At 36.7% G+C, this 131,300-nt stretch overlaps 2 protein-coding genes across 3 annotated transcripts; both read right to left on the minus strand.

Moving 5' to 3' along the window:
- Positions 1–20,661: 20,661 nt before the first annotated feature.
- LOC129746219 (polyamine-transporting ATPase 13A3) lies at positions 20,662–90,886 on the minus strand. The gene is made up of 3 exons (XM_055739780.1): positions 89,767–90,886; positions 88,653–89,633; positions 20,662–26,419 (listed from the first exon to the last, which is right to left on the minus strand). Exons 2-3 carry the CDS (start codon positions 89,210–89,212, stop codon positions 22,975–22,977), a joined length of 4,005 nt encoding a protein of 1,334 aa, XP_055595755.1. The 5' UTR covers positions 89,213–89,633; positions 89,767–90,886; the 3' UTR covers positions 20,662–22,974.
- LOC129746221 (uncharacterized) lies at positions 78,514–81,834 on the minus strand. Of its 2 annotated transcripts, XR_008737268.1 has the most exons (4): positions 79,669–81,834; positions 79,200–79,444; positions 78,967–79,137; positions 78,514–78,901 (listed from the first exon to the last, which is right to left on the minus strand). XR_008737268.1 is itself a non-coding variant. In XM_055739782.1 (3 exons), exons 1-3 carry the CDS (start codon positions 79,397–79,399, stop codon positions 78,796–78,798), a joined length of 477 nt encoding a protein of 158 aa, XP_055595757.1. In that variant the 5' UTR covers positions 79,400–79,608; the 3' UTR covers positions 78,514–78,795. The 2 variants fall into 2 exon arrangements, 1 of the variants encoding a protein (XP_055595757.1); XM_055739782.1 differs by lacking the exon at positions 79,669–81,834 and having other exon boundaries at positions 79,200–79,608.
- Positions 90,887–131,300: the final 40,414 nt, after the last annotated feature.

The following is a 131,300-nucleotide window of genomic DNA, read 5'->3' on the forward strand; positions in this document are numbered from 1 at the left end:
AAACGCTTCTAAAGGCCAGAAATCGCATTTTAAAGTTGTGATCCCAAATTAAGCTCAGAATGCCCGAAAAACGCTTCTGAAGGCCAGAAATCGCATTTTAAAGTTGTGATCCCAAATTAAGCTCAGAATGCCCGAAAAACGCTTCTAAAGGCCAGAAATCGCATTTTAAAGTTGTGATCCCAAATTAAGCTCAGAATCGCTAAAAAACGCTTCTAAAGGCCAGAAATCGCATTTTAAAGTTGTGATCCCAAATTAAGCTCAGAATGCCCGAAAAACGCTTCTAAAGGCCAGAAATCGCATTTTAAGGTTGTGATCCCAAATTAAGCTCAGAATCGCTAAAAAAACGCTTCTAAAGGCCAGAAATCGCATTTTAAAGTTGTGATCCCAAATTAAGCTCAGAATCGCTAAAAAACGCTTCTAAAGGCCAGTAAACGCATTTTAAAGTTGTGATCCCAAATTAAGCTCAGAATGCCCGAAAAACGCTTCTAAAGGCCAGAAATCGCATTTTAAAGTTGTGATCCCAAATTAAGCTCAGAATCGCTAAAAAACGCTTCTAAAGGCCAGTAATCGCATTTTAAAGTTGTGATCCCAAATTAAGCTCAGAATCGCTAAAAAACGCTTCTAAAGGCCAGAAATCGCATTTTAAAGTTGTGATCCCAAATTAAGCTCAGAATGCCCGAAAAACGCTTCTGAAGGCCAGAAATCGCATTTTAAAGTTGTGATCCCAAATTAAGCTCAGAATGCCCGAAAAACGCTTCTAAAGGCCAGAAATCGCATTTTAAAGTTGTGATCCCAAATTAAGCTCAGAATCGCTAAAAAAACGCTTCTAAAGGCCAGAAATCGCATTTTAAAGTTGTGATCCCAAATTAAGCTCAGAATGCCCGAAAAACGCTTCTAAAGGCCAGAAATCGCATCTTAAAGTTGTGATCCCAAATTAGGCTCAGAATGCCCGAAAAACGCTTCTAAAGGCCAGAAATCGCATTTTAAAGTTGTGATCCCAAATTAAGCTCAGAATGCCCGAAAAACGCTTCTGAAGGCCAGAAATCGCATTTTAAAGTTGTGATCCCAAATTAAGCTCAGAATGCCCGAAAAACGCTTCTAAAGGCCAGAAATCGCATTTTAAAGTTGTGATCCCAAATTAAGCTCAGAATGCCCGAAAAACGCTTCTGAAGGCCAGAAATCGCATTTTAAAGTTGTGATCCCAAATTAAGCTCAGAATCGCTAAAAAACGCTTCTAAAGGCCAGAAATCGCATTTTAAAGTTGTGATCCCAAATTAAGCTCAGAATGCCCGAAAAACGCTTCTGAAGGCCAAAAATCGCATTTTAAAGTTGTGATCCCAAATTAAGCTCAGAATCGCTAAAAACGCTTCTAAAGGCCAGAAATCGCATTTTAAAGTTGTGATTCCAAATTAAGCTCAGAATGCCCGAAAAACGCTTCTAGAGGCCAGAAATCGCATTTTAAAGTTGTGATCCCAAATTAAGCTCAGAATGCCCGAAAAACGCTTCTAAAGGCCAGAAATCGCATTTTAAAGTTGTGATCCCAAATTAAGCTCAGAATGCCCGAAAAACGCTTCTGAAGGCCAAAAATCGCATTTTAAAGTTTTGATCCCAAATTAAGCTCAGAATGCCCGAAAAACGCTTCTAAAGGCCAGAAATCGCATTTTAAAGTTGTGATCCCAAATTAAGCTCAGAATGCCCGAAAAACGCTTCTAAAGGCCAGAAATCGCATTTTAAAGTTGTGATCCCAAATTAAGCTCAGAATGCCCGAAAAACGCTTCTAAAGGCCAGAAATCGCATTTTAAAGTTGTGATCCCAAATTAAGCTCAGAATGCCCGAAAAACGCTTCTAAAGGCCAGAAATCGCATTTTAAAGTTGTGATCCCAAATTAAGCTCAGAATGCCCGAAAAACGCTTCTGAAGGCCAAAAATCGCATTTTAAAGTTTTGATCCCAAATTAAGCTCAGAATCGCTAAAAACGCTTCTAAAGGCCAGAAATCGCATTTTAAAGTTGTGATTCCAAATTAAGCTCAGAATGCCCGAAAAACGCTTCTAGAGGCCAGAAATCGCATTTTAAAGTTGTGATCCCAAATTAAGCTCAGAATGCCCGAAAAACGCTTCTAAAGGCCAGAAATCGCATTTTAAAGTTGTGATCCCAAATTAAGCTCAGAATGCCCGAAAAACGCTTCTAAAGGCCAGAAATCGCATTTTAAAGTTGTGATCCCAAATTAAGCTCAGAATGCCCGAAAAACGCTTCTGAAGGCCAAAAATCGCATTTTAAAGTTTTGATCCCAAATTAAGCTCAGAATCGCTAAAAACGCTTCTAAAGGCCAGAAATCGCATTTTAAAGTTGTGATCCCAAATTAAGCTCAGAATGCCCGAAAAACGCTTCTGAAGGCCAGAAATCGCATTTTAAAGTTGTGATCCCAAATTAAGCTCAGAATGCCCGAAAACCGCTTCTAAAGGCCAGAAATCGCATTTTAAAGTTGTGATCCCAAATTAAGCTCAGAATGCCCGAAAAACGCTTCTAAAGGCCAGAAATCGCATTTTAAAGTTGTGATCCCAAATTAAGCTCAGAATGCCCGAAAACCGCTTCTAAAGGCCAGAAATCGCATTTTAAAGTTGTGATCCCAAATTAAGCTCAGAATGCCCGAAAAACGCTTCTGAAGGCCAGAAATCGCATTTTAAAGTTGTGATCCCAAATTAAGCTCAGAATGCCCGAAAAACGCTTCTAAAGGCCAGAAATCGCATTTTAAAGTTGTGATCCCAAATTAAGCTCAGAATCGCTAAAAAACGCTTCTAAAGGCCAGAAATCGCATTTTAAAGTTGTGATCCCAAATTAAGCTCAGAATCGCTAAAAAACGCTTCTAAAGGCCAGAAATCGCATTTTAAAGTTGTGATCCCAAATTAAGCTCAGAATGCCCGAAAAACGCTTCTAAAGGCCAGAAATCGCATTTTAAAGTTGTGATCCCGAATTAAGCTCAGAATCGCTAAAAAAACGCTTCTAAAGGCCAGAAATCGCATTTTAAAGTTGTGATCCCAAATTAAGCTCAGAATCGCTAAAAAACGCTTCTAAAGGCCAGAAATCGCATTTTAAAGTTGTGATCCCAAATTAAGCTCAGAATGCCCGAAAACCGCTTCTAAAGGCCAGAAATCGCATTTTAAAGTTGTGATCCCAAATTAAGCTCAGAATGCCCGAAAAACGCTTCTGAAGGCCAGAAATCGCATTTTAAAGTTGTGATCCCAAATTAAGCTCAGAATGCCCGAAAAACGCTTCAAAAAGCCAGAAATCGCATTTTAAAGTTGTGATCCCAAATTAAGCTCAGAATCGCTAAAAAACGCTTCTAAAGGCCAGAAATCGCATTTTAAAGTTGTGATCCCAATTAAGCTCAGAATCGCTAAAAAACGCTTCTAAAGGCCAGAAATCGCATTTTAAAGTTGTGATCCCAAATTAAGCTCAGAATGCCCGAAAAACGCTTCTAAAGGCCAGAAATCGCATTTTAAAGTTGTGATCCCAAATTAAGCTCAGAATGCCCGAAAAACGCTTTTAAAGGCCAGAAATCGCATTTTAAAGTTGTGATCCCGAATTAAGCTCAGAATCGCTAAAAAAACGCTTCTAAAGGCCAGAAATCGCATTTTAAAGTTGTGATCCCAAATTAAGCTCAGAATCGCTAAAAAACGCTTCTAAAGGCCAGAAATCGCATTTTAAAGTTGTGATCCCAAATTAAGCTCAGAATGCCCGAAAAACGCTTCTAAAGGCCAGAAATCGCATTTTAAAGTTGTGATCCCAAATTAAGCTCAGAATGCCCGAAAAACGCTTCTGAAGGCCAGAAATCGCATTTTAAAGTTGTGATCCCAAATTAAGCTCAGAATGCCCGAAAAACGCTTCTGAAGGCCAGAAATCGCATTTTAAAGTTGTGATCCCAAATTAAGCTCAGAATGCCCGAAAACCGCTTCTAAAGGCCAGAAATCGCATTTTAAAGTTGTGATCCCAAATTAAGCTCAGAATGCCCGAAAAACGCTTCTAAAGGCCAGAAATCGCATTTTAAAGTTGTGATCCCAAATTAAGCTCAGAATGCCCGAAAAACGCTTCTAAAGGCCAGAAATCGCATTTTAAAGTTGTGATCCCAAATTAAGCTCAGAATGCCCGAAAAACGCTTTTAAAGGCCAGAAATCGCATTTTAAAGTTGTGATCCCGAATTAAGCTCAGAATCGCTAAAAAAACGCTTCTAAAGGCCAGAAATCGCATTTTAAAGTTGTGATCCCAAATTAAGCTCAGAATCGCTAAAAAACGCTTCTAAAGGCCAGAAATCGCATTTTAAAGTTGTGATCCCAAATTAAGCTCAGAATGCCCGAAAACCGCTTCTAAAGGCCAGAAATCGCATTTTAAAGTTGTGATCCCAAATTAAGCTCAGAATGCCCGAAAAACGCTTCTGAAGGCCAGAAATCGCATTTTAAAGTTGTGATCCCAAATTAAGCTCAGAATGCCCGAAAAACGCTTCTAAAAGCCAGAAATCGCATTTTAAAGTTGTGATCCCAAATTAAGCTCAGAATCGCTAAAAAACGCTTCTAAAGGCCAGAAATCGCATTTTAAAGTTGTGATCCCAAATTAAGCTCAGAATGCCCGAAAAACGCTTCTAAAGGCCAGAAATCGCATTTTAAAGTTGTGATCCCAAATTAAGCTCAGAATGCCCGAAAAACGCTTCTAAAGGCCAGAAATCGCATTTTAAAGTTGTGATCCCAAATTAAGCTCAGAATGCCCGAAAAACGCTTCTAAAGGCCAGAAATCGCATTTTAAAGTTTTGATCCCAAATTAGGCTCAGAATGCCCGAAAACCGCTTCTAAAGTCCAGAAATCGCATTTTAAAGTTGTGATCCCAAATTAAGCTCAGAATGCCCGAAAAACGCTTCTGGAGGCCAGAAATCGCATTTTAAAGTTGTGATCCCAAATTAAGCTCAGAATGCCCGAAAAACGCTTCTGAAGGCCAGAAATCGCATTTTAAAGTTGTGATCCCAAATTAAGCTCAGAATGCCCGAAAACCGCTTCTAAAGGCCAGAAATCGCATTTTAAAGTTGTGATCCCAAATTAAGCTCAGAATGCCCGAAAAACGCTTCTGAAGGCCAGAAATCGCATTTTAAAGTTGTGATCCCAAATTAAGCACAGAATGCCCGAAAAACGCTTCTGAAGGCCAGAAATCGCATTTTAAAGTTGTGATCCCAAATTAAGCTCAGAATGCCCGAAAAACGCTTCTAAAGGCCAGAAATCGCATTTTAAAGTTGTGATCCCAAATTAAGCTCAGAATGCCCGAAAACCGCTTCTAAAGGCCAGAAATCGCATTTTAAAGTTGTGATCCCAAATTAAGCTCAGAATGCCCGAAAAACGCTTCTGAAGGCCAGAAATCGCATTTTAAAGTTGTGATCCCAAATTAAGCTCAGAATGCCCGAAAAACGCTTCTAAAGGCCAGAAATCGCATTTTAAAGTTGTGATCCCAAATTAAGCTCAGAATCGCTAAAAAACGCTTCTAAAGGCCAGAAATTGCATTTTAAAGTTGTGATCCCAAATTAAGCTCAGAATGCCCGAAAAACGCTTCTAAAGGCCAGAAATCGCATTTTAAAGTTGTGATCCCAAATTAAGCTCAGAATGCCCGAAAAACGCTTTTAAAGGCCAGAAATCGCATTTTAAAGTTGTGATCCCGAATTAAGCTCAGAATCGCTAAAAAAACGCTTCTAAAGGCCAGAAATCGCATTTTAAAGTTGTGATCCCAAATTAAGCTCAGAATCGCTAAAAAACGCTTCTAAAGGCCAGAAATCGCATTTTAAAGTTGTGATCCCAAATTAAGCTCAGAATGCCCGAAAAACGCTTCTAAAGGCCAGAAATCGCATTTTAAAGTTGTGATCCCAAATTAAGCTCAGAATGCCCGAAAAACGCTTCTGAAGGCCAGAAATCGCATTTTAAAGTTGTGATCCCAAATTAAGCTCAGAATGCCCGAAAAACGCTTCTGAAGGCCAGAAATCGCATTTTAAAGTTGTGATCCCAAATTAAGCTCAGAATGCCCGAAAACCGCTTCTAAAGGCCAGAAATCGCATTTTAAAGTTGTGATCCCAAATTAAGCTCAGAATGCCCGAAAAACGCTTCTAAAGGCCAGAAATCGCATTTTAAAGTTGTGATCCCAAATTAAGCTCAGAATGCCCGAAAAACGCTTCTAAAGGCCAGAAATCGCATTTTAAAGTTGTGATCCCGAATTAAGCTCAGAATCGCTAAAAAAACGCTTCTAAAGGCCAGAAATCGCATTTTAAAGTTGTGATCCCAAATTAAGCTCAGAATCGCTAAAAAACGCTTCTAAAGGCCAGAAATCGCATTTTAAAGTTGTGATCCCAAATTAAGCTCAGAATGCCCGAAAACCGCTTCTAAAGGCCAGAAATCGCATTTTAAAGTTGTGATCCCAAATTAAGCTCAGAATGCCCGAAAAACGCTTCTGAAGGCCAGAAATCGCATTTTAAAGTTGTGATCCCAAATTAAGCTCAGAATGCCCGAAAAACGCTTCTAAAGGCCAGAAATCGCATTTTAAAGTTGTGATCCCAATTAAGCTCAGAATCGCTAAAAAACGCTTCTAAAGGCCAGAAATCGCATTTTAAAGTTGTGATCCCAAATTAAGCTCAGAATGCCCGAAAAACGCTTCTAAAGGCCAGAAATCGCATTTTAAAGTTGTGATCCCAAATTAAGCTCAGAATGCCCGAAAAACGCTTCTGAAGGCCAGAAATCGCATTTTAAAGTTGTGATCCCAAATTAAGCTCAGAATGCCCGAAAAACGCTTCTAAAGGCCAGAAATCGCATTTTAAAGTTGTGATCCCAAATTAAGCTCAGAATGCCCGAAAAACGCTTCTAAAGGCCAGAAATCGCATTTTAAAGTTGTGATCCCAAATTAAGCTCAGAATCGCTAAAAAACGCTTCTAAAGGCCAGAAATCGCATTTTAAAGTTGTGATCCCAAATTAAGCTCAGAATGCCCGAAAAACGCTTCTAAAGGCCAGAAATCGCATTTTAAAGTTGTGATCCCAAATTAAGCTCAGAATCGCTAAAAAACGCTTCTAAAGGCCAGAAATCGCATTTTAAAGTTGTGATCCCAAATTAAGCTCAGAATGCCCGAAAAACGCTTCTAAAGGCCAGAAATCGCATTTTAAAGTTTTGATCCCAAATTAAGCTCAGAATCGCTAAAAACGCTTCTAAAGGCTAGAAATCGCATTTTAAAGTTGTGATCCCAAATTAAGCTCAGAATGCCCGAAAACCGCTTCTAAAGGCCAGAAATCGCATTTTAAAGTTGTGATCCCAATTAAGCTCAGAATGCCCGAAAACCGCTTCTAAAGGCCAGAAATCGCATTTTAAAGTTGTGATCCCAAATTAAGCTCAGAATGCCCGAAAAACGCTTCTAAAGGCCAGAAATCGCATTTTAAAGTTGTGATCCCAAATTAAGCTCAGAATGCCCGAAAACCGCTTCTAAAGGCCAGAAATCGCATTTTAAAGTTGTGATCCCAAATTAAGCTCAGAATGCCCGAAAAACGCTTCTAAAGGCCAGAAATCGCATTTTAAAGTTGTGATCCCAAATTAAGCTCAGAATGCCCGAAAATCGCTTCTAAAGGCCAGAAATCGCATTTTAAAGTTGTGATCCCAAATTAAGCTCAGAATGCCCGAAAAACGCTTCTGAAGGCCAGAAATCGCATTTTAAAGTTGTGATCCCAAATTATGCTCAGAATGCCCGAAAAACGCTTCTAAAGGCCAGAAATCGCATTTTAAAGTTTTGATCCCAAATTAGGCTCAGAATGCCCGAAAACCGCTTCTAAAGTCCAGAAATCGCATTTTAAAGTTGTGATCCCAAATTAAGCTCAGAATGCCCGAAAAACGCTTCTGGAGGCCAGAAATCGCATTTTAAAGTTGTGATCCCAAATTAAGCTCAGAATGCCCGAAAAACGCTTCTGAAGGCCAGAAATCGCATTTTAAAGTTGTGATCCCAAATTAAGCTCAGAATGCCCGAAAAACGCTTCTAAAGGCCAGAAATCGCATTTTAAAGTTGTGATCCCAAATTAAGCTCAGAATCGCTAAAAAACGCTTCTAAAGGCCAGAAATCGCATTTTAAAGTTGTGATCCCAAATTAAGCTCAGAATGCCCGAAAAACGCTTCTAAAGGCCAGAAATCGCATTTTAAAGTTTTGATCCCAAATTAAGCTCAGAATCGCTAAAAACGCATCTAAAGGCTAGAAATCGCATTTTAAAGTTGTGATCCCAAATTATGCTCAGAATGCCCGAAAAACGCTTCTAAAGGCCAGAAATCGCATTTTAAAGTTTTGATCCCAAATTAGGCTCAGAATGCCCGAAAACCGCTTCTAAAGTCCAGAAATCGCATTTTAAAGTTGTGATCCCAAATTAAGCTCAGAATGCCCGAAAAACGCTTCTGGAGGCCAGAAATCGCATTTTAAAGTTGTGATCCCAAATTAAGCTCAGAATGCTCGAAAAACGCTTCTAAAGGCCAGAAATCGCATTTTAAAGTTTTGATCCCAAATTAGGCTCAGAATGCCCGAAAACCGCTTCTAAAGTCCAGAAATCGCATTTTAAAGTTGTGATCCCAAATTAAGCTCAGAATGCCCGAAAACCGCTTCTAAAGGCCAGAAATCGCATTTTAAAGTTGTGATCCCAAATTAAGCTCAGAATGCCCGAAAACCGCTTCTAAAGGCCAGAAATCGCATTTTAAAGTTGTGATCCCAAATTAAGCTCAGAATGCCCGAAAAACGCTTCTAAAGGCCAGAAATCGCATTTTAAAGTTGTGATCCCAAATTAAGCTCAGAATGCCCGAAAACCGCTTCTAAAGGCCAGAAATCGCATTTTAAAGTTGTGATCCCAAATTAAGCTCAGAATGCCCGAAAAACGCTTCTGAAGGCCAGAAATCGCATTTTAAAGTTGTGATCCCAAATTATGCTCAGAATGCCCGAAAAACGCTTCTAAAGGCCAGAAATCGCATTTTAAAGTTTTGATCCCAAATTAGGCTCAGAATGCCCGAAAACCGCTTCTAAAGGCCAGAAATCGCATTTTAAAGTTTTGATCCCAAATTAGGCTCAGAATGCCCGAAAACCGCTTCTAAAGTCCAGAAATCGCATTTTAAAGTTGTGATCCCAAATTAAGCTCAGAATGCCCGAAAACCGCTTCTAAAGGCCAGAAATCGCATTTTAAAGTTGTGATCCCAAATTAAGCTCAGAATGCCCGAAAACCGCTTCTAAAGGCCAGAAATCGCATTTTAAAGTTGTGATCCCAAATTAAGCTCAGAATGCCCGAAAAACGCTTCTAAAGGCCAGAAATCGCATTTTAAAGTTGTGATCCCAAATTAAGCTCAGAATGCCCGAAAACCGCTTCTAAAGGCCAGAAATCGCATTTTAAAGTTGTGATCCCAAATTAAGCTCAGAATGCCCGAAAAACGCTTCTGAAGGCCAGAAATCGCATTTTAAAGTTGTGATCCCAAATTAAGCACAGAATGCCCGAAAAACGCTTCTGAAGGCCAGAAATCGCATTTTAAAGTTGTGATCCCAAATTAAGCTCAGAATGCCCGAAAAACGCTTCTAAAGGCCAGAAATCGCATTTTAAAGTTGTGATCCCAAATTAAGCTCAGAATGCCCGAAAACCGCTTCTAAAGGCCAGAAATCGCATTTTAAAGTTGTGATCCCAAATTAAGCTCAGAATGCCCGAAAAACGCTTCTAAAGGCCAGAAATCGCATTTTAAAGTTGTGATCCCAAATTAAGCTCAGAATCGCTAAAAAACGCTTCTAAAGGCCAGAAATTGCATTTTAAAGTTGTGATCCCAAATTAAGCTCAGAATGCCCGAAAAACGCTTCTAAAGGCCAGAAATCGCATTTTAAAGTTGTGATCCCAAATTAAGCTCAGAATCGCTAAAAAACGCTTCTAAAGGCCAGAAATCGCATTTTAAAGTTGTGATCCCAAATTAAGCTCAGAATGCCCGAAAACCGCTTCTAAAGGCCAGAAATCGCATTTTAAAGTTGTGATCCCAAATTAAGCTCAGAATGCCCGAAAAACGCTTCTGAAGGCCAAAAATCGCATTTTAAAGTTTTGATCCCAAATTAAGCTCAGAATGCCCGAAAAACGCTTCTAAAGGCCAGAAATCGCATTTTAAAGTTGTGATCCCAAATTAAGCTCAGAATGCCCGAAAAACGCTTCTAAAGGCCAGAAATCGCATTTTAAAGTTGTGATCCCAAGTTAAGCTCAGAATCGCTAAAAAACGCTTCTAAAGGCCAGAAATTGCATTTTAAAGTTGTGATCCCAAATTAAGCTCAGAATCGCTAAAAAACGCTTCTAAAGGCCAGAAATCGCATTTTAAAGTTGTGATCCCAAATTAAGCTCAGAATGCCCGAAAAACGCTTCTGAAGGCCAAAAATCGCATTTTAAAGTTTTGATCCCAAATTAAGCTCAGAATCGCTAAAAACGCTTCTAAAGGCCAGAAATCGCATTTTAAAGTTGTGATTCCAAATTAAGCTCAGAATGCCCGAAAAACGCTTCTAAAGGCCAGAAATCGCATCTTAAAGTTGTGATCCCAAATTAGGCTCAGAATGCCCGAAAAACGCTTCTAAAGGCCAGAAATCGCATTTTAAAGTTGTGATCCCAAATTAAGCTCAGAATGCCCGAAAAACGCTTCTAAAGGCCAGAAATCGCATTTTAAAGTTTTGATCCCAAATTAAGCTCAGAATCGCTAAAAACGCATCTAAAGGCTAGAAATCGCATTTTAAAGTTGTGATCCCAAATTATGCTCAGAATGCCCGAAAAACGCTTCTAAAGGCCAGAAATCGCATTTTAAAGTTTTGATCCCAAATTAGGCTCAGAATGCCCGAAAACCGCTTCTAAAGTCCAGAAATCGCATTTTAAAGTTGTGATCCCAAATTAAGCTCAGAATGCCCGAAAAACGCTTCTGGAGGCCAGAAATCGCATTTTAAAGTTGTGATCCCAAATTAAGCTCAGAATGCTCGAAAAACGCTTCTAAAGGCCAGAAATCGCATTTTAAAGTTTTGATCGCAAATTAAGCTCAGAATCGCTAAAAACGCATCTAAAGGCTAGAAATCGCATTTTAAAGTTGTGATCCCAAATTATGCTCAGAATGCCCGAAAAACGCTTCTAAAGGCCAGAAATCGCATTTTAAAGTTTTGATCCCAAATTAGGCTCAGAATGCCCGAAAACCGCTTCTAAAGTCCAGAAATCGCATTTTAAAGTTGTGATCCCAAATTAAGCTCAGAATGCCCGAAAAACGCTTCTGGAGGCCAGAAATCGCATTTTAAAGTTGTGATCCCAAATTAAGCTCAGAATGCCCGAAAAACGCTTCTGAAGGCCAGAAATCGCATTTTAAAGTTGTGATCCCAAATTAAGCTCAGAATGCCCGAAAAACGCTTCTAAAGGCCAGAAATCGCATTTTAAAGTTGTGATCCCAAATTAAGCTCAGAATCGCTAAAAAACGCTTCTAAAGGCCAGAAATCGCATTTTAAAGTTGTGATCCCAAATTAAGCTCAGAATGCCCGAAAAACGCTTCTAAAGGCCAGAAATCGCATTTTAAAGTTTTGATCCCAAATTAAGCTCAGAATCGCTAAAAACGCATCTAAAGGCTAGAAATCGCATTTTAAAGTTGTGATCCCAAATTATGCTCAGAATGCCCGAAAAACGCTTCTAAAGGCCAGAAATCGCATTTTAAAGTTTTGATCCCAAATTAGGCTCAGAATGCCCGAAAACCGCTTCTAAAGTCCAGAAATCGCATTTTAAAGTTGTGATCCCAAATTAAGCTCAGAATGCCCGAAAAACGCTTCTGGAGGCCAGAAATCGCATTTTCAAGTTGTGATCCCAAATTAAGCTCAGAATGCTCGAAAAACGCTTCTAAAGGCCAGAAATCGCATTTTAAAGTTTTGATCCCAAATTAGGCTCAGAATGCCCGAAAACCGCTTCTAAAGTCCAGAAATCGCATTTTAAAGTTGTGATCCCAAATTAAGCTCAGAATGCCCGAAAACCGCTTCTAAAGGCCAGAAATCGCATTTTAAAGTTGTGATCCCAAATTAAGCTCAGAATGCCCGAAAACCGCTTCTAAAGGCCAGAAATCGCATTTTAAAGTTGTGATCCCAAATTAAGCTCAGAATGCCCGAAAAACGCTTCTAAAGGCCAGAAATCGCATTTTAAAGTTGTGATCCCAAATTAAGCTCAGAATGCCCGAAAACCGCTTCTAAAGGCCAGAAATCGCATTTTAAAGTTGTGATCCCAAATTAAGCTCAGAATGCCCGAAAAACGCTTCTGAAGGCCAGAAATCGCATTTTAAAGTTGTGATCCCAAATTATGCTCAGAATGCCCGAAAAACGCTTCTAAAGGCCAGAAATCGCATTTTAAAGTTTTGATCCCAAATTAGGCTCAGAATGCCCGAAAACCGCTTCTAAAGGCCAGAAATCGCATTTTAAAGTTTTGATCCCAAATTAGGCTCAGAATGCCCGAAAACCGCTTCTAAAGTCCAGAAATCGCATTTTAAAGTTGTGATCCCAAATTAAGCTCAGAATGCCCGAAAACCGCTTCTAAAGGCCAGAAATCGCATTTTAAAGTTGTGATCCCAAATTAAGCTCAGAATGCCCGAAAACCGCTTCTAAAGGCCAGAAATCGCATTTTAAAGTTGTGATCCCAAATTAAGCTCAGAATGCCCGAAAAACGCTTCTAAAGGCCAGAAATCGCATTTTAAAGTTGTGATCCCAAATTAAGCTCAGAATGCCCGAAAACCGCTTCTAAAGGCCAGAAATCGCATTTTAAAGTTGTGATCCCAAATTAAGCTCAGAATGCCCGAAAAACGCTTCTGAAGGCCAGAAATCGCATTTTAAAGTTGTGATCCCAAATTAAGCACAGAATGCCCGAAAAACGCTTCTGAAGGCCAGAAATCGCATTTTAAAGTTGTGATCCCAAATTAAGCTCAGAATGCCCGAAAAACGCTTCTAAAGGCCAGAAATCGCATTTTAAAGTTGTGATCCCAAATTAAGCTCAGAATGCCCGAAAACCGCTTCTAAAGGCCAGAAATCGCATTTTAAAGTTGTGATCCCAAATTAAGCTCAGAATGCCCGAAAAACGCTTCTAAAGGCCAGAAATCGCATTTTAAAGTTGTGATCCCAAATTAAGCTCAGAATCGCTAAAAAACGCTTCTAAAGGCCAGAAATTGCATTTTAAAGTTGTGATCCCAAATTAAGCTCAGAATGCCCGAAAAACGCTTCTAAAGGCCAGAAATCGCATTTTAAAGTTGTGATCCCAAATTAAGCTCAGAATCGCTAAAAAACGCTTCTAAAGGCCAGAAATCGCATTTTAAAGTTGTGATCCCAAATTAAGCTCAGAATGCCCGAAAACCGCTTCTAAAGGCCAGAAATCGCATTTTAAAGTTGTGATCCCAAATTAAGCTCAGAATGCCCGAAAAACGCTTCTGAAGGCCAAAAATCGCATTTTAAAGTTTTGATCCCAAATTAAGCTCAGAATGCCCGAAAAACGCTTCTAAAGGCCAGAAATCGCATTTTAAAGTTGTGATCCCAAATTAAGCTCAGAATGCCCGAAAAACGCTTCTAAAGGCCAGAAATCGCATTTTAAAGTTGTGATCCCAAGTTAAGCTCAGAATCGCTAAAAAACGCTTCTAAAGGCCAGAAATTGCATTTTAAAGTTGTGATCCCAAATTAAGCTCAGAATCGCTAAAAAACGCTTCTAAAGGCCAGAAATCGCATTTTAAAGTTGTGATCCCAAATTAAGCTCAGAATGCCCGAAAAACGCTTCTGAAGGCCAAAAATCGCATTTTAAAGTTTTGATCCCAAATTAAGCTCAGAATCGCTAAAAACGCTTCTAAAGGCCAGAAATCGCATTTTAAAGTTGTGATTCCAAATTAAGCTCAGAATGCCCGAAAAACGCTTCTAAAGGCCAGAAATCGCATCTTAAAGTTGTGATCCCAAATTAGGCTCAGAATGCCCGAAAAACGCTTCTAAAGGCCAGAAATCGCATTTTAAAGTTGTGATCCCAAATTAAGCTCAGAATCGCTAAAAAACGCTTCTAAAGGCCAGAAATCGCATTTTAAAGTTGTGATCCCAAATTAAGCTCAGAATGCCCGAAAAACGCTTCTGAAGGCCAAAAATCGCATTTTAAAGTTTTGATCCCAAATTAAGCTCAGAATCGCTAAAAACGCTTCTAAAGGCCAGAAATCGCATTTTAAAGTTGTGATTCCAAATTAAGCTCAGAATGCCCGAAAAACGCTTCTAAAGGCCAGAAATCGCATTTTAAAGTTGTGATCCCAAATTAAGCTCAGAATGCCCGAAAAACGCTTCTAAAGGCCAGAAATCGCATTTTAAAGTTGTGATCCCAAAATAAGCTCAGAATGCCCGAAAAACGCTTCTAAAGGTCAGAAATCGCATTTTAAAGTTGTGATCCCAAATTAAGCTCAGAATGCCCGAAAACCGCTTCTAAAGGCCAGAAATCGCATTTTAAAGTTGTGATCCCAAATTAAGCTCAGAATGCCCGAAAAACGCTTCTAAAGGCCAGAAATCGCATCTTAAAGTTGTGATCCCAAATTAGGCTCAGAATGCCCGAAAAACGCTTCTAAAGGCCAGAAATCGCATTTTAAAGTTGTGATCCCAAATTAAGCTCAGAATGCCCGAAAAACGCTTCTGAAGGCCAGAAATCGCATTTTAAAGTTGTGATCCCAAATTAAGCTCAGAATGCCCGAAAAACGCTTCTAAAGGCCAGAAATCGCATTTTAAAGTTGTGATCCCAAATTAAGCTCAGAATGCCCGAAAAACGCTTCTAAAGGCCAGAAATCGCATTTTAAAGTTGTGATCCCAAATTAAGCTCAGAATGCCCGAAAAACGCTTCTAAAGGCCAGAAATCGCATTTTAAAGTTGTGATCCCAAATTAAGCTCAGAATGCCCGAAAAACGCTTCTAAAGGCCAGAAATTGCATTTTAAAGTTGTGATCCCAAATTTAGCTCAGAATGCCCGAAAAACGCTTCTAAAGGCCAGAAATCGCATTTTAAAGTTGTGATCCCAAATTAAGCTCAGAATCGCTAAAAAACGCTTCTAAAGGCCAGAAATCGCATTTTAAAGTTGTGATCTCAAATTAAGCTCAGAATGCCCGAAAAACGCTTCTAAAGGCCAGAAATTGCATTTTAAAGTTGTGATCCCAAATTAAGCTCAGAATGCCCGAAAAACGTTTCTAAAGGCCAGAAATCGCATTTTAAAGTTGTGATTCCAAATTAAGCTCAGAATGCCCGAAAAACGTTTCTAAAGGCCAGAAATCGCATTTTAAAGTTGTGATTCCAAATTAAGCTCAGAATGCCCGAAAAACGCTTCTAAAGGCCAGAAATCGCATCTTAAAGTTGTGATCCCAAATTAGGCTCAGAATGCCCGAAAAACGCTTCTAAAGGCCAGAAATCGCATTTTAAAGTTGTGATCCCAAATTAAGCTCAGAATCGCTAAAAAACGCTTCTAAAGGCCAGAAATCGCATTTTAAAGTTGTGATCCCAAATTAAGCTCAGAATGCCCGAAAAACGCTTCTGAAGGCCAAAAATCGCATTTTAAAGTTTTGATCCCAAATTAAGCTCAGAATCGCTAAAAACGCTTCTAAAGGCCAGAAATCGCATTTTAAAGTTGTGATTCCAAATTAAGCTCAGAATGCCCGAAAAACGCTTCTAAAGGCCAGAAATCGCATTTTAAAGTTGTGATCCCAAATTAGGCTCAGAATGCCCGAAAAACGCTTCTAAAGGCCAGAAATCGCATTTTAAAGTTGTGATCCCAAAATAAGCTCAGAATGCCCGAAAAACGCTTCTAAAGGTCAGAAATCGCATTTTAAAGTTGTGATCCCAAATTAAGCTCAGAATGCCCGAAAACCGCTTCTAAAGGCCAGAAATCGCATTTTAAAGTTGTGATCCCAAATTAAGCTCAGAATGCCCGAAAAACGCTTCTAAAGGCCAGAAATCGCATCTTAAAGTTGTGATCCCAAATTAGGCTCAGAATGCCCGAAAAACGCTTCTAAAGGCCAGAAATCGCATTTTAAAGTTGTGATCCCAAATTAAGCTCAGAATGCCCGAAAAACGCTTCTGAAGGCCAGAAATCGCATTTTAAAGTTGTGATCCCAAATTAAGCTCAGAATGCCCGAAAAACGCTTCTAAAGGCCAGAAATCGCATTTTAAAGTTGTGATCCCAAATTAAGCTCAGAATGCCCGAAAAACGCTTCTAAAGGCCAGAAATCGCATTTTAAAGTTGTGATCCCAAATTAAGCTCAGAATCGCTAAAAAACGCTTCTAAAGGCCAGAAATCGCATTTTAAAGTTGTGATCCCAAATTAAGCTCAGAATGCCCGAAAAACGCTTCTGAAGGCCAAAAATCGCATTTTAAAGTTGTGATCCCAAATTAAGCTCAGAATCGCTAAAAACGCTTCTAAAGGCCAGAAATCGCATTTTAAAGTTGTGATTCCAAATTAAGCTCAGAATGCCCGAAAAACGCTTCTAGAGGCCAGAAATCGCATTTTAAAGTTGTGATCCCAAATTAAGCTCAGAATGCCCGAAAAACGCTTCTAAAGGCCAGAAATCGCATTTTAAAGTTGTGATCCCAAATTAAGCTCAGAATGCCCGAAAAACGCTTCTGAAGGCCAAAAATCGCATTTTAAAGTTTTGATCCCAAATTAAGCTCAGAATCGCTAAAAACGCTTCTAAAGGCCAGAAATCGCATTTTAAAGTTGTGATTCCAAATTAAGCTCAGAATGCCCGAAAAACGCTTCTAAAGGCCAGAAATCGCATTTTAAAGTTGTGATCCCAAATTAAGCTCAGAATGCCCGAAAAACGCTTCTAAAGGTCAGAAATCGCATTTTAAAGTTGTGATCCCAAATTAAGCTCAGAATGCCCGAAAACCGCTTCTAAAGGCCAGAAATCGCATTTTAAAGTTGTGATCCCAAATTAAGCTCAGAATGCCCGAAAAACGCTTCTAAAGGTCAGAAATCGCATTTTAAAGTTGTGATCCCAAATTAAGCTCAGAATGCCCGAAAACCGCTTCTAAAGGCCAGAAATCGCATTTTAAAGTTGTGATCCCAAATTAAGCTCAGAATGCCCGAAAAACGCTTCTAAAGGCCAGAAATCGCATCTTAAAGTTGTGATCCCAAATTAGGCTCAGAATGCCCGAAAAACGCTTCTAAAGGCCAGAAATCGCATTTTAAAGTTGTGATCCCAAATTAAGCTCAGAATGCCCGAAAAACGCTTCTGAAGGCCAGAAATCGCATTTTAAAGTTGTGATCCCAAATTAAGCTCAGAATGCCCGAAAAACGCTTCTAAAGGCCAGAAATCGCATTTTAAAGTTGTGATCCCAAATTAAGCTCAGAATGCCCGAAAAACGCTTCTAAAGGCCAGAAATCGCATTTTAAAGTTGTGATCCCAAATTAAGCTCAGAATCGCTAAAAAACGCTTCTAAAGGCCAGAAATCGCATTTTAAAGTTGTGATCCCAAATTAAGCTCAGAATGCCCGAAAAACGCTTCTGAAGGCCAAAAATCGCATTTTAAAGTTGTGATCCCAAATTAAGCTCAGAATCGCTAAAAACGCTTCTAAAGGCCAGAAATCGCATTTTAAAGTTGTGATTCCAAATTAAGCTCAGAATGCCCGAAAAACGCTTCTAGAGGCCAGAAATCGCATTTTAAAGTTGTGATCCCAAATTAAGCTCAGAATGCCCGAAAAACGCTTCTAAAGGCCAGAAATCGCATTTTAAAGTTGTGATCCCAAATTAAGCTCAGAATGCCCGAAAAACGCTTCTGAAGGCCAAAAATCGCATTTTAAAGTTTTGATCCCAAATTAAGCTCAGAATCGCTAAAAACGCTTCTAAAGGCCAGAAATCGCATTTTAAAGTTGTGATTCCAAATTAAGCTCAGAATGCCCGAAAAACGCTTCTAAAGGCCAGAAATCGCATTTTAAAGTTGTGATCCCAAATTAAGCTCAGAATGCCCGAAAAACGCTTCTAAAGGTCAGAAATCGCATTTTAAAGTTGTGATCCCAAATTAAGCTCAGAATGCCCGAAAACCGCTTCTAAAGGCCAGAAATCGCATTTTAAAGTTGTGATCCCAAATTAAGCTCAGAATGCCCGAAAAACGCTTCTGAAGGCCAGAAATCGCATTTTAAAGTTGTGATCCCAAATTAAGCTCAGAATGGCCGAAAAACGCTTCTAAAGGCCAGAAATCGCATTTTAAAGTTGTGATCCCAAATTAAGCTCAGAATGCCCGAAAAACGCTTCTAAAGGCCAGAAATCGCATTTTAAAGTTGTGATCTCAAATTAAGCTCAGAATCGCTAAAAAACGCTTCTAAAGGCCAGAAATTGCATTTTAAAGTTGTGATCCCAAATTTAGCTCAGAATGCCCGAAAAACGCTTCTAAAGGCCAGAAATCGCATTTTAAAGTTGTGATCCCAAATTAAGCTCAGAATCGCTAAAAAACGCTTCTAAAGGCCAGAAATCGCATTTTAAAGTTGTGATCCCAAATTAAGCTCAGAATCGCTAAAAAACGCTTCTAAAGGCCAGAAATTGCATTTTAAAGTTGTGATCCCAAATTAAGCTCAGAATGCCCGAAAAACGCTTCTGAAGGCCAGAAATCGCATTTTAAAGTTGTGATCCCAAATTAAGCTCAGAATGCCCGAAAAACGCTTCTAAAGGCCAGAAATCGCATTTTAAAGTTGTGATCCCAAATTAAGCTCAGAATCGCTAAAAACGCTTCTAAAGGCCAGAAATTGCATTTTAAAGTTGTGATCCCAAATTAAGCTCAGAATGCCCGAAAAACGCTTCTAAAGGCCAGAAATCGCATTTTAAAGTTGTGATCCCAAATTAAGCTCAGAATCGCTAAAAAACGCTTCTAAAGGCCAGAAATCGCATTTTAAAGTTGTGATCCCAAATTAAGCTCAGAATGCCCGAAAAACGCTTCTGAAGGCCAGAAATCGCATTTTAAAGTTGTGATCCCAAATTATGCTCAGAATGCCCGAAAAACGCTTCTAAAGGCCAGAAATCGCATTTTAAAGTTTTGATCCCAAATTAAGCTCAGAATCGCTAAAAAACGCTTCTAAAGGCCAGAAATTGCATTTTAAAGTTGTGATCCCAAATTAAGCTCAGAATGCCCGAAAAACGCTTCTAAAGGCCAGAAATCGCATTTTAAAGTTGTGATCCCAAATTAAGCTCAGAATCGCTAAAAAACGCTTCTAAAGGCCAGAAATTGCATTTTAAAGTTGTGATCCCAAATTAAGCTCAGAATGCCCGAAAAACGCTTCTAAAGGCCAGAAATCGCATTTTAAAGTTGTGATCCCAAATTAAGCTCAGAATCGCTAAAAAACGCTTCTAAAGGCCAGAAATCGCATTTTAAAGTTGTGATCCCAAATTATGCTCAGAATGCCCGAAAAACGCTTCTAAAGGCCAGAAATCGCATTTTAAAGTTGTGATCCCAAATTAAGCTCAGAATCGCTAAAAAACGCTTCTAAAGGCCAGAAATTGCATTTTAAAGTTGTGATCCCAAATTTAGCTCAGAATGCCCGAAAAACGCTTCTAAAGGCCAGAAATCGCATTTTAAAGTTGTGATCCCAAATTAAGCTTAGAATCGCTAAAAAACGCTTCTAAAGGCCAGAAATCGCATTTTAAAGTTGTGATCCCAAATTAAGCTCAGAATCGCTAAAAAACGCTTCTAAAGGCCAGAAATTGCATTTTAAAGTTGTGATCCCAAATTTAGCTCAGAATGCCCGAAAAACGCTTCTAAAGGCCAGAAATCGCATTTTAAAGTTGTGATCCCAAATTAAGCTTAGAATCGCTAAAAAACGCTTCTAAAGGCCAGAAATCGCATTTTAAAGTTGTGATCCCAAATTAAGCTCAGAATCGCTAAAAAACGCTTCTAAAGGCCAGAAATTGCATTTTAAAGTTGTGATCCCAAATTTAGCTCAGAATGCCCGAAAAACGCTTCTAAAGGCCAGAAATCGCATTTTAAAGTTGTGATCCCAAATTAAGCTTAGAATCGCTAAAAAACGCTTCTAAAGGCCAGAAATCGCATTTTAAAGTTGTGATCCCAAATTAAGCTCAGAATCGCTAAAAAACGCTTCTAAAGGCCAGAAATTGCATTTTAAAGTTGTGATCCCAAATTAAGCTCAGAATGCCCGAAAAACGTTTCTAAAGGCCAGAAATCGCATTTTAAAGTTGTGATTCCAAATTAAGCTCAGAATGCCCGAAAAACGTTTCTAAAGGCCAGAAATTGCATTTTAAAGTTGTGATCCCAAATTTAGCTCAGAATGCCCGAAAAACGCTTCTAAAGGCCAGAAATCGCATTTTAAAGTTGTGATCCCAAATTAAGCTCAGAATCGCTAAAAAACGCTTCTAAAGGCCAGAAATCGCATTTTAAAGTTGTGATCCCAAATTAAGCTCAGAATGCCCGAAAAACGCTTCTGAAGGCCAGAAATCGCATTTTAAAGTTGTGATCCCAAATTAAGCTCAAAATACCCAAAAAAACGCTTCTAAAGGCGAGAAATCGCATACAACATACTACATACTTACCGGACCGACGAAACGCTGAGAAGAATAATGATTTTTTTACGGTCAAACGGGTCAAATTTTCTCAAATTAATTATAAAAAAATCCAAATATTCGTGATATAATGATAACGTTTATTTCATTTAAAATATTTCCCGGTATGTACAGCTTTTTATTTTTCTTGTTTTTTTCCGTTGCATTGATTCGACTGCGAAACTTTCGATTGTTTTTTTTCTTACATTTGTTTTTCAAAGTTTCTCTCTATGCAAATATCAATTCTTGTGTTATGTTTTCTCTTCTCGTAACAAACGAGCTTCTTCCTACCAACATTTCGTTTCGAACAGCTAAATCCTTTCCTATTTTTTTTGCTTTGTTGCAAACATTCAGTGAACTTCAATAATTAAACACGACTAATAAACCGAATGGTTGCAACGCAAATAGTGGGGGTTTTTTTTTTTATTAATAACTGGAGTTAAACAGCTTTTTTTTAGAAAAGTGAAATTGCAATTGCTAACACGCTGGTCGAAAAGTTTGGAGACATTGAATAAGATTTAATCCTTTCTCGAAACATGTAAAAGTTTTGATTGAATAAGTTTTGGTTTCCTAGTTTTGCTTCCGCTTTAAATCATTTCTTGATTGCCAATTTAGATTAGACCTTAACACGATAGTAGGTAGTACTGGTTTTGACTAATTCCATGGAATTATACTAAATAATTAGGCTTGAAAAGCAATAGTAAGTTGATTTTGTGTGTTTTTTTTTTAAATTTATCATCATTACGCGCTCATTAAGTATAATAGGTTAAATCAAACCACCGTCCGATTATAATTTGAATGATTCCTGACCAACACCATACAAGTCTGTCGTTGCGAAAAATCTAATTTCTACCTTCATTTTTTTCCTTCTTCAATAGTATTGTTTTGTTTTCCACTATTTTAAATTAATGTATGTATATATGTTTCTGTTTTTGAGATTAAGAGGTTCTCAATACTTAACGGCTTCCAGGGGGTTTCTGTCTCGTGTTCCTAAAACTATATCTCCTCGGTTGATTCCGCTCTTTAAATAGTTGAACCTTTATGGTTGTTTCTCCTTCGCTACCCACAAAATGCTACAATTTCGTTAGCCTAGAACCTCGAATTGATATTTCGCTAGTTAAAACAACTACAGATTGAGGCTTTCCCTTATGGTTTTTTTTCTTTGAAAATATTGTAAAAATGCGATCGCTATACGAAAGATAATTTTTCTTCTCAAACTTACTCTTTATCAACAACAGAATGTAGTTTTTTCATTGATTTTCAAACTTTTATGGCCCTCAGTGTTGATTGCGAATTGCTCTGTTCATGTTGGTGTGTTGCGCAACTGCTCTACGCGATAATACAAGTGGATTTATGGTAATATTTTTCTTCCAGTGTAGAAGGGTGTCTAGTAAGAGTGCTTCTTGTGTGCTAATAAGCATATTGTAATGGTCCGATAACACGATTTCTTATTACGTCCTGCGTTTCTGTTCAAGACTTCTGTTCTTTTTGTGGTAATGAAAGGTCACAGAAAACGTCCATCGTGAAGTTTTGGGGTTTGCTTTTTGAAGATTTTGACCGTTTGTCTTTGGTATTTAATGTGTTTTTTTTTCAAGGAAGCTACTGGGAAAGGTTAGCTTATTCCAGTTTCATATAATTTTTTTTGACTGATTTCACGATGGCGCAACCGATTTTTGATACTGTGTGCAGAAGCGAAGAATAGAATTGTTCCAGATAGGGGGACTTCGGGGCTGATTCTTAGGAATGTCCAATATGTAAACAATCAACATTGAATAGTTTTCCCAATTGCAGTCATGCGTCAAAATTTAAGATTTTCTCACCAATTTAGATTATTGTCTTCCATTGATTTCGATTCTGCACAGCGCTTTCGAATTTCCTGTTTTCTGTTTCAATCGTACTCAGTTTAGCTATCACAATTCTGTACAACTTTTGTCGTTTTATTTTTAATTTTTTGCTTAAATATCTTCCGTTCTTTTGACCTTAAAATTGAACGAAATACAACTATGGCACTTACATATGCACACGCACACGCACACACCACAATCAACGAGCTAAAACACACACTACATGTAAAACGGAAAACAACTTAGACTCTAAGTGCAGTTTGAGCTCGTCCCAAAAAGAAATCGAAAGTATCAGAGTGGCAGTTAGCTCCGTGTATGCGAAACTTATAGCTTATAGCGTATCCGTTATGCTGTATCCCTTGTTGGTTTCCTATCTTTCTTCATCTTTTCCTCTGGTTCTCACGTTCGACTGTGAGAAAGTCGCTACCGAAATCGTTCAAGCCAAACGAGAGAACAGCTTCGGTCCGCAATGAATGGCGCTAGAAGAAGAACCACGCGGTAGAACGAAGATCCCTTCGCCAAAGTGGTGGCCCGCTGGAGGAGGAAGTGTCAGTAATCGTACTTCTCGCTGGACCAGCCGAGCACGGTTTTAAAGTCGTCCGGGTGCTGCACCTCCTGGCGGAAGTTGGCCTCGATCAGTAAGTACTTGCGCCGGGATTTGGCGATGTTGTGCCACCGGTAGCGTAGCTTCTTGAACGCTATCTCGTCGATGATGTACTTCTCGATGAACAGAGCGATGACGAAGTTGGCTAACCCGTAGCCCACCAGATAGGCGCGGAATACCATATCTTCCTGGGGAATGACTAGTTGGAAGAGACTCTGCAACCAGACCGGTGGGTACAGGGTCAGTAGCACCGAGAGCAGGGTGTTGAAGATGATACTGATCAGGAATCCGTAGTTAGAAATGATCGATTTGCGGTAGGGAGCTCCTTTGGAGAAAACTATGGCTAAGATGATGTATTGGTAACAGGAGACGGAAAATACGGCGTAGTTTTCGTAGCAGCCAAGATCGTTCAGCTCCAGTTCGTCGGTGTAGTTGAAGGGTACAAACCAGGGCTGAGCGTGGATGTGATACCAAGCGGCGACTTGGAACGAAAGGGCAACGATCAGATGCAAAGCCAGCGATAGAAGCGGGCTCAACGATATAAGCGAGTTTGAGGGCACTTGTTTGACCAGTGGTCCATCGTAGGAGGATGTTTTGCCGAAGAAGAACGCCGTCACGGAAATGATGAAAAGATCTATGTACAGGAACTCGATATCGGTCAAGTTGGAGTCGATCGAATAGAGGATTAGGACGGAGGCGAATTGAACCAGCGAGTAGGCCGCCATATATTTGAAAATGCCGAACGAAGTCACTAAAGCGGCTCGTCCTTCCTTGATAACCTTGGGTACGCATGCGATAGTCGGACTCTTGGATGTGAACGGAGACGCTACAGAACTCTCGGCCTCCGACAACGATATTCCAGTGTGAGCTGCCTTCAACGCGCCACAATCATTAGCACCATCGCCACACATTGCCACATAGTAACCCAAACTCTGAAGATCACTGATCAAATGCTGTTTCTGATCCGGAGACATCCTAGCGAATACTGTACCGAACGTCAAAATCTTCGGAACCAAATCCGGGAAGTGTTCCTTTATAATGGCCCAAGTCTTCCCGGTCAGCGCAAACCTAAACGACCCACCACTTCCGGTCGCAATAGACTTTTCGATTCCACCCTCGATCGTTATCCGATGCACTTCCTTCTCAAAGCTACTCAACTGCGTCGACAGCGTGCAGGTATCGATTGTCTCGCAGCTACTAATACTATTGGACTGGGTCATCATCGTGTAAGATCCGTTCTGCTTCTCGTCGCTCACCTTGTTATCGTTTATGATATCCGATTGGGTCAACTGCGGCTGCCCGGTAACGTCATAGCTCAAGAAGTAACCGCTCGGATTGAGTTTATCCGTGTGCGCCGTCAAGGTCACCAAACTTTGTCCCGGCATCACCATACCGCAGTCATGTGCGACACTTGCAGCCGTCAACAGATTGTCTCCGGTCACCATGATACACCTAATGTTTGCCTGGTTCAAACTCTCAATAACCTCCTCGGTGTCCGCTTTCAATCGATTTTCTAATATCACAAAACCCAGAAACTCCAGATCACATTCGATTTTTTCGCGGGACACTTTCTGAACCTTCGAATAGTTCATCTTCTTCTCCAACTTCTTGTAGGCAATGGCAATGATGCGATATCCTTGCTGAGCGTAGAACCCTAGCTTGGAGGAAAAATCTTCCGGAATAGTCTCCGGCCTGCAAAGGGAGCTGATCATCTCCGGGGATCCCTTCACGTACACGTTGAAATGATTGTCCGACAGTTTCCTGGTGATCACCGACATCCGTTGCAGGGCACTGGTAAAAGAAAATTCCCGCACTATTCCGATGTCGTTCGAATTATCATAAGCTACATCCAACTCCAGGTTCAGATTATTCTTGGAATCATTCCGCGGAGGCTTCACAATCGTTGGAAACAACAGATCATACTTGGTTTCATCCGATACGTTCGCTTCCTCCAGAATCCAACCGGTAGACTCGAAGATCTTCAAATCCAACGGATCGCCTCGCATTTCTCCATTCACAAAGGTGATCGAGTGACAGGTCAACATACCCCCGAGCAAGTGATCAGTAATAGGTAGCCGGCCAATCTGGGTCAGTGGAATCTGGAAATGGTTGGTAGGATCCTTCGGCAGAACACCCCACATATCCAAACCATCTTCGGTGAGCGTCCCAGTTTTGTCGAAGCACACGCAATCGATACTTCCGGATACGTTGATTGCACGAGGAGATACGCAATAGATGTTATTCTTCTGGAGTCGCTTCTGTGCGTACATCCTTCCCACAGTCATGGCTGCTGGCAAAGCCGGTGGCACCGCAATCGTGATCAAATCCAACGACTCAACGATGATCTTGATAGCCGTTACACCTCGCATTATTTTCGTTATCACCGTATACAAAAACCCGCAACCAGCCAAAAACGCTAGAACCATGATGAACTTGTAGGAATCCTTCTCGAATTTGTAATCCACCGGAGGAGGATAGAGAATCGATCGGATCAGTCCTCCCTTAGCTGTGATGTTTCCGGTATTGATGACCTTGACCAAGACCTTTTCGCTACCGATGTAACGCGTCTGGATAACCTTAGTTCCACAGAACAATGTATGTCTCGCATGCTCCTTTTTATCATAAAACAGATCCCTTTTCAACGGCAGAGGAGTTTTCGTAACCGGAACACTCTCCCCGGTGAGCATGGATTCGTCCAAAATGCAGTTACCGGAAATCAGCACAGCATCACACTGCATGGTACATCCGGTGGCCGGTATTTCGAGCACATCCCCCGGAACCAGCAGCCTCGTTTCGGTCTGTTCCGAATCGCAGCTTTCCCTCAGCACCGTCGCCGTATCGCTACTCTTCACCGTCGAATACAGCGCCTTCTGATTCTTCTGGGTCTGAATGATGGACATGGTAATACCAAATCCACTCATCAGCAGGATAACCGTGGCGTAGTAGTAGTAATCATAGGCAAACCACAAACAAACCGAAAATATCTGGAACACGTAGAATGGATTCAGAACCTCCAGAAACAGCAAGGTCATAACACCCCTCAGAGGTATCAAAATTTCATTGCTCCCATAAACCAATCGCCTTATATTCTGCTCGTAACCGGAAAGACCCTTATTCTGGTGAATGGCTACGCTCGGCACCTCTACATCCAAGCCCTTTAACTTGACGAACTTATTGGTTTCCTGGTTCCAGATGTAGCGCAACTTCTTGCAGCTGAAGTAGCGGATCGATGTCACATGCTCAAATTTTCCCCCAGTCCGGTGAAATGCCACCTGAAACGGGCTGCACTCCTTGAAGAACTGTACCCGATCGGTGATCCCAGTCTGTTCCAGCTCCTTGACGATGTTCTGCCCATTGGTGCTCAGGCCCTTGGTTTTGGATGTGATTTCCCTGAAAAAAAACAATGAATAAAGTGTTTAGTAATCTAGCAATTTGAAAAATAGATCAATAATCTACGTTTTGAAACAATACTAACTAAAGTCTGATTATCTCGGAAGTGCGTGAAAATGTTTCATCATTCTTGTAAATAAATGGATAAAAATCTGGCTTTAGGTTAAAGGGACTTGAACCAGAGTTTTTGTATTACTAATTTATTGTTTTTAACGTGAAAAATTCAAGTACACATTAAGATTACAAATTCCCCCCTCGGGATAGTGACTATCCGAATCACAGAGAAATTGCTTGATTTAAACGAAGTTCGAACAAAACCCCTCTCGAATCTCGGGGCGCTTCATTTCTTCTGAAATTCGCGATAAAATTCCTACGAACGCACAGACAGGTGATCGAACAATCGTCACGGGAGAACTTCAGCTGTCAACCGTTTTTTGTCTCGCTTTTTATAAATAGTTTTTCTGTTTCACCTTTGACGGAAGGTTACGTAAAGTTTCTGTTTGTGACGACAAAGGCCAAAGGAAACTTCAAGTAAATCAGCTGCGAAATGTGGCTCTTTCGGCCATTTAGGACACTTCCTCCAGACGAGCCATCCATCAGCCAAGGAAAAACAGTGATAAAAGTAAGCTGTAAATTGTGTTGTCTTTGAAAAAAGAAGTGATTAGCTTGATACCACTATCGAAAATTCTTATTTGTTCTGTTTCATAGATACGGCCAGGATTCAGCTGGAACATCGGTGATGCTGGTAGCCAGGCGGGAGGAACCTCTGCGCCAAGGGATTTACCGGCGAGGCTTGACTTTAAATCCAACAGGTCGAGAAATTGGCCATCGCAACATGCTTTGTTGCATATCAAGTTTCAGGTTTTTTTTTGTGAATAGTTTCTTAAAGCATAACATTCCATTGTTATTTTAGGCAAAATACCGGAAGAATATGAAAAAAATACAGCAGCGATTGGATATTATAAAAAAAATCAATAAAAGTGCTTTTAATTTTAAATTAGATTTTTTTACGAAATGTATCCTTATTTTACATGTAAATTTCGAAAGCAAACAGTCTTGAGGTTGCAGGATAATTTAGAAACCTTCCTGCAAACCACAGGAGAACATCGTTTCGACCCTATAGATGCTTTTGACAGTTGCTTTCCTGTAGTGATTTTCTGTCCTGAGATCGTCCTGTAATTTTTAGCTGTTGAAAATACAGAACGAAATCGTCCCGACTACAGGAGAAAAGATTAAGTGTGGCAGGTATGCAAAAAGTTTACAATGTTCAATTTATTGAAAAAATTGAGGTTTTTAAAAAATTTACTGTTTGTTTGACAAACTGGGAAAATCTTACTGAGATTGTAATCTGAGTCAAACACACAAATCCCACCGGATTCTATGAAGAATGTTAAGTTTTGAACTTGATTAACACAAAATATCTTTGACAAGAAATAACATTTTTAAGGATAAAAATAACGTCTTCTAACCCGTCCAGTTTATTTATTTAATGCACCAGCAACAGTTAAACAAAATTTAAAGAAATATTAGGTGAAAAATAGAATCCTTCACCGAAAAGTTCCTTTATACAATTGTGTGAAATTTTTATCATCGCAAAAAAAAACTTATAAAAACCAATTTAGTTTATATTTACAAGTCAGGTTAAAGAAAGTTTCATGTCCATCCCTTAAAGTTTTGTTATTAAAAATTTTCTTGAAAATTTGCCTCGAAAATCTTTACTCAGTGAATTTGGAACTTCACAAGTATACGCCTCTTGAGCAGTGATATCAATTGGCACTGAGTTAAAAAAATCAAAATACTTCTATGACAAAAAAAACAATAAACGTTTACAAAAAAAAGTTTCTAAACTATCAAAAAAAAAATCCGAATAGATAAAATTTTTGTGAAACAAGAATCCATCAATGCATAAAGTCTAAAAATCAAATGAAAATATTTGTGAAAGAACATGTAAAAAAAAGATCTATTCTATTTTCAATGTTTTCTTTAACATTGGTTTATAGGCTGATTTTTCTCCTAAAATTTTTTAATGTTGTTTATTTATTCCTCTACAATTGTTCGCTTGTTAATTGAGTCTTTAAATCTTATTTAAATCCTTTTTTAACAGAAGAAACCCACGATTTCATCACGATTTTTGACACACTGGAAAAAATTTACTGAGTTTGTAATCTCAGTCAACTATAAACATCCCCCTGGACTATTTGAAAAAGATTAAGTTTTGAAATTAATTAATATAAAAAATAACTTTGATGAGAAATATCTTCTATCTAACTGGAAAAAAAACGTCTTCTAACCCGTCCATTTTAGTAATTTGTTGCACCAGTAACCGTTAAACTAAATTACAAAAAAAAGGTCAAAATAGAACCCTTCAATGGAAAGTCTCTTAATACAATTACGTTAAATTTTGATCATCGCAAAATTCTTTAAAAATCTCGATTTAATTTATATTTACAAGTCAGGTAAAACGCACATGTTCATCCTTTGAAGTTAGTTATTGATTTTTTTCTTGTAGTTTGCCTTCGAAACCTTTACTCAGCCGATTTGGAACTTGGCAAGTACACGCCTCATGAGAAGCAATATTGATTGGCAATGAATTTTATATTTTCCTGCACAAAAATTATTTTTCATAAACCTTTATAAAAACCCAAAATACTCCTATGAACCAAAAACAATACAAACGTGGTGGTTTACGAAAAGGAGTTTCTGAACTTGAAGTTCTGAAATTTCTGAATAAATTCATTTTTGTAAAACAGGAAGATATCAAGGCAATATAAATTCTAATCGTAACGTAATTGAGTCTTTGAGTCTTATTTTAAACAGAATAATTACACGATTGCTGCACGGTATAACTGAAAATTTTATTTCTCCAGTTAATTATGTTGTATAGTATTCCATTTATCAACTAATTACGTTTTTATAAAATATGGTTATACAGTTATTTTCCCTTGTTTCTATTTCAAGTGTGCTAAATTCATTACAACTCGATGGTTTTCAAATTTTAAAATGATCCAACAACATATTGTAGTCAATAAATGCACGTTTTCCTGTATTTTGTAGAATTTTGGTCCCGAGTTAAGTAATTTCGAAATTTTGTAAAGATTTTTTGAGAACTGCCTAGTTCGATTTATTTACCATTCGTACCTATCATTTTAATAATTTGATTTTTTTGTGATTCTAAAATCCACTTTGTTACTTATAGTTTGACAATAGCTATAAGCTTAGCTTAGCTTGATTGACTATTCACATCCACCCTAAATCATTGAACTCGAAATGTAACCTGAAAAATGTTCAAGACAAAAATTTTTTCAATGAGCTTCGTAAACTTGGTTGGTGATTTTTGGTGACCGGAATCTTTTTTTAACAAACACATTTCGAGTTTCATGATTGCAGGCGTGGCTCAGTAAAACGAATTCACATTGCCAATGGTTGCAACTCCGTGCTTGACAAAATCAAAACCATCTTAAATTAATAACATCTCAAAAAGTAGATAGAACAAAATTTATAAAATTTTATTTAATATTTATTTTCTTTATTTTTATTTGTGATTTAAGGAATTCAGTCGGATTATTTTTGACTGTGGTTTTAACATTTTTAGAAATTTTTTAGCTCTTCTTTTTGCTAGTGGCTTTGACTCTTGAATTATGGTTGTATTTTGCGATTTCAGTTCCAGGTTCTAACCATTAAGATGTGCGTAGTTACGAGTGTGTTACCTTTTGTCATTTTTTGCCGTGTTTCGGGATTATTTTTAGTTATTTTTATATTCTAGTTGATTAAGTGATCATTTGGTTTTCACATGATTGTACCGTTCTTAGTTATTTTTCATTAATTAAAACGTTGATTCTTGATTTTTTTTAATTTATAAATTAATTTTTTTAATTATGGACATTCTTTGTAATTTTAAAGAAATTTAACCGTTCATTTTTTTCTTCAAACTGGTCTCTGAATTTGTGCGGGTTTTAAGTAGGTACTAAATACATTTTATATTCGCTCTAAATGTTTTTCATTATTTTTTGCCGTCCTAGATGCTTTTTTTAGGAATTCTGCTTGTGTTTTAAATTTTCTCATTTTTAAATCATTCTCAACTCCATCAAGATGGCTAAGAAAAGAATTCCAAAATTTATAAATGTTTATTTTTTCTCTCCCTCTATTCCTTTACTTTTAAAATGGCTCAGACTCATCAAGAATTTTGTTTTATATAAAAAAAGTTTTTTTTTTCTTTATTGACATGCATGGTTGGACAGCACCTCTCAAATCCGACAGCGCGCTGTGTAAATCGAACTGTTCTCTGCTGAGATTTGTAGAGCAACACGAATTCCTTCCGAAATGCTCTACACTCGTTTCCGAGTACAGTCGAAGCCAAGTGCCGAGCGAAACCGGTGTTCCAATAGCAGCACTGGAGAAATCCCGAAACTCACAACACAACTGAAGTGCAGTTTTTTCCTTCTTTTCCTACTGCAGTAGGCAAACAAACAGCATCAAACGATATTGCACCTTCTTCTTCTTTTCCTCCGATTCTCGGAGCGAGAAAGCAAATAAGGAGAACTCCACTATTTGCAACGTGTGACTAAACTGAGCGGCCAACTTGAGTAAGAGAGCGTCACACGTTTTTTGATGTGACGGGGCCTTCCAGGAAATACACCCGTCACACGAATATGGGTCCCATGGCGACGAAAGTGTTAACAGAGCTGGACAAGTGTTTCAGAACGAAAAGTTCACTGAGTTGCATTTTTCAAGCCGCTCGGGGAGAAATGGACAACCATGGGTATAAGACTCAACTAACATGGTTGAAACTCAAATATGCTTCTTTCAAATGGTTTAAACATAGAATTTGAACAAAAAAATGATTTTTTGGTTCGTAAACCTTAGTGTAACCTAACGCTAGCTAAACTCACCATTAAACGCTATCAAAAAAATTGATCCTTGAATCACTTGATCTTTTTGAACCAATACATGGGGATTTTTTTTTATTATCTGACAATTTGCGCCGGGGGTCTTCAGATTTTTCCCAAAATTGAAAATTTGGCTCATTTTTGCGACTTAAAAACACATGTATTTTTTCAGATTTCTAACATTTTTATTTTTTGAGTTAGCTTCGGTTAGATTTTTTTGTCAATAAAAAATAACCATTTTAAAAAGCTACATAACTCTGTTATTTTTCAACGGAAATTATAAAATAGCACATCAAAATGCATTGGAATTTTATCAGCTTTCGAAATAAAATAGTTGCTAAAAAATAAATAAAGACCTTCAATATGAAAAGTTGTATATAAACTTTAAATGGCGTCTAAAAGTACCGTCTGCACCATCGAATATTTTGCAAAAAATACCATTGAATAGCTCAATTTATGATGCAACTTTCATCTGAAGACACCAAAGTGGGCCATCAACACCCTGAAGAGTTATGAAAGAAATAATGACGATAAATCTCTTTTTTTGCGACGAAAACAAACAATGGTCGAACAACTACACTCAAAAAAATACTATTATATATGCCATAAGATTCTCTTATGAAGTGGCGCCATAAGAAAAATTAATGAAATTCATAAGATTGTCTTATGACGCGAATGAATTCTGAAGATGAACGCCTACTTCAATGAGAGGTTGTTGCTTTTCATAAGAGATTCTTATGGAAACAGTAAATCACTTTCTAATAAGAAAAATTCTCGATATTTCGTGCTGAAAACATTCACTTTATTGTTTGCCAAATTCGTTTAAAATTAAATCCTGCATTGTCACCATCAGCAGCGCATCACCAAACGGCTCCATCAAAGTTTTTTTTTGCCGCATCTAAATCTTCGACCTTTCGTTTTTGCCGATCAACTTGCTGAAAAGTAAACAAATAATGTATTTTAGTTTACTAATATATTCAACGTTCACACCAAAAACATCAAATCGAACTTACCATTTCGGAGATAACAATAACATTTAACATTAAAGGAAATCTATAATAACTATGAATTGGCGATTGCTTCGTACTGTTAGATGATGAAAAAAAAAACTGATGCTATGAATGAATGTGTTCATCATTTTTTCACAATGCCGTTTCTTCTATTTTTCATAAGAATATCGTATGAAAATTGAAAGAATTTCATAAGACTCTTATGAAAAATTAGTTTGGACGCAAAAAAGTGGTTCATAAGATGTATCTTATGAAATTTATAATAAGATTTCCTCTGAGTGTACACTTACATATGGAGGTAGCCCGCACTTCTAACAACATGGAAACAAAAGAACTTGCCAAAGCAGGTAAAAAACACTACTTTTTCGTTCTTTGTAGAGTGTTTGCAGCATAACTGACTTTAAATTTTAACCAAAATTCTTAGTATCGTATTGTTAATGTGATATAACAAGTAATGGAAATGTTGCTTTTACAACCTGGTCAGGTCATATGCTATATAACTTATTAACTTTTCGATCAAAGATCATTGTGAAGCATAATCAATGCCATTAGTATAAGGTTCAGTCCCTGTGTTTGGAATCACAAAAATGTGATTAAAAAATGAAATATAGACGTGCTTTACATAGTTTTGATATCGGGAGCTAAGCACTGGACACCAAAATCCATTTCCATTGATCAAAAACAAAGAGTGTGGCACAAATGTAGAAATAATCTAAGTGCTCAGTATGGCCAGCCCAGGCTGTTAAAAGCATCATTCCCATTGTAGGTAATATGAAATTGAAAATATAATCTTTTAACCGAATTTGTTTTCTCCATTCGCCCAGTTTTGAAGTTTACCATACTAGAACGAACATAATTCGTCGTCAGTGTTTTGCTACCTCGATCGCTCACAAACGAATCTTCAGTGTTCCACCGTCCATTTTAAATCAAATCTGGAGAATTCCGGATGCCAAACTGAGCGCATAAACTTCTAAAAATGACAGCCAAATTTGCAAAACTTATTGTGACCTGGTGCAAAACTGGGTATAAACGAATACGTTATTAGATTTTTGGATATAACATGAAGTCAGTTAAGCTGCAACACTCTACCGCCCCTACTTTCATAACAGTTCCATATGCAACAACAAGCAAGCGAGAAAATCAGCTTTTCCTGTTTTGGAATGCATTCTTAAATTGTGATCACCACTTTCGGCATAAACGAAAATCGTTTCTCGGTTGTCATAATAAATCGTAAGACCTGAAATGTTCGAAATTGGGTTATTGGTAAGGTCGAGAGCACCATTTTTATTCATTATGGGACTGTTTATCGACCATATTTGAAACCTTTTTCAAATCTACTCGCATTACAATCCTATACAAAATATTTTTCTCTCACCAAGCCACTTTCTTTTTTTAAATTATTCAAAGCTATAAATCAAAGACTATTTAGCCGAAAGAAGCATTGAAAAGTAACCAAATCCGTGGTATTTCACATATAGAACCGTTATTCGAGTGCATTTCATATAGGACAGCCACAAAATGATATTTTTTTTCGAAGTTTGTAGAACAAAACCTCATTTTTTAACGTTTATTTTGAATCCCTATGTTGACCTAAAATGACGAAAATTCATATGGGACTGTTATGCGAGTAGGGGCACAAAAAATAGTGTTTTTTACCTGCTTTGATAAGTTCTTTTGTTTCCATGTTGTTAGAAGTGCGCGCTACCTCCATATGTGAGTGCAGTTGTTCGACCATTGTTTGTTTTCGTCGCAAAAAAAGAGATTTATCGTCATTATTTCTTTCATAACTCTTCAGGGTGTTGATGGCCCACTTTGGTGTCTTCAGATGAAAGTTGCATCATAAATTGAGCTATTCAATGGTATTTTTTGCAAAATATTCGGTGGTGCAGACGGTACTTTTAGACGCCATTTAAAGTTTATATACAACTTTTCATATTGAAGGTCTTTATTTATTTTTTAGCAACTATTTTATTTGGAAAGCTGATAAAATTCCAATGCATTTTGATGTGCTATTTTATAATTTCCGTTGAAAAATAACAGAGTTATGTAGCTTTGAAAAATGGTTATTTTTTATTGACAAAAAAATCTAACCGAAGCTAACTCAAAAAATAAAAATGTTAGAAATCTGAAAAAATACATGTGTTTTTAAGTCGCAAAAATGAACCAAATTTTCAATTTTGGGGAAAATCTGAAGACCCCCGGCGCAAACCCGTCAGATAATAAAAAAAAAATCCCCACATATCAAACTTATCTCAAAGGGCATGGTTGGCATAAATCCTCAGATCGGCTTGTCCAGTGAAAGAGAGTGCATTTTTGTTCGTCTGCTCCTCCAAGCTCCAAGCTGTGCAGAGAGCGATAAATCGCACTGCTAAAAGGAGTGTGATTATCAACTCAAAAGAATGAGTGAGAGCATTCACATCCGCAGATGAAGAGAATTTCCGTCACCGGAAAAATCTATTGTGCATTGCGTTGAGCAGAGATGTAAAAATCGCGAGTCTACATACTCGCACTTTGCCTTTCTCTGCAAAACTCAAACTGTAATGATGCTATCGATAGTTCATCACGGAAAACTTCAGGAAGTTGACTTCGGTCAAACTCGACAGAAGTAAACAGAAACCGAAATAAAAATCAGGCAAAATATCAGGCTACGATAAAGTAACGGGAGTTTCACTAAAAGTGATGACCTTTTTTTTTAAGTCACCTCTCCTCATTTTCTCTCTAATATGTGTTGTTGTGAGTCTTCTTGGTTAAATAATTCTACTGAATCAAAGCATCAAAGCAATCGAAAGATTCCTTTTAATTCCCCTTTTCACATTTCCACTTTTCCGCTTTAGCAATGGTACATAATCCAGTTTATTACTACCCATTTTTCATCACATTCGCAAAAATCAAGCAAAATCAGGCATATTTTCAAAAACCAGGCAAATTCAATGTCTTATCAGGTTGTCAGGCAGAGCCTCGAAAAATCAGACAATTCCAGAAAAATTAAGCACATTGGCATCTCTGGTTCTGCGGATTCAAAATTCAAATCGTTTCCCGATCAGGAGGGAAAAACTAAATTATATCAAGATGAGATATTTTGATACTAATTTTTTCCTATCTTAATGAGTTATTATTCAGTACTCGTAGGATGTTAAAATATCTCAGGGTATATCAAAAAATCTACGCGATCATAGCTAAATTATATCAAATTTAGATATGCTCCTTTCACGATAATATCTCATTCAGATAGCATAGTTTGATATTGGCCAGAACAAAACCTATCAAAATTATAACTTATCAAGATATGAGTGCTTCGAGAAAAATTTCTAGTGGAGTGTCAATTAACCACATTATATTCTTAAAAACCATGCTCCATTTTCGGTTTCCCAAAAATTAGATTCAATTTTTTTAATCTATTGAGCGAAACTCATTAATGCACGGTTTGGGTCGTTGACTTCGATGTCCGTGTTTCATAAAAAGTTGCACATATATCAAAATATGATATAATTATTTTATTTTAGGACAATCCGAAAAAAATCTTTATCATTGAAAATGAGCTCAACCGCATTCAAGTCTGTCAATCAAAATTAGATATAATTCAGATTGTAGAAAGTTAAAACCGAAAATTTAGAGTACTTAATTATAACTGAATCAGATGTAAAAATCTTGGTGAGATACGTTTGAGTTATTATTTTGATATGCTCTCCTGATCGGGTTTCGTTCGGCAGCCGAATACATGAATCAGAGAACGCATCGGTGCGTGGATAAAAGTGGTAGGTCCTACAAGGGAACGGGAACCGAGCGAGAGAAGGTTGCGAAGCAGCGTTGCCTGATTGCAGACCCCTCAAGTCCGTAGGTTTGACGAAAATCGAACAATGTATTGATTTTGGCAAATTGAAGAAACTTGGTGACCTTCTTTTTTTTCGGTCATCAGGTAGAATTATCGTTTATCCTCAGAATTCTTGTAATATTTTCGATTACCCGTAGAAAATCCGCCATAGGAAATGCTGAAAATCCGTAGATTTCGGGCATCATCCGTAGCTCCGTAGAAATGCTTAAAATCCATAGATCTACGGAGACATCCGTATTGAAACGAAGATAAAGTCAATCTGCACATAACAAGTTGAACTCTATAAAACCAGCTGAATGATTCTTTCCGAAGCGAGTTTACGCACCTCTGATGTTGAGCTGAAATCTGAGAGCTACCACAGATTTTTTTGGTCGTTTACGAGAAAACACGCTGCTCTCCGAACACTATAGCTTTGGTTAAGGTTGTCAGAGTTTCAACAAAATTTCCCCCCCGGCCATTATTTGGGGCAATTCGGGAAAAAAACCAGGAATGATAGGATTAATAAATAACAAGAATAAAAACATTTTAAACATTATATTTCTATCAAAACTCTTCAGCAGATTTTTAATTGTATTTATGGCTAATCGAATTGAATTTTTTGTCGTTTTTACAAATTAAGTAAATCAATCCTGGCCAAATCCGGGCATTTTTCAACAAAATCCGGCCGACCGGGCCTGGGTGGACCGTTCCTAAATTTTGTACAAAATATCCGGGCAAGTCCGGTTGAAACCGGGAAATCTGTCAAGCTTAGGTATGGTTACCATAAGTAAAGATTTATTTGAAAAAGTACAAATTTATCCATTAGTTTTTGTACAGTTACTGCCCGCAAAAACGAAAGATTTTTAGGATTTGGATCAGATAAGTATAGGTTTCACTATTTGAAAAAATAAAACACAAAAAAAAATATTTAAAAAGGAAAATAGAAACCATATCGACTGAACATTTCATCAAGAAAAAGACAGAATTCAGATTTATGTGAAGGTCATCAATTATGAGAAGTTGAAAGTAGTTTTCGGATTTCAAAACACTTTTTAGGGCTCTAATTTATTATATTATAATTATTTTGATAAGAAATATTGTACTTGTGACATTGAGAGCATAGAAATTGTATCAAAATTCAAACAAAAGTTGAAAAAAAAAATAATTTTTTTTTCGTAATTTTTTCCACTGATTATCTTTGTTGTGCAAATTTTTGACTTTTTTTCTTAAAATGATTAAATGTTTAAATGTGGCAACGCTGACCGTAGTTTTTTTTTGACTTTGTGTGGTGGGCAGGGTTGCCAACATTTGTTTTCAAAAATCAGGAAACACCAGAAATAAAAATCTGGCAAAATCAGGCTGCGTTAAAGTAACGGAAATTTCGCTCAAAATGATAACCTTTTTTTGGTCATCGTTCCACATTTACAATCTAAATTGTGTTGTGAGCCTACATGGTTGAATAATTCTACTGAATCAAAGCAATCTAAAAATTCCCTTTAATTTCCTTCTTTTAAGAATTTAAGGGAATCTTTTGGTTGCTTGCATTCAGCCACATTTTCACTTTTTCACTTTAGTAATGGTACCTAATCATGTTCCTTACTATCCATTTTTCATCACATTCGCAAAAATCCGCCAAAATCAGGCATATTTTCAGAAATCGAGGAAATTCAATGGCTTATCCGGTTGTCAGGGAGAGCCGCAAAAAATAAGGCAAATCCTGAAAATTCAGGCACATTTGCATCTCTGGTGGTGGGAGTCAAAACACTCACACTGGCTATCCCAGTCGCTCATTTAAGTTCAAATAACGAATAGAGCATGATCAGTGATAGAGAACGTGACTCGGAAGCCCAAAAGAAAACAGTGCTGTTTTCTCTCTACTCTTTGTTGTTTGGAAGGAGCCGATTAGATGCGTTGTTTCAAAATTGTTAGGAAATATATTAACACATAAAAAGTGGACAGAAATTTTGGGTTTGCTGATTTACAAAATCTATAAAACTTCAAAGCTTAAAGTGAAATAAGACATCTGATTTGAAGTTTGAGCTGAGCCATTTGACAACATTATCTTAACCCTTGATTATTAATATTAATCAATCTAGAACAATTTGTCATTCAAAAATTTTTAAAGCAAATAGTTCAAATCGTTTCATATGTGAAGTTTTTAACAAATAAAAAAAAAATAATCGGGGGCATAAAATTGAAAAAAGAGACTAATTAAGATAACGTGAATCGAAAGCTTATTACTCTTATCAAACCCGGTACAGCGCAACAGATGTTGAAAACTCGATTATTGTTTTCTGGAAACGTTCGGAGATGGCTGGCTTTTCCAATTTATAGCTGCCGAATGAAATAAGCAATTAAATCTGTGACGCATGTTGTTATTAATGGCATTAATGCCCTTTAAAATAAAAATAAAAAATTTCAAATTTTTTTTTTGGTTAGGTTTCGAAAGTGCTTTAGAGGCTATCTGGTGGAATCCTAACAATGCTTCGAAAGCACCAAGGATAAGCGTCAGCTGATAGCGTGTCACAAGCGTAAAATACCAGAACAGGGGACAATATTAAAAATGGAAAACAAAGTACCACGACACACATCTCAGACTGAGCGCCAAGGTAAAGCGTGTTCCGATTGGATCCGCGCCATGAATAATGGAGTGGAAGAATGGCTGCCACTAGTCTAATCGTTTCGAGTTAGAACGTTAAGGTACCTGTTCGGATCGTGTCCTCTTTTTTATGAAATTCAGATAACATGATACAAAGAAAAGTTTTCCCTCGGACCTCGTTTACCTTACATCGAAAAGGGAAAAAAGCTCCGGCATTCGGAAGTGCCGGTAGCCACAAGCGAAAAAAAACCTGACATTGATGAAGCTTCTGTGTGAGTAGGACAAATATAACCTGCTGCGTAGCCAAGAGCCCATATTCTGGAGCCACCTTGGGCTCCAGAAGCTAGAAATGCAAATATGATGCTTGGAAGGAGGATGAACGAATGTGATATAGTGGCACTTTTATATTCACACGCCACGTGGAAAGTGTTTTTGGCGTCGCAAAAGGATGCACGATAAAATCAGAACCATCATCATCGTTTCTCCCCGAAGATGATATTGTTGTACATATAGGCAGCCAGCCTTCATTCCATTATTGGAATTTGTCAGATCGATGAAGACACCCAGCCGGTTGATGAGGCTTTTTCTCGACTGCAGAGATATTCATTCCGTTGATTGATTGTCAAAGCAGAGATTGATGTTGAGTACTGAATCGGAGATATGGAAAATAATTGGAGAGGTCGTGATGTGCTCCCGATTGTTTGCATTTGGCCCGGATGGTACCATCCAAGGTCTAAATCGAGGAAATGAAAGCGGAAACGTATGCTTCCGTTTTTCAATTTTAAGCCGGAAGATGGAGAAGGTGATTACGGCAAAATTGATTAAAATATGATAAAAACGCAATAAATGAATGTATTTAATAGGATTTCAATAGAATATGCTGGCAATGAATGACTTGAGTTCTAATGCGTTTGTAATGGAACTATTTTTTGCTGCAAATGATTTGACGAATGTTTCTGTTGAAATCCATGATTTGCAGTTCCATTGAAATCTGCGTTGAATTACCTTTATTTCAAAAGGTTATGGGCTCATATAAAGGGTGATCACGATGAAATTGCCACACTATGAGATTGCCCTAACTTTTTAACCGTTGGATAGAATTTAATGAAAAATTGGGTGGATTTAGTTCATAGTGCATTGTTTACATCCTGGAAGTTTCAAAGTCCTGTGATTAAAACTCGCGGAAATAGAGTCGGAAGAACAGCTCGTGCGTGATAAAATCTTGCGCATTTATCACGAGAACAAGGATCTCTCGCATCGTTCCATCGCTAAAACCTTGGGAATCGCGAATTCCACGGTTTCGCGAGTGATTAAGCGGTTTGAGGAACGATTGACCACTGATCGGAAGCCCAGAAGTGTAGGAAAAAGTATTCCGTACAGCACCAAAAATCACAACCGCGTAGTTGGGGCCTTCAACCGAAACCCGAACGCCTCCGGTCGGTTGCTAAATGTGGCTAAGTAGCTGCACCTAAGCTGAAGTTTTGTCCAGAAGGCCACAACTAAGGCTGGGCTTCGAAAGTTCAAAGTACAAAAGACCCTAATCGCGAGGAGAAGCAGAACAAGTTCGCCAAAACCCATGCCAGGAAGTTGTACCTCAACATGCTGACGAAAGTTGAATGCTACATCATGGACGACGAAACATATGTGAAGGCCGACTTCAAACAGATCTCTGGCAACTTATTTTTCACGGCCAAGGATAAGTTCAGCGTTCCGGAGCATGTCCGCATTCAGAAGATGTCCAAATTTGCGAATAAGTTCCTGGTTTGGCAAGCCATCTGCACGTGTGGGAGGCGGAGTACACCTTTCGTGACCAAGGACACGATGAACGGTAGGTGGACATGAAACAGTGCCTCCAGAAGCGGCTGCTTCTTCTCCTGAAGGCTCACAACGTCCCAACAATCTTCTGGCCGGATTAGGCCTCGTGTCACTACTCCAAGGACGTGCTGAAGTGGTATGCGGACAATAAGGTGCCGAAAATTTTCAACCCTCCCAACACTCCGGAGCTCCGCCCCATCGAGAAGTACTGGGCGCTTATGAATTAGCACCTTCGTAAACGACCAGGTAGTGAGGACAGTCGAGAAACTGAAGAAAGTATGGGTTTACATGCAAAAAACGGTTTATTCACAGATTGTGAAGAATCTTATGGCCAGAATTAAGGCCAAGGTGCAGGCATTTGCGTATGGGCTGTAAATAAAATACAAGTAAAATGGTTAAATGAAGTTTAATTGTTATTTTTCAATCCCTGAAAATTTGATGGAAATCAGATGAAAACTCGAATTTTGCGAATCAATTTTATGTGTGGCAATTGCATCGTGGACACCCTTTATGTCTGGATTGGAAGAAAAAGTTGGCAGGGCTGGTTGATGCAGGAGCGTTATTTAATGTCCTGAACAATATTTCTCGCGTGAGCTTTCGTATGAAACAAAATGTAAACAATCAGTCTTATTATGAAAAAATACAAAAGCTGACATAAACTAGTCGCAACTTCTTTCCTTTCAGATTATTTGTATCCTGGACAACAAATTTTAAAGTGGTTTTGATAATTTTTGCAGCAATTTTCTGTGAATTCTTAAGATGTGTCATATGACGTATTGAAACCTCACACATCGCACATAGCCGTAGGAAGGGGGGGGGGGGTTGGGGGTTAAACCCTCCCTCTCCCCCATGAGGGTGAAGAAAGGCAAGTGAAGTGTTCTACTCTACACTAAAAATTTGAAATTCATAATCAAATTTTGATAATTGAGTAAGGTTATTCAAAAGTAACAATCTTAACTCAAAGATAATTACCCCGAAAACTAGGCCCACGTTGATAATTCTACCTCAGTTTTTCTTTCTTGCTTGTTGATACAAACTCGTTTCTGAACATTTATAATCAAATGAGATTAAACTGATTCTAGAGGTTCTGGCTCCACATTACCAAAATCTTAATTGTATTTCTATTTTCATATTTCGGATACTATGTATATCCATGAAAAGCTGTTTTTAAATCGTTCAAAGTTTGTTTTGCATTTCATTCAAAATTTGATTCATGATTTTCGAAACTCATATGCATTTTCAATATTAAGATAATAATTTTCCTAATATTGAAAAAATAAAAGTAGAGACCATCTTCAATTTTTGTTAGATATTTATCTAAGTTCCTTGAACATAACTCTTTAAAATTCTATTAAAAAAGTTAGAAATCAGTTCTTATGCAGAATTCAAACATTACAAAGCTTCAAAATAGCGATTCAGGACTAACAACTTAGGATGCGATTCATCATTTTTTTTTTATTTTATTCACATATCAATTGAAGCCCTTGGTGTCAAAGGAGTATAAGTGCAAAAAAGCTTCCTTCGAAAAAAACACGGATTTAAATTGTTGTGTTTGACCATTTTCCAAATATTTTTCGGGAATTAGTATTTTTCTTTCGAATGTAAAAGTATGTAAATAAAATTCACTAAACCCTTAAAAAATCATCAACTATAGTTTGAAATATGAGGAATCAATCAACATCATAAACCCAAAATCAACCATTTTGTCACTTATAACTTTTTGGTTCTGAGGGCCTCAATTGAAATTTGCAAATTGATAACAGCAGCAGATTGATAACAATAAATAGTAAAAATAATGAATTCAGATTGAAACCGAAAATATTGGAATTAAAATTACAGATTCATGGTTTAGAGTCTGCAACAAATTTCATTTCTTGCCTCGTAATGAAATTGCGGATTTGGAAGTCTTTATTCTGAATTCTTTTTTTTTTATATTTCAGAAATCGTGTTTAAATTCGGACACCGATCCAAAATTCAATTTGTTAGTGCTGGATTTCGATTTAGAATGAATATTAAAATTGAGATTAATATTCAGCTCATAAAAGAGTTTCACAATCAAGATAAAATTATCAAGGTGACTCTTTCCTTGGAGATTTTAAATTGCATGAGATCGCGTACTTATAATTTTGGTTATTAGGTCAATTTTCAGGTCAAAATTTCAAATTCTTCACCACGTCATTTTTAATTTATAATTGAGTTAAAAATTACAAATTTAAAGTAGAGAAAGATTTTATTCGGCCATTTGTTTAATGAACAAACCTGGTTTTTAAATGATAAAAATCATCCATAGTTTTTTCTTAAGTCAGCTATTAAACTTTAATCTAAAATGTGAAATGGGTTTGAAAGAATCAGAATCGCAAAATTGAGATCTATTATAAAATCTACTATTTCATATTAAAGTGTGATTCATTTTGAAGTCTTCCATATTAAATAAGCTCAACTCATCCATTTTTTAAACAAATTTAAAGATTTCAAAATCTCTATTTTGTTATCCAATGATTTCTTGCATAGCTTATCATTTCAAAGATTTAAGGATGGTTTTTAAAAGTTTTTGTTTAATGTATGTATAGATGTATGTTGGTTATCCACCATGGGTGCACGGATTCACCGCAGTTTCTGCCTAAGTATGGGTTCACATGCATTCTTTAGATTATTAAGTTCGAAAAATCTCCAATGCAAGCACCATTCCCGAACCCCATGGCTTCGTATGAACTGTCATGTAGTGAATGTATTGTGTTGATGTAGGTTTATTTTGGAAGAACGAGTCAATCAGATGGGCTAGTTTACTTACAGGTATTCCGGCGTCCGTGTATATACCTGGCCAGCTGGCAACTGATTGAACATTCTTATTATATAGTGAAATATAGTCAGTTATATGAGGAAACACATCTTACCTGTCAGCCATTAATGGGATTTGAACCCAAAAGTTTTCATGCCGATACCGGGAATCGAACCCAATACGCCTGGCATACCAAAACCAGACGCGCGCCAGCCTATCCGCTAGACCACATCGGCGCTTATGTTTTTTTTGTTTGTGTTGTTTAATACGAATAAACTGTTAATGCAAAAGAATCTATTTTTAATGGGATTTCCTATTCACGCACTGACAAAACTTCTACATCAATCATAGTGAGCCATGAGCATGTGTATGGAATTGACACCTATATCAGTCAAACACTATACGCTCCTTATTTCATACTCAAAATTAAGTTTGACCGAGGTTCAAAACATAGTTCGATTCTATGAACTTTAAAATAAGTTCCCTTTTTCCACCTTGCGATAATTCAAAACGGAGTTTGAACTGCTAACTCAAAACTGATCCCGTTTTTTCCCTTCGGCGAAGGAGCAAAACTGAGTTTGACCTTATGAGCTAAAAATTGAACTCTCTTGGTTGAACTGAAAACACTTAGTGAGTTCGCTTCGAAACGGCAACCAACGAACACGTCGAAAAATTATGTCGTTCCGAAACTATTACCGGAACAACTTATTTTTGAGTTTAAAAAAGGATATCAAAATATCATGTTTCATTTTATTTCACCCTTTTTGAAGGGAATAGAGCTTTTCGAAATAAACGGTAATATTGATCCGACGAAATGATCCGTTGATTGACAGATTCTCAATAACGGGTCAATTTTACGCCTTGAAAGGGTAGCCAAAATTTATCGTGCAGTCAGTCGGCGTTCAAGCGAGCGAGTCTAGTAGTGTGTGTGGTTCCCCTGACAGTTGGTGATCCGGTGGTTGACCGCTGTTGCTTCCGAGCTTCGGTGTTCCGGACAGGTCTGCACATTTGGCGACCGTGACAATTTCTCGTAAAACGAAAAATCGTAATGAGAAATGAAAACAAACGCTTCACGTTGAGTAAGTTTTCAGCGAAATAGCTTAAAAATCAAACTGTTTATTAGTTACCCATTACGAAAAAACTGTGGAAAAATGAGTAATTCAAATACTCACTGTACGAAAAGAAATTGAAGCCAAAAAATTATGTGGTTGGATAATTTTCGGGAGCTAATTCGGCTGAAGTGAAAAAAAAAAATGAAAACGTAATGCCATATGTGAAAAATAACAAATTTTTATGCAATTTGTGAGTTTTGAAATGATGCCGAGATAAGAATAAAAATTAAATATCAACAGCTTTATCATGTTTACAATTTCAAGCGGGTTGAAATTGGCAAGCGAGTTGAGAGAACAGCCTGAACTTTGTTAGTTAAATTTATGCAAGTTGGGAGGACAGCATGAAATTTAAAGGCGAGTTAAGAGTACAGCTTAAATTATTGATTAGGAATTAAGCGAGTCAGACTTGAATATGTTCACATTTTCAAGCGGGTCGAGAGGACAGTTTGAAAGTGGAAAGCGAGTTGAGTGGACATCCTGAACTTTTTTAGTAAAATTTGTGCGAGTTGAGAAGACAGCATGAAATATAATCGCCATTAAATAAAGTTGAGATTATAACCTGAGTTCTTGATTACGAAACAAGCGAGTCGGGCCTGATCATGATCACAATTTCAAGCGAATTAAGAGGACAGTTTGAAATTGGAAGGCGAGTTGAGAGGTAAGCCTTAAACTTGTTAATAATATTTCCGCGAGTTGAGAGGACAGCATGTAATTTGAAGGTGAGTTGAAAAGACAATCTGAGTTATTCATGACAAGCGAGTTGAGACGACAGTTTGGAATCGATAGGCGAGTTGAGAGGACAGCCTGAGTTATCTATGAGAAATCAAGTGAGTCGAGCGGACACCTTGAAATTTAAAGGCGAGTTGAGAGGACAGCCTGAGTTATTTATGAAAAAAAAAACAAACGAGTTGAGAGGACAGCTTAGAATTGGAAGGCGAGTCAAGAAGACAGTTGAAGTACTTTATCTAATTTTAAACCTAAATTTAGAAACCAAGTGGGTTGGTAGAACAGCTTGAGAAAAGCATAATTAAAAAGCAAGCGGGACAGCTAGAATTAATTAATAGTGCGCATCACAAGTTCGGCTCAAATATGTTTTAATTTCAAGTGAATTGATTCAACAAATTTTACAATCATATCTCATCAAATTGAAAATCAAGCGGATTAGGAAAACTGCTTGAGAAATTTTTCAACTATGAAGCCTAGTTGAGCAGAGGCTTGAGGTAATAGAAAACATGAGGGAATCTAGAGGACAGCCTTAATAAATAGTTAAAATTTTTAAGTGCGTTAGATGGACAGTTGAAAAAATCAAATGTGCATGTTAGAGTGACCCAAGCGACCCGACTTTCGAAAAAGTTATGTGCTGCAAGCTAAAAGTCATCCTAGGCCTAGTACAAGATCTCATGCCAAATTCGGCCAAGATTGGATCACGGGAAAGAGTCGCTCAACAAGCCTGGAATTGGTTTGGGAATTTGAGACATTTTGTTCGGAAGAAACATGAAAAACCAATTTTCATCAATAACTATGGTCCCCTTCGGCCGATTTCTTTTGAATACGGTTTTGTTAAAGTAAATTATGAGAAATATTTCATCTGAAGACTGCATTTGGATTAGAGTCAGATAAAGTAGTTATTAGGCTCCCAAAATGGGCTGAACGGGAGACATGCGACTTATCTTACTGAATATCGTTAGCTAGCTGACGAGTGACAAGTGACGACCGCTCTCGGCACGACAGCTCAACCGTCGTGTGTGTGCATGTAGTTAGGATGATGGAGAGATATTATCAACTCGGAGAGGACTATCGGCCGAGAGAGCATCGCGCTCACAATCATCAGCTACACATCTCCCCCTAGACAAAAATGCAAAAAAAAAAACAAAATTTATCACCGAGAATATACACGTATGCATATTTGATTTCTTTACTCCGAGCTTTCATCAACCATTCTTGAGAGCGTCGTTTACATCTTCTTTTGTGCTTGAATAAAATGGATCTATAATAGTCAATAATATTTTTAACCTACACTCAGGCAAATTCTTATTATAATTTTCATAAGATGCATCTTATGAACCGCATTTTAGAGTGTAAAATAATTTTTCATATGAGTCTTATGAAATTCTTTCAATTTTTATACGATGTTCTTATGAAAAATAGAAGTAACGGCATTGTGTAAAAATAATGAACACATTCATTGATTCCATCAGCTTTTCCATCATCTAACAGTACGGAGCAATCGCTGGTTCATAGTTACTAGTATTTCTTCAAAGTTAAATGTTATTGTCATCTCCGAAATGGTAAGTTCGATTTGATGTTTTTGATGTGAACGTTCAATATATAAGTAATCTAAAATACATTTTTTGTTTACTTTTCAGCTAGCTGATCGGCAAAAAACGCAAGTTCGAAGATTGGGATGCGGCAAAAATAACCTTGATGGAAGCGTCTGTTGAGGCTGGTAAACGGTGGATAATGTGCAACACGAGACCCCATAGTGGTCATATCACCTCTTATTCACAACTCCTATCTCTACCTCCCCGCGGTGCCGGCTGGGGTGCGAGTAACCTAAGCGGAGATCGGGTACCCAACCCCGGTGGATGCTTTGATCGCATGCAGACTGAGAAGGTGGCCGCACGCGTCTGTTCCCCAGGTCAGGGGCGGCGTGCAACAACAACCGAGCGTCTGTTCTCCAGGTCAGGGGCGGCTCAAACAGCGTCTGTCTTGCAGCAAGCGGCTGAATTTATGAAATGCAGCTCCCGCCAGCTAAGTCCAAGATGGCAGCCCCATCGCGGGATAGGGACTTTAGGCTAACAACCTACTGCTCCTGATACCTTATATTGTTACAGAAACTGAGAGAAGAAATAACCGAATTGGAACTTTGGCAACGACTTTTAGCATGAAAACACGGACTAGAATTGGAACTTGGAATGTTTTGACCCTTGCCCAGCCAGGAAAGCTGGCTCAACTTGCTAGAGAAGCTAGCCGCCTCAAGCTAGAGATATTGGGACTGAGCGAAGTCCGTTGGCCTAACACTGGAGAACACAAGACACAGTCCGGGCAAGTACTGCTTTACTCTGGCATACGAGGAGAACATGCTACTCGGGAACGAGGAGTTGGTTTCCTGTTAAGCCCGCAGGCCCATGCGGCCCTCATAAGATGGGAACCGATAAACGAAAGAATAATCGTAGCCAGATTCAGAACACGGGTTAGAAACCTTACAATGGTCCAGTGTTATGCGCCAACTGACGTTGCCGATTTGCAGGAGAAAGAGCAGTTTTACAGTCAATTGAACAGCGTGGTTGAGAGAATTCCGAAGGGTGACATTCAAATCCACTTAGGCGACTTCAACGCAAAGATTGGCTCCGATAATCAGGACTTTGAGCGCATCATGGGGCGCCATGGTCTAGGACAGATGAGCGAAAACGGAGAGCTGTTTGTAGAATTTTGTGGCAACAACAACATGGTGATCGGTGGATCGCTCTTCCCCCATCGACCAGCACATAAGGTCACTTGGGTATCCCGAGATGGCCGAACAGAAAATCAAATTGACCACATCTGCATCAGTCGAAAATGGAGAAGGAGCCTTCTTGATGTCCGCAACAAACGAAGCGCAGACATTGCATCCGACCATCACCTCGTCCTTGGCGAGATACGACTGAGGGTTGCGCGTGTCCAACGGCGCGAGGAGAAAGTCGGGTGTCGATACGACGTCCGCCGGTTGGAGAATCCAGAGGTGAAAAGGGCATACGTTGAACAGCTAGAATCCCGAGCCTCGGAACTGCCGACAGACGGAACAGTCGAAGAACAGTGGTGTGGAATCAAGAATGCCTTTATCACGACGAGCCATGGTACTCTCGGTAAAGTTTGTGGAAGACGAAGTGAATGGATGTCGGATGAAACCTGGAGGATGATCGATGATCGGAGAAAGGCGAAAGTCGGAATTGAGCAGGCATGTACCGGGTCAGCCAAAGCAGCCGCCCGCTTACGATATGCGGAGCTGGAAAAGGCAGTTAAACGAGCTTGTAGACGAGACAAGAGAGCCTGGACAAACTCCCTAGCCGAAGAGGGAGAAAGAGCCGCCGCCATTGGAGATATCCGATTATTATATGATATTTCTCGCCGCCTTAGTGGTGCAAGGACTAATGCAAGAATGCCGCTGAAAAACCGAGCAGGTCAGCTGCTGACAGATCGAACAGATCAGCTCAAGCGTTGGACTGAGCATTTTGATCAACTTTTCCGAGTTACAAATAGCAATGGCCAACAGAACCCGCAGCTCGAGGCGCCCACAGTAAGTCGCATTAATGGCGTCAACTCGGAAGCGCCCACGCTGGCTGAAATAGAAGCGGCAATCAAGGACATGAAATCCAACAAAGCGCCTGGAATCGATTGCATTCCTGCTGAAATGCTCAAAGCCGACCCTGCCTTGTCAGCACAAATGTTGCACCGTCTTTTCGCTGACATTTGGGATACTGCAACATTCCCGGCCGACTGGATGCAGGGTATCCTCGTAAAGGTCCCAAAGAAAGGAGACCTAACAGAGTGCGGTAACTGGCGTGGCATAACTTTGATCTGTACAACCCTTAAAGTACTCTGCAAAGTGATCCTGAACAGGATCCAGGAGAAAATCGACGCTACACTCCGACGGCAACAAGCTGGATTCCGATCCGGACGATCATGTGTGGACCACATCACAACGCTACGAATAATACTGGAACAAATCAACGAATTCCAGGACTCTCTTCTGCTGGTGTTCGTTGATTTCGAAAAAGCATTTGACCGACTGAACCACGAAAACATCTGGGCTGCTCTTAGACGACGAGGGGTCCCAGAGAAACTAGTCCATCTCATCGAAGCACAGTACGAGGCATTTTCGTGCAAGGTCTTACACGACGGTGTCTTGTCCGAACCAATCCCGGTAACTGCTGGAGTGAGACAAGGATGTATTTTGTCACCGCTGCTTTTTCTCATCGTAATGGATGAGATCTTGACTGGATCGATTGACTGTAGACCAAACCGAGGATTGCCGTGGAATCCTTCAACCATGGAGCAACTGAACGACCTTGACCTGGCAGACGATATTGTTTTGCTCGCCCAAACACAACAAGACATGCAGAGCAAACTCGACGACCTCACCGAAAGCTCCAAGGCAGCAGGTCTCAAAATCAATGTCGGAAAGACCAAGTCGATGGAAATCAATACAGAAAATCGTTCCAATTTCGTGGTAGCTGGACAACAGGTTGAGACAGTGGAGTGCTTCCAGTATCTTGGTAGCCAGATTACGCCTGATGGTGGTACCAAGAAGGACATCGAAACCCGGATCAGAAAAGCCCGATTTGCGTTTGCGAGTCTCCGAAACATCTGGCGGTCACGCCAGATCTCTCTACGAACTAAGATCCGAATCTTCAACTCAAACGTCAAATCCGTATTGCTGTACGGGTGTGAGACTTGGTGCACATATGCGGTGACGACGCGAAAACTGCAAGTTTTTGTGAATCGGTGCCTGCGGAACATCATCCGCGCTTGGTGGCCTGGCAACTGGATCTCAAACGTTGAACTTCATCGCCGGTGTCATCAAAAGGCGCTAGAAATCGAGATTCGGGAACGTAAGTGGAGATGGATTGGGCACACGCTGCGAAGAGATGAAAACGAGATTTGCAGAGAGGCGCTTGACTGGAATCCAGATGGGCATCGAAGAAGAGGCAGGCCCAAAAGCTCGTGGCGGCGAAGTCTAGCCGCTGAAATCCGCACAGTTGACGAGAACCTTGGCTGGCAGCAAGTGAAGACGCTGGCTCCGGATCGCCAGCAGGGGAGATCTTTTATCTCAGCCCTATGCGCCGGTCAATCGGCGCTGGACCCTTAGGTAGGTAGGTAGGAAGCGTCTGTTGATGCGCTGCTGATGGTCACCATTAATGATTTAATATCAAACAAACTTGGCAAACAATAAAGTGAATGTTTTCAGCATGAAATATCTGAAATTTTTCTTATTAGAAAGTGATTTACTGTTTCCATAAGAACCTCTTATGAAAAGCAACAACCTCTCATTGCAGCAGGCGTTCATCTTCAGAATTCATTCGCTTCATAAGACAATCTTATGAATTTCAATGATTTTTCTTATGGCGCCACTTCATAACAGAATCTTATGGCATACATAATAGTATTTTTCTGAGTGTACGATTTTCTACATTCAGGAAGAACAGTTCGAAGTTTATTTCGGAAAGTAGTCTAGGGAAAACTGTAGGGAAGAGTTGGTTTTTTTATCCTCTTTTCAGAAGCTTATTTTTATGATTTTAAACAACTTTTGTTGAACGAAAATTTTATCATGATCCAATCTGGCTCAAATTTAGCTTGCGATCTTGTACTAGGCCTAGGATCAATTTGAACCTGCACCGCATAACATTTCACAGGTTTTAAATTTCACATACAAATTTGGGGCCGTCTAGTGCACGTCGAGTTTGAGGGTGAATATCATACCTTGATAGCATGTTGAGAGAACCACTTTAGTTTCTTATAAAATAAATAATATGTTATTTCTCTCATAACATAGGTTCGCTTATGTCTCTAGAATTAATTCCCATGACCACTATCAATACAAAATTATCTCAATTAGTATCGTTAAATCAAATCCACTCCCGGCAGAACTTCCACCTTTGACTGCGACGACCGGCGCTGATTTTTAATTGTCGCATGTTTACCTTATATTCCGGTTGACACAATGATTTCTCACAGCTGTCACTAAATAGCCATTTAAACGTGGTGCCATCACACGAAAGCGGTAGAGGGGGTACCTTTTTAAAAAGCTAGCTAGCTACACTACTTAATCTGCATGCTATCAAATCTTTTCGTGTGTTTAGTTAGGACGGTTTTGTGGAATGTCCGGGCCATTTGTGGAATGTGCCCATGATCATGATGATGACGCTCGTGTGCAAATGTGTATAGGTATTATTATAGCACATTAGAGCTAGAACTGATTAGGCGCTTCCTAGTTTTATTTTTTGTATTATGTAGTTGTTGTTGTTGATATTTACACGTAGACATGCAATTACAAGAATGTGTACTTATCACTTCATAATATTAATCGGAAATCACGGGTTTGTTGTTATAGAATTAGCTACTACTAGTAATTTTTTCTTCTTTTCAATAACTATCGCAGTGAGAATTGTGTTTGTTAGAAGTATCCACACATCTGATGAAAGTGTAAACAATATTTATTTTCTTATCAGATAAAAGTCACCTCTGTTATGGTGATTCAAAAGTATAAAACAAGTCAACAACTTTAGATTAGTTTTACCCGTTTTTTTTTTGTGTGAATCCATTTAAAAGGATGTCTTCTATCCTCTGTAATGTAGATTTAATATATGGATCCATAAACAACCGCAAATTTGAAATTCCGTCTGATGATACCTACTCTATCACTAGGCATCTCATCGTTGCAGACGGTTCATCGTCAATGGCAATGCAAAGACAGCCCTCGTGACGCGGGGCTAATCCAGTTGCAAAACAATCTTTAAGTACCTATCTGATAAGCCATTTATGATCACATCGTAAACATTGCAAATTGCGGCTTTTACTCCCACACGCACACCACTTTGCCATTTTGAGTGTCTGTAAAGAAGAAGGAAACTTGTCTCGGCTATAATCGCATGTGTGGACCTTATTCTTTACCCTCATGGTTATTCCGAAAAGAACTGCTCAACTATGTTGGTTTTGGTTTTTTTTCTTCCCTATTTTGTCAATTCACATCAAATCCCCCCACACAAATTTAACCCATCAGAAAAAAAGGAGAGGTGAAGGTCCTTTCTTGATTTTCGAGGATAACCCACGTTTTCCAAGAACTAGGGTAGCCGTAGGGAGGGAAGGTGAACGTGCCACAGAGTGGCTGATGTCATTTTAACGATCCACCAAATAGTTTCCGCTTAAATCCCTCTTTTCCGAATCACCGGCACAAGCAGATAGACATTGGACACGAAGCACGACCACGTCCATGCAGGGTTTGGAAAAGTTTGGCACACGGGAAAGGAATTTCATTTTATGTGTTCCACAAAAGTTTTTCTTTAAGTTTAGGAATCAAACTTCATTAATTCAACTCGTTAATTCTGAAACCAATTATTTTCGTAAAATTGCGTTTGTTGTAAAAAAAACTCCAAATGTACCTAATAAATTTTCCATGGAAACGTTATTCTACAAAATTGTAAAAAACACTTTCGTTAACTCAAAGACACTCAATTTGTTAATTTCGGTCCAGTGGTTTTGAGAGAGAACGACGAATTTAGCTGTTTTCGGGCTTAGGTTTCTTTGCGGTCCTTAGTGTACGATTTATATTTGTTCTTTGTAATATTTTCAAATGGGGGAACTCTCGATTCGCTTATTTTGCTAAGTAGAGGTCTCAATCTCTGAAGAAAAAATAGTTATAAGTAGTAGTCTCAATTCGTTGTACTTTTTTTTTTTAGCTGGAAGTCTTAGTTGTCTTTAATTTTTACGTATCGGCAAACGTCTTAAAATGCTGGATTTTCTCGTAAGGGACCATTCAAATATTATGTAACGCGTTTATGGGGGGAGGGGGTATAGTAGTTTGTTACGGTTTGTTAATTGTTGATGAAAAATCTGATAAAAATGTGTTACCTAGGGGGATGGGGGGTCGAAAATTACCGAAAATTGCGTTACGTAATATTTGATTGGCCCCTAATCAGTTTTCTCAACTTGCTTCAAATTAAATAAACTTTTCTCAGTGGAAGTCTCAATTTTACCAATTTTTCATGAACATAAATCTTGACTCACTTTAACACTTATTATCAGCAGAAGTTTTAATTTGCTTAGTTATTTTTTCAAAGCAGGAGACTCATTCCTAATTTTTCAGCATCAGTATTCAAATCTATTTCCCGAAAATGGTCAAATAACATTGTAGATCTTTGAAAATCACAATCAAATTGAAATCTTAATCTGAATCTGAAATCTTAAAGCTGAAATCTTAATCTAAAAACTGAATTTGAAATCTAAATCAGAAATCTTAATCTGAACGTCAATCTGAAATTTGATATCTGAATCTGGAATCTGAATTTGAAATATCAATTTGAAATCTGGATCTGAATCTGAATTTTAAATCTAAAATCTATCAATGAAATACATTAAACCAATTAAATAATAAAAAAAAATGGAAAATATACCTGAAATACTAACAATAAAAACCAAAAACAACAAGGATGTACGAAAAATTTACTAAAAAAACATTAACGTTTGAAAAAACGAAAATGTTGTTCGACAATAGAAAAAAAAATTCAAACTAAACTCGTGAATAGAATAGTATTAAGAAATAAAATGTCGAACGTCAAAAAGAAAAATAAAGTAACAAAAACAATGTAACAAAATAATAAAATAAAAAAAAAAACAAAAACCATTTGAGCAATAAAAAAATTATTAACATATTTAAACATGGAAAAATAAAATTGAAAAGAAATTCATTATATACAATAAAAACAGAAACTTCTAATTCGAAAATAAAAAAAAGGAAAAATGATAATTCACAAAAAAAGTATATTAACGAAATTATAAGAATAAATATGGAAATTAAAAAAAAATGAAAAATAAATCAAAACATAATTCAAAAAATCCATAAAATTAAAACAAATTCAGTTGAACAAAATAATAACAAAAGAAAACAAAAATTTAAATCAACAAAGATGCATTAAAAAAGAAATAGATAGACAAAAGTAAGTTGCCATCAAAATGCCGTTATCTACCTATTTATTATACCGTGGTTGAATCAAAAGGAATCTTTCGATTGCTTTAATTCAGTATAATTATTCAACCAAGTATGTACACAACACATAATAGAGAATAAAAACATTTTTAAAATTGAAAAAACTATAATAAAATACAAACAAAAATAAATATATTAATTTAAAAAAATCATAGAATTGTTTAAAGATAAACAATAAGAATTTAGTTTAACTAAATTGTAAAGACTTGATGAAGTAATGAAAAGAATTAAAAAATTAAAAACATTCTAAAAGTATTTGCAAAATCAAAGCTAAAAAATTTAAAAGTGAACTTAAACTCCATTAAAATGTTCAAATAATATAAACTTTACACAAACACAACAAACACAAACAATAATAATAAAATAACAGAAAGAAGACAATTTCACAGGACCAACGAAAAAAAAAATGAAAAAAAATAATATAAATATAAAATAAATATATAAATAAAAAATTGAAAAAAAATAATTGAAAAAAATATAAAAAACAATTTAAGCAACAAATAAATAAATCAATTGAATAAAAAAAAAAACAATTGAATAAAACCAATTGAAAATAAAACAATAGAAAAAAAAACAATTGAAAAAATATTAAAAAAAACAATTGAAAAAAAAAATTAAAAAAAAACTATTGAAAAAACAATTGAAAAAAAATAATAAAAAAACCATTGCGAAAAAAAAATATAACAATTGAAAAAAAAAACAATAAAAAAAAAGAAAAAAAACAATTGAAAAAAAAAACAATTGAAAAAAAATTAAAAAAAAACAATTGGAAAAACATTAAAAAAACTATTTAAAAATATTGAATAAAAATAAAAAAAAAACTTTTGAGAAAAAAAAACTATTAAAAATAAAAAAAATAAAAATATACAATAGAAAAAAAATAAAAAACAAACAATTGAAAAAAAAACAATATGAAAAAAATTGAAAAAAAAAATTTAAAAAAATTAAAAAAAACAGTTGAAAAAAATAAAAAAAAACAATTGAAAAAAAAATAAAAAAATTAAAAAATTTATAAAAACAATTGAAAAAAATAAAAAAAAACAATTAAAAAAAACTTGAAAAAATGTAAAAAATAATTCATAAAATAAATAAAAAAAAAACAATTAATAAAAGAACAATTGAAAAAAAAAAATAAAAAAATATAAATTGAAAAAAAGAAAACAATTGAAAAAATAAAATAAAAACAGTTAAAAAAATAAAAAATTCTATTTAAAAAAAACAATTAAAAAAATTTAAAAACCAATTGAAAAAAAAATAAAAAAACAATTGGAAAACAAATAAAAAAAACAATTGAAAAAAAATACAATTAAAAAAACACTTGAAAAAATTTAAAAAACATTTGAAAAAAAAATAAAAAAACAATTAATAAAAAAAATTGAAAAAAAAACATTTGAAAAAATAAACCAAAAAAAACAATTGAATAAAAATATAATAAAAAGACAATTGAAAAAAAAACATAATGAAAAAAATGAAAAAAAAAACAATTGAAAATTACATAATAAAACAATTTAAAAGAATTGAGAAAACAACTTAAAAAAATTAAAAAAACAATTGGAGAAAATAAAAAAAAAATTGAAAAAAAAATATAAAAAAATGGAAAAAAAATTAAAAGTAAAAAAAACAATGAAAAAAAACAATTGAAAAAAAGAAAATTGAAAAAAAAAGAAACAATAAAAATCTTTCTATCTAAAATTATACATTGGAAAATAATAATAAATCGAATAACAAAAAATAGAAATAAAAAAATAAAAAAATAATAAATACTAAAAAAATAATAAATATTAAAAAAAATAATTAATATTAAAAATTAAAAATATTAAAAAAAAAATAAAAAAAAAGAGAAAAAAAATGAAAAAAAGCAAGAAAATAAAAATTAAAATATAAAAAAAATAATAAAAGAAAAAAAAGAGAAAAAAGAGAAAAAAAAAGAAAAATAGAAAAAAAATAAAAAATAAAAAAAACCAAAAAATATAAAAACCAAAAATAAATATATGAAAAGAAAACAAAAAAAGAAAAAAAAGAATTAAAAAAACGAAAAAAAAATTTCAAAACTAGTAATGAATTTTAGAACAAAAATAATTAAAAAAAAACTTATTAAATAAAACTATTGAAAATAATAATAAAACTATAGAAAATCGTTAAATAATAAAAATTACTAAAAATGCAATAGATGAATAATAATGAAAAAATAAAGAAGCAGAAATAAAAAAAAATGATTAATAAAAACAAACAAAATAGAAATAATGGAAAAACAATAGAAAAAAGCGAAAAGAAATTGATAACAATTATTTTGGAAATATTATAGAAAAACAACAACAATTTTTTAAAACAATTTAGGAAAAAACAAAATGAAAGAAAATTAGTAATTAGAATAAAAATTGAAATTTAAAATAAATACAAATAAAAACTGAAAACGAAATTGGAATATCAGGATTTTTTTTTTAAATAAAATCAAGTATTATTTTCAAGCAAGTTGACAGAGATCAGAAATAAGACATCATAAAAAAGAAATCAGCTATGAGGTATCAGGTGTCAGGAATCAGATGTTAGCAATGGAAATCAGTCAGAAGTGAGAATTCAGAAATCAGAAATAAATTATCAGACATCAGACAGGCTTCAAAATAAGGGCACCGAATTCGGATTCGAAATCAGAAATTTCAGGAAGAAGTCACATTTCAACTCAAATCTCAAATGGCAGAGTCCAATACAGATTTCAGATTTCTGATTTCAGTTATCGTATTGCAGATTTGTATTCGAAATTGACTGTTCGAATTTCTATTTAAATCTGTTAATAAGACCTTGATTTTTATTTTTCATAATAATAACTTGAAACTTTCCAAAAAACAAAAAAACAGAAAAAATAATACAAAAAAATCGAAAGGAAATTGAAAAAAAAATTGAAAAATATATAGCAATAAACAGAAAAATAATCTAAAAAATTTAGAAGAAATTGAAAATTAAAAAAAATTTTGAAAAACTTCAAAGATAAAATAAAAATAAAAGTTATATTATAAAAACAATTAAAGAAGAACAGTAATATCTATAAAAATTTGAATTAAAGAAAAATTGAGAACGAAATTGAAACATTAGATTTTAAAAAAATTAAATTCAATATTATTTCCATGCCAGATATCAGAAATCTTATGCCAGAGATTTGCGATCAGAAATAAGACATCAGAAAAAAGAAATTAGCCATGAGTTATCCGATGTGAAGACATCAGACTTCAGACCGATTTGAAAATTAGCGCGCGAAATTCGGATTCTTATACTTTATAGTTTATTTCGAAATTTAAAATTCTCAGAAATCCAAAAAAATCGGAATAGGGATTCAAATTCTTTATTTTATTTTTTTTAAAAGACCAATAGAAATGTTATCTAAAAAAAAATTGTTATCGAAAGTTTGAAACCCTGAAAGCACGGACGAAAAGTTTCACAATTGACAACCAATGTTCGACGCCGGTTATTTTCACCATTTCAACCACTATTTTTTGAACGGGTACCTACATCGAAGTTTTCATTCACCTGGGGCGCCAAAATAATGGCATTGGAAGATATAATCAGGATTCAAGGCTATTTTTTTGAAGAATTTTTTTGGATCAATACTTTTTGTTAGGAGGCAAATTTAACAATAAGTGAAAAAAAAATTAAAAAAAATGGGAAAAAGATTTTGAGAAAAATAACAATAATAACTCTATCGAAAAAAGCGATAAACCCCAATAAACGCAACAGTCCTTATCACGGTCGCCATATCGATTACAAATCACAATGTGTATTAAGTGAATAGATTGATTGAAGTTTATTTCGATTGGAAGCTTTTCCCAATGGGAGAAGCTCTTATCAAATCAGTAAGTAATTGAAAGAAACTTTTTTGTTCTTTTCTTTTCTCAATTAGATAGGTTTTCGTAGTTCTGTTCCCGATTGCAATTGTTTCCATAGAAAATGCGCCGGTCGGTCGATTTATTATTCAACGAAATTGTTTCAACCTAACCAGCGATTGGCAAGTCTCGATAATAACTTAATGATAAGACTGAATCGCTCGGCGTGAGGGGGGTTCTTTTTCCCTTTTTTCCCGAGGGATGAATCGACACGGCTCACTCTAGCTTGGAGCTTTGAAGATGCATCATTTCACAACGTTATACTGCTTGCTCGTGTTTTCGAATGATTCATTCATGGTAATAAAGAGCGCAGCCATCTTTCCCTCTTTCTGTCTAAATGGCGTTTCATTCATGAAAAACGGGGAAATCAACACGATCAGTCACGAAAGCGCTCAACTTTTCGATTGTTTTCCGGTGCCATTTCTAGCCGGAAAAGAGGTCAAGGAAGGCTTTCAACTTTTTCGTGTCATTGAATTGAATGAATGGTCATAGAAATCATTAATTTAGTTTTCTTTGATAGAAGGCTTCAAAGCGAAGCACGATTATGAACTATGAGCAATCGGACGCCAAATCCTTTTTTTTAGACATCATACAAAAATGGTTAAGAAGGCACTTTCGCAAATGTGGCTCAAAAGTGTCGTATATCATTGCACAATAACTGTTGAAGATTATTTTTTCGAAATTGAGCTTTTTCCAGCGACAGGTTGAATAATTGATAACAAGAAACCTTCTCAGGAATTCTACCCAGGCCGGTGCCGTCGATAAACAGTAATAACTAGATTTTTGCAACCCCCTGGATGCCGACTCATCACAAATATTCTGCGAAAAAAAGGAAGGAGGGAATAGACTGTAGGTATGTTGTTACATGAGGAAGTAACAGTTCACTTGAAGCCGTCAGTCAGTCAGCCAAATGTCTGGCGGGCAAGCCCAGTTTAAAAGCTGACAAGTGCAGCGAGGTTTGTTTTAATATGGCAGGATGTTTTTGCTTTGCCGCCATGTGCTAGTTTTAATAGAATATGACACCGCTAAACAGTGCATCGAGACGGCTTACATCATAGCCGAGACGGTACGAAGTTCAATTTGTTGTGGTGTACACATATGAGTGCTGAGCGATTGGTAACACCGATAAACTAAGCCTAGAGATGAAATTTAAAATTATAGTATTTTTCCATGAAGATTTTGAAAATGTTTGTCTTAAATTACTCATCAACAATCAACCTATCCCACGTTAAAATAAATTCCATGTCAAACCGGTTCCATTTAGCTCTTATTGAACAAAAAACAACCTTGAGGGGCACTTTAATAAGTTTGCCAAAAGGTAAACACTTTCCGTTCTTAATTTGGTCTGAGTGACAAACGGGATTTGTTGCTGTTCATCGACAACAAACATAGGGAACTTATTTGTACCGTAATTCGGGGTAAGATTAATCTTTATTTTTTTTAAATATTTTTTGATCATTTTTTCTGTTATGGGGAATGTGGCATGTTCCATATTTTTAAAACCAGTACTGGACTCCTATGAACGTAAAACATGGTTGCAAAATTTAATAGACTATTTTAAATTTGATTTTAAAATCAATTTCGTCTTTGTTTAGAATCTGATGCTTTGGGGTAACATTGTGCAGTCCCTATTTTGACGGTTTTAACGAGTTTTCTTTCTCAAATGATTTTAAATTAACTTTGAAACTCTACAAAATTGAACACAGCACTTTCTCAAAGATACTAAATTTGAAACTTTTGGCTAGTGAATTCTGAGATATACAATACTGAATTTCGGTGGTTCTTGGTTTAGATTTCTTCGCGGTCCAGAAAAAAACAACATCGCGGTCCTTAATGTGTTGAGGCCGAACATCAATATTAAAATCGAAAGGTGGACAATGATGCTGCATACATTAAGGGGCAAAATTTATACTACAAATAAAAGTTTAACTACATACAAAAAAAAAAAAGAAATTTTGCCTTCATTTAATTCCCTAGGCCCTCGCCCTTCAAACTTCACCTTTTGTCCTTGACTGGCTTACTCTTTGAAAATGTCCCTGTGTTTCAAATATTAAAAATTTACCTCAATATACAACAAAAACTACACCAAAACTATACATTTACCAAGGAAAAAAGTCGACTTCTCACATAAATCAACCTTCTAAATGCTTTGATTTCATCAGGAAGGGTGTTTGTTTGCGAGCCTTTGAAAAAGAAGAAATTTCAAGCATTTGAAATTACATTTTTATTTACATTTGAAATTTTCAAAAAACAAACCAACTTTCTCCCAATTTGAAACTCAAATTATAGGTTTTTAAACGTAGAAAAATGTTTATGCACCTAGTTATTGATGATTATGTGGAAAAATTTCATGCTGATCAAAGCTGACCCAGTGATCAATGTTACCCCGTTTTACGGTACTGCTTGAATATCGCCTTTGCTAGATGGTTGTCAACGATTTTAATTAGCACTTCAAAGTTCTGACAAATTTTTAGCGTCTTAATGGTTTTTTTTGGAGGTGGTGAGTAGATAATGTTTATGTTACTGTTTTTTTTTATGACCGAAGTCGCAGACTTGTTTCATTCGAGAAAAGATTGCCTTTTCGCGAAAATGGATGTTCACAAATAGTTTTTGTGGTATGACATCGTGGCCCGTAAAGCTTCTTTGGTAAAAACCAAACCATATCCTAAGAATTGAACATTTTTCTTGGTCTGCATGTATCATTTGAATAAAAATATCTAAATCTACAATAACTAAATTCAAAACAAAGATCTGGAAATCTTCTTTGAATTGATTTAAGCCAAGGGGGTAAAAGTGTATAAACACTAATTTCAAGAAAACACGCTTTTAAATTGTTGGGTTTGGCCATTTGTCATACATTTTTCGAACTTTTATAATTCTTTTGCGAACTTAAAAGTATGCGAATATAATTTTGAATATCTGAAAAAATCAGAAAATATAATTTGGAACATTGAGAATCGTTCGGCAATATTTACTCATAATCGATCAATTTAACACTTATACCCCTTTTGCTCTGAGGAACTCATATAATTTTACAAAAAAGGTTACCGTCACAGAATAAAATAACAATTATAATTAAAATTTTTCGATTATAAAAATTGTACGGTGAATTCCATCACACATTTTTCAATGTTTTCCGATTGGTATAAACGGCATTCATGCGGACTCTAGTTTTAATATTGAGGAATTTGGGTAGAAGGATAGTGTACGTCTCGATGGTCGAGTGGTTAGCGTGGTAAGACGGTAGTCGCTGGTCCACTGATGGCATGGGTTCGATTCCCATCTCGGTACTGGGTGTTAAAAGTTTATCTTAAGTTGTCCAAGTCATTTATTCAGTCTGTAAAGCCTAAGTCGGCTAAGACGGTGTATGTCTTTTCAAAAATTGTTTGAAAATCGTAAAAAGATCACCGAATCATATCAACATCACAATTAAAATTATATTTTTACAACAACTTGTTTATTGTTTATTGTTTATTGTTTATTTATTTAATCCATCGGACCGAAAGTCTAAATGGATGTGATGGGAAAAGCACTAGGCAAAAAAAACCCATCTAAGAAGATTACATAAACGATACAACTGTTATCAGGAGGCAAAACTAGCACTAATGGATTAACAAAATAGAAGCTAACTTAAAAACGCTGTACAAAACAAAAATTAACTTAGCATTGTAGCTCGTAAGCGGTTCACAAATGTATCACTGGACAAATTAAAATCAAATTCACTATATACATCATTGAATACTGCATACATGGCACGAATAGGCTCGTTCTGACCATAGACCGTTCGATGAAAACCAAGCCGAAGAAATTCTCACGTTCTCAGCAAGGTTGCCGAAAAAAATATTGTGTTTTTGACAAAAAAAAATCTCGAATTCTGTGATATCAACCTAAAATTCTGTGACGGTTTTCTGTGATGCTAGTTTCACGAAATTCATTGCAGAATTCATGTGAAACATCAACAAATTGATAAATACTTACAGTTTTGATAGGAAAAAATCGTTTGACATTACCTTGTTTTCATATTTTTATGATATACAGTCAAAAATAAAAAGTCAAAAGTGATATAAAAATTTCTAATTTTGGAAATCTATACAAAATTTAGAAAATCTGAGAATTCTGTTAAAATTCTAAAAATTCTGTGTTCTGTGACACAGATTCTGTGACACAGATTCTGTGACAAAATTTTGCTTAAAATTCTGTGATAATACAGATTTTTTTGTGATTTCGGCAACTTTGGTTCTCAGTCGTCTAGGTATCACGTTGAAATCAATTCTTTCAAGGATGTTTGGTGCATCGATAGCACCGAGCAGCAACTTTCCAACAAACGCCGCCTTCAGGAATTCACGTCGGTCAGCGAGGCTGTCCAGTTTAAACCAGGAACATCGTTGCAGGTACGTGGGAGATTCTCCCAAAACTGGCCAGGGGTAAATCCGAAGTGCTGAGCGGGTAAATTTCGATTGCACGGATTCGATTCTCCTGATCCAGGTATCGTGGCTGGGGCACCAGACGACAGTCGCTGATTCAAGGTGCGAGCGCACTAAAGCACAATAAAGTGTTCGTAGGCAACGTAGATTTGTGAATTCCTTGGTGGTTCGCAGCATAAATCCCAAATTTCTGTTTGCTTTTGCTACAACATGATTCAATTGGTTTTCAAAAGTTATTTTGAAATCCAGAAGCACACCTAAGACTTTCACAACGGAAACTCGTTCATGAAGAGTGTAATTCCAAGTCAGAGGATTCCTTTTCCGTGTAAAGCTTATCACGTTACATTTCGCCACACTGACCGTTAAGCAATTCAAATTACACCACTTAAGAAATATACTCAACATTTGCTGCAATTCTAAGCAGTCGCTGTAGCTTTCGATTTTCCGATAAATTTTCAGGTCATCAGTATACAACATTCTACACCCCGACGGAAGAGCGTATGTTATGCCGTTGTAGTAGGTGCAGAATAGAAGAGGTCCGATGTTGCTTCCTTGTGGTACTCCTGAGTTATTCTGGAACACATGGGACTCGGCATTTCCGAGACGGACAGTAAGAGAACGATTCGTCAAGAACGATTCAAACCAGAGAATGAGTCCTTCTTCGAGTCCAAGGTGTCGTAGTTTTGCGAAGAGCAAACGATGGTCAATACGATCAAAGGCAGCCTTAAGATCAGTATACACTGTGTCAACTTGACCACCTTTTTCCATAGTGCGAATGCAGAATGAAGAGAACTCCAACAAGTTTGTGTTCGTCGAACGTCCCGGGTAAAACCCGTGTTGATCAACAGAAATGTACGACTTAGCGGCATTAAAAAGTCTCTGTGACACCAGGATTTCCAGCACCTTAGAACAGGCACAGAGGGAAGTGATTCCCCTGTAATTCGTTATGTCGTGCTTATTACTTTTCTCGTGAACCGGGAACATAAACGACTTCTTCCTGGACAGGTTGATGATAGCTGACAGTGCATTCAACATAGCCTCAACACAATTTTTCAAAATATTAGACGGAATTCCATCAGGTCCTACAGCTGAAGACGGTTTTAGCTTTGATATCGCTGCTTTAACTTCATCCTCCGAGAAAATAATTCCTGTTAGATTAAGCATTTTGTTTGGAACGTACCGCAGGGCTCTTGCGATTTTAGTGGATGAGGCATGCGAAGTACTTCAACCATTTGTAGCTTGAATTTCATTCCAACAACTTCGTAAATTTGTAAATTTTAAAATTTGTATTTTTTTTTGCTAAGGTTTAACTAAAAAGGGTTTATTTATGAAAATTAAACCAAATCCAAATATGTTTTTAGTCGACAACGCGAATATTCATGAACATAAATAATAAAAAACTAGACGGATTTTGCAGTTGGGTAATAGAATTTAACTAGATCCGGTTTGGTACTCTCAGAAGAACGACTTTTTTTAGCCAAATTTTAACTTGAAAAAGGTGCAATGATTATAAAACAATCAAATTCGTCTCTTTATCCTTCTTCTTTTTCTTCATTTTATGACCAGAGAATGAAACTCTATAACACCACTTTTCACTAATTTTATTTTAGCGTGCACGATTTGAACTTGAGTAAAGTGTTGCCAATTTTATTTCTAGATTTTGACCTTCGCTTTGTCTTGATAACTTAAAACTTCTCTAAAAGTCTCTAATAAGTTCGAGAATATTGCTGATTTTTTTCCCAATCGTTATAGTTTCGCAAGTCTTTATCCTGTTTATAGAAGGCTTTCCCAATACACTTGTCAAATCGAGATACTGTAAAATTTTAAAAGAGTTGGATTAGGTTGAGGTTGTGGTCAGAACTTTGAAAAATTAGATTACTTATGATATAACTTAAATACGTTAAAACAATTATTGTTTTGAATGTCAAAAGCTTGTGAACGTTACTTTTTTTCATCCATTCCATTTTGCGGTTTTTTTTTATTTGTTAATCAATTTTTTCTGAGGATACCGTTAAACTTGAGAACTTTGGAAAATATGAGATCACTTTTTTTATATTTAAGAACCATAAAATTGACTTAATCTCTAATGTAGTCACACGATTTGACATTTCTGTGATGAATAAACCGACGAGCTTTTAAATCCCTTGAAAACAATGAAGATCATACATAAGTTGGGAGGGATAATTCATTTCGTATGGCGTAATATCTGTACTATTTTTCAAATGGAGCAAAATTGGAAAAAAATATACAAGTAACAAAAATGATGATTTATTAAGATGAGTCTATAATCGATGTGACTTAGGCAAATATTATTTATAGCGTTTTAAAAAATCTATTATTATTTGTTTTTTTTAACACTCCAGAGCAATTTGTGTTTTCTTTGGCCTGCCAGCCAATCTCATTTCTTAAATTTGGCCCACTTATTAAAAATGTTGGCACCCTAAAGCATTTTTGTTAACTAGGGGATGTAAGGGCATAACGAGCACCCGGGGAATAGTAAGCACTCCTCTTTTTATTAGAAAACTACGCACTTTCTTAAATGAATTTTCATGAGCACTAGTTTCGTACTTCTATACTATTAATATTTCAGCAAAACAAGAAATCTCCTTATCATTTTCACAGAAATACTAATAAAAAAAACCAACTAGGTTCACCAGTGACGAAAATATTATAATTTTTGAGCACCGGAAAATAAGCTCTTATGATCGTCAAATCATCTTAATCTATAAGATGCGCACTGCATCAATTTTCACCATAATTAAATTTTTCATTTTTAACTTTAATCAATTTTAGAACACGTTTTTACTTAAATTGAATTAGCTCGGGGCGAACAGAGCATTATCAATCGAGGCATGATGAGCATGTTCTGTCGTAGAATCTAGCAGCAAATTCAACTCGATTAATGTAAACTTAATTACAGAGCTACAGCTTGATTAGTTTACATCTGACGAGAAGTTGTTATCTATTTTTTTTAAGTTTCAGCCAGTTAGGAAGCTAAGTTTTTTAATTTCTGAACACGAAACAATGATGTAACTCACATATTATAGTTGTTTTCTATGGTTCTTAAGGTTGCCATTATGCCCTTATCTCCTCTAATTGATTTTGATCCAAATTCAGATTTTTGTGATTTTTACACATCGTGTGTCATTTGATTAAAAATTATTTTAAATCTTGAAATATGTCATGAGAACTCACTGTTCTAGTTGGAATCTAGATAAATTTTACTCTCTGTAAATTCTTTCTAGTTTATATTTTATTTTTGATATACTCATATCATAGCCGTAGGAAAAAGGGGGAGGGCGGTGGTGTTTGGGGATAACCAAAAAAAGGGGGGGGGGTCCAAAAAAAGCAAGCACTCAAAATTTGAATTCTTAATCAAAGTTTTGAGATTTAGTAAGATAACCAAGGGTAGCAATCTTAACACCCAGATGGTGCCAAAATCTCCTAAGCTTATCCCAAATTCAGATTTCGGTTACAGGTTTTCAAATGTTTTTCATTTGTTGATGTAAATCCATTTTTTGATTATTAAATTTAAAATTAAATTGAACTCATATCCATATTATTATTATTTATTAAGGATATATGGGCCGAGCCCGTCATCCGAACTACTTAAAATTATCTTACATAGAGTTGATTTCTTAAATATAACACATAGAGCTTCTTGATTGTCGGGATGCTTAAATTAAGATCTATTACACCGTTAATATTATTCACCTCCCTCATAAAACGGAAAGCTGGTTCGTTGCGGCTGTAATTCGTCCTGCGATGGTCAAGCGCATAACGCCTGCGTCGCCTCAATGTCAAAGTGCTAGTGTTCGCTGTCAAGCGGGAACATAAAAACGTTGAGTCCACCAAGCCTCTATCTACCTTAAGAAAAAAGGTTAAATCATTTATGCGGTGCCGACTTTCTAACAGGTCCAAATCTAGCAGATAACATAAATGTTTATATTCCGGTAAACTCTCTCCCCAGGCAAGATTCCTCACTGCAAATTTGACGAAACGCTTCTGAACAGCTTCCATTCGGTTTATGTGTGTTTGGTACATAGGCCTCCAAACTGTACTGGCGAAATCAAACCTCGATCGCACTAAGCTAACGTATAAACTTTTGATGGTGTATGGGTCCTTCAATTCTCCAGCGAAACGTCTCACGACTCCGAACAAAGCAAGCCCATCTGCTACTACACTGCTGATGTGATCCCTGAAACTCAATCCAGAATCCAATTTGATGCCTAAATCCTTAATGCAGGTAACTCTTGCAATACTTTCGCCGCTTAGAGAATACGTAAACTGGATCGGTGTACTGCTTCTTGTAAAAGATATTGCTGCGCATTTGGAATTGTTTACTTTCAGCTTGTTTCTGATTATAAACTCAGAGAACACATTCAAATCGTTCTGAAGTTTTCTACTATCTTCTATCCTTTTTACTGGTAAAAATAATTTCACGTCATCTGCGTAAATCAGTACGAAAGCATCCGAAAGGGAGTCCGGCAAATTATTCATTAGAAGAATGAATAGCAAAGGTCCCAAGTGACTGCCTTGAGGCACTCCGGAAGACGTTTCAAAGGGTGCCGAGCACACAGAATTTACAGACACGTACTGTTGTCTATTCACCAAATAAGACTCGATCCAGGGTAGGATGTTACCTCCAATACCAATTCGCGCTGATGCATCCAAAATTTCGTTGATTCCTGCTACATCAAAGGCCTTCGACATGTCGGTGTAGATGCAGTCCACTTGGAATCCCTTGACCATCCAATCCAATACGCGTGTGGTGAACTCGCAAAGATTTGTGACCACCGATCTTTTTCTGAAGAATCCGTGCTGATGGGGCGAAATTCTATTCTCTACCGCTGGATATAGCCGATGATAAACCAACTTCTCAAAAATTTTTGGCAAAGCAGATAATATTGCTACACCCCTGTAATTTTCTGCAATGTTTCTGGATCCCTTTTTGTGGATGGGAGTAACTCGCGACAATTTCCAAACAAACGGGAATAATCCCGAACGTAACGATGAATTGAACAAAAGAGCCAAAGGACGTGCCAACTCATTGCAAAAAGCCTTTAAAAATCTGTTTGGTATTCCGTCAGGACCAGATGATTTACCTGCATCTAGCCTATTCAAACCTGACTCTATTTCCTCTAAGGTCAAACAAATATCGTGTATGACAGGATCGATGGGCACCATTATTCGACCGGAAGCTTCCGTTGTTTGATAGTTCGTTTTGAAAAACTCTGCAAAAAGCTGCGCTGTACTTTGTGAGTCCGTCGACATATTGTTTTGATACTTCACGTTCGTTAATTTTCTTTTATTCTTCTTTTTCGAGTTGACAAATTTCCAAAATTGCTTTGGGTTGGACTTAATTTCCCGTTCGACTCTCGCAATGTAAGCCGAGTAAGCCTCTCGGTGGGCCTCTTTGAAGAGGCCGAAGATCACTTTATAATTTTCTTGATCATCCTGCAAATGGCTTCTCTTCATTCGATTGTATGACTTCTTTTTCTGTTTGTACAAAGCAATGAGATTTCTATCAAACCATTCGGGAAATTCCCGCTCTGAAAATGTGCGCAATGTTATGACGGGTGCATCAAAATTGTATTTCTGTTCTAATATTTCGCATTTCTAGTTCATCATATCATCGTATCATCATAAGAAAATGGAATTTAAAAAGTGTCTTGAAATCGGAATTCAAATTTTGTAATGCATATCATTTAAAAATTGTATCCATGATTTTATTTTTATTCTGATCCGTTTTTCTGATTAAAAATAAAGGTTATGTAATGGCTTTTCGGTCTTATCGGTAAGTGATTAAAACGATCAATGAACGCTATAGGAGCGGATCTGTTGGACGATAATACTTATGTCCGAGTAAGTGATTAATATTAAATTGTTAATCATTAGTAATATGTTTTATGCTTCTTTATTCAATTTTAGTTCCTTGAGAAAGAATACATAGTATTTGAAACGTTGGATGAAGCACAAATAAAAGTGTTTTAATCACTTACCGAAAAGACCGAAAAGCCATTACATAACCTTAAAATCATCCCGGTCGGAAAAAATATTTAAGAATAAAAAAAAAATTAAGGTTGAAACCCAAAATATCAAAATTAAAAATAGTAGATGATGATTGAGAGCTCTGAAACAAATTCCAATTCTTGGCTCATATACAAATTGTAATCTGAAATCTAAACTCAGAAATAGTCTTTTTGTACATTTTAAAAATCGTTATGAAACTCGGAAACAGATCCCAGATTCAGCTCTTGAATTAATTGATATTATAAAGAGAACCATTTCGTCGAGGAATCCAAATTGCAAGTAATCGCAGATATATAACTTTGATTGTTATTTCGATTAAAAAATTCCAAATTTGTGACCAAAGCCAGTGCGTTTTTGTTTAAAAAAAAAATTATTTGAAAAATAAGTGTTGAATATATTAAATTTAAGAAATACATGCTACAGGATTTCAATTATGGAATTTATTTTTATGAAAAATATTTGCAGATAAAGAAACGTGTAATCTTCCCTAAAAATAAAAATGTTAAGGTCAAACCACAATATTTAAATGAATAAATTTCACTTTTGAAAATTTGAATAATTTGCATTGATAGTTTAAATCTGGCTAGAAAAACTTACTCTAAGGTGTGTATTGGAAAAACAAATGCAACATTTTGTTTTGTGAATAAATTCCGTATGCATGAATGGAAATTTGTGAAACTTTCAGTAAAGCTTCTTAATAGTGTAGTGTAAAAACAGCTGGAATCGTTCATGGAGTCCTAGAGGGTTTAATGGTAAGCTAATTCATTCCAAATTTCACTGTTTATGAAGTGCAGATGAATGATTCCATGGAGGTAGGGAATGTTAGAGATTTTATCAAGCGCAAACAAAAAATTTCGATTAAGGAAGTGACAAAAAGAATTTATTCTACTGGCTTGTCTAGCTGACTTATAGACAGACCTGACTTCATTTCTGCAAGATAAAAAAGCTACTCGCCGTAAGAATAAACAAAATACGGTGGTCAAATCGTGCGAAAAATATTGGAACCGCTAGCGGGTAAATATTTTGAAAAAATTACGCAATGGACAGCAAAAAGAACTCTTTAGCGGGCACCAGGCAGGTTTCCAGTCTTGCCTCAACTCTTATCGAAATGCAGTCTTCGGATGAAATATTTGTCATAATATGGACTTCAAGAAAAAAAAAACAATTTCAAAAGAAATCGTCAAAAGAGAACTACAGTGATTGATGAAAAGTTTTTCATGTTTCTCCCGAACAAAATGTCTCAAAATCCCATACAAGCTTTAGGCTCGTTGAGCGACCCCTTCCCGTGATCCGATCTGGCACAAATTAGATAAAAAAAAGTGAGAGGCAATTGATTTGTTTTGTATTTCATATTGAAAATGTTTGGAAGTATTTTTTTTTTATAGAAGTCATATCCACTTACGAATAGTTGACTTACTGTAAAAATATAATTTTTATTTTCATGTGATTGTGCTTCCGTGATTTTTTTAACGATTTTAAATTGATAGTTTGATATAGTCTTACTGTTCCCAGGAGACCTTCCATACTTCTTGAAATAAAAACAAGAGTCTGCTTGAAAGCACTCAAAGCTTAGGTAGCGCCAAATTAATTAAATACTCGAGTGTCTCGTGACTCCTCCTGACAAAGTTTTGAAAGCCAGGCCGATCCAATGAATGCTGGGTAAGGTGCCCATGAGACCGAGTCATTTTTGGGTTTGAATTTCTCAAACCCTGAGGTCGAAAATCTTCGTTATGGTTCAAAACTCATCAATGATTTTTTTGCAGAATTTTTGTGTAACGTTTACATAAGCAAATTTTAACTTTAAGGTTTGCTTTGGGAAAATTGAATATTTTGTACTGAAAAATCTACATAATTTTTGCTTCTTCTGTGAAACCGAACCTGGTAGTGGCTTTTCGGCCAATTTATAAATTCTCTAAAGAAATTTTTCCGATGATAATCTTTGTTGAAGGTCGTAACTTCGTATCATATTAGAAAAAAAAGGTATTAGCAGTTGAATAGGGGTATATCTTTGCATTGAAAATCAATCAATTCAAATGTCATCACTGCTTGTGCCTATCGAAGTATTCCAAAGTATTCTCAAAGCAGTCATGTAATACCTCGCTAAGTACAAGCAGTGATATCAGTTGAATTGATTGATTTTCAATGCCAATAGACATACCCCTGTTTAACTGCTTATAGCATTTTTACCTAATAGACACGAAGTTATGGTCTTCGATAAAGTTGTTCAGCTGAAAATTTCCTTTAAAGAATTTAGCAACTGGCACAGAACTCATTATCAGGCTCGGATTCATAGAGGGAACAAAAATGATCTTGGTTCATCAGTACAAAATATTCAACTTTCCCATACAAACATGAATGTTCAAATTTATTCATTCAAACCTTACTTTAAAATTGTGCAAAAAATCATGGATGAGATCAAAACTGAGCTTCCAAGACTCTAGAGTTTGAGAAATATAAAAATTCCCCGAATCGACTCAGTCTAATGCTGCATACCGTTCTATGATATAGATATTTCAAGCCTAGTTGAACCAGCTTTTAGTGATTCATCAGAATCTAACCAGTTTTTATTGCATCAATGCTAAACAGCTATTGCTTCATGCAAGGTCTATGAAAACCTTCAAGATTTCTTGGAAATTTGCGCTCCCTAAGATACTTCTCAAAGTGAAGTTAATGTCAAGTCCCATGATACAAGTTATGATGAACTTCTAACGCAAACATCGTTTTCATTACTTTAATTAGCTAATTAAATCAATGACTCAACAATTTACATAACAATTCAACATTTAGGGAGTTTGAATTTTTACGATAAAGGACCACCTTGATTGACTTTCTAATGAAAAGGTACTTCGATCTTTTTTGCCGAAATGACTCACGCGATAAAAATCCCAAACACAGGCGTATCCTGTTCGCCATTAATCAATTCTCATGAATGAAGAGAATTTCTCGGAAATTCGCCGAATTCAACAGTCCAGCAGAACATGCAAATGAACCCAACAAGGCAAACCTTCTTCCAAAAATCCAGTCCCGAGACAAGAATGTTTTTATTTTTATCATCGGTTTGCTTTTTATGGGTGTCTTTTTTGTGCTGCGACTTGTTGATAATTGTTTGTTTATTTTTTTAAAACGTGGAACTTTGATAATTTTATTTATGAAAAAAACTTTACAATCTCTGTACATTAAAAATATCAAAAACTACAGGACTATTTTTAATTTTAACTGTTGTATGTTTTTTTTCTAATTCTTTTTAAGCAGGAGTTTCTCAAGGAAGAAATATTCGACTGTAAGTGTTCTGTTTGAAAAAAAATTTATGAGAACACACCTCACTTTTCCAGCAACGCAAAAAAAATGAAATCAGAATCGCTTCCCGTTTAGCAAAAGACAGCAACAGGAGGTGGTAGGTAGGTGCTCGAAATTAAATTTCCAGTCACTTCTGGTCCTGAATCATGTGTTTCCCCTTCCTCACTTCTTAGCTGGACAACCTCAATCGATTGGTCATCGTTATTCGGTAGTTGGTTGCGTTCCATTTGACAGTTGCTGAATTTGCAACATCGACCACATACACCCCCTACACACAGAGACCCAAACTTTATCGTTTGGAACTGTTGCGAGTCGTAAAATTTGCGAATTCCATTGGTCTGTGGTTGTGTGCGAAGAGGTTATTTTTGGCGACCGTCAATTTTTTTTTGCATCCATTTTGTTGATATTCCTTTTTGTTTTGGGTAGATTGATTAGTCTAAACGTGGGTGATCCACTAGTATTTTTGGTACCTATAATAAAGCCATTCTGATGGTTTTCGATTCCTAGAAACAAGCTGTCAAGTTGACACCTGGGAGCGACACCTTGTCACAAGATAGTGACAGAGGAGGGAAAAAACGAAATGAAGTTCATTATAGTAGTTGTCAGTGAGCCACAGAAACTTAGGGTAAAGGACTAAGTAATATTCTCGTGTCGAAACTAATTCTGACTAAAAGTTTTTCACCTAAGAAAAAATAGCTCCAAGAATGAAATCATTCCCGCCATTTTTCTACTTAGTTTTCAAATAAAGCTCGCGAGGACACCCGATAGACATACAAATACCCTTCCGAGGGAAGCTTTTTTTCGTGTTCCCACTAATCCTTTCCTTGGGTTCAATTTGTTCTGGTGTGGTTTTTGTGGTATTGTGTGCTGTGCCGCCGAAGCCGGTCCTCAACCAGTTCGTTATTATTTTTTGTTGTGTCCTGATTTCCGTTGCCTTTTTTTTCCATCTCATTTTGGTTCAGCTTATTTGTTTGTTCCGGATTGTTGCGTAACATTATTAGCTAAGTTTGATCTTTTTATTATATGCCGATCTTTTGTGGCACTTTATTATCCATTGAAGAGATAGTTTTTATCCGGTAGAGATTTTTCCATCCGATAACCGATGTTCTGCTTTGCATAACATGGAAGTTTATCGGAGCAGCATAATAGGGTCATTCCTTGTCTTCTATGGTTATATTAGTATTTTCCTCATGAGAAATATATTTGGCTACGCAGCAGTTCTGCAAGCTTTGAACAAGAAAAAACCTTTACTCAAACTCCCTGTATGAATTAACTTTCATGCGTTCCTTATTTATCAAATCGATTTAGATTCAGGAGCTTAAATTTGGCTCTGCTGTTAGGAATTGATAAGAAACACCTAAATCTGACCCAATAAGAGTGTCCATTTTACGGTTTATTTCCCGGAGATTCCCGAGAATTGTCGGGAATTTCGAAAGTGAAATTTCCGGTGAAGGACACTCTAGACCCAATCTGAACAAATATATGACCAAAATCGACTGCTTCATCTGCCTTCTGTGTTGGCGACAATTGACGATTCATCATGTCTTCAGCTTAACTCCGACAACCGTCCAACAGCTCTGGAGCTCGAGTCGGAGCGCATAAAAGGTCTCCGAGTCGGAGTCACTCAGAGGTATACGGAACGGGAGGTATTGGAAATTGTCGAGATGGAGTCCAAAGAAGGTCGTTGGACTAGGAATCCGGTCATTGAGAGAGAGGTCATTGAACCGAGAGTTGAGAAGCCATTGGAAAGTTGAGTCGGAGCCACAGAGAGGTTGAAGGCTTGGAGCTATTGGTCGAGACTCATCATGTCTTCAGCTCCAGTCCGACAACCCTCCAACAGTTCTGGAGCTCGAGTCGGAGCGCATCAAAGGTCTTCCAGTCGGATTAACTCTGAGATTTACGCAGCGGGAGTTATTGGAAAATTGTCGAGATGAAGTCCAAATAAGGAGGTTGGACTAGGAATCAACAGAGAGGTCATTGAAACGAGTAGACATTGAAGAGTCGGACCAGAACTCATTGAAATATCATCGGATCGCCGTTCTAACGTTAAGCCGATATCCAGATGGAAATACGTCGAGCCTAAGGAAAGGTTCCAAGCCTGAGGAATAGAGTCGAGTCAAAGAAAGTCCTCGAACCGGAGCTCATGGAAGGTTGTCGGATCATCGAAAAGCCTTTGGAAAGTCGTTAAGTCTGAAGCCTCCATAAAGTCGTTTAAAAGTTCTGATTGGAGGGAAAATCGTCTGTCGAAGGAGTAGCAACCCATGATACCCTATGATAACAATTCTAGTTTTCCATAGCAACAGTGCGTAGTAACCAGACCTGTTTATTAAGACATATCTTTCTTTTAATTTCAAAGCCTTTTGGATTCTGGTTGTTCCTGTCCTAGCCCCAGTTCTGCTATCTCAACATCGTCGGACTAGTGCCATGGCAGGTTTTTAGAGAGGTAGGTATTTCGATTTAAGTCATTCATTCCTCTTTAGGTCTTCCTCTCCCAAAACATAGTCGTTAAATTTGTTTTAGCGTTTCAAATTGGAGTTCGGTTGTCGAGTTTAGTTTTGAGTATGCCTGTCAGAACTTAGTTTTGAGATTGCCCATTCAAACTCAAAGTTGAGGATTGCCACTGAAGTGCTGCTTTGACTATGGTTCAAACATACATAGGTCGATTCTATGAACTAAAGTTGAGTTACATTTTCTCTCCCTGCGACACACTGGAGAAAACTATGTTAAAAGGTGATCAAAATTGTTTACGCCAGAAAGGAGCGATTTAGAACCAACGTGTCTTCGGGACATTTTAGATACATTTAAAGCACTTTAAAATGAGCTTTTGATAAAAATGATTCAATCATCTAGCAATGAGATTGAAAAATGATTTTTTATAATTTTCATTTCCGAGCAATTATGTCTTTAGAAAGTTTTTAGATTGTAAAAAATAATTTTGTTGAAGACGTCAACATCGTAGAAGCTAACTGAAAAAAGTTAGAAGGGTTCAAAATAAAAAAAAAAAATTTATTCAAAATTTTCAGTTTTTTAACGATATGTTTTCAGGCCGAGCTTATTCAAGCAAAATATGTTCGAAAGAGTTTTGAGTCACTCAAAATCGTCACTCAAATATTCAAACAAGAACGAGTTAGATTGGAAAAACTAAGAAAAATTGCTGTTTCCGAACACCTGTATATTTCTAGTTCGGATGATTTCGTTTAATTTTTTGGTTGCATTAGAATTAGGCAGATTTTATTGTTATAAAAACATGGAGTTTACAACGTGAAGTTATTTATTTTGAAGCTTTATTAATGATTTAAATTAGCAATTTTCAAGGACTTTCGAGGCTGATCGACTGGCCGACTCGCGTGTATGCTCGAGTCGAATGACCAAGTGTAGGTTAAATCCCTGCACACATCCCCCTCCTATCCTCAACAAAATGTAATAAACCTATTTTAAAAATAAATGGTTGTAAAAAAAGTATCTCCAAGTTAATTTGAACATATCTACTATATAGTATTCAAATGTTGAACTTCATTAAAAGGTGAAGTTTGGCTATATGATATCTAATCGCAATATTTCCGCAATAAGTTTAGAAAAACTTTTCAGACATTTAAAGGATTTGCATCCAATTGTCATGAGAGAAAGAAATATCATCGAATAGTTAGGAGCTTTTATTGCTATGTTGAGAAACTTTTGTTTTGGTATTTAAATCCAACCATTTAAAGAAATGTTTAACTCGATTTTCTCACTTTCTACGCAAGGTGCAATCACTTATATTCATCGACTAGCTCCCAAGGCATATTGTATTGACCATAATTCAACAGTAAGGTAATTTTAATAAATATGTTTCTGTTTTCTAAAATCATGGTTCTATCTCTGTTTTACTTCAAATAACGAGTGAGACATATCATTATACAAATTCAAGTGTTCTTTCGATTTTTCGTACGATTTATTCTTATCCCAAGCTATTCTAACAAATTGCTTGACTTGAATTTGGCACAGTACTCTAGTTATACTCCAGTTTTTTTTTTAAATTTTCCAACTGTCCTATATACTTAAAAGAAATACAACATGCTCGCAACGTATTCTCTAGTTTCATTTACAGCTCGTATCATAATTTTAATAATTTTTTCTCCGCTCATTTCGTCAGAATTGCAAGCTGTCCACTTCAGTTGAAACAACAAACTGTCATCTCAACTTTTACCAAAGGATTTTTTAAAACCATGTTTCAAAATATCTTCAACTGCCTTGAGTTTTCATTTTCACCAATTTGCTATCTCAACTCGCTTCAAGGTGTTTCTTTTAAATAATTTATGACAAGCTGTCCCCTAAACTCGCTTGTGTTTTCTTTCTCACCAAGCTGTCTTCTTCACACGCATGAGTTTGATTTTCAACTTGCTTTAAGGTGCCAAGCTGTCCTCTCATTTCGCTTAAATTTTTTCCTCTCATCAAGCAGTCTCCTCAACTAACTTGAAATTCGAGTTAATGTGCTCAGGCGGTCCTCCTAACTTGCCTTCCGGTCTCAAGCTGTCCTCTCAACTTGCTGAAAATTGTAATTAAAACACTTAGGCTGTCCTCACAACTCGCCTATTAATTTTAAGCTGTCCTAAAAAATCGCTTGAAATTCGCGGCAATCCGCTCAGGTGGTCCTCCCAACTCACCTTCCAAGCTCAAGCTGTCCTCTCAACTCGCTTGAAATTCTTATCCAACGCTTAAGCTGTCCTCTCAACTCGCCTGTTGATTTTAAGCTTTCCTCTCAACTCGCTAGAAAAGGATCCTCTCGACTCGCCTGCTTTAATTAATTTTCATCTCAACCTCTTTTCAAACCTTCTGATTCCAAATTTGGCTTGATATTAAGGCCATCCCACTTTAATTCGCAAATATCACTACACTTCAATTTATTCCTTCAAACGCATCCCAAAAACATCATTTGGAGTTAGCTAAAACCACTTTTCACAAGATGGGTGTACAAATTACCCATTTAATAAACGCTTTCCCGAGTAGACTTTGATGCCTGAATCGATAGCAAGCAGTAACCAAAATGAGCTATCAATGCCAAATTGATAGCAATATTTAGTATCGCATTTCTCCCAATGGCAAAATTAGGTTTCATTAAAGCATCAATATATTGAAATTTGATGCCAAATCAATACTTAAATAAGGCATTGAGACCAAAATGAAAGCATTATTTGATTTCGTTTTTTCCAAGATATCAAAACAAGGTATCATTAAGGTTTCATTTATCACGATAAGGCGGAAAAGTGAGATCAAAATGAAAGCATGATTTGGTTCGATTTTCTGTGATGAAAAATCAATTTTATTTAAATGTTCAAAATTTAATCTAACTGAACACAAAAAGCAAATTTATTTGTTTATTTGTTTGTTGCCGGCATAGAGCGCGCATTTCTAGTATTGATTTTTCAGTGATTGCAAAAATAGGCATCATTAAGGTATCATTATTTCGAAATCTGAAGTTACACCTATGCTTGTAGATGAAGACTTGAAAAAATGTGTTGTCAAAATCAAACGGTTTTTTCTCAACTTTCTTTTAAATATTTGCATAATAAAACCATTGTTATTGTAATTGACGTTATATATTACAAATTTTCAACCATTGCTATTTTTTATCATGTTTTAGGAGCACTTAGTACCTTTTGTCAATTGTTGTAAATATTCGCTATTTTGATTACATTTATGATTTTACATAAGTTCTTAGTTAGCTTTGTCATTTTCAATCTTTTGTTTGTATTTGTAATTAAATTTTTAAATTTTTTTATCATTCGTCAGTTTTTTCTACTATCTTTATAGTTGTTGTTATAGTTGTTATATTTAATCAACACTAAAGAATATTAAAACATATTAACAGCGTTTGTCTAAATCATATTAGGTAGTCTGCAAAAGCGAAACATATCATGTAATGTTTCTTCAAAAAACGGCAATAACTTTGTTTAGCGCTGAAAATTCCATCAAACTGATGTACATCTTGGATTGAAACGGATTTTAGTGAATCTATTATTAACTCCAGTAAATAGCTTACGATGAATAAGTGTTAAAATTCAAAATCACTGTAAAATAATTAAGTGAATATCTTCGCTTCTCAAACCAATAACCTTGTATTTAGTTGAATATTCAAGCTGCAGGATCGAATCAACGCGAGCAAAACGGAAAAAAATGGAAAAAATGAATCACATTATTAAAACTTATAATCCAAGCTTCAAATTTGTCACGTTCCTTTTTGTTTTTCTTTGGACGGGGAAAGCCCGCTGAAATTAAGCTTCTTAAAAGCCTGTTTTAAGAAGGCACAAACTTCTAAACAGTTCGTTAACAATGTTGTTTTCACAGAACATAAGAGCATTCTATTGAGCAAATTATTGTCCTTTCAAGGAACGCTTTTACCGTAACTTAAAATTTGATTCAATTCTGTACAAAAAATTATGGAAATTAATCGAGACATTAATTGCTTAAGCTGAGCTCATTTCAAACATAACAATCGTATTGGACATACATAGAGTGTCACTGATCCAAACATGCATCGCAAAAAATGTAAACAAAAGTTTTTGTTTACTACACCCAAAATAATCTGCACGTAGCGGCTACGTGAAAAACTACATGATTTTTATCCAATTGATTTTCACGTAGATGCTACGAAAAAAATATGTAAAAGCGCACCTATAAGAATTGATGTTCACGTTCAATTTACGTGAATTGGTTTTTATTCTAACGGTGTTTGACGATGAAAATTACGTGAAATTGGTTTAGCATTGAGGTTTCATTATAGTCAGCTCTATCGTTTCTTTTATTTATTATTATTTCAGTTATTCAAACGGCCTTTCTCAATAATTGAAAATCGAAATAAAATTTATTTTGAATTGTTTATTACGCACACAACCGACTAAATTAACATACAATAAATCACTACTTAACAAAACATTATGCCTAATTACAAAAACTTACTGTATGAGTAAATATTGTTCCAAGGCCACCATGTTTTTGCTGTTCCGGTTTTCCTCCTTAGACATAGCCACCAATCCTTGGTCGTCGTTGAAACGATGGTGCAGGGTGTATAATATATTTGTTGTCGCTGCTTATGTTGTTCCCACCAAGTTTGTTGCTGGTTCTGTAAGATAAAGCAGAAAAGTCTATTAAAATTATGTAGTTCTCCACTGCTGTAATCTAACTAACCGATAGTTGCAATCTAGAGGAATTTGCCACCTCCTATTCCAGCTGGGCTTTGCAGGAACGAAAAACTTTGCTCCCTGGCAATGCATGACGTAGTTGCAGCAGAGCGCAACAACGGCTTGATAATCGAGCAACAGTCGGGCGAATTCACATCTTCTCAACAGAAGTTTTGAGCTAAAATAAAAACTGCAGTTGGTAAAAACATTTCAAACCAGCATAAAAAAGTAAAAACTTACACAGTCCTAATTCGAAACGTATCCTTTCCTGTTCTGTAACTAGCCATCCGGATTCCGAGCGGTGCGTTCGGATAGTTGGTAGAGCTCATTATTCTTTTGCTAAAACCGGAGCTGACCCATTTTCCTTCCACTTTTCTGCTTGCGGTAAATCTCCAGCTGATTGTATCGCGTTTCTTGATGTTAAATACATAAATCCTCATCTGATAATCGTTCTAAATAGGATGCTTCCTTTTGTTGTTTTGAACCTAAAAATAAAATTAACGAAATTATTCGAACCCGACGAGAAGAAGTCAACTAAACAACGAAGCTTCTGGGGAGCCGGCCGAGGACGTTACATCCAAGTAGCTGCGGTAGTTTCGAAATCAAATATCGGCCTACAAGCCAACACAATCCAATCATGATTCAATACAGCCAGCTGCCCGGAGGGAACTCTTCAAAAAAATAAAAAAAATAAAAAAGAACTACTAACCTTCTCCGCCCCGTAGCGATTCAGCATTCCGGAACCAACTCTTTTTGTTTACGGACGGCTGTTTGAAAAAATGGGAGGCATTTTCACTAGCATTCGTGATTCAAATACACGGGAAATACACATAATTATGCTGAAAAATTGATAATATTATTATGCTACACTTCTGATTTTCTCGCCAAGTCAAAATAGACACTATCAAAAAATGACGGCTTTTTTCTTATAGGAATTTACCCATGAAAATTTCTTTCCCGCTCAGTAAAAAATTATCAAATTGGATTTCAAGTCATCCATCTTTTTTACGTGAAATTCATGAAAAAGTTGTGGGGAATTAAAGTAGTAACAACAGGACGCACGTAGAATCGACGAGATGCCACAAAAGCTTAATCTACGTGAAAAATCCCGTAGAATTAATTTCAAAATTCCTTTGGGTGTAGTGGATCGAAAGTGTTCTCGAAGGCGAGCGATAATTTGATTCCGTTTCTGGTGAGTGAACCATTTGATTATCTTTACAAACTGACTAACCTTTTTATTTGTACCTAATACTTATTTCAGGATCAATATTTTTTACGGATCTCTTTGAATCTGCTGCGAGCAGTACCGGCAGTTTTTATTTAGAATCGCCTATAGGTAACAGTGATGTTCAGTGTCTTTTCAGCAGTAATAATTTTTTTATCAAAAAAGCTGAGCGATCATCCCGAGTTACAGAATTTGCGCTAAGTCATCCGGCCGCAGCGGTAGTGTGCATCACACGTGTCCGCTCAAGGAACTTCCCATCCCTCCCACACACGTCACCGCTGTAACATCTTCCGGAAGTGAAGCCAAAGTTCAAGATGTTGTTACCGACCCATGTGCAACACCGAAACGGATCGACTGCCGAAACGTTCCGGAAGTGTTCGATCCCAGCAAACGAAGTTCGATGTTTCACCCTAACACAAGGATTCCATTTAATTTTTAGCGTTCCGTGATGTTGCTAATGGGCCAGTCAACTAGACCGTTAATGGGCTTAATTCAACCGTTTGCGACCAGAATACTACGGCCAGGGTTGGCCATAGTTATTATGAATGTAAGTTGCTATTTTGATTTGTTTCTAAAAAGCATAGGTGCTTATGCGAACGTTCTTGAGCCATCAGAGCAATTTTCATCATTTAAGATTTCAATTTTTTTTAATTCGAAACAATAGTTCTTTTTGATAGATTCAATTTAGTTATTTTTCCGATTCACAAAGACTATCTATAGATGATATATTTCCCAATGTTTATTAAAAAATATACTGACGGGACCAGTATCAGTGTGGAAGACTTCATTCTGAATACGCCTGAATTTATAGTATTGGAATCGGTTTCTGATACAGACCATACCACGTCAAACACATTACTTTAGGCCACCACTTGGGATATTATTTTCTAGAATATTGCTTACCAACTCGAAGAGTGTTTTTGAATTTCATGTATGGCTTTTATAATCAACTTATAGGGTTGAAATGTTCAATTCGTATGATCTACTTCATCATTTAGTTGTCTATCTTTGAAGTAACTATTGTTTGGTGGTAGCAATAATTTTAGACAATTGAATGTAATTTGTAATTTTGAAATTGCTTTTTAATTCACAAATGTATCCTAAAAACGATATAAATTATGAAGTCTAACTAAAACGCTAGGCACAGAACTGAAATCTTCACTAAACCATTAAACACAACTCAAGCATTCCACTTTTTTACTTCCAGTAAACTACATCCGTCAACAGCAAACCCATCAGCAAAGCTGTTACCAAAAGAAGCTTTAACCAGAAGTGGCACCTAACGGACCATGTTCGGTAATACAGTCGCTCTAGTAATGCCCATATTGTTGTAACAAGTTCAAACAAAAGGAACACATTATCTGGTAAGAAAGTCCTCTGTATTACTGTTGTGGTGCTAATCTTACTGTGTAGATTATTAAATAATTTTCTCTGCAGTGGTTCAAGCAAAACATCTTCTAAATGTATGGAATAAGTTTTAGTAAAAAATTGCAATGTTAGTGTGTAATGTACTTAACCGAAGTTTTTTTTGTTTGTCTTTGTTTTTGAGTCAGCATTTGTTTTGTTTTTTTTCACATGCATACTGAAATTAAACTTTTTTTTTAAATTATTAAAGGCAAACACTGCAACTTATATATAATTTTTTTTCTCCAAATTATTTATTTTTCCATAAGTGTTAAAATTGCATTTAATATATAATAATAATAGTAATTCAACTGTTTTCAAAAACCTCACTTTGCTAATGTATGTTTTTATTTAATTACAGACTGCAAGGCCTCCGAAACTACTTGGGAACAATATTTTATATAGAAAAACAAAGAAAAAGGTGTCATAGGAAAATTGTGTAGTTAGGAAAAAGTTATTTATCGAAAAGAAATTAAGAAAATTACATGTATAAAGTCTTCCGAATGAAATGAAAAATCAGTGATTACTGTTAGCCACCAAAAGTGTAAATAAGTCTTAAAAAGGCATAAAAAATGTGTCACAGCATAACACCTGAATGTATACAAAATTTATAGCACTGCTACAAAAAACTAATTAAATGTTATGCTCTTATTGATGAGCCTAAAAATTTTTATTCGTTCGAGTTACTGACCAACAAATTCTAAATGCCTTAATGTCGATAGTTCAGTTGTGCCTTGAATTATGTAATCAATATGATAACGTGCTTCATGCGCGCTCGTATCATATTAATTGACTTAACTAATCGATAAAAAGAACCAGTAGCTAAATGATGACCTACTATTGTGGTTAACTTGGTTATGATGTTATCATATACTTCGGCAGTTAAGCGGTTTTGAGCGTAGCCCTAGCTGGGAAACGATTTTAAGGAAAACAAATTATTACTGTTTTTATTTTTATTCAAAATCACCCATAATCGTTTTCTGTACTCAGGCGCTAATGTAATACGATTGTAGTAATCACAATATAAGATTACATGTGAAGAACTTTCGTTTACAAAAAAAAACAATTTTCCAATGACTTTGTTCACGAGATTTTCTCATATTTCACACATCGCTCAACTAAAATCACATTAAAAAATGATTAAAACACTAAAAAAAAAATTACGACACGTTCACGTGAAAAGTGTTATATACGCTGCATAACTGAAGGCGATTTTTAAAGTATGAATATTCATCGCATATTGCCAACCCCCTGGCAACTTGACGTTTCCCATACAAATCGCGTGTGCCAGTTTTTTCTGGTTCTCTGGTTCTGTCAAATCGAAAATCGAGCTACTCAACATGTCGAAAGGACCCATATTGAAATATGTTTTCTGTTACTGGTTCAATAACTAAAAAAAAGTTTTGAAATTAGAACTTTTTTCTATGTTTTATGTGAAGTGAATCTGTTTTCAAAAGTTTAGTCTAAGAAAACGAGTAGAGCGTTAATTTGTGTGTCCTACATAAGGTATAAAAGTTCTGGACTGCTTTAAATAAATTACTGATATCCAGTAGTTTTTTGGGACAAGTTTACCTTCCACCGAAACTGTTGAAGACACTCAAGCACAATAAATGTAAAATACAACACAACCCTATCAAACATTAAGAGATTTCCCTAAAGTGCGATGCATATGAGCATTTTAAATAACAAAACAATCACATTATCGCAGAACTTTTGCCATTTTATAGAAAAACTGTTCCTACACAATATATAAATCGGTAGAATATTGAACCAGATTAACAATTTTGGTTAAAACTTTTTTTTATTCATTCAAAAGTTATGAATTTGCCTGATTCTCACTACATTTAATAGTGTGCCCTTTCCATATGCATGACTCGGAAAGTATGTAAACAAGCGGCACACATGCGACATCTGCGATTTTGAAACAGACACACGAAACTCGACCAAACTGTCAAGTTGCCAGGGGGTTGCATATTGCTAGTGTAATGCAGGGTAATTGCATAAGAACAGGCGATTTTTTGCAAGGATTTAATGATTCATTCCAACACTAGCGATTGCAATAATTATTTGTGATTTATGTCACAAGTTATTCCCGAGCAGACTTTACTGGCAAAATAATCATAATTTTGCTATCATGCCATGAATGTCGAATTTGGTGTTATTTCGCCCGAAAAATGGTGTTAAATTACCAAAATTTAGGTATCGTTTTAAATAGAAATATGGCACAATGATGCCAAATTTTATTTTTAAAGAAGCTCAATGATGCCTTGTTTGGCAGCGGATTTAATATCACAACGATGCCAAATTTTGGCTGTGAATTATACCTAAAAGTGGCATCGTTATGCCCTCGAAAATCGTTTTGAAACGTTGGCTAAATAAGGTATCATTAAGGTCTCATTGAAACCTACACTTGACATGATTGAGGTATCCGTATATGAAAAGTGAGACCCAAATTTTGGCATTGTACCACCTTTATTCGGGCAAAATGATACCTCATTTTACTTTCGTGGCATGATAGCAAAATTAGGTATAATTTTGCCATAAAAGTCTGCTCGGGTTATCATAGAATGGGTTCTTGAAGTATTTAATTTTTAACATCGTTTAACTGAAATAATTTCACCGTGAATTATGAAAAACAATTTTTTTTTGTTTACATCCAAGTAAAGTAGCTAAGAAAGAAGGTTTGAGTGTCGGAGCAGTTGAGAAAGTATGGAGAACAGAGTAGTTTCGCAGATTCCCCGAGACACGGTAGGAAACCTTGTCCTGCTGACCCTCCAATGGACAAGAAAATCGAAGTATGTATCAGTACGAGGTGTGGCTAAGACACTAGTTATCTCATCGGCTAACGTTATGCGTGCCAAAGAGAGAATTGGTCTGCCGACCCATCGGTAGTAGAAACAGCCAAAAATGAGTACCAAACAGGCTGAATCCGTGGAACCGAAGGCTCGGAAACTCTACCACAAACTTCTGACCAATGGTCCGAAAATCATTCAAAACAAACACTCAGGATGCGTTTCCTGTTGGAAACATTCCGATTGTATAATGGGATAGCGCCTCTCGCTACTGCTTCGCCTGGCTGGTATGCAATCTCGATCAGCGCTCCTATCAGCTATGCAAACCGAGTCGCATCATTCAGAATCATCGGTTCAGCAAACATCGCATATCGGAGATGAGTGAGATACAAACTGATCCATTCTGAATGTAGCTCACTCAGTATCTGCCTGAATTATATGAAATTCAAAATTATTTTTTGCAGGACGAGAAAAATCAAACAGTTGTGCGGGACACCATAAATTCTCAGTAGTTTTAACGTGACGTACGACATTTTAATAAGAGAACTTGTAAAAATTGAAAAACACGGCGAAAGTGAACATCTTTCCCTCACAAACACAACTGCAATTTGATTTTGATCATACTGATGTTAAAAAACGTTATAACAACAAATAAATTTATTAATTTGCTTAATATCAAATCAAACAAAATACGCTAATGATCGGCTTCATGTATCATTCACTCACTGCCTGATCCATTCACTCCTGATCGAAGACCAACAAGATTCGCCATATGCATTGCGCATTGGTGATATTCCAATTTGATGATGGTGCTGCACTGTTTTGACAGCAAGCATCGTGCGAGGTGATCTGTATTTTAGCGATGAATTGAACGATCGATGATCGGGTAGGTCCAGTAGCAATCAATAACGAAACCCGACCGCTGTACGTTCAGGTGCGAAGTGCAATCAGAAACATTCATTGAAAATGAGTGATATTCAGAACACTGCTTCTGACCAAGAAACGGGTTGAGTTATAATGGATGATGAAACCTAAATATATTAAACACGATTATAAAACTGTGCCTGAAACAATATTTTATACCCCACCGAAAGGAAATGAATGTTCCTGCATCAGTGAAAGCCATTTAAACTGAAAAATTTGGGAAGAAGGTTTCGGTGTGGCAATCCATATGTGAATGCGGTAAAATGTTTCGCCCATCCATAACCACAGATACAATGAATGGCAAAATTTACGTGCAAGAATGTTTACAAAAAAGTTAGCTACCCTGAATCAAACAGCATAACAATCCTAAAATCTTTTGACCTGATCTTACTTCGTGCTATTACTCTTAGAATGCATTAGAGTGGTATGAAGTCAGTGAGGTAACATGTTTGCCGGAAGACATGAACCCAACAAACTGTCCAGAGATTCGTCTAAACGAAACTTTTTGGGTTTTAACGAAGGAAAATTTGAGGAAACCCAAGCAACCAAAAGTCACATATTTACTTGAATGAAAGCATTGAAAGTTACATATTGGCTGACAAAGAGAATCAACTGCCCAATTCCCTTTAGTGAACTATGTACTCATTAATGAACTTGAAAGTTGCAAAAGTGATTAATATGTACGTTGTATGTGACTTGTTTTGCCCAATTCCCATTAGTGAACTATATGTGCTCATTAGCGAACTTGAAAGCTGCAAAAGTGATCTATACGTACGTTACACGGGACTTAAGTCACATAAAGGGCACAAAAGTGCCCTATACGGGATTTGGTAAGTCACATAAAGGGCACAAAAGTGCTCAAACGGGATTTGATAAGTCACAAAAAGTGCATTGATGTGCTTTCAAAATCGAATCACCTCTTCGAGTTTTAGTTTCAGTTAGAACAACATCTAGGCGTGGTCTCGTGGTAGCGTGTTCGATTCTCACCACGAAGGTCGGGGTTCGATCCCCAAGCCGGGCAAGTTTTTTTTCAATAAGTAATTTTGTACATGAGTGACCATTCTGATGCGATATTTGTAGGAAATGTAGGAAAGAAGCAATTGAGCAATTTGTCGAGTTTGAAATCCGGCGCGTGGCATCATGGCGGCACCGGTACAGAACACAGTAAATAGTCAAGAGAAGGTGATATGAACCGAAGCCAACGGTTTAGTTGAGATAGAGAGTAATTTTTTTGCTCATTTTGCGATTTTTGGAAGCTGAATTAAGAGGCCGCTGGAAGCTGAATAGAAGATCATTAAACTCGTTTTGGAACTTGAAAGTATCAATAAGAACTTAAATTTTGAGCTGCATAGAACGTACCTCATATCAATGATGGGGCTGAGTAAGCGTTTTTGTACCTGTTTTATGAGACTTTTGGTTGCTTGGGAATACATGAAACCAGTAACAAGTGTTGAAAAATTCAAGAAAGATTGGCTTATAAAGGGTGTCCACAATGAAACTGCAACACTTTGAAATTGCTCTAACATTTATACCACTGGGTAAAATTTAATAGACATTTGGATAGATTTAGTTCATAGTGCATTGTTTACATCCTGCAAGTTTCAAAGTCCTTTGATCAAAACTAGCGGAAATGGAGTCGAAAGAACAGCTCTTGCGTGATAAAATCTTGCGTATTCATCACGAGAACAAGGATCTCTCCCATTGTTCAATCGCTAAAACGTTGGGAATCGCGAATTCCACGGAGTAGCGAGTGATTAAGCGGTTTAAGGAGCGATTGACCACCGATCGGAAGCCCAGAGATGAAGGAAAAAGTATTCCGTACAACACCAAAAATCACAACCGCGTAGTTGGGGCCTTCAACCGAAACCCGAACGCCTCCGTTCGGGATGTGGCTAAGAAGCTGCACCTAAGCCGGGCATAGGGCTGGGATTCGAACGTTCAAGGTACAAGAGGCCCCTAATCGCGACGAGAAGCAGAACAAGTCCGCCAAAACCCGTGCCAAAAGTTGTACCTCAACATGCTGACGAGAGTTGAATGCTTCATCATGGGCGACGAAACATATGTTAAGATCGACTTCAAACAGATCCCAGGTCACCTGTTTTTCATGGCCAAGGATTAAAAAAATTCGCGAAGAAATTCCTGGTTTAGCAAGCCATCTGCACGTGCGAGAAGTGGAATGCACCTTTCGTAACCCAGGACACGATGAACGGACAGGTGTACATGAGAGAGTGCCTCCAGAAGACTTCTTTCTCTCCTGAAGGCCCACAACGTCCCAACAATCTTCTGGCCGAATTTAGCCTCATGCCACTACTCCAGGATGTGCTGAAGTAGTATGCGGACAATAAGGTCAATTTCGTGCCGAAAATGTTCAACCTTCCCAACACTCCGCAGCTCCTCCCAATCGAGAAGTACTGAGCGATTATGGAGCAGCACCTTCTTAAACGACCTAAGGTAGTGAAGACAGTTGAGGAACTGAAGAAAGAATGGGTTTACATGCAAAAAACGGGTTGTGCAGAATTTAATGGCCGGGGTTAACGCCAAGTTGCGGGCATTTGCGTATGGACTGTAAATAAAGTACGAGTAAAATGGTAAAATGAAGTTGATTAGTTATTTAATCCCTGAAAATTTGATGGCAATCGGATGAAAACTCGAATTTTGCTAATCAATTTTGTGTGTGGCAATTTCATCGTGGACACCCTTTCGTTATTTTCCTTTAACTGCAGCCCGTATAATGGGTGAAGTATTTTCAGGCTTGCAGCGGATAACATCATCGCAAGGCTCTGTTAGTACTGAGAAATCGGGTTTGAAGTGAAAACAGATTTTTAATTTTTCGAAAAAATCGTGAATTAGATTTCCTTACAATCTTTAAATTTGGAGAAATACCACACTTCCAGTAAAACTGTTCATTAGGAGTTATTGATACTCATTATACAGATATATGTTCATATTTAATCACTATCATCAACTTTAATTTGATCCAAAGCTGCAAGATCAATCAAGCTTGAAATTAAATCTACGATTAGCTTTGCGTAAAAATCTTTTCAGCATTGTGCATAAATCATCTCAACAATTTGCATCCCTTGGAAGTTTATCACGTTTCCCAGCTCAGTTGTAGGCGGGTACTTTTCAATAAATTAATATATTCCACGTGGAAGCTTGAATGTGACTTTTCGCCATCGTCCGTACTTCCCGCATTCCATTATCTACATCGGTATTAGGTACTAGCTACAACAGGTATGAAAAGCCCCAATCAGCCACTTCTAGCTAGAGCTGGCGGCGATAACCGTGTGGTTTTCGAGATAAACAACTAAAACGCGCTAATTGCCCATTGTAGACCCATTCACTTACTTAATCGCGTCGGCATCCATGGTGATAACATTCTTCACGTAGTACGCATCGTGCTTGCCCTGGTAGCGTTCGTGGACCAGGACTTTCTGGGCCAACTGGAGGGAGCACTTGCGATGCGTTGCCAGGAGCAGCCAGTGTTGGTACCAGTGCATTACGAGGCGCAGGATTCCTAAGGTCAAGATGAACCCTAGGTAGCAGAAGCAGCTACGGAGGGTTGATTTTTCGTATCCGGTGATGAACATCTGGTCCTCTTCGCCATCGTTGAGGATGTCGTGAGTGGAGGCCTGGGATGTTTCGGTGAGGAGTTCGATCAAGGTCGAAAGGCCTTCCGGGTGTTGTTTTTCCTTGCTAGGGTCGTAACGCATCGAGTTGCCGGAGGTTTTGGATTTGACAGATTTGTTGCTGCGCATGGAGCTGTACAGTTCCTGGTAGCCGTTGGTTTGATCCGGGGGTAGCTGTTTGTTGTTGTTGTTGATGGTTGGCGGGGGTGGTGAAGGGGGCGGATCAGTTGGGGGAGGGGTTGTAGGAGGCGGTGGGTGATTGGTGGTTTCTAGGGGCATTTTGGAGGGGATCGAATCCCGTCGTCACTTTCAGACGGGAATCAGGGAGGCTTTGCTCTCGTGATCTTGGTACGGGCAATCAGACTGAAGTAATTGTGACTGTACAGCTGCTCTCGGCGACTGATAATGATGATGGCAGCAATGATAAGACTCACGGCGACTGCTGCTTCTTTTGGGAGTGTTAATCAGCGGAACACTCGATTGCCAATGTATCTATGCTATCTCTTGACGAAAATGTGGCTAACGAACGTACTCGGAATCGACGGTAGACGCATTTGTATTGCACAACGACCACGACAAAGACGAAGACTGTGCTGATGACGACTATTTCTGCGATAGAAGCAAAAGCTCAAAGCGCGCTGTTGGACAGTGTTTGGTCGTGAGATTTATTCATTCATCGAACCGTCTGACAGGAAACTCTCTGGAAGCGGAAATGGAAAACAAATTTCGGCATTACAATTTGCAAACCAGAACAATGGCACCTAATTGTGTGCTATCATTATATAAGTATTAGTACGTGACGTGTATGTTTCCGTCCAAAAATTGGGTCCTACCTTCTGTTCTCCAGTCAGGTTAATTATTCTATGTAGACTTAGTGTAGGTATACGACTTGTAGTCGAATGTAGTAGGAGGTAATCCGCACTAACAGCTCTCGCTGAGATCCTGAAGCTTCCAAATGGAGAGGCTCCAAAGGATCCGGTTTGATTAGACGATTCTGCCGCTTTAATCAACACTTGTCAATCACACAAAAACCAACCCTTTTGGTGTTTTGTATGATCTCAAGGGACTGCGGCATGCAGTGTTCTAGTTTTTTTGGTACCCTGGCACAGAAATTCTAAACTTCGCACATTCCCCGAACTACATCGAGCTTCTTTCGCGAAACACCCGCAGCACTAGCACGAATAATTTGTCTCAGCTCATCGATAGAGACCAGTATTTAGCAGAAAACCTTCCAAAAAAACACAATTTTTCACACAGTACCACCAATTTTCGGTCACACTTCTGCTCCTTTTCCGTCTGAATCACACTGCAAATATTTCATCACCTCCTCCGCGGGCGATATTATCATTTTCCATCCAAAATGGATCGATTTCGCCACTCACGAGGCACTTTTCCCCTATATTTCGCTCTCCCAAACCCACCATGGAACCGTAAAAACCCGGATTGAACCGCAATCCACACCGATTTTTTCCCTTATGGTCAAGGTAAAACTCAGAGGAAAAAAACCTTTCAACTCACGACGACGGACGGCCGCGAATCTCCTGCTAAGGAATTGTCTCGACTAGGACTGGAGTGAGGTTTCGAAGCGACTGTCAAAAATTTTCACTCATGCCGTCGACGTCCACACAAGCCAGCCAACACTAGTCACACACTCTTTGACGTACGATGCACGTTTTTCTAGCTGAATTTTGCTGAAACCCCTCCTCACCCCGAGAGTTCCCGCACGTCGTGTCGTTTTATGGCAAAACACACACCCCTCGTTGTGTGCCCCGGGGAATCTGCGCCGGACGAACGGCCGCGAACCACGCGATAAGGCAGTATCTCACCACACTTCAGCCAGACTGCTCGAATCGTTTTGCTGTGGTGAGTTCGATTAGCTCAAACTAACACGGATTCACCGGTACTGAAGGTAGCTGAGTTCTCATCAGCAAGCGTGTTTCAGAAAGCGCGCGCGATCGTTTCCGATATCGGTTGCGAACTGATAGGCTACGGCGTTCCGCCACAAGATCGAACTACTGCTGGACGTGTGAACCGGTTGCTGGAACTCACCCACTATCGTTGGGGAGCACCGTTGAAGAATTCTCGGGAAAAATCGTTGCATGGTGCACCACCACTTTGGGCGGGGGAACTCGCCGCGTGTTTCATCTCAACGACCTCTCAACTTCCCTACCCAACTACCAGCATCAGCTTTATGGTGTCTACCGGTAAAAATTCGCTGCAAAACGTTTGGCGTTCGGTTTTGTTGGAACATGATTCAAGCATGTTGGAAACAGGAAAATCGGTGTTCCATCTGCGAGAGCAAGGTGCGAAATTTTTATCGTCGGTAATAGTTTTAAAGTACATCAGATAAATCTGATAATATACACAATCTGGAACATAAAGTATTTCCTATAATTTAGATTAATGGGGAAAGGTCAATATAACCCGAGCAGACTTTTATGGCAGAATTATACCTAATTATGCCTTGAACGTGAACGTGAACTATACCTCATGCCTTGAAAGGAAATTTGGTATCATTTGCCCAAATTGGGGGTGAGGGTGAACCATGAAAATTTGAGTTTCACTTGTCATATAAGGATACCTCGATTATGCCAAGAAAAAGTTTCACTGAAACCTAATGATGCCTCGTTTAGCCAACGCTTTGAAACGAGATTTGAGGGCATAATAATGCCACTGTTTGTGTCCAATGGAACCAAAATTTGGCATCGTTTTGCCCTCAAAACACAATTGAAGAGGCTAGCTGAACGAGATATCAAAAAATCTTTAGTTCAACCAAAAGCGTTAGATTGATTTTAATTGCTCGATTCGATCCGATGAAACCTTACCGATGCCTAGTTTTGCTATGACAGAGAAATCAATTGTTTGTTTCCATTTAAGTTTAAATTTCAACACCTAGAAAATTGATTTCCGGTTTTAAAAATAATTACATCTTTATGATGTCTATTTTTTTAAATCAATGAAAAATCAACACTCAAAATGCGCGAACTATGCCGGTAACGAACAAATTTGTTGCTTTTGTTCAGTTTGATTTAATTTTGATCACCTCAATAAATCTGTTTTTCCATAACAGAAAATTGAATACCAAACCATGCTTTCATTTTGATCTCACTTTTCTGCTCTATCGTAATAAACCAAACCTTAAAGCCTTATTTTGTTATCTTGAAAAAAAAACAAAACCAAATATTGCTTTGAGAAAAATGCATTTTAAAAACAAAAACTCATTTTCCTAAAAAATGCCGTCTCAGAATTTGATGACTCTTTTTTAAGCAGGGTAATAATGAGGCCTACAAGTCGTCCATACATTGCAACTTGTGCATATTTAAGAAAAAAGTCCAGCTGTCCTAGCTCAAAACCCTGCGTTGATACTGCTGCTTTTTGCGAATATTTCTGCCACTTGTTAATGGTTTCGGAATTTGAAGATTTTTCCGGGATATCCCTTCTCCTGTACTGTAATGTAGAGTAAAGACAAAGACAAATGTATCAATTAAGTGGGACCTAAACAGCAAAATCAATTCATTTATATGTTTATAGTTGCGACATATTTCCTTACCTTGCATATCGTCTTCATCAGGAAAACTTGTTGATGGTTCGTCAATGCAAGGGTTGGTGCTGTTTTTAATCGTACACCGTTTTTTGTTAGGAACACTTCTGTTGTACTGTCGCATTGTTTCATCCAGCTTATGATTATATCCCATGGAATTGATCTCGAGTTGTCAATATTCAGAAAAATCATCAAACTGACGACCAACACAAGGCCTGAAGATCTCAGTGAATTTAATCTCTGTTTCAAAATCAAGCAGAAGTCAAAAAGAAAGGTTTATTTTTAAATAATCACTTATGGACATGGAAGTTCGCAGTTCAACTACGAGAATGTTTTCATGATGAAACTAACTTGAGAAAGGACGGTCAATTTGAAAATAATATGCAGCATTCAGGATTTTTACTTCAGCAGAGGATAATTATAAAATAGCAGTACATGCTCGTTTTTTTATAACCATTTTCGAGTTTTTTTTTGAACCATTTTATGGTTTTCTTTCAAAAACGTCCAAAATTTGTTATTTTTGAACAAAATAAAATGTTAAATTTCATGCATGTTCAAAGTTTTTGTGGAAACACAAAATAATGATTAAAAATTTCAATGATGGACAAACATTTTTCGTTTCGCGTCCGCCATTGTTTTTTTTCATTCGGGTCAGGTAATTTTCGTCAAAACAATGCTACGTTATTCTCTGTGGTTCGCTGATTAGAAACGCGCATTAATCGACGGATTTTCAACTGATAACCTGCAGTGGAAAAAAGTGCCAAATTAACCAATCGATAGGAACAAGGAAGATCCTGATATGGGACTCTAATTTGAAGAAGAAAAGCAGGAGAAAAGGTGAGTTTTTTCATATATTATTGAACATCTTCAGAAAATTCTAGCAATTAAGCGGTATGATAAAAAATGGCAAAATTTATTTTTAAATGTTTCATTCTTCTAAGAAGACAATATTTCTGTATTTCCAGGTTTTGTGAAAACATCTAGGCATGCGATTTAAACTTCCGGAGTAAGTGGAACGATCTGGAACAAGATTCGGAACTAAACTCTTGGCAAATGGTGGATTGAAACCTAATTTCCATATTTTCCGAATCCCCGGTATGACTGCGGTAACTCAAGTATGGAAGGAATCGGCTTGGAAATTATTCCTGTCTAGTAGTAGGATCTCCCTGCCTGGAGAGTCTACAGCATCATACACGATCACACCTCAACCATAGTTGTAAACCATCGATGGAAAAAGAAAATAATATTATTATTTTCCTCCTATATAATTTTAATTAAATAAAACAACATTGAAAAATAATTAATTTTAATACATTTCAAAATATTCCGTTAATCTTCCTTCAATTTTTAAAAGAAAAAAATTTCGGCCCTTTTTTCCAGAAACGGTTGTTTTTCAACCATTATTCACATTTGGAAAACGTTTGAAAAATAACCAAAATCCAAGTTCTCTTCAAAATCTTATTTTATGAGTTTTCGCGGAATACTCATAAAACGACTTAACCCACAAAACCTCGATTATGGTTATTTTTCAAGCATTAACGGTTCAACATTGCCGAACGTGTACCTCAGAATCAAAAGTATAAGCAAGGTTGCCGAAATCACAGAAAAATCTGTATTTTCACAGGATTTTGAACAAATCTTCATCACAGAATCTGTGTCATATAACAAATTTTTGAATTTTGAATAGATTTCCAAAATTTATATTTTTTTAGCTCAATATAAAAAAGATTGTTTTCCTTGAATTTGAAAAGTATGATAATATTGGTGATGTTAATTGATTTTTCACAACTAAAATGTTTAAAAGAACCAATTTATCATGAACATTTAATGAAATTAAAGGAAATAGCATCACAGAAAACTATCACAGAATTTTTGGATAAAATCACAGAAAGTCAGAATTTTGTTTTCTCAAAAACACAGAAATTTTTTCGGCAACCTTGAGTATAAAACTTTGGTTACATCAACTGGAAAAGGTTCAATTCGAATTTCAAATCTCATACTGATATTTCTTGTGGGATTTTATACATCGATATGGCTTATTCATCCCGACTTATATCTACTAGATTTAGAAAAGAAAATCAATAGAGAAACTCAGTATTGCCGATCAAATTTAGGCAACTACAGTACACTGAGGTTTTTTTTTCACGCGGTTTTTTTTACACGGTATTTTTTTACGCGGATTTTTTTACACGGATTTTCGAATTAACGTGGTTTTTTTTACGCGGATTTTCGAATTAACGCGGTTTTTCAGAGAAAATATTCTAAGACTTTTTCAAAGGAAAACACTTGGAATCTTTTTGTAGTGATACATGAGATCTGAGACCTGAGACTTGAGACCTGAGACCTAAGACATGAGACCTGAGATTTGAGACCTGAAATATGAGACTCGAGAACTGAGACACGAGACATGAGACCGGAGACATGAGACCTGAGACCTGAGACCTAAAATATGAGACTCGAGATCTGAGACACGAGACATGAGACCTGAGACCTGAGACATGAGACATGAGACCTGAGACATGAGACATGAGACCTGAGACCAGAAACCTAAGACATGAGACATGAGACATGAGACATGAGACATGAGACCTGAGACATGAGACATGAGACCTGAGACATGAGACATGAGACCTGAGACGCGTTTTTTTAGTAACGTGCTTTTTTGCGCAAATTGTTTAATTAAAATGGATTTTTTACGTGGATTTTCGAATTTCGGGGTTTTTTTACGTGGATTTTCGGATTAACGAGGTTTTTTTTTACGCGGATTTTCGAATTATCGCGGTTTTTGTTTACGCGGATTTTCGAATTAACGTGGTTTTTTTTACGCGGATTTTCGAATTAACACGGTTTTTTACGCGGTTTTTTTTTTATTCTTGTTGTTTCTCTCAAAATTGATTATCGGAAAGAGAGTGCATATAAAAATTTTGCATTTTTTACCTATACTTATGGTTTTAAAGTAAGCATTCAAGATTGTCCATAATTTCGAATGATTTTCATTTTTTTTTTCACTATTTGATTTTTTAAATTTTGATGAAACCTGATTTTCACCCGGATATTGTCCGGTTAAAGTTCTGAAGTGTTTGCTAAAAAAATCTTTTATTTCTTTCTATAAATTGCAAGTTTAGAAAGTTTCTCACAAATAATGTAAGTTTTAGGATATTAAGATTTTCAAATTTCGACAAGGCAAAGAGAAGAATATTTCATAATTAAAACCTTATGTTTGATTAGCTGGAATCTCCTGGAATATATATGGGTAATTAAAAAATGCGAGAGAAAGCGATTTTATTTATTGTAGCGTAAGCATTCTAGATTCCCCGGATTTTTAGGACATGCCCAGGTTTTCGAAGTAAAGTGGAAAAGTAAAGCAATCAACGGTTGCCAAAATATTGTTAAAGATCGTAAGTTTGTTCGCTTAAAAAAGAAACATACTAATTGTTCCTTCTCAGTTCTTTTTAAACTAGGTGTCGGTACCCAAGCTTTATCTAAATTATTGTTCTCGGGAGTTTGACGAACGATACGAAAGCTACTGGCGTGTTTTAAAAAAAAGAAAGCTGAAAGTGCTTTTTCTCAGTTTTATCTTGAGTTTTAATCCAATAATCACTAGATTTTGCTTAGATTTTGTATTGATAAATTTAAAATCAAATGTCCACAGTTTGTTTTGAAAAAAAATGTCCTGATTTGATCAGTACGCTTTAATGCAGGAAATATTCTGCAATGTTTATTCTAGGATTCCCCCTTAACTTATATTACAGTGAAACTATTCAAGATATTGTTCCAAGGGGCCCCTTTGGTGTTTTAATCCCAATTTTCTAGTTTTGTATTCCTCGATTTCCATAACTTTAGGTAGTAATGTTATTTTATTTCCAGGGGGCCCTCATGGCCGGAAGGACCGAATAAATCGTCCCCATTGCACCTTACTTACTTACATATTTACTTACTTACTTACTTACTTACTTACTTACTTACTTACTTACTTACTTACTTACTTACTTACTTACTTATTTACTTACTTACTTACTTACTTACTTACTTACTTACTTACTTACTTACTTACTTACTTACTTACTTACTTACTTACTTACTTACTTACTTACTTACTTACTTACTTACTTACTTACTTACTTACTTACTTACTTACTTACTTACTTACTTACTTACTTACTTACTTACTTACTTACTTACTTACTTACTTACTTACTTACTTACTTACTTACTTACTTACTTACTTACTTACTTACTTACTTACTTACTTACTTACTTACTTACTTACTTACTTACTTACTTACTTACTTACTTACTTACTTACTTACTTACTTACTTACTTACTTACTTACTTACTTACTTACTTACTTACTTACTTACTTACTTACTTACTTACTTACTTACTTACTTACTTACTTACTTACTTACTTACTTACTTACTTACTTACTTACTTACTTACTTACTTACTTACTTACTTACTTACTTACTTACTTACTTACTTACTTACTTACTTACTTACTTACTTACTTACTTACTTACTTACTTACTTACTTACTTACTTACTTACTTACTTACTTACTTACTTACTTACTTACTTACTTACTTACTTACTTACTTACTTACTTACTTACTTACTTACTTACTTACTTACTTTCTTACCTCCGGCGTTGCCAAATGGTCATATTTTATCTTACCCATATGATCTGACGGAAGATATATTGCATTAGGAGCATGATAATGCGCAATTGCAGTGTTTACGACAAAATGTCGTTGCAAACGACTTCAACAAAAGGATTAATTTTGGTAAGTTTATGACGAGACCCCATACGCCCAACTTTCGGGAAGTGGTCATGTCACCTCTTGCCTTACAACCTCGATTATCAACCTCCCCGTGATGCTGGCAGGGGTACTCAAACCCGGTGGATGCTTTGGTCGCATGTAGACTGAGAGAGTGGGCTCCATACGCGTCTGTTCTCCATGTCAGGGCCAGGGGTGGCGTGCGGAGAATAACAACATCCTGGTGTTGCTCGGGACCCAAAATGGCAACATAACGACGGTCCTTCTGTGAGAAAGTGGGGTTAGCTGCAGGCCTTGCGAGCCCGTAATTTCAAAAAAAAAAAAATTACAAGCAACGAACAATGAACGACAAATTTGGGATGGAAATCGTTTATGACCCATGCGACGAAAAGGGATCAGCAATCGGAAACTTGGAACATGAAACTGCCGATCTCTTAATTTCATGGGCAGTACCCACGTGCTCTCCAACGAATTGAAGAGCCGCTAATTCGATATCGTAGTGCTGCAGAAGGTATGCTGGAAGAGCTCCATGGTACGTGCGTTTCGAGATAGTCATACCATCTAGGTACCAGAGCTGAGGCAACACACACGGAATTGGATCAGCTTTTATAGTGATGGCAAAGAGGCAATTGCGCGCGATCGGCTGGTGGCCGATCGACTCACGAATGTGCCGGTTGAGAATCAAGGGCCGGATCCTCAACATCAGCATCATCACGACAAGATGAATTCTACGCGGAGCGTGAACACGACCACTGCCCAAAACATGGTATCAAGATCATCATCGGGGATTTTAACGCTCAGGTCGGCCAGAAGGAGAAATTCAAACTAACAATTAAAAGGTTCAGCACGCACCAGCTGACCATTGGAAACGGCCTGGACTTATTGATTTCGCAACCTTCAAACGAATGGTAGACATCCAGCACTTCTCGGACATCATCGACGTCAGATCTAGGCGCCAACATCGAGTCAGACCACTATCTGGTGATGGTGAAGATGCGCTCAAAACTCTTAGTAGTGAACAACATACGAAATCGACGAGCGCTTCGGTTAAATATAGCACGACTGAAGCAACCTGAAGTCGCTGCAGACTACACGCAATCGCTCGAAGCAGGGCTGCCGTCAAAGGGCGAGCTTGACGACGCCTCTTCCGAGGACTGTTGTGATACCATCAAGACAGCCATCAAAAGCGTTGTGAAGAACGTCAAAGAGCATGTGGATCGAACTCGACGGAACGACTAGTTCGACGAGGAATGTAGAAGGGTGATGGACGAAGAGAACGCCACGCGGGCGGCAGTAGAGCTACCGTTGAAACGAGGAAAATCACCAACAGCGGAAGAGGCAGCGAATCTGAATTTCCTTGGAGAAAAAGCGCCGCCTGGAGGAGAAGGAGCTCGAGGAGCTGGAGCAGCTGCATCGTTCCCAAGCTGAATACCAACAAATCGGCTAGGAAGGATGCCATCGCAGATGAACTCATCACAATGGGCCCGGACCAGTTGGTCGATTGCCTACACCGGTTAATGGTCCGAATCTGGGACACAGAACAGGTGCTGGAGGAGTGGAAGGAGGAGGTAGTACTTATTCCTCCTCTACAAAAAAGCGACAAATTTTACTGTGAGAATTACCGAATGATCACAGTCCGCAATGCCGCCTATAAAGGGTTGTCCCGAATCCTACTCCGCCGCCTAAAGCTACGCACAAACAGATTAGTAGGAAGTCATCAGGCCGGTTTCATCGAGAGACGGTCTACGACGGACCAGACCTACACATTAGGGCAAATCCTGCAAAAATGCCGTGATCACCAAGTCCCTACGCACCATCTATTCATCGACCTCAAAGCCGCATACGACACTATCGATCGTGACGAGCTATGGAAAATCATGGACGAGAATGGCTTCCCCGGGAAGCTGACCAGACTGATCAAGGCGATGGTTGATGGAACACAGGGCTGTGTGCGGATTTCGGATGAATTGTCGAGTTCATTCGAATCACACAGGGGGCTTTGACAAGGTCTATCATGCATGCTGTTGCAAATGCAGGGCAAGATTTTCAACAGATTCAGTCAACTTATCGGCTTTGCCAACGACATTGATATAGTCGGCAGATCATCTGCGGCGATGTAGACGAAGTGTAACCTGTAAATGACGCTCATTCCTCAGACAGGTTGTTCTCTGCAGGCACGAGACCTCTATATTGTTCTAGGAGGACCTGCGCACTCTCGGAGTATTCGAGCGACGAGTGTTAAGAACCATCTTCGGCACCGTGCAGGAGTGTGGAGGCGACGGATGAACCACAAGCTCGCGCGACTCTTCGACGAATTCGTTATCCAGAAGGTGGTGAAATCTGTCCGGATACGCTGGGCAGGACAAGTTGCGAGAATGCCGGACGACTGTCCTGCAAAACAGGTGTTCGCTACGAATCCGGTAGGAACAAGACGAGCGGGGGCGCAACGAGCGAGATGGTTAGACCAAGTGGAGCGTGATCTGGCGAACGTGGGATGCCCGAGAAATTGGAGAACGGTTGCCATGGACCGAGTGAGTTTTAGGAATTATGTTCGTCAAGTTATGTCGTGAGACAGAAAACTATGTAAGTACAAATAAGAGACATTTGAAGGTACTCAAAACGATTACAGAATGCAAGCTAGCACATTCAAAAGAAATCAAAACACAGTCTCGCATGTTGCCAAGTTTGAGGTTAAGTCCGGCACGATTGGATCTACCGGTTGCACCACGTGAAACGTTTCATGCTTGAGCAATTATCGCAGAACTGAACAGTAGAGAGCGAGCAAATTGATTCTTTATGGAGTTCTTACCAACAGCCGCAACAAAATGTTATAGAAAAAGTTGCTGACCAAAAACTATAAATCAACGAAACTTGACAATTGCTTCATTCGTTCTGCTATACATACACAGAAAAAAAAATTGAATCCTTAACGACACTGAAATTGAAAACCTTTATTATTACATGACATGGAACGCGATTTATTCATGTAAATTTACAAAATAAAAACTGTTGAATCCTTAACAGCACTGAATTCTAATGACACAAATATTACTTGACACGGAACGCGATTATTTGATGTAAACTTACATCACATATGATGTAAATAAAAAGAAGCATCACATACAACGGAATGTTCAGTGCGAATAAAATATTACACGTCTTAATATTTTACATGTCTCTCAAATTTTACACGTCTGTTGAAGATTGCAGACGTGTAATATTCAACTCGCACTGAAAATTCCATCATATGTGATGCTTCTCTTTCGTTACATCATATGTGATGTAATTTTACAATTTTTTTTTTTTGGTCACACAAAATTCTCAACAACACTAAATTGGAAATTTCTCAAAATTACACGACATGAAATATTACAATACACTGAACGTGATAAAGTAATGTAAAATTATAAACTGTGAAGAACAAGACCAGACAAATGTGACAAAAACTGTTAAGTCAAGTCGTGCGCAAAAATATTTTCCCCGCGCGCGAGTAAGTTAATCGGTGTTGATGGTTCCCGGAGATATCCGAAAAGCAGGGATGCGGTTCTGGAAGCGGATCCACGGTGTTCAACATTGGATCCGGTACTTCGCGGAAAAAATAAAAGAAATAAAATATAATGTGTGTTAAAAAAAAATTGCCGCTTAATAAAATGAATCATATTAGTTATAGATGAGTTTTATTTTTATTAAGAGACGTGAAAATTCCAGTATTGAATCATATTAACAATAAATAAAACAAAACAAATTCCAATTGGAAAGTTTTTCTTCCAACATTCAGTGATTTTATAATTTACATCATTTTCATTTTACACGTTGTAAATTTTACATCATTTTTTATTTTACACGTTGTAAAATTTTACTGGCGTGTAATTTCCAACTAGCACTGAATATTCCGTCATATATGATGCTTCTTTTTATTTACATCATATGTGATGTAATTTTACAGATTTTTTTGGTAGTGTGTAGGCTTCACTCACCAAGTATGGATTCATTAAGTTCTAAACAAGGTTCACGGACCTCGTCCTCTTCTCATTGGCCTTAATGATTCCAAACCGGGGTAGGTACCCACCTATGTATATCGATACCGATGAAAAAAAAATCAAAACAGCAAAGGAATAAAGTAGTTAAAATTTTTCGCGCTTTGCCAGCTTCGTGTCGGTAGCAATAAAAAAATCGAGCTTTGCTGATGGCCGGATTGGTTTGATAAAGACCTTATTTTACAGAGGGAGTTGACACTTTTTATGATTGTTGTATTTGTTTTTTTTTTGTGAATGATATTCGTATGTTACAATCACAAACGAGACCAATTTAGATGCAGACAGAACCGACGAATGGCGGCGGCAGATTTGATTGACCAGCACGTTTTCAAATGGGTCCCGCAAAAGTTAAGGGACCGAATTCGCACTAAATTTGCTAGGTTATCATTGGTTTGATATTGTATGCTGCATGCGATTTATAGCTTGAATTGCACGTTAATATGAAGCAGCAAAATTGAGCCTGGTTGAGTGTGAATGATATCAGGAATCTTCCAATTGTTTCCGGTTCGTCTCGGAGGTATTGGAGGTTAGATCTTGGGTGTCCAACATTTTCAGCCTGCGGACCGAACTTTGGAGTTGGTGGACCGCACCAAATATTTTACTTCATGAAAATAATCCATATACACTGAGGTTTTTTTTTACGCGGTATTTCGTCCCGCGTAAAAAAAACCGCGTAAAAAAAACCGCGTTAATTCGAAAATCCGCGTAAAAAAACCGCGTTAATTCGAAAATTCGCGTAAAAAAAAACCGCGTTAATTCGAAAATCCGCGTAAAAAAAACCTCGTTAATTTGAAAATCCACGTAAAAAAAACCCGAAATTCGAAAATCCACGTAAAAAATCCATTTTAATTAAAAAATTCGCGCAAAAAAGCACGTTACTTAAAAAACGCGTAAGAACCATGATTATTTAAAAATTTGCGTACAACGATAGTTTATTTTTAAGATAAAAAACAAAATAAATTAGATTAATAGAATAGTAGAATATAGTGAGGCTTATTTGACAGTGTGGAATTCAGATCGTCTCATGTCTCATGTCTCAGGTCTCATGTTCCATGTCTCAGGTCATAGGTCTCATGTCTCAGGTCTCATGTCTCAGGTCTCATGTTCCATGTCTCAGGTCTCAGGTCTCATGTTTCATGTCTCATGTCACAGGTCTCATGTCTCAGGTCTCAGGTCTCATGTTTAATGTCTCATGTCTCAGGTTTCAGGTCTCAGGTCTCATGTCTCATGTCTCATGTCTCAGGTCTCATGTCTCATGTCTCATGTCAAATGTCTCAAGTCTCAGGTCTCATGTCTCATGTCTCATGTCTCATGTCCCATGTCTCAGGTCTCATGTCTCATGTCTCATGTCTCAGGTCTCATGTCTCAGGTCTCATGTCTTAGGTCTTATGTCTCATGTCTCATGTCTCAGGTCTCATGTCTCATGTCTCATGTCTCATGTCTCATGTCTCATGTCTCATGTCTCATGTCTCATGTCTCATGTCTCATGTCTTAGGTCTCAGGTCTCATGTCTCGTGTCTCAGATTTCGAGTCTCATATTTCAGGTCTCAAATCTCAGGTCTCATGTCTCAGGTCTTAGGTCTCAAGTCTCAGGTCTCAGGTCACAGATCTCATCAAGTAACAATTTTAGCTTTATTATGGTCAGCAAAATTTCGTTTGGACTATAGCATTAATCTTCATAAAAAGCTAAAGCGCATTCTATAACATCACCTGGACTCTAATAAAGCCAAAATTAGGCTATTTGGCCCTACCCTAGAAACGTCATCATGACATATCTTTGTTGGTCATCAATTCTGGTCACCAAAGCTTTTAAAAAGCTATTATAAAACATGTTAGGAATTTTTGTTTTTTTCGATTCTGTGAGTTCTCGGAGTTTTAATTTTTTTTTTCCAGCAACCATAATGGTTGATGAATGATGATTGCATTATTGAGATATTTATGATCTGGTAAAATTAATAGCCAAAATACCAATGTTTTAACCATATTATGAGCCTCTTTTGTACTGCCAGTCAAGATTTTAGGTAGAATGTGTATGAAATAGTATCTTAAAATAAATGCGCCTCGTCAAATCTGATGGTCAATCATGATGGAATTGATGGAAAATGGGCTTGAAAAAATATTTTCCAATGCTTGCATTGTGAATCCATCAACATGGCGTCATTTTGTGCCCTTCGATTTTGCAACCAACATGGCGTGAGTCAATTCATAGTTTTATTATGGTTTAATGATGACCCCAAAAAAAGCAACGATTTGACGTTTCTCTCGCAAGCCAATCAATTACACGCTTAGGATGAGTTCCTAATTTCTGAGTTGTTAATCCTTAGTACAGTAAATGAGGACATACATTTTAAATAAAAACGGATTGGTTGTTAATCACCCGTGGAATAAATCATGAGTTGAAGTCAAATTTCGTTGTCTGACGCCATCTTGAAATCCAAGATGGCGGCTTTCGCTGATCGTTCAAATGTTGTAAATGACTTAAAATCGCATGAAATCCCATCAATATTGGTATTGGGTGAAAGGGCTAAACGATTAGAAGTCGAATTTCGCTATCAGACGCCATCTTGAAATCCAAGATAACGGCATCCGCTGAACTTTTAATGCTGTAAATGACCAAAAGTCGCATTAAACAACCACTATATGGGTATTGGTTGAAAGGGCTAAACTAGAAGAAGCCGTTTTTTTTCTTTTCGACGCCATCTTGAAATCCAAGATGGCGTCTTCCGCTGAACTTTGAAATGTTGTTAGTCACTGAGAATCGCATGGAAGGCCCACAATATTGGTATTTGGTGAAAGGGCAAAACAACAAGAAGTCGAATTTCGCTATCGGACGTCAACTTGAAATCCAAGATGGCAGCTTCCACTGAACTTTAAAATGCTGTTAATCACTGAAAATCACATGAAACTTCCACAAAATGGGTATAAGTTGAAAAGGATCAACGAGTAGAATTCAAATTTCGCAATTAGGCGTCATCTTGAAATCCAAGATTGCGGCTTCCACTGAACTATAAAATGATTGAAATCATTGAAAGTCACTAGAAATTCCCACAATATGGTCATTGGGTAAAATGGCTTAATCAGTTTAAGTGGAATTTCTCTATCAGATCCTCTTGAAATCCAAGATGGCGCTGAACCTTAAAATGCTGTAAATAACTAAAAAACCGCATGAAACACCCACAATATGGGTATTGGCTAAAAGGGCTAACCTAGAAGAAGTCAAATTTTGCTATCAGGTGCATCTCGAAATCCAAGATGGCGGCTTTCACTGAACTTTAAAATGCTGTTAAACACTGAAAATCGCATGAAACTCCCACAATATAGGCATTGTGTGAAAGGACCAAACGAGTAGAAGTCGAAGTTTTCTATCAAACGAAATCTTGAAATCCAAGATAACGGCTTCCACTGAGCTTTAAAATTCTGCAAATGACTAAAAACCGCACGAAAGCTTTACAATATTGGAATTCGTTGAAAAGGATAAACTAGAAAAACCAGACCCTGAATGTTTTTGGCAACCCGCTCGAACATTTTGTGTTGTCAAAATCGAACGATTTTTTTCCCAACTTTGTTTTTACTTAGTACTATATTTTTTATCATGTTTTTGATGCATTTAGCACTTTTCGTGTTTTGTCGATAGTTTTTGTTTTTTGCCATATTTGCTATTTATGTCGTTGTATTATGTCTATCATGCTAATATGTCTAAATTGTATTGGTCCTATTAAGGGGGGGGTAGGGTCTAACACTTTCAAAAAATCGATTTTTTTATTTTTTTATTTTCTTATTGTAAAACATTTCAAGAATGTTGTGTCAAATTTTCAAGTCAATTGAAGCAAAACTGTAGAAGTTATAGGCCTTTATCTCCTCCTATCTTATACTGCAAGAAAGCAAGAGCAGAAACTTCAAACGCGTTTTTCTCGAAAGCACATTTTTTAAGTCCGTGGACATCGTCATTTGAAAACTACTTATCCGATTCTTTTCAAATTTGGAACATATTTTCTACATATAAAATACCAGACCCCAACGTTTTTCTTTTTTGATTTTTTTACTTTGGGGAGATTTTAGAGGTGAAAAATGGCGGATTTTTTAATGAAAAATCGTAGTTTTTACTTCAAACAGCCACAAAAATTTCATAAAAATATTTTTAAGTTAAATAAAAACGTTGGGGTCCAGAAAAACATCTATTAAAAATATTTTGCTCTGATTTTTTGACTTCAGACGATTCTGTGCTGAGATACAGTGTCCACCGCAAATCCTGTTTTCTAAAAGGCATCCTCGAAAATGCTCCGTCACCGGCTCATTTTTCAATATTTTTCTACGAAAAAATTACTAAATGTTCTTTTAACAATGCTTTGTATAATGCAAAAAATTGAATACATTTGTTTGAACGATAGCTCTAGAAAAAAATCGTGAAAATGGTGTTTGTTTTATACCCGTTAAACCCTACCCCCCCCTTAAAGCGAAAACTATAAGGTTATGTTGTTTCTGTTATTTATTTGATTTAGGGACATGTGCCAAAATAGGATGTTTCCAAAATCGAATGTTGCCAAAAACGATCGGGGTCTGTATTGTGGTTGCTTTGTGCAATTTTGGGTCACTTACAGCATTTCAGAGTAAAGCGAAAAGAGAAAATCGACTATAACTCGTTTAGCCCTTTTACCCAATACCAATATTGTTGGGGTTTCATACGATTATAAGTCATATACAACATTTTAAAGTTCAGCGGAAACCGTCATCTTGAATTTGGATGGCGTAAAATGACGAACTTCGACTTTTACTGGTTCATCTCTATCAACTTATACCCATATTGTAAGGGTTTGAGGCGATTTTCAGTCATTTACAGTATTTTCAAGTTGAGTGGTAGCCGCCATCTTGGAATTTAAGATGGCGACGGACAACGAAATTCGACTTCTACTTGTTTATTACTTTCACCTAATAACAATATTAATAAGGTTTCATGATATTTTCAGTTATTTACAACTTTGAAAATAAAAGCGGAAGCCGCCATCTTGTATTAATGATGGCGTCAAGCAACAAATTTCGTTCCTCCTATTTGAACCCTTTCACTCAATACTCATATTGTAGAGTTATTCATTCCACTTCCGGTAGTTCGAAGTTTTAATAGATTTTTATAATTTTTTATTATTTTAACTCAAAATCAACACTCAGAACTTATCAAAAATGTGTAAAAATGGAAATTCCAATTCTAATATGTGCTATCTAATCTGAGCGTGTCCTGTTTTGACATCTTGATCGAGAACTGTCACTAAGTTTTATGGCGGTTTAATAATCAGGCACTGAGTGCTATTATAGAACATGCAAAAGAAAGCTTGGAGCAAACTTCTAAGTTTGTGTTTTATTATAGTTTAAACAAAGCATTCCTAACTCTTTCTAAATAACTAAAACAGTATGTTTAATGGAAGATTTATGAGCGTTTTCAAAACTATCTAAAAACAGATGGTCGATTCAAGAATATAAGCATTTTGCATGACCATAATAAAACCATCATAAAACGGGCTGCACAAAAAAAGCCATAATAAAACCATTATAAAACATCGAAATGCTAGTTTGCTTGATCTGTGTTACTTGGGCACGTTCTTAGTCTCAGAGCTTAGATTTTCCCAACTACAAAAAGATTCTAAGTGTTTTCCTTTGAAATAGTCTCTATTTTCTCTGAAAAACCGCGTTAATTCGAAAATCCGCGTAAAAAAAACCGCGTTAATTCGAAAATACGCGTAAAAAAACCGCGTTAATTCTAAAATCCGCGTAAAAAAAGCCGCGTAAAAAATAAAAAGCGCGCTACACGAATTTTGAAATGGCGGCTATTTACAGTGTATTAATAATTATCTGAACAGTCTATATATCAATGAGAATTCATTGTTCAGCTGATTACAAACAAAATTTCTGAGCCTCGACTTAGCAGAAATAGTCGGTTACTTTCGATTAGCAATAAGGCTCCTTCTATCAAAACGATAGCAAAAAGTGAAATTTACTTGACTGTAGAACAAACTAAGTTTGTTGGTCGCTTTCTTTTTTGCAGCAGCCGTCTTTGCCGCCTCAAAGAAAATATCAGTGGTGATAAGAAAATTTGATGACGGCGATGCCTTTGGTGACCAAGTGGACGACGAAATACTAGCTGAATCAACACTGGAAGCATACAGACAAGAACCAATTTGAAAGCCGACAGATTTTTCGGTTTTAATGTATTAAATTCTCAATTTCGCTTTCAGGTTACCTCTGCCAGTGAAGGAACTACATCAGTGTCAAAAAAGATACGGGGAAGTTGTCAAGTCCTGGCAGAATGAAGCTTTGCAGCTTCCTGTTAGCGGTCGATGAAAAAACAACCGACAAACAGCGGTAAAAATTCATCATCCGGAACATCCCAGGCCACCCAGCAAACATATTTGTAGGTATATTTCTCAACAAACTTTGTTATACGTTTCACATACAGTGTCGGATAATAGAATAGGACCGCTCTAATGCAAAATATTCAAATCACCTTTAAACTGCCAATTCAAATATAATAATATGCGACACCTAGCGGCAAGCACTTATTGTAGTATGCCAACTTTGTATACTGCACGTTTGTTGCAATCAAAGCAACCCGTTTGTTCTACTCGACCAGAAAGCTGTCAGAGGGTGAAAAAAGTCGCGTCATAAAATAAGACCAGCTCATCGGTTCGGCTGTTCCGGCATTTTCAGCGCTCTAGATTTGAGGAAAAGGTGTTGTTTGTCCATTTTCGTGTTCTGGTAAGTATTTCCCATAAAATTAACCATGTAAATCATGAAAACAAACAAAAAATAAAGATTTCCTTCCTCCTGCTCTGTTTTCAGCGAAAAAGCAATGGGTCGGGCACAGCACTGCACGGAGGTCCAGCGAGCGATCATCCGGAATCTGTACAAGGCTGGCAAAAGCCAACGCGAGATTGCCGACTACTTAGGAAGGTCGAATACTTTCATTTTCAACGCGCTTCACAGCACCGGCAAACGGGAACTGACCGGCCGCCCCCGCAAAACGACGCCGAAGGACGATTCGGCAATCAAGCGGGCCTCGCAAAAGGACCCTTCAAAGCGTTCAAGCAGATCAGAGACGAGCTGAACTTATCTGTGAGTTCCCGGACGGTTCAGCAACGGTTGGCGTAGAAGGGACTAGGAGGAAAAAGTCCCCGGAAGGTGCCGATGCTGACGCCGAAGCACTTGAAAGCGCGGCTGAAAAAAATCGTCGTATGAGACCAAAGTGAACCTCATCGGCTCGGACGGAAAGAGTTGGGTCCATCGCCCACTCGGCTGTGCGTATATGCCCCAGTATACGAATAACCCAAGTAACACATATTGTGCCAACTAGCACTAGGAAGTTTTATTATGGTTTAATTATGGCATTTTTCTGTGCAGCTCGTTTTATGACGGTTTTATTATGGTCATGCAGAATGCTTATATGTTTTTTCGACCATATGTTTTCAGATGGTTTTGAAAACGCTAATAAAACTTTTATTAAACATACCGTTTTAGATATTTTGAAAGAGTTATGAATGCTTTTTTTAAGCTATAATAAAACACAAACTTAGAAGTTTGCTCCAAGCTTTCTTTTGCATGTTCTATAATAGCACTCAGTGCCTGATTAGGGTAAATGTACCCGACCTTGGCACCTAAGGCATGGTTTACCCTTTTTTTCAACATTCCAACCTTCCTGTTGAATGCACCATAGAACATTCTTTGAAGAATTTACTTGCTAACTTGCTTAGAGTTCAACAAAAATATGTTTTCTCTATGGAACTGTCATTAATGTGAGCAAAATGCATGCAAAGTACTCACTGCGGTGCTCCAATTACTTGGCCGCCGTACCAATTGTTTGCCGTTTCGATGATCCGATTCTTGGCCACCAGCAATGTGCATTAGATCTTTACCAACAACGCTCAATTGACAGTTAACAGAATCGTTGGCTATTCTGAATATAAGGCCACTGACAGAATGACGTCAGCTGCGCGTAAAGTTCGATGGAACACCGGGCTTCACTCATACAACAAAAAGGCTTTCGAAAACATTGATGAAATTTGGTTGGAAGGGAAGCACAAAATAAGCTTTCATTTCAAAAAGTCGGAAGTCCAGAATTTCCGCAATTTTTTTTTTATTTTAAAAACTTTAAACTTTTTACTCATTTAAACAAAATGATGATTATGAACACCTCAGGTTGTTTCTGAATATTTGTGTATGAACAAGAATCATTGGTTTATGAATGACAACCAAACCTTCATCAGGGGGGCCGATTCAGAAACGAATTATGTCCACGAGTTGTTTGAACTTTCTCTTTTTTATTAACATTAAATCCCTTTGATGAAATCTAAACTAACATATTTTGTAAGCAAACTTTTTAAACTGAAAACTTCAAAAAATATCTCCAATATGTATACAGTAAATTACTAATGAAGGACTGATAAAATTTGAAAAAAGCCAATCAATCTAGGAAAAGTATTTCAGATGGAATGGGCTTATCTTGACTAGCCCAGGTTTTCAACGTAGAGTTTTATCAGAAAGTTGGTTTGGTCCAGCTGCCAGAATATTGAGGTAAAATATCCGTATCTGGCCACGATGGATTCACATTCCTTATTTTTTAAAAAGATTTCACAGTTCACCATTTTTGCGAATTTTTTTGACAAAATTTCATCAAAATAAAAATCCAAAATGACTTGAACGAGAGTAATACTGAAAGGTTTGAGCCGTGTCAAATTAACGGGTTAATAAAAAAACGACTTGAACGTGGTTGTCGTCAAAGTGGTATTGTAACGTTGAATTGGAATATCTTATTTCGAACTTTTCTCATCGATTAGATTTTTCCAAATATTGGAAAAATTGCTTAGATTTTCTCAGTTTTTTCGGAGAATTCCCTGTTTTCTATGCTAACTGAACAAATTCACGAATGCTAAGCCTGACAACCGATTCATTTACGACATTTCTATGGTTCTGTGCATCATGATGTGTTGTCATTTATAAATCATTGTTTAAATTATTCCTTTTGAGTTTGTATAGACCATAAGTTGATAGTAAAATATTCTAGGAGACTTGCGATTGCGACACATAGGGTTATTTTCACTACCAAACAACTATTTTCTAAGTTTGGCTTCATAAAGTAAGAAATTAAAAAATTCCTTGAATGGTATTTTAAAATTTTGCCCTTTTGAATTTGTTAGCTGAGATTATGAGCTTCTAGCAAGAGCCATTTCGAATGCCCGGGGCGTTGCGCAGTGGTTTGACACGCCAAAAAGAACGTAAAAAAAAGTAAACCTTGCTAAAACATTTTTTTAATTCGACTCACATCTAAAATCTCAAGGAATAATTCGAAAGAAAACGATATTTTTCTGAACTTCCAACTTCTGTTTCCAAGAATAAAATAAGAACAAAAATCCAAAAAATTAAATCTGAGTATATGGTTCCCAAGCAATAGAAAACGATTCCAAAACTCAATTAATTATGTATTTTATATACTAAAGTCATCAATTGCCATCGATCTAACAGTTTTTAGATAAGAAAAACATCTTAAGTCTTGTGAGTTGCTTAATTTCACTAAGTTTTTTTTTATTTCGAACCACTGTGTTCTGTAGGAGACCACGTGGTCTCTGTTCGGCAGACTGCAATGCAAATGCTGTTCGCACACATACCAATGTACCTTCGATTCATGGTTCCCAAATAGCGATTTTTGCATTTTCAATGCTTGGATATGACTTTTAATTAGTCGAATCACTTATGTTCTCCAACTTATTTCAAAGCTTAAGTTGATAGAAACGATCTTATCATACAACCCAATTAGTATGAAAACATTTGTGCCTAGTTTTAAATGATTTTTTAGGGAAAACATCAGCCCAAAAATTCCTCTTTAATGAACATGTATTTTTTCCAGCTTCCAACACTGGTGGTGTATTTCGATTGAAGTTGCATGCCAAGAAAAGGAACAAAATTAGTTTTAAATTTTTATTCAAAACCTAAATAAATATTCATTCTTTTGTCTTTCTAGTATTTTTTGATTTTTTGCTGAGTTTAACTGTAGGCATGAGTATTTATTGCAAATTTTTCAAATTAATGTCCGCATTTGAAATCGCATGTGAATTTAACAGTTGCACTAGAAAGGTGAATTCATCTGATTTTCATACGGTGATTTCCAACATAATTGCCTCGGATTCAGATCGAAAAAAAATTAACTACTTTAATAAAATACAAATAATTGAAAAATTCGGTATGCACAAATTTGAAACAAATTATTCTCTTTGCAATTAAAATATATTCAAAATTTTTTAGCTCAATTTGGACTTGAAAAACATGAAAAGACATATTGGCATGCCAAGAAAAGGACCATGCCAAAATAGGGCTCACTTACCCTATTAAACCGCCATAAAACTTAGTGACAGTTCTCGATCAAAATGTCAAAACAGGACACGCTCAGATTAGATAGCACATATTTGAATTGGAACTCCCATTTTTACACATTTTTGGTAAGTTATGCGTGTTGGTTTTGAGTTTAAATCAAAAAAATACATCTTTGAAAACTTGAAATTATCGAAATGAATATCTTTACAATATGAGTATTGAGTGAAAGGGCCCAAATAGTAGGAAAAAAAATGCTTGACGCCATCATTAATTCAAGATGGCGGCTTCCGCTTTTATTTTCTAAGCTGTAAATTACTGAAAATATCGTGAAATCTTCACGATATGGTTATAAGGTGAAAGAAATAAATGAGTAGAAGTCAAATTTCGTTGCCCGTCGCCATCTTAAATCTAAGATGGCGGCTACCACTCAACTTAAAAATACTGTAAATGACTGAAAATCGCATAAAACCTTTATTATAGGGGTATAAGTTAAAAGAAATCAACCGGTAGAAGTTGAATTACGCTATCTTACGCCATCTTGAAATCCAAGATGGCGGCTTCCGCTAAACTTTAAAATGTAGTGAATGACTTAAAATGACATGAAACCCAAATTGGTAGTGGGTGAAAGGGCTTAACGAGTAGAAGTCGAATATTGCTATCTTACGCCATCTTGAAATCCAAGATGGCAGCTTTCTATAAACTTAAAAAAATGCTCTAAATCATGGAATATCGCATGAAACCTCCAAAATATGGGTATTTGTCAATTGGGATAAGCTATAAAAAGTTTATTTTTGCATTCTGACGCTATCTTGAAATTCAGGATGGTGGCTTCAGCTGAACTTAAAAATACTGTAAATGAATGAAAATAGCATGACACTCCCAAATATATTGTATTGGGTGCTAAGGCAAAATGATAGAAGTCAAATATCTCTTTTCGCGTTTCTCTGAAAATCTGTAAGTGACTGAAAATCCCACAAAAACCACCACAATACAGACCCCGTTCGTTTTTGGCAACATTCGATTTTGGCAACATCGAATTTGGCACATGTGCCAAAATCAGACGGTTAACAGAAACAACATAACCTTATAGTTTTCGCTAAAATAAGACCAATACAATTTAGACATAATAGCATGATAGGAATAAAAGAATTACATAAATGGCAAAAAAATCAAAAACTAGAAACAAAACAAGAAAAGTTCTAAATGCATTAGAAACATAATGAAAAAATAATAAAAGTGGTTTAAAATGATCTAAATTGTTTTAAAATAGTAGTTTTAATGTAGTATTACGTGAAAAAAAGTTATGTTCAAGCGATTTTCATTGATTAACAGCATTTTAAATTCAGTAGAAGCTGCCATCTTGGATTCCAAGATGGCGTCGGAAAGAAAAAAATCGACATCTTCTAGCTTAGCCTTTTCATTCAATACTCGTATAGTGGTGGTTTAATGCGACTTTTTGTCAGCATTAAGCATTAAAAGTTGAGCGGATGCCGCCATCTTGGATTTCAAGATGGCGTCGGATAGCGAAATTCGACTTCTACTCGTTTAGCCCTTTCACCCGATACCCATTTTGTTGGGGTTTCATGCGATTTCAAGTCATTTACACCATTTCAAATTTCAGCGGAAGCCGCCATCTTGGATTTCAAGATGGCGTCAGACAACGAAATTTGACTTCAACTCATGATTTATTCCACGGGTCATTGAAAACCAATCCCTTTCATTCATAAAGTCTGTCCTCATTTACTGTACTAATGATTACCAACTCAGAAATGAGGAACTCAACCTTAGCGTGTAATTGGTTGGCTTGCGAGAGAAACGTCAAATCGTAGCTTTTTTTGGGGTCATCATTAAACCATAATAAAACTATGAATTGATTCACGCCATGTTGGTTGCAAAATCGAAGGGTACAAAATGACGCCATGTTGATGGATTCACAATGCAAGCATTGGAAAATATTTTTTCAGGCCTTTTTTCCATCAATCACATCATGATTGACCATCAGATTTGACGAGGCGCATGTATTTTAAGATACTATTTCATACACATTTTACCTAATATCTTGACTGGCAGTAGAAAAGACGCTCATTATATGGGTAAAACATTGGTTTTTTAGCTATTAATTTTACCAGATCATATCTGAATAATGCAATCATCATTCATCAACCATTACGGTTGCTGGAAAAAATAAAAAAAAACTCCGAGAACTCACAGAACCGAAAAAAAACAAAAATTTCTTACATGTTTTATAATAGCTTTTTAAAAGCTTTGGTGACCAATATTGATGACTAACAATGATTGGTCATGATGACGTTCCTAGGATAGGGCCAAATAGCCTGATTTTGGCTTTATTAGAGTCCAGGTGATGTTATAGAATGTGCTTTAGCTTTTTATGAAGATTAATGCTATGGTCCAAACGACATTTTGCTGACCATAATAAAGCTAAAATTGTTACTTGGGAAAACATTCAAACATGGAGGAGGTAGCATCATGGTGTGGCGGTGCTTTTCTTGGTACGGGGTGGGTCCCTTGTACTGGATCGACCGGATTATGGACCAGCATCTCTAAGCCCAGATACTTCGGGAAGTAATGCTGCCACACGCCGAGTGGCAGATGCCCCTAAAGTGGCAGTTCCAGCAGGACAACGACCCCGAAAAATAAAAAAAAAGCAGCAGCTGTGGGAGAGAGTCCAGGTGGTGAGGTACGCTATCCCGGTGAGAACGTGCCAAAAGTTGGTGGAGTCGATGCCGAACCGGGTGCGAGAAGTGATGCGTAATAAGGGTTATACCACCAAGTACTAACCCTGCAAATCGATCACGGTATGAATTTCATTTTTTTTAAATTTTTTTTTACCATGAATTCTAAAGCGGTATTTTTTTATGTCGCGTTATTTTAGTCAGTAAGTATGCTTAAAACGCATATTTAAGTAAAGGACAATTGTTTTAACTATACGCAGAAAAAAGATGGGGAGTCAGTTCAACAAAACGTTTTGTTATTTTATTTTGTCCTTGCAATGCATGTTTTTCAGCTATTTCAATGAAAAAATCGAATTATTACTTGAAATCAAAATTTGGTTCGTTTTAAATCTAAAACCTGGTTATTTTCATTAAGTGTGTAGTTTGCAAACGATAGGTTGAAATATGGGAAAAAAGAAAAAAAATCTAACAAAAAACAAATATCCATGTACTATGATATCCATGGCAAAAACTGCCATTTAGGAGGCTATCAGCAGCAGTAGAAACCGGCTGGAATAATTTGAAAGGTAAGTATTTCTACCCTTGGAAATCTCTACCCTCTACTAATCAGCGTTGATTTTATTTCATTTCAGAACATGGCAGATCTTGAGGCCTTTCATTGGTTCAGGAAACCATCGACTGCTGCTGACTTCTGTCATACACCCAGTGCCATCCTTGGAAGCCGGTGGAGATGATCCGGCTTCGGTAATCATGCCATTATCAACAGCAACACCGTTTGGGCTGTTGGATTTGGAAGAGGTACCGCTGCAACTGTTGCCTGAAGCTGGGAAAAAAAGATGACTCGATTCTGCAGATCGATATTCATCCCGGTGTGACGGAAACTTTCTCAGCAGGAAAAAAAAATGAATGGAAGCAGAATTCCAGGTAAATGGTTTGTAGTTTTGGTAATTCGTGTTCTCATTTAAAAAAAAAACGATTTTCTTTGCGCCCCCAGGTTTGCCATTGCCGCCAAAAACCTCATCGGCAGAAAAAAAAGGCGGAAGCGTATCGTTGAAGGCCGAACCAGTTCCTGCTTCCGGCTAAAGGAGATGTACTGGACAACACCAGTAAGGAGCTCATAGACTAGCCATTCTACGGCGCCGACTGGCTGGGTATATGGTTATTATACGAAATAAATATATCCATCGGCCAGCAGTTATCAAGGTAAGTGTCGAAGTTTTTAAATAGTCAGAAAACTGCACAAGCCCGTCCGTTAGAACAAAGTTTCTACTGAACTATTCCAACATTTTTTTTCATTTTTCAGATGCTACGACCCGAGAGCCAACGAAAGAATCCGGTAGTACGTCCCGGATGCACTGGCTGCTGTAGATATCTGAGGGCCGCAAGCTGGCTGAAAGAGGCAACAAATAAAAGCTGTGGTCATTGCTGGCATGTTGATTTAAAAAATAAATAAATATAAATTATATTAGTGAAACCAGTTGGTAAAATCCGATAATTCCATCAATAAACATAAATTTGAAAGCATTTTATTTCAATTGGAAAACTGAATATCTTTAAACCTCAAGATTGCTGTTATTATGATCCACATTTTGTTTATACTTTTGAATCAATGCATTTTTATGTGTTTTACCCAAAATTTTATGATTTTGATAAGAATCATGAATCATTTTCAAAAAGGGTGTATTTTATTTTAAATCAAACGATAAGTTTTAATAAAATCTTTATTTTTAGTCAGTGTGACCAGAAATATATTTGTGCTTTTTCCCAACAAAAAATTTTATTATTTCCGATCGAAATCTTATTGTTTCTAAAATAATTTTTTCTGCGTGTACAGATGAATTTGATTTCTTCGAAGAATGGAATTTACAATTTGTTAATGGTTTGATGCACTTAATGGAAATTTTTTCTCAAAGTTTTGTCACTTTCTGTTTTGGATTGAGCTGTGGTCTTATTCTATTGTCCGACACTGTACATCATAGAATCGTCGTATTAAACTCGAAAAAACAGCATTTACCTACCAAAATTAAGGCAATATACATATTTTTAACTTCTGGCTTAAGCGATAAGAATTGTACAAACTGGACACTATTCAACACCTTATTCGTACAACCTGAAATTATTCGAGAGAGTTTTGCTTTTAATGCATGCAAACCTCATGTTACTATATTTGCTGCTTCTCTCATTGAACCTTTTTTTCCAAAAGAACCATCTGATTTTTACCCATGTGGATGCACTGCTTATCTCAGAGAGAACAACAAGGTTATTTTCTCTTTTGAATAATGCGCGGGAGAACAAATTTGCGAACATGGCCAACTCTTCTTCATATCCGATTTATACCGACTTTAAGTAACAACTTTTACGATCGTTTACTTATTTGGTAGGAATAGTGATTCGCATTAATATTGTTAACGATTTGAGTTATCATCTCTATTGCGATTTTATATTAGCTAGGCAGGTGCCAGTGATGTTAAATAAAGTAAAAATCCAAATAAAAGAGCAATAAAGTTATGGAAGTGAAATATTTTGTGTACTTTATTCAAAATCTGCGTTTAAAAAAAAAATTAAACTTGTAAATAAAATTTTTGCCCGGTCTTTTTCACCGTTTTTTGATAAACTTTTAACTAAATATTCCGGAGGCTCAATTTCCCTTGCTTGCTATAATTTTGGTAAAAAGAATGATGACTAAATTTTTAGCTGGTCAAATTAGAGTAAAATTTTTTGATACGATCTGCCCTCGGAAATTTTGTGTGTAAGCTTTCGGTTGCTTTTAAGATTTTTTGGTTTCTTGGGAGCTCTTAGAAATTATAATGTGATTTAATAAATTCCTGGAAAAATAATTTGATTGAAAAAAAAATGCAAAAAAATTTCTTTGAACTCCGGAAAAAAGCAACACTATCTGCTATCATACCGATCATAAATTGCGATCGCCCTACACATCGTTGGCCCCCGTCAGTAAGTAATTGTATCGCGTAAACTCAGCTGATGTTATTTAAACGCGACGCCTCAGCCGCCGCCGCTGTTATGAAACTGATTGGGAAGCACATCAATTGTCGCAATCATTAGAACGCACCGCTATACAGTCAGGCTCAGTTAGCTTGGGGTCAACTAAACCTACTCTGGATTGAATGAATAAGACCGAAGAGGAAAGGGGAAAGTACGTAGGCGTAGAGTACGTTCGGGGTTTTGGAGAAGGCCGGGTTTTCCCAGCCTGTAACGAACGATTGAAAGCCGCGTGGCGTTCAAACATCTATATAGTAATTATCGCATTCGAACGATGACGCGTCAAGGTCATAAATCACCTTTGCCAGTCGTTTACCTGAGCTTGAACCGGTCTTCGATGACTTGGGTTAAGTACATTTAAAGTGGCTGAAGTTGATGATAGAGAGAACACCTTATTTACCTGCGTTACTAATATTCAGAAAACATAAACATAATTGTTGCAACTCGTTTTCAGCCAGCCGCTGAGCTCTACTAGTCTTTGAACTGTCGAAGGTTACCGGCTCAATGATTTAATATATTTTTGCTGGTGCTGCTTCAAACTGTCACTACAACCGCTTAGCGATCGATTATGGCAAACTTTTCAAAGGCAGAGTTATTCATTGATTCAGCACTCTACCCAAACCAGGGTGAGACGCAGATGTCATTTCAGCCTGGCGACAAACATTCAACCAACACTTCCCCCATTTCCAGTGTCCCATAATTCTCGTTCGGTTTTCGTTTGTCGGAATCCACAAGTACAGCAATCGTTTGTCGAACGCGTGACTTTTTTGGATTTCGAGAGGGAAATTCACCACCATCAGCTCGTTTTTACTGCTCGTAGGAAAGGGGTTTTCCCCGAGCTTTTCGAGCAGTATTCAGCATAAGCGCTAAAGCGCTTGGGTGAAGTTTATGTGCGATGGTGCTTTTATGCTGTAGGGTGGTGCTGATTTCGATTTTCACATGCAGGTGGCACTGTTTATCGCGTTCCTAATGGAAACTGAAGCTTATTACTGAGCACCGAGTTCGTTTGTTCAATGAATCTATAGCAATAATTTCCATTTAAGGCTATGATCATTTAGAATCCGGGCAGTTACAAACGTGTGTATTTTAAAAACTTTTCATTTGATCTAAAAACTTTCTATGGAGGAAATCAAGGTGTTAATATGATATTTGAAGTAAAAAGAAATATCGATGATTACAAGAAATACTCTTACTTTATCATAAAATTTCTTTTTTTTATCTTTGCACACTTTTTTCAGTCATGTATTGATCTATTATTTTAATCACAGAAGCAAAACCTTTTTCAAAATCTTGATATTTTACACAAATAAACCTGAAAAAACCAATTGGAATCTGGTCGGAACGTTTTCGTGAGTAGGCATTTCAAAGAATTTAACCTTTTAAATTCGGTTATATCATAAATTTCTTTGTCCATCAGAAAACGTCTGTCACATTGCGTAAAAAACGGTTGCAAAGATTGCGATCTTTGGAACTGCTCACTATTAGTTATTTACTTGATGTCTACTAATCAGGCAACGTTTTTTGCCTGCGGAGACGAATTTACTGAATAGTTAAAGGGTCTGCATTCAGTTATCCCCAATAATCATATACTTTTTACCATAGTTGAGATCAAGGGATCCATTGCGATGCTTGGTTTGAACTTCGTGAGCATCCTGGCGTGGCTCCTCACTTCTCAATCATTTGGGCCAAAAAAAATCATTCGACAATGAAGAATTTCCGAGACGATTGTGCAAATTTATTTTTACCATGTCTTTTTGCATCGTGAATATCTCAAACACATTAACTTAAAAATAAGTCACAAGAACTCTTGAAAACAATTTAAGATGAAACACGTTTAGAGACAGCAAACGGCAATGAAAGTGGTGGTAATTTGAAATCGAACTGAGATGAGATGATCAATCTAAGTTTCAATGAAGATGCAAAGCAACGAAAAGAATTACCAATCATGCTTAAACAGTTTTGGAATAAGAGGAACAGCTAACATTATCCTCGCAGTTATCTAGAAGGGTGTAAGTTAAAAGTGAGTTAAAAAATATTGATACCGGTGTACCTACCACAAGGAAGAAATATTGGTCCTTTACTTTTTCTATTAAGCAGGAACAAATGTTAAATCCTTCGTTTGTCACTCGATCGATTGATTGATTTCGAATGCAAATTAACCATCTTGAACATATAAACATTCTACAATCAATAACTTTGTCTTAAGAATAGAATTTCTGGTCTTGGTACTTTCACCGATAAGAAGTTTTATTAGATTTTTCAAATGAAATAATTATAACTGTTGATACTTACGGTTTTCGATGCCGCTCCGTCGGCGAAACCAAAACAGTTTGTTTTGGTTTCGCACGCTTTGAGTCAATTCGCAATCGAGAACAATAGATCAATGATTGCTGATGACAGGTGATGATGATAAACGCGGTATAAATGTTTACATCATTACACGGTTAAGCGAGACAACACAAATTGGGTTCGTGGTAACACAACAGTGTTGCCAGATATTCTGGGTAAGAATATCAAAGTACTCATTGAGAAATGAGTACTTTCCCGGTTAGGGAATATAAGAAGTGGAAAGTGACAATTAGCTATCGCTAATTAATATAGTTGTATTCTAATGACCTAACAGACGAAACATGAATAAAGATAACTCTATTCCACCACTGAAACCTGCGTTTTTCAACAGGTTATGGGCCCAGATACATCTGGATACGGAAATTACGTGTTAGTTCGAGAGGGGTACTCTCAAGTATTTAACTTGCGGTTAGCAAGTGGAGCAGCCAGCAGCCAGAGGTCCACCAAGAAGAGGGCCACCAGCCAGAAAGGCCAGCCTGCGCCGAGACGACCCAGCCCAGAGAGACCAGCCGGAAAACTACCATGCAGCGAGATGTCCCAGGCCAGCCAGGAGGTGCCGCCAGCGGTCGAGCCCGGGAAGGTTCGCGGATCGAGAGGGTTACTCTCGATGCCGTCACGAGCCACGCTGCGGTTAGCATGCGTGAGCTCACGTCCGACGGCCGGGAGGAGTCTCTGGATCCGCAACCGGGCAGCGCGAAAGTCCGAAGGTCCACCTGGAGGAACACCCTGGAGGAGTTGGTTGGAGCTGACGATGATGACCAAGATTCCGTCACCCCTGAACCGGCCCTGAGACGAAGTCAGCGAACAAGAGGGACTACACAACGCTACGTGGCTAACGTAGCCGCTGTTGTTGATGAGGAGCTACCTCAGAACATCACTGAGCTGAAGCGCCGGGACGATTGGGATTCCTGAAAGGTCGCCATCGACGAGGAGATGACAGCCCTGAAGGAGAACAAGACTTGGGAAGCGGTTAGCTTGCCCCCGGGTCACAGGAAACCCATCCTGTCCAAGTGGGTGTTCACCGTGAAGGACGATGGTCGCTACAAGGCTCGATTGGTCGCGAAAAAGTGTTCCCAAAGACCAGGATTGGACTACTGGGAAACCTATGCACCGGTAGCCAAGATGGAGAGCGTTCGGACCGTCTTGGCGTTGGCGAACGAATACGACATGGTCGTTCATCAAATGGACGTCAAAACTGCATTCCTTAATGGAAATTTAGAAGAGGTTATCTTCATGCAGTTGCCAAACGATGACGTGGGAAAATCGAAGGTCGTTCGATTGCAGAAAAGCCTGTACGGCTTGAAGCAAGCGGGTCGTGCTTGGAACCAGCGATTCGACGACGAGATAAGAAAGCTTGGTTTCTATCCGTTGAAGAGTGACTGCTGCGTTTACCGATCCTGCAAGCGAGGACTCACCCTCATCCTGTACGTGGATGACATCCTGATTGCCGGAAAAGACGTTTCAGAGGTTATCTGGATCAAGACCGAGCTTGGAAAGCTATTCCAGATGAAGGATCTCCTGGAAGTCAAGACTTTCTTGGGAATGACCATCAAGCGAGACTTTCCGAATAGCGTCATCGAGATATCGCAATCAGGATACGTCGAGAAGGTTCTGCAACGATTCAGTATGGCCGATTGTAAACCCATAAGCACACCGCTTGACACAAACGTTCGCTGGACGAAGCTGAACGATGGTGAGGTTATCACCGAACAACCGTTCAAAGAATTGATCGGTTGTCTACAATATCTGGCGACATCTTCGAGACCAGATATCTGTGCTGCGGTTAGCGCACTGAGCAAGTACCAGGCCAGCCCGGCGGATAGGCACTGGCAAGGCTTGAAGCGTATTCTGCGGTACCTTCGAGGTACGACCGATACGGCGTTGGTATTCCGCAAAAACGCGAAATCGGAACCACTCATCGGATATGCTGATGCAGATTTTGCCGACGACTCCGATGATCGAAGATCTGTATCAGGCTACGCTTACATGATCTTCGGAAATCTTATTTCGTGGTCAACGAAACGTCAGCAGACGGTCAGTCTGTCTTCGACCGAAGCTGAGATAGGAGCCCTTTGCCTTGCGGTCAAGGAAGGTTTGTGGTTAACAAACTTCCTTGGTGAATTGGGTGTGGTTAGCACTCCTTTCACGTTAATGAAGGACAACATCCCTTGCATCCAGTATCTGGAAAAGGCGCGGACTCATCAGCGGGTGAAGCATCTGGATGTGAAGTATGCTTTCATCAGAGACATCATAAGAAGCGGTCAGCTATCTTTGCGACACATCTCCACTGAGGATCAGCCAGCTGATGCGTTCACGAAGGCGTTTCCAAGGGCGAGGCACTCGAAGCTGTTCAGCATTCTCAATCTGCGAATTGAGGGGAGGTGTTGATACTTACGGTTTTCGATGCCGCTCCGTCGGCGAAACCAAAACAGTTTGTTTTGGTTCAGCACGCTTTGAGTCAATTCGCAATCGAGAACAATAGATCAATGATTGCTGATGACAGGTGATGATGATAAACGCGGTATAAATGTTTACATCATTACACGGTTAAGCGAGACAACACAAATTGGGTTCGTGGTAACACAACAGTGTTGCCAGATATTCTGGGTAAGAATATCAAAGTACTCATTGAGAAATGAGTACTTTCCCGGTTAGGGAATATAAGAAGTGGAAAGTGACAATTAGCTATCGCTAATTAATATAGTTGTATTCTAATGACCTAACAGACGAAACATGAATAAAGATAACTCTATTCCACCACTGAAACCTGCGTTTTTCAACAATAACTCTGTTTGCGAATTATAACTCTGCGTTAGACCGCCGATGAATTATTTGAAATTTGGACTCAAATGAAAAAGGAAAGTCCCAGCTTTTGAATGATGCAAAAACTAGCGATGATAATTTTCAATAAATAAAATTATTCTATCAGAGACACCGTGCACGTTTCTACGTTCTGAAATGGTGATAAAATACAACAACAAAAAACTAAGTTTTTTTTTTTTCATTTTTAAAGTACTGAAAAATGAAAAAGTTGAAAAACTCAAAAAATTGAAGAACAAATACAAAGAAAAAATTAAAAATAACAAAAATCATTTCAAAATTATTATGAATCACAAAAACAGCAAACATGACAAGAAAAAACAAACATTATAAACAAAACAAGAATAGTGCAAAATGCATCAAAAAACGTGATAAAAAAAATAATTAAAAATGGTCGGAAATTGACTTAAAATAACGTTAATGATAATAATAATGTTTATTTCGTTAAAATAATAGAAAAAAACCGTTAAATGTTGCCAACATTCGATTTTGGCAACTTGTAATGATCGGGCTTGTTGACAAAATTGAACGAAGTCTGGATTAGTCTAAAACTTTCGCTCTTTTGAACTTGCTTGAAGAAGGTACTGAATGCTGTTCAATCAGGAATTTCCTGAGACATACGCTGGTTCGCTTTGTTATTGTTTTTTGTTTTGAAAAATTATAACATCACAGTTTGGTATTTATACATTTTGAACGTTGAAGATTAGATTTGTTCAGTGATTTTTCGAAAGCAATTTTTTTTTCTTCAAATTGAATATTTGTTTCCTGTAGCAGGCGCGGTCCTATGGGGGAGGGGTGATCGGGGTGATCACCACCCCCCCCCCCCACCCAAGCAGCAAAAAAACTGTTATAAAATACCCACAAAAGCTCAAATTTCTATAAAATGTTTGAACTTTTCCTAGTAGGTGTGCTTTTAAATTTAAAAAATTTTCCACTCCGTGGGGGTGTTTATTCAACAAAAAAACTAATTTATCAAAAAAGGCTCAATATTGAAAAAAGTCGGTCCACCAAACTCAAGCAGCTGTAACTTGCGATTCACTGGACTAAATTATACCAAATAACTTTTGTTGATAAGTAACTCAACAAAAGTGTGTTTTTGAGTGTTGATTTCGAATTTGCTATTAATGAAATGTAAGGACAACTTTATTTGAATTTGTCTTTAATTCACCCCATATGCCTAAATTAACACGAGAAAATCGTAATACGTTTTATATTTGCTTCAAATTCAGAGCTTCTAAATTTTTGTCACATAGGGGGTGAATATGGTTATAACACTGAAATACTTGAAATATTTGTTCTACTGTCGTCATACATTTATTGCCTTCAATATGCAGTTTCTTTATTATTTGCTCAGATTAAGAAGCAAACAAGTAAACAATATCATTAAACTATAAACGTACGTTATCATGTGATTTTCAATTTACTTTATTTTTAGAAATTTCTATCATGTTTAATGGATTAGCAGATCTTGGTCGTTCTAAGAAGAAAAAAACCTTTGGCTTTCAAATGTTAAATTGCCTTTATTGTAAGAAATTTAAATTTTAGGCAAATTATCCATCGGAGTGATCAGTTTTCCAGTAGGCGTTTAAGAAACGTATGACTTCAATTGACCGTCTAACTTTCTAATCTTTCTTTTTGTCCTTTAGTCACCAATATTTCACTAAACAAATTAAATCGTTATGAAAAACGAGTGTTGATGCCGCATTATTTCATTTTTGATGAAGTTTTGTGCAAAGAAAAGCTTCCCATATTTTTTTTTGTATTTCAAAATATTTTTTTAATCGATGGAAAATTATCAATTAAGAATCAAGAAAAATCATTCTAATAAACTTTACTTCCAGAATAATAAGCTAATAACATATCTGAAATTTGATATAAATTTGAATTCTGTTTTTTTCTTTTGTTTTTGTGTTGTTGGGTGACCATTAAAAAAAAAAATACAAGTACTGCCGAACAAAAATCGAATGTGTAATATTCATAGTAAGAGTTTAAATTTAAAAAAATATTCTCAAGAGATTTCAGCAACAATAAATTGAAAAAAGAGAAAACTTGTTATGCCTTTTGCGTTCCCTATGAGTTTTTAGAGCCAAAAAGGAACAAAAAAGTATTTGTAAAAGCTGTTTCAATATGAAGGAATTGGTGTTGGCGATAGAGATTCAAATTCATCTCCAGAATCCAACATCTGCATTCAAAACTATAACACAAGGGAACAAAATTCACATTTTCCGAGGTGCAAAGAATTTGAGGACTGATTTAGATTTATTTAGGAGCACTAAATGCAAATTTGTATTTTTTATCAGCTCTTGTTTCCGGTATAAGATTTTAAAATTCAAGATTCATTGAGCTCTGTTTTCTAAAATTATAGAAGTTTGTATGTTTCCCCATTTTGTAAAATACGAAGATAATCTAGACGAAATCTGCATTGTTTTTTTTTGCCGAAATTTGGCCTTTTTCCTTCTAATCAGTATCGTTGAATGAATAAAGGATAATGAAAAGATTTAACATATTTTTTGTTGTTCATGTCACTATTTTTTTGGCAATAAGGCAGTCTATCATGCTAAACAGTCAGAAGATCTTTTAGTGATTTTTAACCAACACTCCTGGATTTCAAGATCTACAGCAATTATGTCACCGATACTGCTTTCAGCTCATCTACACAATAATAAAGAAATTTTCAGTTAAAATTTAGCTTAGGGTTTGATATGCTGAATCTGGAAGCTTGGCTATTTCAATTGTAAATTATTGAGACTCTTCACTAAAGAAAAGTATTAACTTTCAGAATTAACCCTTCATTTCATTTTTTTTATTCTATCTTGAAATTTAAAAAAAAAATTAAAATTATGTGTAAGTACCTTCATGAACAATAAAAAAGACTAATATTTTTTTTATAATTTATTTGTTGTAGTACGATTAAAATTGAAATTTTTTAAAAATAACTTTAAATTCAAGAGCGAATGAAATTAAAATAGGTTCCAGAAGCTTCATATTCAGAAACTGATTTTAATAATCGTATCTTCTACATAATTTATATTTTAAGTGTTGATTAAATTCAAATTTGGAAACTCGATACATAAATATATCGTGTTTCCAAATTTGAAAATAATAATACTAAATTTCCAAATCACAATTCAGCAAAATACCCCAATGAAGAATTTTATGGCCGTTAGTTATGTTTGTGAATTAGTTTATCGGTCTTATCGGTGAAAAGTAAGATACTTCCGAAAAATTATAAAATATCCGAGCGCAAATATTTAAAAGCTCAGGAAAAAAAATAAGATGGCTTGAAAATTTTTTTTAAATACATTTTCATCTCTCAGCTACGTGTGTGTTATTTTTCATTTGAAAAAATTACATTTAGGTATAACAAAAAATTCTATAAAGAGCTCTTAAAGTGACAATTTTAAAATACCAGATATACCTACAAATAAAACAAAATATCAACATTTTTTTCGCAGAGGATTTTATAGATTCGCTGGTTGTTTTATAAAAGGATATGTAAGTTGTGTAGAAGGATATTGAAATGAGTATAAAGATAAACTTTGATAAAGTTTTCGTTATTCATCTCTTGTTTCATTCTTTTTTTTAATACAGTGAAATTCATGGGGGAAGGAGGAGCAGTGTGTAGCTTATATTGTAGACCCATTTGCAACTGTCAATTCACGCCCCACCCCCGCAAACCCCTCCCCCTCCTTTCGATCACTTAAATGATCGTTTTTTCACCAGATATTAACGTTCTTTGATATTGACTGATTTTTGAAAATTGGAAAATCAAGCCCCCCACCCTCAAGAGCCAACTCTAGGCTCTGTCTTGTAGTAATAGCATCGTCAATTAAAACTTGATGTTTTTCGAAGAAATTCCTTCCCAGTTATAAATATGAGATCGTAGTAGAAATGACAATCCAAATCGAATATTAAGACATTTTCAATAACCATAATTAACATAGTATTGAGTGATTTTCTATCATTCTTTTACAACAAGCTTTACCCAAGAAATGTTGAATCGTAGGGGAGAGGCGGGCTATATGCGCATATTAAGGAAAGCACTCATTTTCTCCCATATTCCAATAGATAGGAGTCTGAAAACTATATACACATGAGCGGACATCTGTTTTATATACGTTAGAGCAATTTTTTTGTGAAAATATCTTCCAGTTTTTGTGAAAATAATTTTATAATAAAAGAAGTCAAAATAGCCGATTTCCGAAACTGGCGGGCTAAATGCGCATATTTATGTTTTTAGCTATATTTCGTTAACAGTTGCAATATTTTGATATTCTTTAATTGAAAATGGTAGAAACGGATGTTAAGCATACGTCAAGACTGAAATTTTGGTGAAACTTTTTACATCACTAGTTCTTTTGCTTAAAACATAGTTAGGTATGCCATATAACCATATTTCATGGTAATATTTTATTCATATCGTATTTTTATCGGATCAATATGAAGTTCTTCTTTTTTCACTGTAAGATCGTGATTTGAGTGTAGATTTGATGTTTCAATGATAAAAAGTAAAAAAATTATAAGACTTATCTATTTTTCTTGATATTGGCATTTAACCTGCCTTGGTATGGGCATTCAGAACCTGTCTCTTATTCCAATATCTGATCATTTACAACCTTGCCAAAAGCTTCAATTTGTTGAATTCCCGATTTCCAGATGAATAAGAAAGAAAAACCAGTAAAATTTTTGTTCACAGAATCTGTACGCACGATAATTAAAGTTCAATATATTATAACAAAACTGACAAAAATCTTGTTTGAATTTTTAAATTTTTTTGGCTTTATACAGTGAGCGAAATAAGAATAGCACCACTATGTGTTTTGCTTGTTAAAATATGAATGATTGAAAATTACGAAAATTTTCTTCTACAGATTGTTCTGAATTGCTTAACGGATAAATCAAGCATAAGTTTACTTTTTTTGGACGTAGCAATTGGCGTTGAGGACCAAATATGTGAAAAAGGGGTGCGAAATAAGAATAGAACCACTTGAGTTTTTTCATCAAAAACTAGATTTGCTTTAAAAATTTATTGTGTAAAAGTGAATAATAATGCTTCTACGAGTTATTTGAATAGATAGCTGCATTTTAGGAGTTTTCCAGAATTCCAAAGGATTTCAAAGGTTTTAAAATGAGGGTTTTAGGAGATGCTCCTCTAGCGTTAAGGAATTAGATATTTGAGCTATAAAACTTTATCAAACTGCTTGATTTCTTCATTAACATTCATGAGTATGATGCAAAATGATGAAACATAAATTTGAGGCTGAGTTTGAATCCAAAAAGCAGGTTGGAATTCAAAAATACTAATGTTTTTTAATAATCAAACACTATTTCTCTAGTTTTAAGTCATAGATGGCAGCACTATCTTGCCATTTAACCAAATTCATGCCCATTTTCGAATATCTGGGATTAATTAGGGAGTGCTGGACGATTTTGGTCAAGATATAAATACATGTAGCGTGTGGAGCTTTGGAAATTCTAAGATCACTAAATCCAAAAGAAATAGAATTGAATCAAGGTCACTAAAAGTGAATTTTTTGGACCGATTATCAGAATGAAGTTGTACTTTGGGGTGCAGCTTGATGGACCAGATGGCTAGCAGTTTTATTGGTATGGTTTGCAATTGAATTGGAAGTTGAGATGAGCAGGAATTTTGGCGGTGGTACATTTTTGTGCTGGTGATTCTTTTACAAATCCGGAAAAGCTTTCTGCAGCGTGAACTTCCACAAAACTGTAATAAGAAAATACCTCAAATTGATGAATATGGGCCTAAATAAACCTAGAAAATCAATATTGAGACAAAATTTGGTGTTAACTGCAAGATAGTGCTGCCATCTACGACTTGAAACTGAAAAAAAGTGTAGTTTACTGAACAAAATCAAAGTTTTTTTATTTCCAACCTATTTTTTCTGATTAAAAATTAATCCCGAATGTTTGTTTCATCATTTCACGTCATTTTAATGAAGAAAGTTAGTAATTAGGTACAGAATTACAGCTCAGATATTTAATTCCTTAACGCTAGAGGAGCATCTCTTAAAAACCCCATTTTAAAACCTTTGAAATCCTTTGGAATTCTGGAAAACTCTTAAAATGTTGTTATCTATTCAAATAACTCGTAGAAGCATTATTATTCACTTTTACACAGTAAATTTTTGAAAATAATCTTGTTTTTGTTAGAAAAATTCAAGTGGTTCTATTCTTATTTCGCACCCCTTTTTCACATTCTTGGTCCTCAACGCCAATTGCTACGTCCAAAAAAAGTAAACTTATGCTTGAATTTGCCGTTAAGCAATTCAGAACAATCTGTGGAAGAAAATTTTCGTAATTTTCAATCATTCATATTTTAACAAGCAAAACACATAGTGGTGCTATTCTTATTTCGCTCACTGTATAAGAATCAAATTTCTTCATGCCATATTTCAATAGCATATTACCCTCAAACTACACTGATTAGATTCACTTAAACACGTCTGTCGCTCACAAGAATAGATCAATGACTGACTTTGTTTTGTTTGTTTGCCTAGTGTTGCCAAAATAGCAAACGTTACCAATGAAATTTATTTTATTTTATTTATCTTCAGTGTTGCCGGACACAACTATTATTTTTATTTATTTTTAATTAAATTTGATTTCTTTTCTTCATATCCTTCATCTTATCCCTACAATCCTCTTGGACATACATATGTTGCAGCGTCGGTAGGCCGAAAGCGAAGGGTTGTAACAAAATCCTCCAAAATGTCCTGAAATCGATTTCTCACGTAAGTTATATGAATGTTTTAAATGCTTTTAATGTTCTCTCGTTTGAAAAAAAAAAACAATTTTGATTTTGACGATCTTTTAAAGTTTCATTTCAAGGTCATTATCCTCCTGGTAACGGCGGCAGCCGCGAAGAAAACTTCAGCAGCCAAAATTAAGTGCCTTGTATTGGTTTAAATAAAAAAATCATGCCAGTGAAAAAACAATGAATTTGTCTGCTCAAATTAACTTTTATTAATATTTTGAATCTGCAATGTCCGACGTTCATAGGAAGCAGCATTTACGATTAAAACAGCCATAGGGGAAAGTATTACTAAATGCACCTAGCGGGTTAAATGCGATTACGGCCGTTTGACGGAATGGCTGACAAGGCAACATACAGTGAGCGAAATAAGAATAGCACCACGATGTGTTTTGCTAGTTAAAATATAAATGATTGAAAATTACGAAAATTTTCTTCCACAGTTTATTCTGAATTGCTGAACGGATAAATCAATCATAAGTTTACTTTTTTTGGACGTAGCAATTGGCGTTGAGGACCAAAAATGTGAAAAGGGGTGCGAAATAAGAATAGCATCAACAAAAACAAAATTATTTTTAAAAATTTACTGTGTAAAAGTGAATAATAATGCTTCTACAAATTATTTGAATAGATAACTGCATTTTAGGAGTTTTCCAGAATTCCAAAGGTTTTCAAAGGTATTAAAAGGGGGTTTTAAGAGATGCTCCTCTAGCGTTAAAAACATTTGGGCTTAATTTTGAATCAGAAAAAAATCATTATTATTTCGTCTCTCGGCATGGCTCTCCGCCCAAATCACCACCCACCGTACCTACTCGAAGAGTAAACAAACACGTTCTGCTGGACGCGCTGCTTGCAGTTCTAGAATTTCAGGAATGATTATAAGTTTATAATTTTCATATTTTGTGAAATCTCACAGCGTGAATTGTTGCACCCCACTAGAATGTAGATTAAATTTGCTTCCAATGAATATACTTGTGATTGGTTCAAACAAAGTAAAGGTGGATTCAATTTTCGAAAATTCAAATTTCAATTCGAAAATTTAAAGACAAAAAAATATTAGAATTAGAATAAATTTTGTAGTCATATTTTTTTAAAAACTCTTATATCGCTCAAACAGATTTTACAAGCAATCGAATGTAAAGTAGGTTTTCTTTCATGCTGAATATCTAGAAAACTAGTAGCTTAAGGTATATATATAATGTTCTAAACATATTTTACTGACATTACAAGGTTTCTATTGATATAAGTTTTGTTTAGATCGGTTGAACACGCCAAAAGTTATAATGATTTGAGCTTGTAGATTAGGGTAACGAAATCTAATGCGGATGAGGGTTAAACCAGTAAAAAGTTTGTAGGTGATATCATTAAGCTAATCCCTCATACTGGGTAAAGTTTTTTAGGGCATCGACAAATGATAAAATTTGTATATTTATTGATGGATTTTCTAAATTTTGAACGAAAATGAAAACTACAAAATACCAGCATAAGATGTGAAAAGTTATGTTGTCATCATTTTGTATGTATGTATGTATGTATGTATGTATGGTTCCCCCATCGGTAGCAAGGTCCAGCCTATGTCTGTGTGGCTTGGCCTTCGAATTGCTTCTCAGGCTTCCACGGCCGATGGTTCGTCGAGGGAAGACATCCAACCTTCAGAGACCTACAATGGTTGGCAATCCACTCCGCTTGCAATAGTCTCTTCAGATTAGCCCCAGATGCATTCCCTCTGAAAAACATATAATTATTTATGCAGTGAAACACATCTTACCTGTCGGCAACTTATGGGATTCGAACCCAAAAGTTTTTCTTGCCGATACCGGGAATCGAACCCAGTACGCCTGGGTTACCAGACTCGCGCCAGCCTATCCACTAGACCACATCAGCGCTTAGTTATGTTGTCATCATTTTGTATTCATTAAAAGATAACTCAATTACGTTACATAATATTGAAAATTATATCAGTGCTGTGGTAAACAAATGTAGCATCTAACCCCGCTGTTGCATGATGCCTCGTTGGACGGT

Source organism: Uranotaenia lowii, chromosome 2 (assembly GCF_029784155.1).
Source record: "Uranotaenia lowii strain MFRU-FL chromosome 2, ASM2978415v1, whole genome shotgun sequence".
In the NCBI taxonomy this organism is placed as follows: domain Eukaryota; kingdom Metazoa; phylum Arthropoda; class Insecta; order Diptera; family Culicidae; genus Uranotaenia; species Uranotaenia lowii.

Coding starts and splice junctions, on each gene's coding strand:
- LOC129746221 (XM_055739782.1), bottom strand. CDS start 79,399: ATGAGGATTTATGTATTTAACATCAAGAAACGCGATACAATCAGCTGG. Junction 79,138..79,199: donor ACGTTTCGAATTAGGACTGT/GTAAGTTTTTAC, acceptor TTTTTATTTTAG/CTCAAAACTTCTGTTGAGAA. Junction 78,902..78,966: donor CCTCTAGATTGCAACTATCG/GTTAGTTAGATT, acceptor TTTATCTTACAG/AACCAGCAACAAACTTGGTG.
- LOC129746219 (XM_055739780.1), bottom strand. CDS start 89,212: ATGCCCCTAGAAACCACCAATCACCCACCGCCTCCTACAACCCCTCCC. Junction 26,420..88,652: donor ATGGATGCCGACGCGATTAA/GTAAGTGAATGG, acceptor GTTTTTTTTCAG/GGAAATCACATCCAAAACCA.